Consider the following 117800-nt stretch of genomic DNA (forward strand, 5'->3'; position numbering starts at 1 on the left):
GTGAATCGGTGTCGTGGTTGGATTGCACAACAGAACAAAACATTATTCCTGGCCGCCAATTGTTAGAACCTTGAGACATTGCCATCACGTCAGTTTCACTTCCTTGTTGAAACATATTTACAAATAATTTTCTGATTCTCTCCGTCACGTTTCGGGCGTGAGACTCTTTCAGTAAAGCAACTTGTAACTTGCATTCCCGACCATCGCAACTTATTTATGGATAGATCAACAACTCCATGTGTAAATTATTATTTAAAAAACTGTGCACAAAATGTGGTCTGATGATGACAATACCAGCCAACTTATCCTGCTATGTCGATGAACGCTTGTATTGTTTGTTTTTACTTATTAACCATATTTTGCTGTGGTTATATACTATTCAGTATCTATACAGATGAGAAAACTGGCTCTGTTTTAACATGTTTCTGATTAAATTAGAAGAGCATATACACATATCTACACTACATAGTTTATTATAAAAACAAACAAACACTCGCAACTGTAAAAGCGTGTTGTGCGGATCGTTAGCGTTAAACAACCTTTTACCATTAGTTAGTTAAACCGGGATGCGGTAACCTTTATTACCCAAAAGTAAAGAAATGCAGAAGAAACAGTCATCAGGAAATTCAATACAAAAGCAAGGTTAGTTAACAATATCTAAGTAGGGGTTCGCATATTCAGCATCTTCGTAATCTGCAACTTCGACTCTGGTGGTGGCCGGAAGTGGTTGGTCACGATCAACGTCAGAATAACGCTTCTTTGGAGTGCTCGGGGTTTCGGATTCGCGATGGGTTGGTGGAACGTTGGTGGCATTGCCATTCTGCTTGATGTAATTGCGCACAATTAACAAAATCAGAGAGCTATTGATCAAAACTATATGAGTCAGCATCGTGTTTGCCATCAACCTAATATGCACAGGAAGTGTCACTAATGGCACATATGCAAACCTTCACATATGCAAAAAAATAGTTTACCTGATTGTTAATATTACACGGTTTTAAATAGAATGCTTTTTAAGGGAACTAATTTGACACTTATTACGGTATTTTTAAACTTGATGTGTTTTGTTTCAAACTATAGGACAAAAAAGTGTCAATTGCCGGTTTTTGCAATGTCACCCTACGAGGTAGTCACAACGTCCCCTTGTAATACACCAATACTTACTGTGTACGTTCGCTTCTTTCTCATGATGACATAAGCAAGTAGTATACAAAGAACCAGAGCGGAGAACAAGCCTACCACCAACCCAACGACAAGACCAATGTTTGCTAAAAAAATAGGTTAGTCGAAAATTTTTTAAAAACCGCATACAAACATGTATGAACTTGACATATGCAACTTATATATACGATGTTCCCGTTCCAATTTTTTTCACAAAGACTTTTTACAATTAAGAACACTAAAATGTTGCAGTTTTAACACTGGTTTCCAATGTGAAAATGTTGCAGAACGCTAATATATCTAAGATGTACTTGAACAAATGTTGCTTACGTCCAGTATCAGATGCAAAGCAAGTTGGAAGGGCGGAAACGGATAATTCCTCTTGTAATCCTCCTAGATTCCGAATGCTTTTAGGAACACACGGTTGGATCGTACTGAAAGATTAATACTTTGCAACATGTGGAAACCATTTTACGAAGTTGTTGATATATGGGTTGCCATAGCGACATTTTCGAATATTATTCTACATATCGTTTTCGAATTGCAAAATGTAGATACAAGTGAGCGTTAAAACAGTCAAAGACGTTATAGTGAGTGAGTGGTGAATACTTGGTAAATGCTGCCCAACATTGATATCCTGTCAGGAAGCAAACAATAGAATACCGCGCCTATTCGGGTGTTAGGATATGAAGCATTTATTAAACGATAGCAACCAGAAACTACATAATTTTCACGTACTTGGTGGAATCGTTGCTATATGTATTTGAACAAGCATCGTAGTTCGTATTGACGTTCTTGCAGGGACACTGACAAGCATCGTTGTCATCGCTGCATGTTTCTGCCTGCTAAAAGATATAAATAGTTAGCCGATACCCACCAGATTTGTGTGCAACAATTTTAGCTAAGGTGCTTTATTCTTCAGCTGAGAACTTTTCTTGTGAGAACAAGCTCGTGAACCACCTACTTGTTAGGCTTCAAATGATAATTTTGTTACTTTTGTGCATGAGTAACTAGTGAGTGTGTAAGTGTCAGAAACTGCCTAAAAGTTACTGTATTTTTCTCATTGGAAGTATAAAGTTAGAATTATTGGGCAAAGCTTACGTCGCCTCTTGCGCTTCTCGAACAAAGGCATGTAGTTGATCCAGACACGCACTGGGTAGAAGTTGCGTCACTTCGAACCAGAAGATAAATGTTGGTGGTGGGAACAGGTTGCAGCGAAAAGTCGAAACAACGACCATCTCTTGAAAAGGTTCTGTTTCGGTATGCGGCATCTGTCGATATCTATGAAAAACACGATAAAACCTACAGCCCAATTGAAGAACAACTACACGTACAAAGGTGCAAAATTGTAGTGTAAAAATAAACCATGATCGTTCTGATTATATAGCGCTGATCGTTCTGATTATTTGGCATGGATGGCCAAAATAAGCATATTTATGTACACTCAATCTTGTTTTCGTGTCTTTGGCTTGTCATGAAGGCACAATTCACAAAAAATAATGTCGACTTGCTTTGTAAGTGCGGTGGAATTGTCCGTCTTCGATTGTGGAGCATTGTTGAGTTTGCATGATTCCCGCTTGAATAAGTGCATTCGACACCTCCTGTTCTGCCGTTGTTATGTGAACAAGCTCTGCTGCGTCATCTGGTGGCAGAATTACGAATCCTCCCTTGTCCATCAACAAGCATCTGCAAAATACACAAAAGGTATATATATATATATATATCGACTAATGGTAGTTGTCCCAAAACACACAAACAACATAAGTAACTTTTCATGAAAAATATGTATGTTAATTGTTGAAATAAGATTAACTAACTAAGTGTTGTTTTAATCGTTGCCAAGCAGCATACAATATATATAAGCGTGAATCTGAGCATATATTGTAAACCTTAGGGCTCTGTCTTATTACTTTATCAGTTAACTTCTAAACTGAAATATTTTGTGAGAAATGGTAGCAACCTTTAAGCATTGAAAAACGGAACAAAATACAACAAAGGAAAGCGTTTGATATTGTAAGAATAATTTGTGGTTGCCAAACACATGGTGTTCTGTGTTACTTACTGTGTATCTCCACGCAAACACTGCGGATAAATCACGTTGAACAAATCTTGAAAGCGGAATACTGGCAAGTCCACTCCCATCACTCCGACAATCTCATCGCTTTGACTAAAAAAGACGAATGTTTGCTTTACAGCGTGGTGGCGCTGCGTAGTAACGTCTTTCAATAATCACCTGCTGCCAAAAAGCACACGGCTTAAAGTGACGATGTGTTGGTTGCTGTTGTCTTGGTAAGGAGGCGTCACGGCGAACTTGTTGCGGTTCGCAACTGCATGGTCGAACCTGGCAAAATGTACATGGATTTAATTGATGTGTTTTCAGGTTTTCAATGAACGGAATATTTTTTTTAAACAAAAGCCCCTGTCGCCAATATTTATGACATGCTAAGTTGGTGTGCTTCTAAGTGCTTCAATCTCTTCAGTAAGACACGAAGCAAAACGACTTTGCATATGTACTCCCATTGTCGCAGGCCAATACAACGTACCAGGGTTGAATATTAGCGTCGAATCCACGTGGCAAGACACATCCGGGATATCTCCTGTACACTCCTTCCTTAGTGGCGATGTACCTAAAAATCACCGTGTTGTCTTCTGCGGTTTGTTTCCACAAAGTCTCGGCGTACTGTGTAAGGGTCACCACATCCCGTATTCCCTCCTGTATATCACAGAATGAAAGTCCTACTTGATCGTTTTCATGTGACTTTAGGACAAATATAATACATAAACAGGCAAGCAGTAATAGTATCACATCTTATCTTTCTCTTATTTTCATGAATGATTTTAGACAATGAAGCCATCCTTATACAAGGCGTGACTACGTGCTAATCACAGAGCCTCAAGTAATGCTGCGCCACTAACAACACCTTGAGGTTAAGGGTATCGTCTCTGCTTGTGGTTCCCTCCATGTAGCTCCTCATTCTTTGTATCCATTCCGCGGTTTCTGTGGTGAGAATGAACTCCTCAGGTCGAACAAAACTACGAGGGCTCAGCGTCACGCTTGAGTGGTCTCCTAAATAAAGCGTTGCTTGTTTTGACTTCAGAAACGGCAAGGATATTTCGTGTTGAATGAAACGCATAAATACTTGTAGTAAAAATGCTGGTTTGCAAACATGGCTGCTTTACCGTACATGTATATAAACAGAGAATGTATACATGTTGACTGTAAATATATAAAGCTATTTACAATAAATTCACTTTCTTAGGTTGTCTGCACTTTTTATAAAAAAAACATTGCCACCGTACATAGGGTACCAGAGGTACAGTAAACTTCATACTTTGGTTTTAATTCTCTGACGCTCGTAGCAATACTTTTGCTTTTATTTGGAGCCTAATTTCAGTCATGTGAATCGTAACACGAGAAACTGGGGCTTTTTCACATACTGTACAGAAAAATTATCGGATGGAAACCCCTTTGTCTATAACACACTAGATTGACGTCATGCATACAACACGAAATAGTTTCCTTACTGTTGCAATAGTATCGGTCCCTGTAGGCACAGGTGTTGTCTGGTGGGTCGATGTCGATTCGGTGGTAAATAAATGGGGGTTTGGGGGTGAACGGTGGGGCAGTGGCACGTTCTGCACCAGTGGGGACGACAACACACAAGCGGAATGGGGTACCTTCAATCTTCATAGATTAACAAGTTTTTGTAATGTGAGGTAACTATTTGTGGTTCGGCACAAGCATGATAAACTTAAAGAAAGCTGATGTGGCAGTTTTGTCCTATATTAAGGATCTTTTTGGTTGGTTGTAATCGTTATTGTTCAATCTCAGATGTTTTGTGTTTGCATAGCTGTGCGCATTACGTGTTTTTGTTTAATTGGAACGTGTTTGCAGTTGCAAAAATAAATGTAAGGTATAAGTTTAAAATCTAGAAATCAATATTAAGTTCAGAAAAATAAACAGATCATTCCCTAGTTTACCTTTTTGTAGAAGTAAGTTGATTCAATTTGCGTTGCCGTTATTCCGTATCTGGTGTCGTTTCCATCAGCCAACCGATGTGTTGAAACAAACGTTTTTTGTCCATCTCTCCCTCTGCAATACATATAACATTATAATTTTCTTTTCGTTTGCTCATTGCCTCTTTGTTGAAGATTGGTGCAACCCGTTGTACTAAAGGAAGTATCGTTTTTTGATAACTTACGCTTTCAGATCTTCAAAAACGGACAAAAATCCTGGGTCACGTTCGAAGGCAGTAGCTTCCACAATCAGTGAAATGTTGTTGGTGACGTAAGGAAAAAGAGGATGATTGATGACCAATCCTGGCAAATAGATTAGGATTTTTATCCTCTTATAAAGTCAGTCCCTTATAAAAGCAGTGCACAAGCAAGCAATATATTCTAGGATTTTTATGAAATAAAAAACCTGAATAATCAGAGAAATATAGAATACCGAATCAGACTCAATGCTGTATGGAGTTATTGTGACAAACTGTATATAAAGATTATTTATTTGGATACACTGTTCAAAACAAGCCTCATTGCCTCGTCTGCTTCGGCGATACTTACCGAACTTATCAACTACGAATGCGTACGACATCTCACTGGGCCTCAGAAAAGTGGATTCTTCGAGTAGTTCGTTGAGAGTCATGTCCAAAGCCACCACACCAGCAAATGTCGATCTTACGTAGACGGGCAGAGCAGCGGTTATGACCACCCCTGAAATAACATTACACAGTGTATTTACTTCTTTTTTATAGGATCAGTTTCTCCGAAATGCAATATTTTCAAGCCGTGTCTTAATGTCTGCAGGTAAACTTTAAAAAATACAGCAGATACGTTTGCTCACGTAATTCGCCCTTAAACACAACACTGGATTAATTTGAAAACAAATCCTCTGTCCTCTAACGGCTTTGGTATAATTTTTGTCATGTTTGCAAACAGCGGTAAACGTTGAAGTGCCCTAACAAAAAAACCTACCCAAGCCCCAATCATCAAGGTAAGGAACGGTCCATATTGGATCATTCACACTAACGCCGAAGCGGAAAAATCCAAAAAAGTTTGTTAGTTGGTTTCTGATATTTGTCTCTTGAATCTGCAGGTATTGTCCGACCTACAAAGGAAGTATTATGATCAGTTACACAAAAATTCTTGTCCATAATAACCAGTATTATTGTCACGATAAGCATTACTTAAGAATTGGTAGATTGCATCTACTACCGACATAATACAAAATGCAGTACCGTTGGATTTGAAAGTCCAGGAGTTGTTGGAGCTTCGCACGATGACCCATTCTGTGCTGGCAATCTTTCAAGAATCTCCAAGTCTGAAAAGTTTCGGAAAAATACTCTATGCAAATGCATCGGATCTTCAACAGGTGACTAAACGTATTGTGTTTCATTTCACAACATTGCCCAACTCGCAAGAACCAGATACCAAAGTGAGGATTAAATCTAAAAGGTTTCATTTTGTTGTTTTCATTTGTTGTTTACTGCTCTCTTTAAGCTGTGCGTCTGAATTACAAATTTCCTGACAAACAACTATTTGTTGCATAGTATTATTCGAAATACACGCTATCGTTTCATTCGATGTTTGTCATCGAGCAATGCCACGTGTCGCGTTTAGGATATATTTCTTACCTGTTCCTGTCCCTATTCCGAAGGTCATCATGGTCACTGAGTTGTCCAAAAGTGCGTTTTTTTGTTGCAAGGTTGTGAACACCGTCTGACAGTTGGTGGTTGAAGTGCCATCGGATATAAACGCAACCACGCGTTCTGAATTATAGTTACAATGTATCAAACCAAAACAAAAATTAACAACTTTGAACTTAAATAATTGCTGCATGTTTGGAAACCATGTTTAGTTCTGAAAAAAACGTTTCTGGCTGCAAGTTATTTTTTTTATAAATTCTAAAATTTGTCCATTTCGAGGCACTGTGGCAACTGCGTTAATAATTTCCATACCCATCGTATAACCTAACAAAGTGCATGTTGGGAATAAACCTGGCTCTGACTATGAAAATTGCGCTGTTTACGCAAGAAGTTCAAGGGTTTGAATGATCAAACAAATGATGCAAATAAAATCACCAATGTATTTTTTTTGTTGCCTCACACCACCATCTGACATACAGCATTGCTGCTCTGCTCTTGGATATTACAATTTGTAATTATAGTAAAAAACATGTAAAAAGTAAGGTAAAGCACCAGAAATCAGCGGCTATTGGACATTAATTTTATTGGATATTAATTTCATTCTTTGGAAGCCAACAAGGAAGCATATCAAATAACAGGTATTTTGACTGTCCTATTACTGAAGAATTTCCACCCCCACACGCTCCATGCGAGAAAACAAACATTTCGTCGCGTCGAAGTGCTTTTGCGCCATTTTACGGTCACTGAGCCGTGAATGGGGTTTTCCTAATTTTGACTGCGAACCGTAATGGCTTTGAACGTTGCACTGTAGCGCATAGTACATTGAGCAGTCTATAGGTTTTTATTGAGCAGTTATGCTTGGGTTGTCTTTGTGTACAGCAAGTTTCAAGTTTTAAGGACGAAAGCTGCACCAAACATGGACCAAAATAAATACCTTTGTTGTAAGCATTTTTGAAAATTTAAAATACTATCGAGGAATTACTTCGAATTGCCATACGATACCTCCCAATATATTTCATTCTGAATTACCTGTATCGTTTATTCCGCCGCTGGAAGAAAAATACGAAAATGCCGCTTTTATACCGTTGACGTAATTAGAAGGTCCTGCACAATAATCATAATGCAATGGTCTGTGTTGTTACCATGCAGTAAACAGCAACAAAGCAAACAAATACCTTCAGCCCGAAGTTGATTGACAAACCCTGTTTGTTTCTGCTTGTTGTCGGGTGTAGCCAGAGAAAGTCTACTTTCAAAACAACCAGCAAGTTTTTCAATGCCATCAAATGCAATCACAGCAAACTGGAAATAAGGAAAACCGTAAGTTTGTGAGTATTGGGTATGATGGATATCTCTGCTGTATACTGAAAAAATTACACTTACTTCATCTCTGGGGTTGAGACTGTCAATCAATATTCTAGCAACATCTTTTGCAACTTCGATTCGGCTTCTACTTCCGGCGCCACCTATTGGATCACTCATGCTGCCTCCTCGATTAATGGCTATAACAATTTGCTTTGTTCGTGGAGTGCTACCCTCGATATACCATGGCCTGTTGTGTAACACAGTTATGTTACGACAAAATGTTCCAGGTCTTAACGTCATTAGGAATGTTCACAGAACTTGCGTGTTTTGCATTTGAACAACACAACCAACTATATCCTACAGTAGTGGCACAAATTATGTGGATAAAAAGGCAAAATAAACAAGAATCTACTCGTTTTAACTTCTTCTTTACCTTTATTATTACAAATCCACTCCAGACGATAAATGTGGCAGTTTTATTTCAAGAAGTTTTGATGTTTTTCGTAACCTCGGTATTTGTACCTGAATCGATTTTCAAATCTCCCGCATACATCTATAACCGGACCTGGGACAATTGTGGTTATGCCCTCCTCGCTCCCGAAATATTGCCATTTAAGCGAGGGGTCTTGCTGCAAGTTTTGGAACGCCGCGTTGTCAAAATCGCTCGTTATTCGTGAAGCTGACGGCGCAGCGTTTGAAGAAATGCGCTCACACGCTCTGTTCACCGTTACCTGTTAATGAATATTCTCTGTTTGTTAGGATGCAGTGTAGTTATGTAGTTACAGCAAACCATATACAGTTTCTCTGTTCTTACATTTTGCATGAAACTGTTGTGAACTTCCACGTCTGCTGGTGTCAGTTGGCAGCATTGTTTTCTGGACGAGTCTCCTCCCGTGGCGATTGTGTTACGAAGGCTTAGCAATACGGTCACCCTTCTTCCAAACTTTTGTCTCAGATTGAGCTCCAGCTACCATATCGAACTCGGGTTAAGGTTAAAATATTCGGCTACATGTTTTGCATTTGCCAGCGAAGGCATAAGATGTGATAGGTATAACTTCATATAACTTAATGATATAACTTATATCAATATTTCATTTAACAAGCATTGCATTGGGAATTACAGTTGCATCCGTATGTTACTTACATTATTAAGGAGGTTCCGACCATCAATTGCAGTATTTACGTATGAATGGTTGTAGATGTAACCCTAGGAAAACATAACGTTCAGCGACAGTTTGCGAAAATAATTTACTTCGTGTCTACTTTCTGCAGAATGCTTTTCGAACATCACACTGAAGTAAACCGTTGCACTTTGCGGCAGAAAAGGTACCAATGTATTAATTATCAGCGGTATTGCAGTAACTCTTTTAATCAGAATCTGATGTTTTTACGTTTATCGCCATCAAGTTGTGACGAGAGTCAACTAAGTGATCTGGACGATGGCAGTCTGCTCAGTTGTTTATTTTGAACAATAATCTCTTCCCGCATTTGCCTTTCCCAAATTCCAAAACACTAAGTTTTTGTTGACAATGAAAAATTTACCTGCATGTCTTTGTGGCGCAAATTTTGTTGCACGATCTCCTGAATTTTGTTGGACAGCAGCTGTGGATTGGCATCTTGCAAAGCTTCACTTATTGTTGTAATGCCCAGTATGACGACACAAACCAGATGTTTGCCTAAATACTGCAGCATTTCTACCATACAGTCCCCACGAATAACAGAGTATTTTTGTCGTGTCTGCAGTAACTTGCCAAAACCTTGAGTTTCGGTACGTCGACAGTCCTACCTGAGAAAGAGGGAAACTATGCCGAAAAAAAAACAGGAAAAGAACGCACGATAATTTCTTCTTGTGCGCAGTCAACTTGAACAGCGTAGACCTGCATGACGAAATACGCCTAAATAGATCAAGTACTCGTTTAGTTTGGGAATCTCGCAACGATTATGAAGTTTTGAATGTTTCTTACCAAATCAAGCAACGTGCAAATCAGCCGCTGGCCACCGGATTTTTTGAAATTTTGAAATACAGTTTAATTACAAGTTCATACAGTGTAACCACGTAAAAAAACAATCACCCCAGAAGCCTTGTATAATTACAGGGGTGTTTAGTTGAAACCATCTGTCGTTTGTCATTACATGGCACCCAGTGATAAGAAGCCCATTTATAGAATAAGCGCGCGACGCCCAGCTGGATTTCCAGTACGTCTTACGCTACAATGCACGCAGCACCAATTCAGTTGGTAATCAGACAGGCAACAAATGATGACCTTAACACAATCAAGATGCTTGTTCGTGAGAGCCTGTGTGAATATGGCACCCAGGCGTATTTTCATGGCTGTTTTCAGTCTATACGTCTACAGGTAGTCATTCTTTGGACGTAAATTGTGTTATATATTACCAAATAAAAATTTTTAGGTAGCGTTTGCGTTTGGCCTGGCTGCGGTAAACATATACTTCGAGAGCACTTTGTTTTGCGCCACGCTGCTGTACATACTACTGCAATTTACAACACTGATCTTGGGTAAGTTGTTATATTGACATTGTGAGATTGCTCTGAACTTCATATCTACGCAGCTCGAATTCTGTGGAGGAAAACTGTGGAATCAACGACAGTAGATTTGGAAAGCAAAACGGAATTTCAAAAGTTCTACTTTTCAATGCCTTGCTGCTTTTTGGTTGCAATTGTAGCTTCAAACAATCGGGACCAAATTGTCGGGACCGTTGGATTGCGTCGCCCACAAGGAGTAGTGTTTACAAATACTGACGATTTTTCAGGGACTTTGGAACTCACTGTGAGTAGCAGTAACTTAATCGATGCTTAGTTGTATTACCGTGCGTGGGGTTTTTGACGTTACCGAATATTCGGGTTTCAGTGATTACTGCAGTGTGTCAATTCATTAAGTTAATCTGAATAGTATCGGCTTCGCAACCTACCCAGTGATGTTTTGTTGGTACAACTGGCACAATATTTTATGAGGAAAATATTTTGTTGCGTTGTTGCTAAATGTGTAAAGGCATGACTATATCCTTTTCCACCTAATGTTGGAAAACGTTACTTCGCTTAGGCTTGTTTGAATGCACTATCGTTTGTTTTTATTTGTATCTGTTGCGGACTGGAGAAGAGAAATTGAGGCCTGACGGACAAAAACACAATTTTAGATTAAAATTAGGGGTCTAGTGCCGTATCGTAAGCACCTATACGTCATAGTGTGACGTCCTCTTTGCTGCAGCGTAATTTGTTTTGTTTTTTCTCCTATATATCTGGAACATGGGTACCATGCCGCACTGGACACAAAAATTCTTTTTCGGAGTAAAAACAACAGCTTTCTTTTCGCAGAGAATGTGTGTCGACAAAAATTACCGCAAACTTGGAGTTGGAAAACGACTTTTAGTCGCGGCTGTTGAGAAAGCGAGATCTTCAACATATAAAGCCAAACCTCTTCACTCCATAATACTGTACACCACCGACTTTCAGTCCCAAGCATTGCGCTTGTATGAACATTTTGGCTTTGGGTTCGTTCGGAGTCCTGTTTTCCGGAAATGTTTTGGAATGGTGAAGCTGCAAACCCACGTACTGCTTCTTGAATTGTAAAACGTGCTGATTAAAATACCACTCTTTTCACCTATGCTACATTGCTCCAGTATTCTGAAAGTTGGTTACAACTACATTGCTTCTTTAATTGGACGAATATCTCAATCTCGTTATGACCAGGTAAACTGCTGCGGGAAGAAATTGCACATTTATTTGCGCCTTTACAGTGCGTGGAAGATTTTGAAGTTACAACACAAAGTAATATTAACACAGTGCAAAGTAATGCATGTGCAAAGTTCACAGGTTGTCAGTACGACCGCAACTTTTTCGACCAATTGCGAACCATCGTTATATTGCATGTACGTTGTTTTCAGCAGTTGGTAAACGTAATACACAGCACCAAGTATACCGTAACTGTTTTAGCGTATCTTTGGTTAGTGTAGAAAAGTACACAGCTCTAAGTCTACGATCACAGAATAATTAAATTAATTAACCAAAAACTTGAAACAAATTTGAAACAACAACTACATATGTCCACAATAAAACAAGTATTAGCAGGAATCCCGTCACTGCCAATAACATCCCATCTTTGGTAGATTTAATGCCGTATGGTGTGCCCAAGTCCTTTAGGAGTGTAATTAAATCATTAACACCCATGGAACCAGTACCAAATCACAGCATTATTCAACACAGAGGTCCGAAATCCAAACGTTTGTACAAGGAACGAAACTCAAATCAAAACGAGCTATTTCTTCTACTAGCGCAGCAGTTTCCCCTCTTGGCCTCTTCATCGCTGGCAGCAAGCGACAAAACGCTCTCCCGCTGCTCGTCTTCCAGCCGCGTGAGGTCGCCAGCGAACAGCAGCATGCTGAAAGTAATATTCTCGCCTGATTTCGCACTGGTTTCTGAGAACTTGGCACCGTACTCCTCCGCCAGTTTGGCGCCTTCTTTGGGAGTTACCTGTAGGGTTCAATGTACAATTTAAAGCAGTTGTTATCACATACATACGACTTTTGGTTTACGCTGTATGTTGTTCGAAATAGGACAAAAATGCTATTGCTTTCCATTTGATAAACCCGGTATATCAAACAATCACATGAAAATTCACGACACGAAAATTTCTACAGCACGTATACTGTCACATAGAAACAAGTTTAACTGTCAATATTTGCACCAAATTTGACACAATCACGATAAACCCCTCTATTTACTTAAGTGAACACGATAGCTGTTTAAATTTGTATTAGCAAGACAAAATTTTTGCTTCCCTTGTTACCTTCAACCTTTGCTTCAGGCGATGTAATAAAAAAGATATACGGAGTTAACATGTTGCCTACCTGACGAGTGCCGTTGTTTGCAATGTCACTTTTGTTACCAAGAAGCAAGATAACAGCATTGGGATCTGCCCCTTCCTGTGATTAACGAAAAATCATTTCAATAAACGTTGTAAGTATAGTTTATCTGTTCAAAAAGCCATGCCACATACTAAACATACAACAAAACTGACAGAATGAAATAGGGGATAAGAGCGGTAGAAAAGTAGAAATCAGACTCCGGTAAGCTTATTATTGTAACATGAAGTAGTGAAGTGGATCATGGCATGTTTGGGGCAAACTGGTATGATGTTGTACACAACCGAAATATAAATCAGATTCATCTCCCACGTAAATTTTGCATTGATGCATATATTAGAAGGCGCTTTCAAATACGCAATGTAACGCAATGGTCACGTACAGCAAAACTTCAAAATTTATTCCAATTAAAGTCATCACCTGTATATTTGGTGACATTGGCAAAAATAAAGTTAACTGATTGATTCTGAGCTTTCAAAGTACTTGCAATCAACACCTGACCTGAACACTCTGCATCCAGTTTCGCACAGCGAGGAAACTCTTCTCATTGGTGACGTCATACACCACCACAACGCCGTCGGCCTTTCGGAAGTACTGCCTCGTTATGCTTCTGTACCTCTCTTGGCCCGCCGTGTCCCACAGTTGGAGAGCTATTGATTGTCCGTCCACACTAACGGTTTTGACCTGATCGATTGGCAGGCAGATAGAAAATTTGCGAAACCAAACTTAATCATTGCGGACAAACGTCCGACCAACGTCAACAGGCAAATAGGAAAATTTAGTTTTGTAAGATTTTTTTTTGACGATTGATGCATATTATTTTCGTTTAATAGACAGCATTTTGGGCAACTTAGCAACGACTTTGGGTAAAAAGCAGAAATGCAACTGTTTCTGAACAAAATGGCCACTATAAGCTTGTTTTTCGACCAAAGAAATCAGTTTCATTCCATACTAATCGGCTTATACCACACTCAACACGACACAAGCTGCGAGTAAACTAGAATTAAATTTTACCTGGTAGTCAACACCTATGGTGGCGGAAAGTTTTGGCGTGAAAGTTGATCTTACGAACTGTTGAATAAAGCTGGTCTTCCCAACCCCACTATTACCAACGAACACTATCTTGTACACACGGTCAGGTTCGGCATTGGTACCAGTCGTTCCGTCAATTTCTACAAATACAGATTGTTTTGTTAAAAAACATTTGTTTTTTTAGTTTGTGCGCCTTAACATGGCCCACGTTGTAGTATTCGCATTTTTACATCCTGATGAAGACTACTGCATGGTGGCCGAAACGTCGATATAAAGAAATTATTACCTGAAGAGCCATATTGCAGCAATAAAACATGCCTGACAGCATCAGTAATAATTTATTTAAAACACAGTGGTGTGTAGAAGGTTTATATTATTTAAAATTATCACTGTTTGTGAATTTACACCACGGTAACTGTTAACAACTTTATGAACTCAAGTTACAAAGACTCTTTGAATTTACATATGTTAGAAGTGGTTTGAATAATACATACAGTTTAACAACCTACATTCTGTTCAGTTAACACAAAACAAGGCAAACTTCAATTTACCGTCAGCAACGTTGGTTTTTCCATTAACGTCATTTCCGTTTACTTCCGCACCAATCTTCCCACCCTCTTCCCCGGAGGACGTCGTCGGAGCGTGAGGATCCCTAGAGAGCTTCCTGTAAAAGCGCGCTCGCGCTCTTTTCGCACTCTCCTCTTTGCCTCCGGAAGAACGCGACCCGTTTTGAATTATCTGATTAATTTCTGCCCCCAAGTTTTCCTCACTTTTTCCTCCATTCATGGGTGCTAATCCCCCCGTGATTTTGGATCTTCGGGAGTTTTTTCTTTTGCTTTTTCGCTTGTTTTTTAGCTTATTTACTCCCGCGCCGCCGCTCGTGGTGGAGGAAGAGGAGTCCGATTGTGTCGTGGAGGAGCTTAATTGTGTTTTTCCATCCACCTGCGTGTCGTTCATATTCGTGTTGTGGGATTGGAATTCTGACGAATCCTCGTCGTACTCTTGTATGACCGGCGATTGATCAAACGAATTTCCGCTGCAGACAAAACCAAATACCAGGAGCTGATTTTTGCTCGGTCGACCTGAATCTACCTGATACGAATTAAATTAGACCGCAAAACGTTCGGATCATTGCGAAGAAAGTTTTGCAAGAACGCTTTTAGTCAATGTACTTAATAGGGAAAAAAATAGTCAAACTCAACACAATATTTTCTGTGTATTTCCTGCGACAGGACGAAGAACCAAATAAGGATGCATGAACATACCTTCATCCAATCTTCGACCGAATCCAGTCCGAATCCCAATTTTTTATTTTTTTAATGGTCGTATAAACACGTACCAACAACTACAAATTATGGTTTGTATTTTCGCAGTAGCGACATAATTATGTTTTAGAGTCAAGGCCCTTGGGCCAAATCCGCTTGTGTTGGTTTTGTGCAATCCCATTACCGTACATAAATCCTAACGAAAATGCCACGATTCCCGTTGTTAAATTTTAAGTAATAGTTCGCAAGTAACGCAAACCGGTTCGTGAGTTACTCAATAATGCAAACAATGAGTTGAATGAAAACACAAGGTTATGCTTAACTATCAACGAAAGGGCTGATTGGTGTTTGGCGCAATCATGTCCAACAGCCGTGTCAAGTAATCAGCAAAAGCAACAGGGACTTACAACAAGGAACTTGAACTTTACTATACATAAAACACACACTTTGTAACGAACGTGTAACGTGTTACAAGCTTAACATTCTTCGTCATTATACTAAAGCAAAGTTTTAAACGTACTTGAATTCGCTTTGAAAGTATTTCCCGACGTTGGAGCCTTGTGTAAACAGGGGGGCTTTGTGCTTGGGTGTCGACGTGTTTCGCTGTTTGCTCGGCGGAGTTTGAAAGTGCTGAAACGAGCACGAAAGCATTAGTCCGAACACTATAGAAGCGGTGTAGACAAAAAGTAGGCGCCATATGTAATTAAACTGACACTTTGCATTTCATATTCGAAGCCAAAATATTTCGTTTAATCTTTCAGACAATTAACTTGCATTCTCGGGAAAAATGCCAAGCTACAACAAGTGTTGAGAGCATAATGTCCTTCAAGAACTTGGTAAAAAAAGAAAACGACAAGTTATTCAAAACACACCTTGGATCTCTCCAATACCTCGTCTTTGTCATCCCTCAGCCTCCGATTAACATCTCTGAAAAGTGCGGGAATGCTTAATGTTTAAAATATACAGGATATGTACTTTTAATAACTCCATACTTTAGGATTTCCAGTTGTTTAATTAAACTTTTCTTCTCCAAATCAAGTTGATGGGCTTCCTGCTCTGCCAGTTGCGTTTCTTCTTGACTTTCCTTCTGCTTTTGTAATGTTGCCATTCGGATCCGGGTCGCTTCTAGGTCTTGTTGAGCATTTTGTAGTTCCTCCATAAGGCTTTGGTTCAACTGAAATGCAGCGTTAGCGTAAGTAACTGGCTATGTCGACGATAGATTAACAAAAAAAGGTCAACCAGTTTAAATATTCATACCAACGATCAAATCATTACATCCGAAACGAGCTTTGCATTAAAATTAAGAAATACATGTGACTACACTTTTCCGCCATCAACTATTTCTTTTCGTATGATTGCACCAGCTGATTTGAAAACCACCAAACTACAATATAACAAAACTCGACACAACGTCATAGCTAATTTACAACAAGGCCAGTGACACATGGCTACAGACCATCGACAAACAAAGCAGGTATTTTCAATTATAACGGACACGCAACCAGTCTAACAAAGAGAACGAATTGCGAACAAATACTCTATATCCACATATTGTGCGTAATACACACTGACAAAACAAACACGACTTATTTCTTCGTACTGACCTGCAACAGTTGCGAGTTTTCCGTTTTTACTTCATCCTTTCCAGTGCTGAGGTTTACAATCTGCTGCTCCAAGCTGTCGTGACGTTCGTGAACCGCCTCAAGCTGAAGTTGCTTTTGTTTCAGTTCCTCTCGAAGGGCAAGCGACAGCGACCGCTCCTTCTGCACTGTTGCATAAACCGTAAGTTGTGAGTATACCGCACAGATCGCGGCGCGGTCATTGATCTGAATTAAAAGAAAGCCTCAAACCGAATCGATGCGAGCTACGCGGTGTCCCTATCGACTTTTCATTGAGAGGGCAACTCCCAACGGTTATCAACTTGTCACGAACCTTCTTCATTTAGGCTCCTGTCTCGTTCCTCATTGATTTGTCGCTCCATTTCTTGATATAGTTGAGAAACTTCGTCTTCGTACGATGCGGATCGCCTGTTATGCGACGACTGGTTAAATTCTGATGATAAAAATCACCTCAAAAAAGCCGTGCACGTTACTGCACGATGTACGCGCTATGCATTATTGCATAAATCGGTGAGCCATAACACAGCAAACTGCTGTTGACTATGTCGATGCTGCTGCGTCACTACTATGACAACGTCATCGCGAGTTAGCTTGATCAGTGCAAAAATTTAATCATACATATTTATCTGGAAAGCTTAACTTTAGGAGTCCAGCAATCACAATAAAATGGCCACATAGTGAAATGGCAGCAAATTTGGAACAAGAAACACATTGATGTGCAGAATCTTGTGTTTTTAACCATGAATAAATCTCGATGGCATAAACTCAACTATGTGAACTATTTTACTTCAGTGGCAAATCGCCATGCTCAGTGCTTTACATATTTTCGCTAGCTTACATATGTTTTTCATAACAGATAATGCCACACCTGGTAAGCTTGCAAGTGCTTTGGGAAACCAAAACAACTCAGTTGAATTCTAAAGAATCGGTGTCTTTAGATGCTGCAGGTTCAAAAACTTACTCTTTAAGCAGCCTCTCCATGGCCGATTTCTCACTTTTGGCCGTGCTGAGTTCTTGTACGACAAGTTGCACAAAGTCCTCCACGCTGTTGCACTGCATGTCCCTATCCTCTTGAATGCGATGGCACAGATCGAGAATCACCTTTTCGTTTCCCCTGCAGAGTTCGCCAGAAAAATACACATTACTGACAGTCGACTAACACCAGCGGGACCGCACAAATCCTAGCGAAAGGAAACAAGGAAAACCACCAACAAGGCATTCATTCCACGCTGCAGACAGGATGCAGTGGCTCACATTACAATGGAAGCGCCCGCAGGCTCACTTCATTTGAAAGGATTGTCGTCACTTGAAATTGTGCCAATGGGCATTTGTTTGCAAATTTAACCAGGTGATTTGCATACTCTGGAACACAACACAACTGGGTGCTGGCTGTGTTTTTACCATGTCAAAAATAATGTAAACAATTGCCTGTTTAGCCTAAAACTTTGCAGTACATGGACCCGACGTTCGAAACGAACAAACAGTGGAAATACTTGACATTATAAAGAAAACCAAAGGAAAGTTTGTTGTGCATTATGTGCAACGGGATGTGTTGTGCTTCCCGTCACCATGAGTAGACTCAGTACGCGTATCTTGCAAATTAAACAAATTTGGTCAAAAAAGGACAAGGCGCTACATGTAAACTATTTAGGTACACCAGGTAAAAAGTCTTACTTGTCGAGAGAATGGTTAGACACCAATCGGCTGATTAAATCGCGCAGTGGGAGCTCCGTATCCTCCTCGGTGACGTCATTAACGTAAGTGTCACCGTTTACAAAGCTTTCCGAAGACTCTTCGACGTCCTGAGTTGATTCGGTGCTCGAACGTTGTCGCAGGTAACCGCCTGAAAGACACAATGTATCGCATTTTCTTTACATGCACTTCACGAATGGAAATATTATTTAGCATCGACCAACGCAATTGAATCAGTCGGCTATGTTTGCAGACAAAGCACCAACCGAATCCATCGCAGAATTCTTCGAACGTTAGAAATCCATTCCCGTCGTTGTCCAGACTGTCGAATACTTCCTCAAGCTGCTTGTCACTGAGAGGGAGTTCCCCGTTGAGGCGCTAAAACATGTTTTGGTATCATTGTCGATCCAACGAAGAAAATTGTGTGCAGTTGTTAGCCGCATTAGCCATACATGTCGTTATGTGCACTTTTTGACACGTAGAAGGTAAGTGATTGTAATATCCCGCACAGTTTAATTTAAATAGTAAGCTTTTACCGAAAGTGTAAGTGTAACGTATGCAATACCTGCATGTCGACTTTGTTGATAAACCCCTTGTTCTCCTTGTCGCACACAGCGAACAACTCCATCGCCTTTTGCTGCACCATGTCTGCCACGTCGGTCTCCATCGTCAACAATGTCCTGTTTATTGTCTCCACAAACTAGCAATTCAACGAGGCGCTTTGCCTTGTCAGTCACATTTTTTACTCAAACCCTACCTGCAAATGAGCATTTTTAACACAGAAATGCTTTCGAACTACATAACAGCAACCATTTTAAAAGATTGTGTGATATACATGTTCCTGAAATCAATGACACAGCAATGTGCACTGACAAGACTGATAACTAGCCTGAAGGGCTATTGCTTCGCGTTGATAATACCTGCGCACTTCGAAAACGACATTGTTACGTCACAAGTTTGCTTTGTCTAATGGAGCATTTCACAGGACTAGTCACCACCCATCAACTGATTATTAGGACTAAAAGCAAGTTTAGGCTGCCTCACGTATGGAGAAACGTTTGATATTGACTGGTTATTCTCCGAGCAGGTTACAACAACCGTCAACCCTTCGCACATGAATTGACGGCGTTACCGGCAAGCTGGTTTCAATAGCTTGGTCGGAACTTATTGACAAAACACGTAAGCCTGCTTGTTCTGATGTTCTAAATTTTCCCACATTGCTAACTTTGTCACACAGTATGCCATACTAGCTTCGGTTGCTTTACGTAATGCATTTACGTATCCGGGAGCAAGGCTGTGGCGATGAAGTGCGTTTCAACAACTTTAAAGAGAATATCGCAGCGCTAACCGCCCGCTCTTAAACTCATCCAGACAGCAGACGTGCATGTCATATGATCCATTGCACTTTTCAAAAACAGCTACTTGCCAATAAGCGGTATTTTTTTATTGGTTGGCACAAATTCCTATACTTGAACTTTTTCACGCCCTTCCAAAATAGCTTTTCGCCGACCGTGCGGAGAAGTGAATATTCTGTTTGTTTTGCGGGCGTTCCGATCTTCCCTTTTTCTCTTGACATAGCTGGGTAAAGGGTTCACCGAGACACACATTCAAATATACGTTTGCCTTCATACTACATAAACACTAAATCGAATTGACAAGAGACAAAATCTATTAGTTTATCCAATTGGGGAGGTGGTTCGATCCCATACATATACGCCATATACGCCAACGTTATGAACTTAAAGCTTTCATCGTAGTCCAGCACTTTGTTCTACTAGTTCGTGGAAATATAAAAAACACAATGCCCAACCATATTCAATTACAATTCACCAACGGGTAAATTCAATTTTGGTGCTGCTTATGCTGGGTTGATTGATTGCCACCAAGATCTCCATGAAACGTTTTTGGGGCCGAAACAAACAACTCGCTCATAGCACCATAGTCTTTAAATTATATTTCTTTATTACTGAATTGTATTTCATCAACATACAAAGGAAGGGCGACACATTTCAAGCGCCCTTAAACTGTTGTTCATTACATCAACTTATCTTTTGGTACGAATAAAGATGACCCACCCATAAAGAATTTTTCTAATGCACGCGTGCGACAGAAAAAAAATAAAAACTCTTAAAAAAACTTTTCTTATTTTTTCATTGCCCTAATACGCAAAGCAAAGTTGTAAAACTTGTCGCAAGCGGAACGTCGTCAAGCGCGGCTGCTCCGAGGCTAAATAATTAACATGTGTCGGCCATTGTTACGTTAATTGAAAAAAACTGAGAAAAAAGTATAGCCTTTGTTTGTTCGTATGTACAGCGATTTTTCAAAAATGTATGAATATGTATCATTCTGCGTTATGACAGTTAATCCATATTCATTTTTCCCATTAATGCGGTTTTATTTTGAATATCGTTTCGGTATTTGAAACTGATTGTTTTGTTGGTATTAACCGTCGTGGCAATTCGACCTAAATTGTGCAAGCTTGTGGTTTGTCTTTAGTAACTTTTGCATTGCATTTCTTAACTATATGCCTAAAACAGTTGTTTTAGTGTTCGGATTAAGTTCAAATGAACCCGCTTGGTATAGACAACAGTAAACCTTTGTTATTATTTATTACAATATGTAAGGGTGCTATGTAATGTAATAATGTATATATAAGTATATGCAAACATCTTTTTATGTATTGCATGCGAAGTTAATCTCAGGTTCGAAAAACTTTGACTGTACGAAATAGAGTTAACTTTTCACTAAAATACCAAAACAAAGTGTCGATTTGTATATAGGCTACTGTTTTGTGTCATTGTCTCTTCATAACGCAAGCTTTTAAAATAGTTAATGAATTTATCACAGTTTAGTTGTTCTTCAAAATGCGGCATTGGTTGATTGCATGGATTTGTAGTGCTGATACTTGGTGAGCTGTAACAAAAAAGTATTTTGTGCAGTTGTTAAAACAAGGGGAAAGCTATGTTCTTTAATGTCTAGGTTAGGTGACTGATTTTTAGTAGGGAAGTACAAGGCAATCAGACAACAGTAATAAACTGTTTGAACCAAATTTTACCTATCGTTAAGCATCTTGTACCACTGTTTTGAAACATTTGTAGACCAGGTTAAAAAAGCCAGGCACATTTCAACATACATCAAGACCAAGTTCACTTCAAGATAGATGTCCTTGCTTCTAAACTTTATGATATAAAACCCAGGTAATTGGGAATTATACAAAAATGTTCATTTGTGGTAAATCAACAGGAATGTTTCAAATAAGATAGTTTTGTTAGTGTAGTAACAAAATACATTCTGTTTTGTATACCCAAGTTATGTCAAACACTGGATTGGAACAGGTAAGCACAAATTAGAGTGCAGGTTTTTACTAATTTGTTTGTACAAATGATAAATTATTAAAATTAGGTATGTCACAGCTTAAAATTTGATTTTATTGATTAAACTTTTGCCAGCCTTCATTTATAATGAATTATGCATATGTTGTTACATATGTGTTGCATAAATAAGTGAATTGTATTTGCACATGTTACTTGTGAATACAACATTTTTATTATATATAAAGGAAATGTATAATATATAAATGAATTCAACATTTCACCATAATCATGTATAAGTGATATTGCTTATCGAGAGGTTTTTATTTAATGCGATACTGCTTTTTGTATTACCACAGAAGGGAGGACGCTTAAGAATGCAGAACGGTATAGACCAGAAAAATCAAAATGCTAGGCCAGATGAATATGATTCTAATTATGTACATCCTGCTAATGTAAATCAGGTAAATCGTTGCGTTATTTCTGTAAATAACATACAGTATCATGTTATTTATAAACATTTATTACAAAACATTGGTCATAGTGTATATGCATAGCCATTTGCTTTTGTTGCCTTAGCCTTATGGAATGGCCCCAACAACGGATTCGTACATGCCAAGTTATTATGGTCAAATGGCATTTCCGTACATGGGTGGCTCAGAGTGGTCTACAGGCACAGACTCGATGCCCTACCTCTCCGGTTACAGTGGTGATGCCCAACAGCCAAATTTCGTCCCTGATGCAGTGTTCAACCACCCACCAGCACCCCTTGGAAGCACACCAGTATGTATATACACCTTATTATACTCACCGTATAGATTCAGTTACAAACAGCTTCGAAAATTACCAGGCTTACTACAATCACCAACCGTACAACTTCTTTCCACATGGAAGTGACTTTAGTGCCTGGGCATCTCCCAGCGCTACTCATGCACCTGCAGTACCGGACAACAACACTGGTTCAGGTTTTGGGCAGCACAGTGCTCCAACAACACTTTATAATAATGGTGACTTTTACCAGTCAATAATGCCAACAACGCCTCATGACTATCTTGGAGGTGGAGAGGCCTTAAACACTGGGAACAGTAACATGATTGGACACAGTGCTCCTGGTACCGCAATTCCCAATGCAAGTGGTCTAATACAGACTAATGACAGCATGAGCAAAATGCCTGTTGGCTCTTCAAACAATTTGAAGATGGTTGAACATGGTATTCAAAACATGGGCTTGGGTGCACCTTCAATGCACAACGATCCAATGAAACAACAAAATGTTTCCATGGCAATGCCTGTTGGCAACCAAGGAGTTGGACAGAATGTGGTCAGTGCAAACAGTGCTGGTAGCCCTGTTTTACCAAGATCCAATGCACCAAAGCCTGTTTCCTGGGCTGCAATTGCTTCAAAACCGGCCAAACCTCAGCCAAAACCAAAAGCAAAATCGGTGGTTGGGACTGGATTACCACCGCCCATCAAGCATAACATGGATATTGGTACATGGGACAATGCTCAGCCACCTGCAGTAAAAGGCCCGGCGAGGGGCCCTATGCCAGGTCAACAACCAACCATGCCGCAAAGGTGGTCTGCTCCACGACAGGGCGGTGCATCCCAAGGGTATGATTAGGATATTGTTAGGAAGTAATATATCGCATATCATTTGATAGAAAACAAAATCAGTGAGAGGATTACCAAAAATACTGTTGTAAATATTATTAACCATCCATACCAGATGTAGCTAACTACACATGCTAAAACCATAAAACTTACTTTGAAAAACATTCATTCACTTGAAAACATTTGGCAAACAATCATTCATGCAACATAAATGTTGCATATTGTTGGTATATGATTCTCAACCGTATAGAATTCTGGTAATTCTGGTAAAATGCATCAGATCATATGACATGAGTCACAGTAAGGTTCGCCTTTTACACGATATATTTGTAACTTTAACAAAAGTCTATGAAAATGTGTGTGTGTTTGACTGACTACTAGTCACATGTGGGAACTAGAGTAATTCATTTAACAAACTCTGTTTTTCTGATAACTGTTAGTTTAAAGGGTAATGAAAAAAGTTTATCATGTGTTTACTAAATCTAATGTTTGCATTCAGAAACAGCGATGGTCAAACCATTTCAAACAACCAAAATCATCAGAACATTGCTGCTGGGGCTGAAAGTCCAAATGTTTCTACTAGTAAAGCACCGACAGACTTGGATGAAAGTGTAAACAAGGTGTTAGAAAAACTCAAGGCTGAAAATGACTACAACCCAAAACGGCTAACTTTAGATGTACGCAATGCAAGGTTTTTTGTCATTAAATCTTATTCAGAAGATGATATTCACCGCTCAATAAAGTACAACATTTGGTGTTCAACGGAACATGGAAACAAAAGATTGGATGCTGCATACCGGGCCCAGCAAGGCAGGGGACCAGTCATATTTTTGTATTCTGTTAATGGTTCTGGTCATTTCTGTGGTGTTGCCGAGATGACAAGCAACATTGATTACAGCAAGCGAGCTGGTGTTTGGTCCCAGGACAAGTGGAAAGGCAAGTTTCAGGTGCGCTGGATTTATGCAAAGGATGTGCCCAACAACATGCTGCGTCACATTCGTCTTGAAAACAACGAAAACAAGCCTGTGACCAATTCACGGGACACGCAAGAGGTGCCAGCTGAAAAGGGACGCCAAGTTCTGAAGATTATTAGCAACTATAAGCACACAACAAGCATATTTGATGACTTTGCTCACTATGAACGACGTGAGCAAGAGGAAGAACTTCAACGTGCAAAGCGCAACGAACAGACGGTAATGTCTTGACAGTAACATGGATTAATTATTTGGTATACATGCTGTACTCACATTAATCAAATAAATAAATTTGACTGAAAGAATGGGCCTTAAAAAGGTTTACTTGAACCTCAGTTTATTCATTTGGCAGAACACCATGCAGTTTTCATTAGGGTTTGGTCTATGATCTATGATGAATGGTCAACAATGAAAATCCTAAAAAAATGTGTGTTGACAAAAAAAAATCTAGTTATTAATTAGAAGTAACTTCCATTCCTAGTACATAACTATGGATGTGCAGCCAGGCCCTATATTGGGTAAACACTACAAAAGGTGCACTGTTGTTTGCCTTTACTAGCAACTCTTTGTTTGGCAGTCTGGTTGGTTATTGAAATGTATCAGGGAATTTTCCTTCCCAGTCAAATGTAGTTATTCAAGTTTACTGACGTATGTCATAAAACTATTTTCAGCTTTGGAAAATTCTGTTAGGAGAACAGGTGTTTGTGCAATGTTTTTGTTTGTATCACATACTTTGGCATGTAAATGTTTTTTTATTGTAGTTAAGTATAAACCAAGTAACCCAGGCTATTAAACCTAGCTTATAAATTATATTCGGGCCAAAACTTACATCACCACAAATTTTTGATTTTGGATATAATGGTTGAAGCTGTGTTGCTCGGTTTAGTATTTCCTCTCTGTAAATTAGTGGTTTTCAGATTGTGACATATAAAATTATTCCACATGATACATAGGTAAGAAACTTAGTTTGGCAAGAAATAAGATAATTAATAGATTTTGCTAAAACTTTCAGAACAAGATTATGATGTGTTTTACATTTTTTTGTCATAATTACTGTTATCACAGTTTCACATATTTAAGACTTTTTCTCAAGAATATGTCCATTCTGTTTAAACTATTGTTTTTTTTTTAAATTTGTTGTTACTATGGGAAGATACTTATAATTTTTTGATATTGGTTGTATGTGGCATTGTACACACCCTATGAACATTGTGCTGGTAAAAACAATTTGGGAATCACTGCTAATTGAATTAAATAACTGACCTAAAAAAGATAATTTTCAAAGAACAATTATTACTGTTTCATGTTTATGTCGGTCATCGTATCTCCAATTGTTTTCCACCTACAGTCTCTCCCCATCAATTAAAGACTTGTGATTTTGATTTTTAGAAAAACCGTGAAAACCACAGAAGAGGAAATAAGAACCCTTCAGTGAAAAGTGAACAAAATGACCAGCTTTCATAGAAAGAACCAGCTGTAGAAAATATTTTAATGATGTCTATAATTTGTGTATTCCCTTAAACCCGATATTTGGATGTAGTAATCACTGACTGTCATTTTCTTCCTGATAATTTTTTGTGGTTCTCTGATCGACTTACAATCTATTGTCTGTAACTTGTTGTCATATTCCCACATTTCACTGCAAACCTGTCGGTTGAAAACAGCTGAGTTTGGATGTACTGAAGGATAGGTGCTGGAGCTCCCTTGAAAATACCCAAGGAAAGATCCAGCATGTACTGGAACATGAACTTCTATTTCAATTGTGACTGGTTGCAAATGCATGGCTAGTGCCAATGAAAGACTAAAAACCAGGCTTTTTTGTAAGCAACACAACTTCCTCTGTGCACTTGCCTCCTATTTTAGTGAAAATGTCACAACCTAAGTTCCATTAACATGTGTATTGAGTGGAACATTAGAATCTCATCTGTGTCGCGGTTTGAACTTCGCCTCAGGCTAAACCAATCAAAACCAAACATGTTTGGATTCAATTCTCTGAAACATTTGCTTGTTTTTGTGTTTGTAAATAAAAGTATTTGCAAAAACACCCACATTCTAACAAAAGCTTTAAAATGGCCTGATTTTTGTGGTGGCACTGCGTTGTGTACAGTTGGATATCTGGTAGTATGTTCAAATGGTTGTAATACAAAATGCGAGACTGTTTGATCTTTTATGCTTTGTAAACTAGTTTTTGCAGACCACACTAGAATTTTCATATACACAGGGTTGCCATACTGTGGTTATTTCCAAGGTATGTGCCAATTTTTAAGAGCAGTGTCTACAAAAATGAAAAGATGTGCTTGTTGTATAAGAAACATGCTTATCTTGTTTTCTCATGAAAGGGTGCTGGTTTTTTGTAAGATTTGGATAATTAGTAATATGACACAATGCTAGCAATTTTTAGTCGGACCTGTGCGACTGAAAAACAAAGCATGCAAATTATATGTTTGTAGAAAAGAGGGTTGTTGGACAAAGTTTTTGAAATGAATCCCATAAAAGAAGTGTGCTTATTTTGTGGTCCATGTCAAACCTGAATATATGTATGAACAGTGAACACAATTGTTTTTTGCTTCCAAATTTAAAATTCTGATGCAGACTATAAACATTTGAACCATCAAACTACTATCAAGATGCACCTCACCACAAAACCCATTAGGTAATTTTCTGCAACTGGTGAAACTAAATCTTCATACAGAGAAACAGTTTATTTGTTTGCTTCTTATTGTTTCACAAAATACCATTCACAAACATAGATATCATCTGAATAGATTTCAAAGCAATAAAGGCATGAAAAGGCACAGTGCAAGATGAAAATTTGTTGAAAAACACTTGTGTGTTGATAAAAATGACAAAAATAATGGTACAATTTAGAAGTAGTGTTCCTTCAACTTATTGTTGTTAAACGCAACCTTGAAGTGTTAAGGATATCTTCTGAATCCCACCAAACAGCAGGTGTTGCACATTGTTTTCAGTTACAAAACACTTCCACAAAGATTGACAAGTAAAATATCTCCGCATAAAAAAACATAAGACACACCACCACAAACACCTGATACTGCTGTTCTCACAATTAAAACTACTGAAACATTTGCAAGCAGCAAATACAATCTCTGAATAGACAAAACAAATGAATGCATTGATGAAAAACACAGATTCAACCTTGGCATTTAAAGTGTATGAAAAGGCACCTAGATTTCGCCATTGGCTATTTCATCATATGATGTCAAAGGTTGGTAACCTGTGTTCTCCGACCGTTTTATAATTCGTTTGTTCGACCTGCACAAAAACAAACTGTGTAACTAGGCTGCAAAAACAAGAGGTAGCCTTGTGAAACAACAGAAACTAATGCATTACAAGTAGGAATGTCCAGAAATTCTAACAAATAGCAATTTACTTACTTTTTGCAAACATAGACCAGTACTACTAACCAGGTGACCATCAGAATGAAAATAACAATGGTTAATACCACTCCCAGGTAATGTTGCTTTCCAAATTCTAAACACACAAAATACGTTTGTATCAAACAAAGTTAAGATAAACTTGATCACATTCTTAATCAAGAGCAAATCAAGATACACATAACAGAAAATATGCACTAATTCAATTTTGTTGAAATACTTGACAGTACCAATGACTCCATTTTTCGTAGTCTGCTGAATTCCGGCTTCTGTGGGTTTTCTAATATTCTCCGTGAGTTTTTTTAACTTCTCCAAAGGACAAAGTAAATTACATCCAAGCAAATTTAAAGGATGTAAAGTGTCAGACGAGTTTCTTTAAATAGAAAATGAATTCAGTTTTTGTATTAATTTGTATTCGATTTTTGAGTTTGTTTTGCGTTTTAAAGAAGTATTTGTAAAATGATGATACCTCATTGTTTATGGTAATGAAAATTTTCAGGTGAGTACCTGAAAAAAGCCTTGATGAAATATTGACCATTTGTATTTGTGAGATCTTGATTTTGATACAACTCAAATATGACACATGAAGCAAATGGAGGACTTTTCCAGTTGTAAGCTTCAAGTGCTACCAGAAGTGCACTGACTGTTGTGTCATGCTAAGGTAGATAAAAATATATAATTTAACAGGTTTCAAAACTAGACATTAAAGGGTTCCATGAGCTGCTAACTTGTTTTTGAGGAAAAACTACTGAACATATCCATTAAGTCTCAGCAAGAAAACAAGAAAAACATACAGAAGTTCGGTGAGTTGCTAACCACACATAATCAGTACAATATCAGGTAGCTTAAAAGCCACAAGACATAGTTTGTTGTTGAATTTTTAAGTGGTTACAGGATACTACATATGGTTTACCTTCCATACATTTTAAAATATAATTTATTTAGGTTTTTTTTATCAATTTCCAAAATATTGTGGATTAAAGCAACGGCACTTACCGCAGAGTAAGCAATGACATTGTATGTAGTTTTGTTTGCAATTTTGTCCTCAAAGTTTTTTAAGATTTTATGAACCAACGGACCTGTTTGGCAGTTATGTTATAATCACTTTGTTATTTTTAAATATTATCAACAATTTGTAAACCAACCTGCAGCATATGGAGCAATCTTTACCCTGTATTGGTAGTCAATGCCACCAAACATAATGCCCATATCCAACCCTGCTAAGCTGCTCAGTTCCTCCAGCACCCTTGTAGTAGCCCATGGTGGCAATGTAAGGTTCTGTGCTTTCTGGGTTACAAGAAGCAACACACAATTTTGTTTAGGAACATTAATGCTATTTTAACTTAGTGGCCATTTAGGAAATATCCCTGGTAGCATAGCATGAAATGTGCAATTTAATCTTAAGACAATAAAATTGTAAAATTCATTGAATGATGAAATATGTTTCTACCTCACAAGCCAATGGATCTTGCACAGACCAACTCGAACCTATATTCATCGGGGAGAGACCTGACCAAACAGAGAGATTTTTCAAGAACTCCTGCAAAAAAAACTGCTTGTCTATTGTCACTTATGATATGCCCAATTAAATTTACAGGAATTCTAGTAACGAAAGAAATATGACTGTACAATTTAAGTTCTCTTATATTTAAAGTAACTTTGTGCTCGTTATCAAAGCACAACACTATATAAACACCAATTGGACTTTGCTTGAGAAACAGACGATAACAACTGACATACAGTACAAAGGTCACAACAAGTGAGAAAGGAATTACAAATAGATTTAGAGAACTTGATTTATTACAAAAATTTTTTTTAAGAAAACCATACCCCATGAATCTTATTTAGATTGGCATATTCTTCTGACGCAACAATTTCCTTCTGCATTTTGTTGTATTCAGGGTACAAGTATGGTGCCATGTGTAGTAACTTGAAAAATATTTTACTTTTATTTGGTTCAATCAAACTTTTTTGATGGGTCTATTGATGCTTGATTGGCATGCTATTAACATAAGGGTTGCCTATGGCTTGTAGCAAAATTTCATGGAAAACAATTCTAACAATATATTTCGAAAAACAACAAAGCATTTAGATTTTCAAATATTCATACAGTGTCAGTGTCTTCAGCAACAGTATGAACAGGCATTGGTTGCCAATTAGTGTTGCTTCCATTCCAAAGCTCATATCCAGATGGTGGATACATGCCAGCAATATTACTTTGTGCACTCATGAGGGTTCGATCAACATCAGTACTTCGTACATAAATCTATAAAAACAATGGGTTACTTTTACGAAAAACAGAAATAAAATGCTTTATTTGTAAAATTATTATTTGTGTTAATTGCACAAACAACAGAATTATTTCCAGTGTTAGTCAACAGATATCAAAAAACTTTTTAAAAAGGTTCTATATTTTGTGAGATGATGGTAATCTACCAACCTGTTTGTGAAAATAGATTTTATCAAGCAGGACATCTCCGTACTTTTTCCGAAAAAATTGACCCAACTCAAACTGCTGCTTCATGCCAATCTAATGAGAAAGAAAAAAATGTAACAACCATTTTTTTAAACTAAAATAGCAAATTACAAATAAAACCTGTGTCAGTTGACCAGGTCCATTAGGCCACACCCCCTTGTTATTGTAAGGATCTGTTGGAAATGAGTGCAAAGACGATCTAGCTCCATGGCGCCACACCTAGAATTGAGTAATTAGATTACATTCAGGAAAAAGCTCCAATTTATTTTCATCCTTACCATATTGGCAAACACTAGTTTAAGGGTTTCTTGCGCGAAAGTAATGTTTATAAAACATGTTATTGCACAGATATAAAACAACTTATGGCACATTTTGCAAATAGGCTATTTCATTAAAATATAAAAACACTATTTTCTGAAAAACAAACCGTTTTGATTGTTGAAGTTATGAAAAAACCTCTATGGTGCAAATGGTTTTATGGATACCTCAAGAACTCATTATTTTGTCTGTCACCAAATGAAGACAAATAATAATTGGCAGCAATATTTTAAAAATTTAATACAAACACAATTGTCAAAAAAATTTAGTGGTACAAAATGTACAAGAATTTTAAGAAATTTCAGTTCGAGTCCAATCAAACATTTTAAAGTTTTTCTCAAAATCCACAGCTCGCTTCATTTGTTCATTAAAATGCTCCTCATGTGGTTTTCTCCACAAACTGGGCTCTGCATCCAGCATACCTCCTAATATTTCCCGACCAAAATACAAAGGAAAACTGGATTCTTCCTCAACAACATGAGCAAACCCGCCATCAAGTCCAAAGTCTACGGCGAAGTAGGGCAACCCAGTGGGGAGTTTATTTCTGACATTTGAGCCTCTGGTGTCGACAAGTTTTTTATTTTGTGCCCATTCACCTTCACACTCCTGGATTGCTTTTTTGAAATAGATTGGAGCCAAATCCCCCAGCTCTTTGGCCAGAGGAATGCATTCAATGAAAAAGTGCGGCGAGCGCTTCAGGTTGATGCAGGTCTGCAGAAAAACACAGTCATCTCCTTCTTTGGAAAACATTTCACACAAACTTTGCATAAACTTTCTAATTTCACTCCACACATCTTCATCCAATGCAGTGCCGGTTGAACAGTGGTGCATTGGGGCAATTACACAGTGGCCAGTTTGCAGGGGTCGATGTGATGGAAGTCTTAAATATGCAACTCGGCCAATTGAAACAAGCAAGTGCTTGGGGTTTTGAGAATTTCCAAAGCAGTATTTGCACTTTTCAAGGCGCCTCATTAACTTCTGATGACTTTGTATTGCTCTTTGCTCATGTCTAGCTTCTTCCTGGGCCGTCGTGTTGGAAGTGCCAGCTTGGGATACGAACATATCGTCAAGGGTGAAGTTCTCTCCATCTGTGCCTCGAAACATCTTTGAACTCAGTCTGTTTAATACTTGTGTTTGATCCTCAGCTGCACCACTTCTCTCCCTTTCAACCAAGTCCCGCAATGAATATCGATCATCGTCGGCAAAATACCTTTCCCTTTCTCCATCAGGATCATGAACTTTTACCTTCTTTTTCTTCTGACGTTTGGATAGGGTATCTGAGGAAGACTTGGTTACAGGCCATGTCTGCCCTGTTTTGGATGTTCTTGTAAGAACCACAACTTCATCACCAGAGTCACTGTCGCTTGCAGAACTATTTGATTTCTCATCAGTTGGCATGTCTTGTTGCTGGGCCTGTTTTTCAAAAGCCCTCGATGCCTCAAGTTTCTGTTTTAGCTTAGTTGCAAGTTCTGTCTTCCCCAACAATTCCGCCTTTATGATTTTGGCACTTATAGTGTTCTTTTCTTGTTCAGTCAAAATTTTTGTTCCACTTTGCTGTTTTGAAGGTACATTTTCAACTGTGGGTCTCTTTACATCTGATTCAACTGTTTTTTTGTCCTCCAAAACTGGAGATTTTCTTTTTGCCTCCTTGGTCGTTCCAACATTTTTTATTTCAGGTTTTTGATCATTGTCAAGTTTGGATGGTTGTGAAATGCCTTTCCTCCATCCTTGTTTTTCTGTTTTTCGTCTACTTCTTGAAGCATTGTAATCTTTCTCTTCATCATCAGGTTTAAGAAAACGTTTTCGTGACTGATGCTGGTGTCTTTCACCATGGGATCTGTTGTAATCATCATCATTAGGTCTTCTGAACCTATCTTTTGAATGCCTTTGTTTGGATTGGTAGCCAGATTTGCCCTCCTTTTCCTCAGCTTCCTTTAATATTGTTTGAAAAGCACCCCAGGACCCATATCTTTCTGCAGCAATGTTTTTTACATCTTTGCCAGTGGAGTTACTTTCTTCTTCCATTCGTTGTAGTGATTTTCGCAACCACGAAGCACAAGGAGTCTTGGATGGTTTTGCCAGATCAGCACTGGGAAGACCTGAACCGCCAGACTTCCAGTAAGGGTTTAACTCCTTTTCATGCTGGCCCAGAAGATCAAGTGTTGACAATTGCTTTGTGGAAAGTGTGTCTTGTTTCTTTGACTTGCGTTCCTCTTTTACATCTTGGGATGTTACTGTATGGATGCCAGATAAAAAGTCCTGCTGCATCCAAGTATTTGCTTCTCTTTCTTTATATTTTTCTTTATCAGGAGGGCTAAGGCTAGATTCATCTTCCACCCTTTCCACCCACATTTCTTCATCTGATTCATCGCTACTGTTCTTCTTTTTGTGCTTTTTCTTGTGTTTCTTTTTCTCTTTTTTTAATTTAGGTTTTGAATGATGTTTCTGGGAATCTTGGTCTAAACGATCTTTGAGAGAAGGAAGCATCCATTTATCTTGTCCACTTTCCTTTTGATATTGTTTGTATCTTTCCCGCTCCTCATAATTTTTTCTTGCGCCACTCAATACTTCATCCTGTTCCCGTTTCTTGAAGTTCCTGGATTTTGTCAAGTCACGCTCACTAATAAAACTTGCCATCACCTGCAAAAAATTACAACAGCACAAATCAATGCAAACTCAGCAGCTATGATTCGAATAAATTTAGGTGATTCGAAGTAAATAAGCAATCACAAAAGAAACTTAAAAAGCAGCCCCTTACACACACAAAACATTTAACAAGTTATACATTGCTCATGCCAAAAATTTAGGGTAAAAGTAGCACTTTGGAAATGAATTCGTTTATTCACAGAACAATTGGTAGAATTGCCTTTCTGGCTCTGGGATAATTGGAAAATTCCTTCTTATAATTTCTATGCTTGTTCAGGGCCCAAATAGCCATCTGGGCAAACCCAACCATGGCAAAGATAAACACGGCAAGTGTTTGAGTCATTACAGCAAAAGCCAACCATGACCCAACCTCGTAAGTGTAGTTTGGGCACGATACGAAGTTGAACAATAAAGTAAAAGGATTTCCAGTAGCAGTGGGTATTTTTCTTTCAGTAGACCCAGCAGGGCGTAAATTTTTGAATGCAAGGTGAATAGACAAATTGCCAAGCTCAAAAAAAACAAATGAAACAAGAGCAGAATAAATTTGAACATTGCCAAAGGATGCTGGTGTATACAAAGGGTGATTAATGTAGTATGACATCCAGGCAGCAAACGTCCAATAATATGTGCAGTTTCGGAACAAGTTTCTGATAGGCATAGTACCATGGGAAAATCTATGCACAAATTTGGTTTCAAGCACACGTTTCAAGTAGTGAAAACTGTGACATACAGCAGCAATGTGAACAACGTCATAAGGGCTACTTGTGAAAGCAAACTTGGAATCATAGATAAATGGCAATCTGAAGTAGAACATTAAGTACACAAACAATGGTCCAGCATATTCACAGTAAAACACAGTGGACCAACCAACTTGTGGGCCAAGATCTTTAAAATACAAAACAGCTTCTGCACCCAGATTAAGTTCACTTAACATAGTAGAGCCCGCCAGAGACTTGCCCCTTGGTTCGGCCTTGTATGATTGCCGCTCAATGTAACAGCTTGGAAACTTTCTTTGGTACATTTCCTTGACCATTTCAATAGTGGTGTTGGAGGAAATGCGATCCAGTGTGCAAATCTTCTGCTTTGTCTTGCTGTTTAAGATTTGAAGCTCCATTTTTGTCGTTGGTTGTTTACACATAAACTCTATTGACAACTAATGAAGTGTCTGCCTATGCCTAGTACGCTATGACACACATGTCGATTGTTCACAAACTGACCTTGCAGTGTTTCTCAAAATATTTCTATCTCATTCGGCAATGAAACAATTAAAAGCTGGGAAGACTACGCCACATTGCTTTTAATTTAAGTTAATATTTACTCACAACCAATTATGTATTTTTTTACAGTTCTTTGTTTTCCTAACATTACTTTACATTTATTAGAAATTACAATGTGAAACACTTTTTGACCAACGACGAAAAAATAGCAACGCTGTCAGGTGACTAATTTACAAACGTGGTCAGTGGTGCATTTAATATTAATAAATTAAAAAAAAACAATAATCCAGCTTCAAACAATGAGTGTAATTTGCATACAATTCCATGCGATGGAAAAAGAAAGGAATTTGTGACAACGAAAGAATCCCAGTGGTTGGATTTACCGCCACCATGCTGTCCTTTGTATTGCGTATGTAATACTACATACCAGTACCAGAAGCCGATCTCTTTTCACCAAGTCACGATACTCGTGCGTTGTTAATCTGGTAAGCCCGCACTCGCACCTGAGAGAAATTAATCTAGACGATCAGCTTCTAGTGACCGGAATTTTCCGCTGACCAAATAAGCCTAATGATTCTTTGTTTTCTACGTTTGTTTTATGACATGTTTTTTCAATTGCCTTAGGCTATTTGGTAATCCCTTATAGTTCCTGTAAGCTCGTAACTGATAGCCTACTCATTGTTTTGTAATAATTGGCATTCCAAAAAGCCGGATATAACCTTTTTCTTTTTTTATGCTGTGTGACGTAAAACACAAAAAAAACTGTATTTGCTTGCAAATTCATACATTGTGCATACAACTATGAATTCACTGTTGGGAATAAATTCTAAGCAAATGTCTCCAAGATGCAGAAGATAATCACCAGGTTGATTTTAAGCGACTTATGTTGCTGGATTCCAATTTGTGTCATCTTTTTTTGCTTATAGAAGGAGTGAAGATGCCAGCAGACTGTTAGGTGATGGGTGTTTCTGTTGCTTTCAATCAACATCAAGGAGTCATTTGTCTAATTTAAATATAACCCCCGTTCTGTTCAGGAGTTTATCATGATTTGCTTTGTATTGTTGTTGTTTATTAATGGGGGCGAAGAGGTGGTGAATGCTTGAAAAGGTTGTTTGAATTGCTTTCTTTGTTACAACAAAACTCACCTTGTTTAACAATTATTACTTCGCTGGTGCATTGAGAAAAATTTTTTCTTTCGATTTGTAAGTCTGACCATGCAAGCGTAAGCTTGTTTTTCACTTGCATTGTTTGTTTTCAAACTCTAGTTATACGCCCGACTGGCGCTGTCATTTCATCTCCGACTATTGTTTGCTTTTTTTCTTTTGCTAAAGTTAAGCAAGAGTCAAGTTTTACTTTGCCTGCCTCCAGTAAAACGGCACTTGATAAAATTCAATTTTTATAAACCTAAATTGGAAGACGGAGATATTTTAATAACAGAGGAAAGTAGAAAAGAATTATTTTGATCTGAAAGGCTGTATTGCCTTGTGGTTCATTGACGAACTTTGCAACTAACGATTATCACTTGGTAAAAGTAAAGCGCCACATGCAATGCTTATCGTTGCAAGGACAATATCGTTATTTTGTTGGTATCTTGTTTAATTGTCCCGATTTAGTCCACGAAATTCAGCTTTTCCTATCTCGCTGGGGAGATTTAATTCAATTAATCTCAGTTATTCGATTTCGGAGGACATTGAAAGTAAATATGGGATTTGAAAGAATAAATTTATCAGTCATATAAATACCAAACAACAATTAATGTGACTTTAATGCATTTTGTGATTCCCTCTTTTCCTTTATTTGGTCGTGATTGTCAAAGTCGAAATCAACCACAGTTTGACCGCTAGATGGCACAACCCACTAGGTTAAATGTATGTTTCAAGACGTTTTTCATATCAACATAAGTAAATTAATTGCAGGTGTGCTGCAGACAAATCTGGTTAGAAGTTGCACAAATAAACCCTGGGCAGTTAAATTGAACTTTAGTAACTTAAGTGAACTTGAGCAGCGCCGCAAGCTATAGTTGGTGAGTGCATTCAATAACTTGCTTCTCCTGTCTTCGCTTGTAGCATAAAATTTAGTGGTCCTAGCCACTATGACATCATCACTCGGGGAAGTGATGTAATTGTTTCGGAATACGACGAAGCGTCCCAAGTAACAAACTTCTTTGTGAGGCTCAGGGTCGAGGGCAGGCTGTTTAGAATCTACACGCTGAAATTACTTTTATATATTTAGACACGATAACTGTCACGTCGAAAATTTAGCAGAGACCGTCGACGTCATGCAGTAAAAATGTCGACCTGTTGTGTGTACTTGTGTGACCAGTTATTAAAAATTTATAAAATCACAGAAACAGTAAAATGATAGAATATAAGACAACACATAGTGTTAATTATAACAGATACACAGATTTAAGGATGGTATAAATTTGGTGTTTTATAATTTATCATACAGTTTCAAAGAATCAAACAAGCCAATAGTGGTGAAAGTTTCATGTTACAGGATACGGGTGCGGGTGAGAATGCTGGCACAAGTAAAACGGGAATAACATGCTTTTTAGCCACAAATGCTGACAAATTAGTGGAGAAGCAGACATTTGCTCTATATTGCCCGTTACGGCCCTTATGCTGAAAAGTCAGCGTAATTGACACAAAAATGTATGTGGGGATAATTTCGTGTTGATATGTACAATTTACAACCAATTTGCAATGATGCATTGTGTTCATGAACACTTGTTCTGATATTTAAATGTTTTTTTCCGTAGATATGAACACCATGATGCACCCGCTGTCATGTTGGTTCATTATATTAGAAATAACTTGGGTTAATAGCCCGGGGAATTATGGGTAGTAGCATGTTTGACGGCATCAAGGAAAGCATATGCAATAAGACGATTACAATATGTAAACCATATGCACCATGTATTATGAATAATGCTTACCAAGCAAGTGGCAGTGACGTTGTTACAATGTTGTAGGATATAGGCCTCAAATACGAACATGTTTGGCACTGCGTTCACATGCTACTCAACCCAAAACACAGAATTTCGACACAACTTATATTTCAGATGATTAATGTGGAAAAAACCTTCCAATCATCTCATAAAGGTGCTATGAGCCGTTCGCTTGCCGTTGCATATTAATTAAAATGTTTTTCAAACATTTAGCTCTTTGATTGTATTGTATCCGTATAAACAATTCACTACCAAGCCCACTAAAGATTTCTTAGCAATGCCGGTAGCACTCCACGAGAAACAAAATTAAAATCGAATTTAAAAAACAGTATGTGTCCTAATAAATAAAATGCTGGGCCCCGTATAAATCAATACGTTCCAACCACACAATATAATGACGGCTGAATCGGGATGAAGTTTCCATGTTTGTTTTTAACGTACTTCCAGCCATGTCAATGTCCTTACGTTGGGAAGGAGATGCGCAATATCATTTACTAAGACCATGTCAATTTAGGCTTGTTTTAACGTCAAACCACGTTTAGATGTTTTGCATCTTTATGTCGAAGTTGCGTTTGGCATTATTCAAATTATTCCTGATTATCAATGATTCCTGGCAACATGGCTGGAACCACGAAAATAAAAACAAAACGTTATTGGTGATGGAAAATTACATGGCAATATGTTAAGTTTTTTCGCCACTTTATTCATGTTTAACAATATTTAAACATCAAATGTGTTATACAAATACTAGAAAAATCGCCGGCACATTAGTCAACAGTTTCTGCAAAACATGAAAATACATATTGACGACTTTCGTAGTTTTGCATTAAACGTGCTCATATAAATCTGAACCATTTTGTTTCCAACAATTAAATTTCTATCTTAACAAAAATTGTCGCTGGTACCGAGACAATGCAAAATTAAGGGCAAGATCTTGACAAGACTAGGAAACTGGTCTTCACAATTAAACTTTTAACCAAAAAAAAACAGCAAAAGCCAATTGTTTTGCAACATTATTACGCATCAATTTCACCAGGAAAGGCATAAGATACAAACCACTGCATGACAAGACTGGATCGTCCAATGTATTGGCTGAGATGTTAATGAACCTACACAAGAAATACATACATGTTACGAAAGTGGAAGATCACTTTAAACTCAATGATGACAGAAAGACATTTTTATAAATTTCCAGACGAAATATAAAAATCGTAGATTATGTGGAAGTTAATTTTGATGTTTGTGTTGATCGGATGGACGGAAGGTGAATGTCCAGGTGAGGACACAAGTCTGGCTCCTTTCCCCATAATAAGTAAGTGTAGCTAATAATAAACAAGTGATATCTTTTAAACTTTATTTTGTAACAGGAGAGAAATTTCTTCCAGTTTGTGAAGCTCCATATTTTGATCCCAACTGTACTTGTCCCTCGTCCATGTTCGAATGTCCTTGTCACAAGATCGGCATATGTGGATCAAATCCACCAGGATGTATAAAATTGGAAAGGGTAAATGATCAAAATAACGACTGTGGAGATTGGAGTGATGAGTTGAGCGGTGAATCTCCAGGTGGCAGCTTCACGTGCGGTTGTTATAACACAACATGTCATGGATGGTGGGGACGTAAACCTAAAAGTGTGCGATGTAATGGACGAATCGATTGTCCTGACCGCAGTGATGAGGTCAATTGCACTACATGTCCGATGGATAAATTTGAGTGTCCATGTTACAAAACTAAGAATTGTCCATTTAGTGGTTGCATCAGTAAATCTAAGCAATGCGATGGAGGGAATGACTGTGCAGATTGGAGTGATGAGGTTAACTGCACATGTCCAGCGGATAAGTTTGAGTGTCAATGTTACAAAACTAACAATTGCATAGCATGGCATGGTTGCATCAGTAAATCTAAGCAATGCAACGGGTTTAATGACTGTGGGGACTGGAGTGACGAGTTGAACTGCACATGTCCAATGGATACGCTCGAGTGTCCATGTTACAAACATCAAAACTGTTCATCAGGGTTCGGTTGCATTGGAAAATCTCGGCAATGTGACAAATTTAAACATTGTGGAGACGGTCGTGATGAGGTTAACTGCACATGCCCAGCAGATAAATTTGAGTGTGCTTGTGTTGGATTAAAACAGTGCGTTGGAAAGAATTTAAATTGCATTGATCGATCTTTGTTGTGTGATGGGCAACCTGACTGCATTGATGGAAGTGATGAAACACATTATTCTTGCGACTGTACTCATATTTACCCGAGATGTCAATGTAATGCAAATAACACACAATGCTCACCTGATGGTAGATGTATACCTTTTACCTGGATAAATGATAGCTTCGTAGATTGTGTTGATGGAACTGATGAAGTTTGCTCATTTAATTTGTTCTGGTGCCAAAATTGTATTGTGCTTGCTGTTACTTGTCCAACAGAAAAGGAAGCCAGATATCTTTTTCATACGACTACTCCATACACATGCGATAAAGTTGTGACTAAATCTTGTGCTACTGATGTTAATGATTGTGAAGTTGATAAAGTGGTTTGTATAACTTCAACATGCACAAATCCTACTAGGGTTTGCAGTGAAATGTTTATCTGTGAAAATCAACAACTTATTCCAAGCTACAACTATTGTGATGGAAAGAGCGATGGCGTAAAGAACTGTAATGACAAAAGTGATGAAGTTCAACATGGTTTTGGGTTTAAATGTTCTGGAACAAGAAGAAAAGCTGTGTGCGTTTTACCTCAAACCAACGTCTACGATTCAGTGGCTCAATGCTCTGACAGTTCTGATATTTGTTTTCTCAATGGACGTTTTAGATGTTTCCAGTGTTTGGACAGAAAGCTGATAGTTTCAAGCAAACAAGTTTGTGACGGTGTAGTGGATTGCTTTGATATGTCAGATGAATGTTTGTGTGAAAATCAATCATTGTGTCGCGATATACGAGGAGATTGTCCCCAGAACCAAATGCATTGTAACGACAGTCCTACATGTGTGGACCAAGATAAGGTGCTGTGTAACACAAGCGTACAATGTGTTAACCAAACTAACACAAAATACTGTTCAACTGGCACAGCATCAGTGCTAAGTGATTGTGTAACTGATGACAACATTTTCACACAAAAGATTCTGGGTAATGAATCTGCTTGTGTTGCAACAAAGAATAGAATGATTAAATATGCTGCGAAAATCGAAGAAAAGTATGTCTTTCCGCTGTGGTGTGACGGAACTGTCAAAGATGTATTTTCGGTTAACGGAGAACTTTTCTGTCCTAACAGGTTTAATTGTTTCAGCAAAGGAGAAATAAACATTTATAAACATAGAGTCTGTGATGGAATAATTGATTGTGACGACGGATCAGACGAATTTCTAGATCTTTGTAACAATACCCGCTACTACTGCAGAAGTAAAAGAAAGATTTCCATCCACAGAAATCATGTTTGTGACGGAATAATCGACTGCGATGACGGAACTGATGAAAGCGGCTGTCGTTGTGAAAATACCAGGTTTTATTGCAGAAATGGACAACCTTTGTCAGTTGAAATTAAACTTGTACAGAACGGAATTAATGACTGCTCAGACGGAAGTGACGAATGTGTTAATTTGATTAGAAACGCATTTGCAGACGTCAACGAAATGATCGCAAACCCAGTGTATCGAGGTATCTTCTGGGTGACTGGCATCTTAGCACTGGGAGGGAATTTATTTGTATTTGTCACAACCACACGAGATTTGATGAAATGTAATAAAGAGCAGAACTTGTTTATTAATACAAGTGTTTATATTCTTAACCTCTGCGTGTCTGACCTTATCATGGGAGTTTATCTACTGGCAATCATAATACAAGCGTCTAGATTTTCTGGATCTTATTGTATGTTTGATAAAGAATGGAGATCAAGTAGCTTGTGTTCAGGACTTGGAGCACTTGCAATTGTTTCGTCAGAAGCATCAGCATTCACTATGACAGCTATGACCACATTTCGCCTGATATCTGCCTTTAAACCAATCCTGATACGAAATGTCAGTGTTACCAAAACTATAGTTGCTGAATTATCTTGTTGGGTGTCAGCTATTCTGTTGGCAACCGTTCCTTTGCTCAACGCAACTTCTGAGCACTTCATTAACGATTTTTGGTTTCCAAATAACTTTTATGAAACTGATTTCGTGTCAAGAGACAACATGTCGTTGCTTGCACAGAGAATTTCCACAACAGAGCCCAAGTCTTGGTATGACGTTAAGCGTACAATTGCAAACGCCTTTCCACGTAACTCTGTCAAGGGAGAATTTGGATATTATAGTGAAACGAGCGTCTGTATGCCACGTTTATTTGCAACAACCAATGAGTTTGCTTGGGAATACTCAACATTCCTCATCACAATCAACTTCCTCATGTTCATCTACATGGTGGTTGCTTATTTTCTCATTTACAAGCGAAGCAACCGCATGAAAGGATCTAGAAGCACTGATGTCAGCTCCAAGATGCAGAAGAGAATCACCAGGTTGATTTTGACCGACTTTTGTTGCTGGATTCCAATTTGTATCATGGGATTTTTGAGTGCAGGAGGTGTGAAGGTGCCAGACGACGCTTATGTGTTGAGTGCTTGTTTGTTGCTTCCACTTAACAGCGCCCTTAACCCTTTGCTCTACTCTAAAGTATTGGAAGAGCGATTGTCGAAGATGAAGGAATGGCTCCTTTTCAAAGTATCCTCATTACGTGCGTCAAGGAGTCATTCGTCTGATTTAAGCGTTAGATACAACCCCCGTGACGAGCAGAATGACAATGGGGTGTGATTGAGATTGTTGGATAATGAGTGGATTATACTTTTAAACAGCCTTGTATATTTGTGGTGTATAAGTTTACATCAAAACAACCAGCCCACTTTTGCTTTCATAATCAATTTTGTGAATGAATTTGTCTTCTATATGTTCAGGGTAGCTTTTTACTGTACTGGAAATATTTACTTGGATTGTTTTGTGCCTTTATTTATAACGAACAAAAGCGATATTGTTTCACGGGACACGGAAAATACCCAACTGTATATGCTGTACAATATACGGAAAATTGTAATTATATGATGATGTCCTAACTGGGATAACAATAAAGCAAGAGATACAACGTGTTTTATGATATGTTTGTCGCAAAACAACACAGAACGAAACTGGGGCACATGTAGTGAATTACGTCATTTGGTTATGTATTCCCTGATTTCACATACGTCACATGTTGGGGACTCCTCGTGTTGATAACGCTTTGTCTCCACCCAGTGTAGGTAGTTTTTCTTATGTTTAAATCCACTTCCCGAGGTAACTGAAAGTATTTCATGCACCATCGTTTACAATCACCTTTTATACAGTGGGCATACTTCTAATTCCTGTTTATTTCGCCAAAATCACACTGATATTCACATTATAAACAGATTAAAACAACACACTTACATCAATTTTCCGCGTTTGTTGTATCCTTTCGTGCTCAAATCAAAACACAAATTCAGTTTCCGTACAGTGCAACAAAAGAGTTGGGAATTTTAAATTCAGAGGAAGTGAAGGTACGAGACGATGTGTGTTGAGTGCTTGTCTGTTTCTTCCAATTAATAGCGCAACCCCTTGCTCTACACCAAGGCATTGGAAGCGCGATTGTTGAAGATGAAGGAATGGCTCGTTTCTAATATATTATTATTGGGTACATCAAGAAATCGGTTGTCTCATTTAATCGTTAGATTCAACCCCGGTAATGTGCAGGAGGCTGATGAAGTGATTGAAATTGTTGGATGAAATTTGGATTAACTTTTCAAACAAACGATTTTACCAAATACTTAGCTGTGATAAATTGTGAAAATCTTCTATGATTTTTAATTAACATGAAGTGTTCCTGATATGTCTGTATTTTAAATTCAGTGTACGTGTTTTCGATCTAATCATATCTTTTTTGCCTGAGTTTTGAGTCATTATAATTGGAGCAAATTACAACAGCCAGGCCATGCACATTTGCTATGACCAACACGTTTGTAAATACATTCATCTTTAATCCAGTGGTTCTCAACCTTTTATGCTTTGTGGCCCATATGGCAACGTTTGAGAGCCCGTGGACCACAGCAGCTCTTCCACAAAATAGATGGATGGAAGGCAAAACCAGCTAAACAAAGCTTTTTACTATACTGAAGATTTAATGTATCTGTATTTATGATGAACAGCGGCAAACCGTTGCAGCGGGTACGGGAAAAACTCAAACATGTATAAACTCTGCAGTAAGTGACACAATTGTAAACAAATACACGATAACAGTTATACGTTTGAGCACCATGTGACGACACACGGCGAGAAACTGCTTGTGTTCTTGGCTCTTCGTCTCCACCCAGTGTGTGGATAATCATCAATGTATTAGTTTACTCACGTAGAAAAATGTTACAGCAAGTAGTGTGACCTCTGACGTATAGCCACTGAATGTCTCAACTCCATTTATCCAAACCTCCATAGGCCACCCATGTTGTAATTTCACTGCCTCGCCATATAAACTTCACTTGTATATGTATCTTTTCTTTTGAAGACTGTTGTAGCGTTGCATGCATTTTTTCCAATGGCAATAATATTTGCTGTGTTTATTCTCTAAACGCGACATACGTTTGGTGTGCCATCATTACATTGTGCATTTCGCGCAAATGTTCTTCAAAACCATTGTTTGCTCGCATGTTCGGATGTTCCATAACATCACGATCAGGTTAAGGTGCTTTTTTAAGCTATTCTCTGCCAATTTGGTTCTATTTGTATAAGGACACTGCTATCATTATTGAGACTCTACATGCAATTCGCCAACTTGGGATTTATTTCCACAAACCTGGTAATAAACTGTTTATTCGGATCAAACTATTTGCTGGTGAAACCTTCAATGAGACCATCCGATAGCCTTTTGGTCAACAATTATTGAGACTCATGCATTGGCTCAATATAGCAGGCTCTATAAGCCCTCAGCAGTACAAAAAGGTCAACATAAAAGAACATGTTGACATAAATTGTGAACTGGCATCACGCTGCGCTTAAGGTTGCCGACCCTTGCACTAGAAATAGGCTATAATCTATTCGAAGTAGCCTATATTCGATAACTCAAATAAAAACAATAGTAGTTTTACTCGCTTGTATTAATAACTCTAATATAAGTTCTTTAAGCTCTTATCTATTTCATTGAATCAAATAAATATAGAATCGCGTAAGAAATTTCCCCACAGAGAAAATACCACAAAGCAAAATATATTTACTCTTCCTTGGATGGACTTGCTCGGTCTTGATCTTTATATCGTGTCGAAGGCTTTCGTGCCAATGTCCACATCCAATGGCACCCAACTCCCCAGCGCAATCAAAACTATCAAAGAAGAAATGCATTCATCAACGTAAATTGCTCGTGTAGCCTACATTGGGAATATAGCCAGTTTTGGTTCGAAAATTTGGGGAAGCAGTTGCATAAAACTCTGCATACATTGATTTCAAAACCGATCTTTTCTTAAAATTTTTGGTTGCACTGCTTATAGCCTACGTTGATTGTGTAAAAATAGTTAGAAAATCTTAGTCGGCGTACAATACACACATCACAACTGATACACGATGCAAAACCACAATTAATCAGTTTAAATCGCCTCCCAGCAACCAAACTGTGCGCTGTGCGCAAAAACAAACAACATACAAAGCTATTGGATGAATTTTAGTATGTTATCGTAAAAAGCTTTAGATATAGATGCTGTCAAAAAACAAGCAAACGGATTTATTTACATTTTCAGATATGTCGCAACCGATCCGATGATCTGACGTTGCATGATTCAGCAAATTTTTATTGCTGAGTGATGACAGTCGTGCATGAACGTCAGTTGAGTTGGCGTTGTTGTGTACTGTGTACCAAGTTGCTCGAAGTGGTATAGCCTACCAGTTTCACCCTACTTTTACAGAAAGTAAAGTTTTGTAAATATGGAAAACTTGAATGGTGTCAAAAATGTCATATTGGTACTGTCTGGCAAAGGTGGGGTTGGGAAAAGCACCCTTTCCACACAATTGGCTCTGGGTTTAGCAGCAAAAAATAATAAAGTCGGCCTTCTTGATGTTGATTTATGCGGCCCAAGCATTCCAAGAATGCTGAACTTGGAACAGAGCAAAATACATCAGTGTGATGATGGCTGGTTACCAGTTTACACAACTCCAGACAAAAACTTGTCTGTGATGTCTATTGGATTTTTGCTGGACAACAAAAATGAACCTGTTATATGGAGAGGTCCAAAGAAAAATGCAATGATAAAGCAGTTTTTGACTGATGTGGTGTGGGGAAATATGGACTACCTAATAATTGACACACCTCCGGGCACAAGTGATGAGCATCTTGCAGTGGTGGAAAATTTAAAAGGAAAAACCACAGGGGCTATATTGGTGACAACACCTCAAGTGAGTAGTTTTAGCTTTTGTTTTTGAACACATATTTTAAAATTACTGTACTTTGGTAGGCTGTAGCAGTTGCTGATGTTCAAAGAGAGCTCACGTTTTGTCGCAAAACTGGAATACCAATCATCGGTCTGGTGGAAAACATGTCAGGATTTGTTTGCCCACATTGCTCTGAATGCCTGCTTGTTTTTTCACAAGGTGGTGGTGAAGACTTGGCAAGACAGGAGAACATTGAATATTTAGGAAATGTGCCCATTGACCCTAAATTAGCTGAGTGTTGTGATGGTGGAAAAAACTTTTTGAACACATTTATAAACTCTAAGGCTCATGATTCCATTGTAAATGTTGTTTCCAAGATTAGCAAAAGTGTGCTAGTTTGTCATTAGAAGTATCAATAATATAAACCTTAACGAATTATTATGTTAGCATCTATTCTGCCTTTTCTCTGCAGCATTAGTAAATCTAAGTGTAAGCATGTGCATAATATTTATGTACCTGGATTCCAAATGCAAAAAAACTAAGTACAAATTCATACTGGCTGCAAATAGAGATGAACGCTTTGAAAGACCCAGTTTACCAGCCGACTTTCATGGCCCCCAAAATGAAGTTTTGTGTGGTACTGATCAGAAACAAGGAGTTGAAGGTGGAACATGGCTTGGCATGAATCGTTTTGGAAAGTTTAGCTTTTTAACCAATATTCTCAAACAAAATTTGGAGCCTGACAAAGAGCCTAGGGGGTTTATTGTTAGGAAATATTTGGAAGCTTCCATAACTCCAAGAGATTACATAGAAAAGCATTTACTGGGTGTAAACTTCAGACCATTTAACTTTGTTGGTGGCACTATACTACAGGATGGTAACTTGGATGTTTGCTTTTATGGCACTGACGACAAAACAACTGTGGGTCTAGCAGAAGGATTTCATTCTATAACTTGCACTTCACTGCATGGAAAGTGGAGAAAACGAGCCCATGGTTTGGAGTTGTTTACCAATGTGGTAAATAAACTGACAGTGTCTGAAGAAGATCTGATTAATTGTTTGTTTAAAGAGGTGCTGTCAGACACTGCATGCCTTTATCCTGACGAGGAAGTTTCTAAACAGTGTAAGGACAGCTTGAGTCAAGACTTTTTAAGTAGATACTGCTCGGTGCAAATTGAAGGAATGGCTTATGGAACAGTGGCCAAAACTGTGATTTTGATAGACCAAGACAACCATGTGTGTTTTGTTGAAAAATCAAAACAAGGTAATGAATGGACTACCAGATCCCACCAATTTGAGCTTTCGCTGAACTGAGGCTAATAGTTTTGCTGTATTTTTTAATAATTAATGATAAATGTAAATTGGTAATCTACAATTAGGTTAATTTTCCTTGCTGTGTAGTGTACTGGCACCCTTTTGTGCAAAAATCTGTGTTACTTTTTTATTTGTCTTGATCACCAAACAATGTGTGGTGTCATGTAACAACAAAATCATTTTTGAAAAATGACCAGCATCCTCAATACAAGTTCACAAACATTATCGCCTGTATTGCATTTCGTTGTGCTTTTTCAGAGTCAAAAAATAGGCCTTTATCACGCTTCGTAGTTTTCTTTTTTGGAAAGTACCAGTAATAAGAGGCACAAAAGAATAGAAACACCTTGTATCCACAGGAAACTGATATATATTTACCGTGCAATTATAAATGCTACATCATCAATCGCCAAATTCGAACACCATTTCATCATCGGATGGAACAACATCAGGGACCATTTGATCTTCATAAGATGGTGCGGAGTATAATGATGTAGGAAATGCATGGCCACCATTGTAACGACCAAACTGCTGCATGTAGACCTTGTCAATTTGGCGCTTGTCACCACCTGAACCAAGTGCCATTGCAGGGCGAGCGATATCCCAACAGTTGCCTGGATAACAGAGAAATAATTTTAACACTTCATAACCAACAGCTAGGCTCAAAACTATAACACATGCAAATGCTACATACCTAAACGTTTAAGCCAAGGGTGACCTAAAATTTGTTCAGCTGTGAGCCTATCAGAGGGTTTACGCCTCAGTAAGTTGTGCACCAGGTCACGTGAGGCATAAGATAGGGATTCAGGAAATGTGAACTGAGCACGACTAATCTTTCCGAACATAGACTTCGGATCAGGTTCATGAAATGGATAACGACCAACCAAACTGCAAATTAAACATCAACATTGAAACAATCATTTGGTATTAAAATACTGAAATCCCAATTTTACAAATTGATAATTACAGTAGGGCAAACTTACAGAGTGTAGAGCATAACACCAAGGCTCCATACATCAGAAGCCTTTCCACTGTAGCCACATATTTTTTCATTGGTAGATGAAGAGAAGGAGAGGATTTCGGGGCTGGCATACGCTGGACAGCCATGCCTAAAACAAGCATTTGATTGACATGGTTTCCAGAGTTTCTTTATTACTGAAAAGGCTATCACAACCAACCTGTCTGTCATTAGATCATTATCTGAACAAAGAATAGCTGCGTCATCTAAAGTTTCAAGCATCAACAACTTTCTGCAATTACAAACAAAAATTTAGTTCTTGTCAAATCCAAAATAACAGTCAAAATATGCACCTTTCATGGTCTTGAAAGATAAACTTTCGTAATTTTAAATCTCGCAAAACAATATTATGTTGGTGGCAGTGGGCAACAGCAGCAACAACTTGTGCAAAAAGTGGTGCAGCATCAACTTCATGAAGCCTTTTCTTAGATCGAACCAAACTGTGCAAATTTTCAGCTCTAAAACCTATAACGCACAAAAAAGACAAAATTTATTTGCTGCTCTTTAAACAGTTACAAATTTATGCAATTATTTACCTGTCCTTTTGTCCACCTCAGCCAGTTGAGAGTTTTCGACAGGAACTCCTGGGTTGAGAAAACAATACACTTTGGTTGGGCTGTTAACAATATCAACTATTTTGTTAATATTAGGATGATTTTCTGTGCGGCTATACCCATCTAAAGTTTTCCGATAATCTTCATGTTTGTATACCTGAAATAAAACAAAAATAAGGTTTACCATAAGGAGGCACTTATGTACGTGAATGCAACCAATGTAACGACTTTTTCTTGTGTAGCCATATAGTATGAACATGTCAACTAGTAAACGGAATATTCGTTCATAGATGACAGAACGTGGCAATACCTTGCAAATGTATTCCTTGTCAGTGTTGATGTTAACTGCTCGGAACACATTCCCAGTATTGTGGCCTTCAACATGCTCCACCAAAAGGTAGTTCCCGACTCTTGAAGCCTGGTGTGTACCATCAGGCACGAAAGTAGGCGGTGTCGGTGAAGCTAAACCAGGTGAAACGCTATTGTATCGAGTCCTGGGAAAGTTCAAAGGCTTAATGCGCGAATAAGCGTCCGTAGAATTGCCTTGGCTGCCGTCAACCCCTTCCAACGATTGGTTGTCGGAGGCATCATGGCTTATAGAGATCGGCGCTGAGCGGTGAACGTTCATATGAACACGTTTCTTGAGATTGAACTGAGCGAAATACTCGGCAATAACGTTGAATTTCACAGTGAGGGAAAATTAATAAAAGTCAATTTTTATTCTCCTGACGGAAGTGGGCAAACTTGCGTATCGATTAGCAATCTTTTGAAGAAATGGCGAAACTGCGTCGATGATTTGTTTGACCACGAGTGCGTTGAATAAAATCCAGTCTTCCGATTGCGCAACACGTCGACACGTCACAAGTGTCGATATCAGAGCACCTGATAACAAACCTAAATTTGATCGGCAAAATTGCCTTTCAAATTGAAAGGAAAGGCCAGTTCTGGCCAGACCTTTTATAGTTTTGATTGAAGGCCCATTATGATCTAAAAAACAAAAAGCTTGACCACATGAACGAAAACAATTCCTTCGGTTTAAGCGCCATTGACTGGCTGTTCATAGCCTGGACCTGACAACCTTTACAACATTTCGACTGCTTCATAGAGGCTAATAGTTCACAACTTTAACAAGGCCTTGCTCTTCACAATAATGACATACACTATATGCGTTTTGTGTGCTGTATTTTTTACTTTTTCAGGCCTACACCAGGCTGAGGCACCATTTGCTTCATTCGAGACCGCCTGACTCAGTTCTACACTACTATTTGTGTATAGTAATAAAATTCAACCGCCAAACGAAACAATTCCTCTTTTGCCGGATTGTATACCCATTGGTGCAAGCATTTCAGAACTTGCGTATCAAACTTTGCTATACGTTAACATATATTCTGTAAAGTTTATTTAAATCTCCACCTAAGATGTACTTGACGATCATAAAGCGGTCTGCTTACTTGCGCGGAGGGACACCCTTATATGTGTGGCGCAATCCGACCAAACGTCACGTTGCGTCATACTCCCTGTTTGCGATTGGTGAACATCGGCAAAGCCCAGCCCAGTTGTTTCGCAACTCGCTTCGAGAGGATCATTTCGCAATCTTTGCCAAAGCACCATTCGCTAAAATTTTCCATGCGGCGGGACGAAGATAAATTATAATTATTCGTATTGTTTATGGGTTGATTTGGCTTATATGTCATGTCGTTGTTATCAGGCTACTACAATCAAACGAAGGGTTTCGAGTTTTAACTAAAAAATTTTCCCACTACCTGTATATGTAAAACACAAAAAAAGAATTTTTGTTATTGTTCAGAAGAATAAAAGCTCGTCTAACATAAATTTCGGCGCGAATGTGATTACTTGATTTGCAGTTGCGCTGCTGGTAGCGGTTTGTAAGTCTGCAACAGTTGTGCAACTTATCATGGGTAGGCTACGTGAGTAGTGGCATGTACGCGGTTAACCCCGTTACAAACGTTGCGCAATAGAACTGTGAATCATTGACGTCCTGTTTGTACCTTTTTTGCGAAAGGATTGCAATTTTCGCGAATATCTTGCACATAACATGACTTTGGGCTAAGTAAGCCAATGCGTGGTTGCTGGTACAAGTTGTTCATCTATTCTTGGCAAACACCCGTACACAATTTTAGTCTAACAGGTCGTCGGATTCATGTATTTTGAACCAACCGGGTTGAGTTGACGTGTTCCCTAATAAAGTAGCCTACGTAACCATATTTTGCAAAAGGCATTTGCGACATTTGTATTGCTCGCAAAACATGTTTTTGATGTACTTCGATGATGCAATAGATAAATTAGATTTTCGGTAAGTTTCTAACAAAAAAACTAAACTAACGGGAATGATTAGATATAGTAGGCTTGAGTCAAAACCAACAACCCCAGATATGGGTATCACACAATAACGATTCTTTATCGATATCTGACTAAAAACTTGTAGTTTTGCCGCAATCGATTTTGAAACAACGTATTCGTGTTTTGGGCAACATGTAATAATATTATGAAGCTTTATAGCTTGTACGTGCACAGTTTCACTGAATGATTTAAAAAAAAAACATGATAGAGGCGATTAAATATATTGATTTTTAAAAAGGGTTCACACAAAATGATTGGGAACCAGTGATGGAATAAAAGATTTTCAAATCTTAAAGGGCAAAATAACCGTTGTTATGCAATTCGATCAAAACTTCTATTTTTTGGTTTAGCCAGACTTCTGTGATGTTTGCATACCAATGCAATGATGGAGACATTTACTTGCCAATGCGGCGATGATTATGTGTCTTACCATACAGGTGGTTCGGACAGCCATAATCGTTTCATACATGCCAATACCAGACTGTACGTGCCAAATGCAATCCACAATTGTTGTTACAAAGACGCTGCGGTCTGACACAAACAGGTCAACCTGTTTTTCATAGATTGTGTCAATTCTTTTTTCAGCAGTTTTGGTTATGCTCCATATCCGCAGGAAAGTATAATATTTGCTCCGTTTTTCTATAGACGACAGTAACAGTTCTGTAAAAACCTAAATTAAATGAAACAGTTTTTGGAAACGTATATTTCCAAGGTAAACATATGTTGGGTACTTTGGAAATGCATGTTTCTATAAATGTGTTCGAAAGAAAAATGGTGGAAATCGTTGTGATCATAAAGCTAGTGATTCCCGGGATCGTTTAGGAATTAAAATAAACAGTTTATTATTTCTGTTTAGGTGTTTGTTTACTGTTGTAGTATAAACGTTTTAGACAACCTTGCACGATGTACGGTATTATTTTGGACAGCATGATGGACTGCATAAAACAGATTTACGGTGAGAAGATATGGCAGAGCATAGTCGGCTCACGTGATATTTCGTCGACCGTTTTTACCACACACCGTGTAAGTAGCATGAAGTTAAATTAGCGTTTAAAATATACATATACATAAAAATATGTATAGATTGACTTTTTTCCACTCCTGAGAAACATCGTTATTTTTACCAATAAAAGCCATGCGTTGCGTTATTGCCATGCCTTCTTTAAATTAGCGTGATTTTTGAACGCGCGAGATAAATGTATAATCTGGAGGGCTATACATGTTGTATGGGACTATCGAGCGTAACTTTCATGTTTTGTAGATTTATGATGAACAACTGGTTGCTACAATTGCAAAGGCTGCGAGTGAATTGACCGGATTTTCCGTTGACTTGATCATGGAAGCGGCCGGCGAACACTTCATTGAATACATCAACGAAATACGGTAGAAACGTTTCAGTATTATTATTTCAGTGCCAGAAAAGTATGTTGGCTTTTTAGGAACGACAGTATTACGAAGGTATTGGGAAGGACTTTCAAGGATTTCCTAAATGGCCTCAATTGCATGCATGAGTATTACCGATTCAGCTTTACTGAAATGCAGCCTCCCAGGTAACATACAATTTTGGTCGGCTGGTTTCAGAAAGCAACTAATCGTAAATAAAAACATTTTTCATATCTTCTGTGAGTATTGACTGTAGCAACTATAATTGTATTGCATTAAAGAGTAAACGTGGGCGTTATAAACTCTGAATTCGGCAATATTTAATAGAAAAAACGTCAGAAATGTGAAAAAGAATTCTATTTGAATAAGACAGAAACTGAAGATGCCATTAGGCGAAATTAATATTTCTTAAATTAAGATCATATGCTGGTGTGATCGCCTGTTACTCCTTTCGGAGCCCTAGGAATTTGGTAATATCTTCAACATTTTTCAATTCAAACACAAGGTAACAGGACATTATTTCATGTTAAAAACTCTTTGCATCTTTGTTCTAAGCTTTCTCGTTTCGAAAGAAGACGTTTATGGTCTAGAGTTGCAATATCGCAGTAGAAGAACCTTCTCTGGTCTCACGCATTACGTCAAAGGTCTGCTGAAGAAGATCGCCATCAAGTTTTATGGGATTGAACTGGATATCGAAATACCTCAACATGGCTTTACTGGTGATGTGATGCTTGCTGTTTACAGGTACGGTTTTGTTTCTTACCTAAAGATCAGAACTACCTTTATGCTAATACTTAAATAAAGTTATTGTTAAAACAGTCAATTTATAAATCTGCACGCATCAAAATGATGAATAAAATATAAAGTTCACTTAAAAATATTGCGACGCAGTTTTGTGTGTGATTATTTTCATCCTTTGCTTTTATCCCGTATAAAACCGATTCTTCACAGACTGAATTATCCCAACAATGAATACAAGGAATTTCGGGAGCTCATCAGTAAGAAACAGGACTTTCACACAAACAATGGCCTGACCCTTGACTCCGACGACCTGTTTGACTTATTCCCGTTCCACGTGGCATTTAATGACAAGTAAAAAGAACTCTGTCGATTAACAATACGTATATGATGAAAATGACGTGTTTTCATTCGTTGCAGATTGCAAATTTTAAGTACAGGACTTGGGCTTGAAGCAATTCAAAGCGGGCTTGAGGGAAAAAGACTCAATGAAACGTTCTTCATGACGCGACCGCTGGGATACGATTTAACATGGAACAATGTGGGCGCTGGATAAAAAAGTCTAAAATATATTAAAAGACAACTGCTTTTCTCATAGATTCTTATCAACCGAAATAACGTATTTGAGCTGACGTCGGCAAAGTCTTCGGGAAGACCAAAGGATCGCAGTGAAAGTATGCTAAACACTGGAAAACTTTTTTTCAAAAATGTGCAAACGTTTTTTTCGCGAGGCAGATTCTCGATTTCGTGACCAAATGACTGCAACTCATTTCATCAAGCTCAGGGGTCGGATGCTCCACGTGGAACAAGGGGATTATGTCCTTTTCGTGGCAACTCTAATGTCTGTGACTTTTAAGCACACATTTTTGCGATTTCGCCACTGCACGTTGTACCTTTTGCAGGATCGATGACTTGAACAACATGTACGATATGGGGATATTTGTCAACGATCTTCCATTGCACGACCTCAGCCGAGACATGGTATTACACGGCCCTCAAAACACTACGGAGTATAAATTGGCTCTAAATCTTGAACAGGTAAATACAAAGCTGACAATGGGTTACTGGTATGATAGCACAAACCTACTGGAATTTTCCTGTAGGGCAAAGCGGCTCGTCTTGAAGAGATGGTGGAAAGCCTGAGTTTCGAGCAACGTAAAAGCGATGACTTGCTTTATTGCATGATACCAAAACAGATTGCCAATGAACTTAGACAAGGCTATTCCGAAGACAAACTTTGCCGTGTAAGTTTCCTCACGTTCATTATTATGACGTCTGGTCTAACTTAGTTTATGTGGATTAAATTTGTTGGTATCATAACAATATTCTTTTTTTTTATACCGCACTGCAATACAAAACAAATTGTTTTAAGCCCATTCTTGAAATGTCAGGTTTTAATGCAGGTATACGATGACGTCACAGTGCTCTTTAGTGACGTCGTGAACTTTGATAACATTTGCCAACACATCGCTCCCCATGAAGTAATGATTATACTAAATATGATGGTATGAAAAGTATATTTTTTGGCTGTCACTACTTGTACTACCCGTTCTTGTAGTTTAACTTAAATATAATGTGGCTTATAATATGGCTGACAAGGTTCATAAGCGCAAAGTGCCACATCACTCAGAGTTTACTTTTATAATGTTTATGCACTTTACTTATTTACGTACTATAGTAGGCTTTCCGTTCAAGAAAAGCTGTGTCACACGTTATATAACATGTCTAAAATTTGCATTATAAAGTAATAATTCTGTGGCAGTTTGGCCAACCACTCATTTCAAAGGGTGACCCGACACTTCGTTTCTACTTGTTACTATAAAATATCGGGTTGATTAAGGTCTGCTGTATCTTCAAAAGCTTATCAGTCCGTATAGATTAAACCTAATTGATTTGTAACTCAAAAGCTGTTTAAACTTTAAATAAATTGTTACTGATGCTGCCAGGCATATTTATTGCCGAATACTGCCCTTCTGGCAAACTTTATTTTATTGACATTTCTCAACGTTTCGGCTGTTGTGCAACAGCTTGTTTAAATTTGTTTTTTTAGGTCAGCGTCTTTGACATTCTTTGCGACCAATTCAGCACTTATAAAGTGGAAACAGTGGCTGATGGTTTTATGTGCGTCTCGGGGGCGCCTAACTACAACAAACGTCATGCTCATAACATGGCAGACATGGCGCTAGAGATGTTGCGAGGGATACAGACTGTGAGGGACCCCAACACAAGAGAACCCATACAAATTAGAATAGGTAATTGGTCTATTTGCTTGCACAAATTTACTTAAACTTGAGTGGGGATACGTAAATCTGCAAACCTGAACGCTAAAACACAGTAATACTATTGCAAAGACATAATTATTCTTGACCTTAACTCACATTTTTTGTTTCGGCTCTTATAGTTTTTGCGCTGTTCAATTTTACTATGCTTTATTACTTACATAACGACATCATGGTCTACGGTATACTGACGCATATGCCAATTCTAGGCTTGCACTGTGGTGGAGTTGTAGCTGGACTAGTTGGAAACAAAATTCCACAGTACTGCTTATTTGGCGACACAGTCAATATTGCATCGAAAATGGAAGCAACTGGTTCAGTAAGTTCAAAAACAAGTATTATTATCGAACCATTTAAATATGCCTGACGGTAAATAATGCAGGGCCAACGCATTCAAATTAGTCAAACTTGTCGGGACAAGTTGATCAATTCGGACGAGTACATTCTTGAAGATAAAGGTGTCGTTGACATCAAAGGCAATGACAGAATCATGACTTATTGGCTCAATGGTAAATCCCGAAATCATTGCAAGTGTTTTGTTTGAGATTCGAAATACAATAATTAATAACTGTCGAAGGCAAAGGGAATTGACCGTTTCATTGTTCGAAATATTTTGTTTGTCTGCAGGTAAAAAAGGAACCCCACGTATTTGCCCAAATTTACCAAGGTTCGATTTATTATTGTTTTATATATTTATTATGAACTCTTGTTCTGTTAAGTAACATTACGATTTTCTCGCAGCTGCAACAAAACAACAGAAACAAATGAGGAGTCTGACAATAGTAAGCTTCCAGATTTTCATTTGTCAGTTAACACTAGCTATTCAGGAGTAAATCATGTCAAATATTTGTGAAACCGCCACCTCTAAATAATGTAAAAACACTTGTACATGTTCCTTGACGAATTGTGAACATTTAAATGTATTGAGAAATTCAAAATGTAGCATTTTCAATAACATTCGTTTACAGGCAGTGAATTAAGTGAAAGCACCCTCGAAGTCAAAGAAGGGGACGAAGTTATAGTGGCAGACGACGATGTTGTAGTCGACGAGGACATCGACATCATATGCGAAGAAGATGCAGCAAAAGAAGTTGATCAGGAGTAGCGTAAAAATATGTTAAGCGTAATTGTATGTAATTGGATTCGTTTGGTGTTATGGTAGTGTGTTTGTTTTCGTGCATTTTAAAAAAAATACCATTCTGTGTGCAGTTCATTCATGTAAATACACGTTATAACGACAACATTTATTTCACTGTAGTCATATTTAATAGAAAGAAATACAAATATGCGGTCTTACACCAACCACCTTGGGCATTCTGAAGTCCAGTAAACTTCGCAGCTGATTTAAAAATGCGACATGGATCGTATGTTTTTTTAGAGTGGAGGCACTATAGGGCAAGCAGCGGCGGCATTAGTGTCACTCTTCGTGAAATAAATGGCGCTAAATTTAGGGGGTTCTAAGCTTGGGAAAGGCGAGATCATATCCATGACGACCATTAATTCATTTTGCAATGCTCTTTAAGTAAGTCACGAGCTACGAGGCCGTTTCCGCCAACAAAACTTACTTTAGTAGAAATACAAATATTCGGCCTTCAAACTTGACCTTGGGCATTTAATATATAATATATGCCGTCCGACTGAGCTGCACGAGTCAATTTTGAGTGTTTTACTTTTTTGCACTGTAGTCTTTCAAGTCTTCCCCTAACTTGAGGCCGCATATCAGTATTAAATCCCAAAAATCACGTTTCGAAGCCTATCAGCATTAATACCCACACTGAGTGATTTGCTTTTTTGACAACAACAATTCCTGTGGTCAGTGACCCATGAAGATCTACTGGTACTATTCAAAGAGAAAAAAAAATGATTGCAGCTGCATCCGGGAAAACACAGCAAGGATCTAAGGAGCCTCCATGAGGATCTTTTGTCCTGTAGGATGGCAAAAACAGTCCCAGGGGGCAACCAAAGCAACTTCACTGAGACATTTTTTTGCCATTGCGTAGAAAAGGGTTAGGGCCAACATTAAATTGCAAAATGGATGAGGTTTTTGTGATTCATTTTTCCGCAAAACCAACTTACATTTTTTGCAGCCTATTTAGCTAAAATAATGTCTGACCAGCCCTGGGGGGCGCTTTAAGCAACTATCTTGCAACTAATTTTGACCTGAATGCGTGAACAAGAGGCGGGCCTAACATAAAATCACAAATTATGGTAGACTTCTGTGATTCAATTTTGAGTTACATCCCCTCGAACATTTTGATGCTTTTTCAAGTAAATATTTCACAGCACCCAGCACCAAATGTCTAGCTGACTGAGAAGGGCAAAAATGCACTAAAACTGCACCAAACACGCTGAAAATCGCCCTGGCTAAAGCACGTGACTCCCTGCTCATTCAACCCGAAAATTTATTGCAATGCATCACCGGTTGCCTTGTGTCATCACTGAGATTCGCTATGACAGGGGAGTACAAGACGGGCATTCCCGCGGGCAAAACTATTTTAATAGAAATACTGATATGCGGTCTTGACGTTATCCAATGGTGCACAACCAGTAAAGACTAACTCGGCTCGGTAAACTGAAGTGTTTGCAATTTTTCCCTAGCATATGTGCGAATGTTGTGTAATACAGGCCTATAACTGCGTTTTTGAAAATTTACTGGTTTCAGTTTATAAATTTCTAAATTTTAGAATATTAAAGAAATCGAATTACATCATCTGACATGATGGGATTTTTTTCTGTATATCCACTAATATCTTTCGGCCCACAACAAAACAAACCACCACAAATCATACGAATAACCTTGAATCGATTTAAGTGTTCAGTTTGATCATTTAGCGTCAAAATAGAAAACGAAAATCTTAAAAAAACAACCGAAATATCAAGAATAAAAAGAAAACGGGAGAACGAAGCAATGATACAAAACCACATGTGACGAGACACGCGGTCTGCAAGTTGACCCGGTAACTCGGAGGTCCGCTAAACTTCGCAGCTAATTCAAAAATGCGACATGGTTCGTATGTTCTTTTGGGTGGAGGCACTATAGGGCAAGCAGCGGCGACTTGGGGCCACTCTTGGTGAAATAAAAGACGCCTAAAAAGGGGGGGATCGAAACTTGGGAAACGCGAGAACGCAAGCTCAAAATCAATATCCATTGACGACAATTAAATCATTTGCAATGCTGTTCACCAAGTAAATCTTATTTGCCCGGAACGGAAGATTCTATTCTCCGAGTCGGGTTTTAAACTGAATCACGTGACCCGTACGATTACGCTACGCTCGACCGCGCTGCAGCACCTTGTGTAATCGGCTCTCTATTACATTTAGAGATATAACGCGTGTAGGGTATGACGTGAAAATACACTCTCTTATACGACGATATAGGGGTAAGTAATAACGAGGTGGTTGCCCTTGAATAAAAGGTTGTACGGAAATACTGCTAGAGGGCACCAAAGGGCGCACGTGCCAGATGTAACAAAAATCGATATTATTTTGCGCCGCTACGATGTGCAAAATGACGTCGACATTGGGCGAATTTTGGCGATTTTCTGGAAGAGCCAACGTTTTCAACGCGAAAAAGGGCATTGGGTGTGGACGGTGCAACCAGCTAACAGCAAATCCGCGAACAGCGACATCGCAAATACGTCACCACAACCGCAGACATTGGAGCGCAACGTGACAAACATTGGGTTGTAAACCTTTCGCGAACATTCGAAATACAGAGTGTATCAATCTCCAACAGTCGGGCAGTATACTGGCTTCACGGTAGATTGGTGAAAACGGTTGGTCCGCACCGAAAATAGGGCGGGAGCCGGACGCGCTCTTGCGCGCCATCATTTGGAAAGCTTGCTTATGACGCGGATGAGGGCGCCGTTTTCGTCCTTCAGACGCTGATTATCGGATTTGAGATCGGTGAGCACCTGAAAACACAAAAAATCAGTTGCTTGATTGTGATCGTTGATTATACAATATTATATAAAGTCGCGATGAAACGGACTTCTTCAGCGTTAATTCAGGGATCTCTATGTTAATGGTTGGGAAATTTTTAACTACAATTATATCATCTTCCGATTACTGGAAGGTTTCTTACTGCGCAGTGCAGAAATCAAACACAGTCTTCACAAAAGAAACAATAAAAAAACCACGACAGAAGGAGGTCATGCGTTCAGAGTTCGTGCGCGACAGAAAAGGAAAACTGAATGAAAGCAAACGATCACGCCGCACCTCCTTGGGTTCGCCCGCCAATCACAAAGCGTGAGGTCACAAATAAAACGACATACCAAGGAGAGAGACTGCAATAAAAGTGTGCCATCTCCACCATGCAGGGCCTGTCACTCAAACGACAGCAAATTTTTCGAAGTTCGTTTTTGATTCAGTTCATGCAAAACCAAAGGGAACGCAAATGATTGAAGGAAGACTCGACGCAGTGGGAATTAAGTTAGGGGAAGGCTTGAACGCGACTGGAGTGCAGGAAGATATGCCTCGAGCTGCGTTGGCTTTAAGTAGACGTTCTATATATGCCCGGCATTGAGAATGCAATTAGTCAAATAAATCACAAAAATATGACAATTGCTTTGTTTCAAAATGTCTTAACCACCATTAAGGGATTTGTTTTCCTCGCAAACTTTCTTTGTTACGTTTTTCAAACAGGCGCCAAGCCAGCCCGGTTTAATAAATTCGAATCACTTTCAGGGTGCTGTTACCGAGATTTTTGCTTTTGGCAAGGACTGTACATGCTAACGTGATTACAGAGGGTAAACAGCCAATCAATCAACGCAAGCAACCGGACGCGTCGTCGGGACCAGGGGCCCGGCTTGGCGGCGGCAAACAAAACCAAACGGCACAAACAAATGAAAAATGGAGACTCGATTTTTGGCGCGAAGAATTGTTGGTCGCCGTGCCAGGCATCAAAACCACTCGAGCAATTCTCCAATGAACAAGCTTCACCTTAAAGGGGCAAAACGGGCGATGTAGGCGGCTGGCTGAGGAAAGGTTGTCGGAGGAAGATTCGGATGGAAAGTCACACTTGATTGACAGGAAAAACTTGACAGCGCGCGGACGCACTATGTCGATGGAAGAGCGAATGCCGGCCAGCCAGCCACAGTCGGGTTTTAATTCTTTAGGCGGTAAGTGTTCATCAGTTCGCCGACACGTTTTGAGTTGGCGGAAGAAGGAAAGGTCACTGGTGAGCGAGATCGTTTGATGGCGTCGTAAGCGCGTGAAGATGAATATCCGCCACTGTATGTTGATGGGTCTCTCCTGTCGGTTCCGTATCTCGATGAAATAGTCGATGTCGTATCGCTTGACAGCTTACTTCGTGTCAGCACAGGACTGCTTGGTGGCAAGGAATTCATAAAACGACTACGCGACGCTGGGACGGGGATTGTGTGGTAACTTCCGGCAAGAGATGGGGACGAGGAAGAGCTGGGAAACTTTCCAGCGGAGGAAGATGAGGATGAAGAGAGAAGACCCGCGTTTCGTTTTTCGCGCAAGCTGCCTCCGCTTCTGAGTGGGCGATCCGTTGTGTGGTCTGAAGTGGAGTCGACCCTGCTGCCGTATTTACTCAGGTAGTCGGATTTGTAGCGCGATCCAGATGTCGGGTAATCGCTTCTCAACCGGGAGGAGTATTTCTCGGAAAACGACGGACGACGCTCGCTCTCCTCCGATATACTGGAGTTGGAGGAATCGGAAGATGTTTTTTCGAGCTTTTTCTTCTCTCTAGAAACCGGAGTTTTCAACGAACTCGAGTCGTCGTCGTCGGAGGCCAAACAATCTTTATCGGTCGGTTTGCTGTCCGTAACGTCGGCCTCTTTTGGGGCCGCAGAACGTCCAGAGAATGCCTCTACCAATGACGTAGGCTTCGTCGATCTTTGCTTCTCTTCGGGGGAATAACCTAGTTTGTTAACCAAACGCGTGAGCGCCTGGTTTTCCTGCTTCAGCTCGAGATTCTTGGCGCGCAGGGCGTCGCGTTCGTCGCTGTTCTGATGGTCGAACGAATCCAAGGTTTAGGTTTGAAGGGAAGTTAAACCCTATATGTTAATCGGTGACCCCGAAGACACGATTTACGTCATGCACTGGATTGATATATACCCGACACAAAGAAACAGAGCTTACAAAATTATCATAGATATGTCATAGGCAAGAAACAGTATATGCTAACAAACTGTACCCAAAACAAACCTCCATTCTATATATATGCCAATCCCTAAAGCCGAACAACATGTAATTACTCAGAACAACAAATACATACCATGATTTCTTTCTCCATGTCAGCTAGTTTTCTTTCAAGAGCTTTTCTCTCTCTCTTCTCGACTTCTACTGCTTTTTTCCTCGCCGTTACGTCCTCCGCTCTATCCAGGCGACTCTCAAGCTCAGCAATCTTCCTCCGGGCATCGGCGAGTTCCGATCTCAAGGTCTCGTTCTCAGAGCACTGCTCATCGTACAACTGCAAAACAAAACATAGTTAGTAACCGACGCACACTTTATTATGATATGCCATGTACTATAGCAATAGACAATGTTGGCAATCACAGTATCCTACTTCAATTGCGGTATGCCGTCAGATGTGATTATTGTGTGTAAGAAAGATTGTGATAATAAATATATTATGTTTGTATTGCACACACACACAAGGCAAAAATATTGAAAACTCGAAATCAGATTCATACAAACCGCGAAAACCTAATTTCAAGTTTTTATGATCACACGGTAGTTTAAACCGCCAGGGAAATAAAACTACCCGACCACAAAAAGCAATTTGAAACGAGAAACAACTCGCTGCCACCCACAGCGGGATTTGCTGGAGCGCAATAAATGTACCAGCTCATGGAAGGGAAAGGCACCTTCACGGGCCAATGTTTTCAATAGCCAACCCCGACTGCATTGCGCAAGTTCAAAGGCGCAAAGCAAACAGTGGTTTCAGCGCGAAACAAAACACGACCTTCTTGTAGTTTTTCTCGGTGTGTCGTTCCTCTCCGCCCGCAGACGAAGTAAGACGCGATGGAAGATCAGAGTCGCTGCCCCGCAAACCGCTTCTGTGTCGGTTGTGTCGGTCAGGGAGGGATGAAGTTTCGTAACGAGAAGTTCGCAGTCGTTCCGCCTGGGGACGAGATAACACGGTTATATTGACTGGAATCAGCAAGGGTGCATGAGCGCCAAACATACAGAGAGAGCATTCTCATAAACTTGAACGCCAAAACATAAAATGAAAAAATAAAACGACCCGAAAAACGTCTGCATGCCAAGACCATTGCCATTAGTTCTAAATTTCTGTCATTTTTTCTGGATATTAGTCCAATAACGTTTGCCTTGCGACACATAAATGCAATCCAAGTACCCCAGTCACATGTGTACCAATAAGTACAAGGCAGCCAAAGTACCTTTAGACGACATGTCAAAACAGAAGATTTGCAAGTTTTGTCGGAAGTATGTTGCTTTCGAGCACTTTTGCAATATGATACAATCCATACTATACACAAGATCGATAACCGTGTTGCAAACCCGGCCCGTGCCTTTCGCGCTCCTTCTATAAATACACACTATCGTAACAAGGACCCTACGTAACCACCGACAGGTGTTAGTGAGATTGCCTTACTAGAGAAGGCCTCGACGGCGAAGGAACACGCCGCGGACTTGAGTCACCATCAGTTCTAGCGCTCAACAGGCGCCTCGACGAGTACTTAGAGGTCATTGCGACATGCTGGCTGCTTGACGAAGTATTTCGAATTCAAGACCGACGACTTTTGTAGCAGGGTTACATAGTTTAAAAGCAAAGCTATTGTGCTTACAACTATAGCTGTATTGTACATACATCAAAGCTCATACAAAACTTGATAAATATTCAGACAATACAATGAAACAAAGCGCAATACGAAGATAATGAAATTATCATAGGTGTTGCACCACGAACGAGTGACATTTTACATTGAATTTACAGTTTTAAACAGTTTTGATATATTTAACATTGTTATTTCATTCTAAGAACATTGATAAAAAATTCAATAGTTTAACACCTCCTTCTCACAGCTTTATCGTATCATAGTCTGTCTATACAATACAGACCCGTGTCTCACGTCTGCTGAAGCATTTGACTGAAGCGCAACGTATGTTGGGTCGCATGAATAAATAATGAGTCCCTGGTCTTAAAAAGACAAAAACGTGCTCCGTTACGGCCGGGAGGCTCTGCTCGAGAAACATAAATATCGGATAAACTAGCAGTAGTAAAACATTAGACTTGCCCAGACAGGGGACCAGATTTTTTTCAGTTGTATGAGCTCGACTAGTTGATGCGACTCTAATCGAACTACACAAAAATATTTCTATGTTCAAGAATGTAAAGTTTGCGCTCGCCAGTTCACGACAATCTCTGACTTGCTACGATTATCTGCCACAGAAACTTAATAGTTCTGTAAACACACTTCAGTGCGCAGCGACTAACAAGATCCCACAGACAATTGTATCTAATCGATTAGCTGAGAGAACAAGGTGACATTTTCAATGACGCAATCGAAACGCTTCAATGCCACTATAGTACTGCTCTGAAGCCTTTGTTTAAATTAGCAGATCAACTGTCACATCAGCGGGCCTATTATTAAACTTACACCCCTCTTTTCGGTTGCACATCTAATTGCACCTTTCCTACATTCGTGCATGTCTGATTAAGTGTGTTTGCTCATCTTCGTTGCGTTGCTGAATGGTCGAGTACGTTTATAAACGTAGCCTAACTGCAATTTTAGCCACGATTTTCGCCTGAGGCGCTGAGCAAACGCCAAGACGAGCGTAATGTTCAAAAACATGCAATCGAAAGTCAACATTCCCAAGGAACCCTTAAACCTGTCAACTCGACTTTGCTCCATCGCGATGTGACGCCACATACAGACACGGTCCAGCTAGCTCGTGTTTCGTCAAGTGGTAATTGGGCTGCTCTTGTATATTTCACAGTGGTCTGTGGGTTAGTGGTATCACAATATGCCACTCAAGTTGCGCTTGCCCCGCAGGAATGGCAAACGCGCCTAAGAGAAGACCTCATCGGTGCAAAAACAGCCGCTTTTTACCGCAGAACGTATGGGCGAGGGTAGCATACCACAATTTCGCTCGAGCATGCAGGTTTGCCCCTAACACCGCTGCTTTTAGCTGTCACTTTCTATACGTCGTTCAGGTAAGAATTGAAACTCTGACCTTTTGCTCAACTCCCATGTTTTCTTTCCTTGTCTGGCAGTCACACACCAAGAGCTCCGTAAAAGAAACTCGGGCTTTTTGAGACGAAAGCACACCTCCCCATTACGCAAACAAGAAAGGTCACGTTTGGGCACTGCCGGCCAAGTTTAAAAATAAGAAACTCTCCCACTTCTACGCGAAAACAATGGCGGTCGTGACGACATAAACGCATAGCGAGTTTTGCACCCAGTTGCGAACGCACGCCATCGCTACCATCTAAACTTCGGTAGGCTTCAAGCACCTGCTGCAAATCTCGTCGGCCACTGGCCCATATAAGGTCACGCCCTCACGCCGTCAACGCCAGCATTCCGTGGCCCGCAGACGCTTTTAACTTGCTATCCATCACTGGTAAACTATTGCAAAACTTTGCCTCTCACAGCTGTGACTAGTTATCTGGACTGGATAATTGCATTATCAAATCCAACATATAGGATATTATTTACATTGTATGCTAATCTGCAGCCTTAGTGCGAAAAAACAGCACCACGGCGCTATGCATCCACGTAGCATCGTTTAACGTCTACAGTCGGAAGCTGCCTGCCAAAGAGACATGTGACGTCACGCGCCCCTTTCGATTATTTACAGCACGTGACGTTATCCGCTTAACACAGATGAGCGTTGGGCTTAAAGCCACGAATTTAGCTGATTGGCAATCAGCTGATTAGTAATATGCGGACATCGAAACTTCGCTGATATCGAAACGGCACCAACTCATGAAGAAAAAATAACTGCGTCGCCGTTTAGACTAAAAGGACTTGGAAGGTAAATCCACAGAGGCGATGGGAAAAAGCACACCAAGCGCATCTATTTATAACAACGGGCCTCGGAACAACAGCCCGCAATCGCAATAACCGCTATTGGCATTTCCAGGCTTGGGAGAGTGACTGGCAAAGGTTCGTTATTGGCAAAGACAAACTGCGGAGGGCGAACCTTCAGCTTAGGTCGAAAACAGGAAATTCTCGAGGGAAAATGAAGCCAATATGCAATAAAAGCATTTTTTTGCAGAACAATGCCTACATGTGACCGAATTTCATCTAGACATAGGTGAACATCTGAAACTTTAGGTAAAGGAACATATTTTCTTTTCTAGATCAGTCAAAAGAACACAAAGGCCCAATTACAAACAAAAAAGCAACCAAAATAATAAAGCAGCAACAAAACAAATGCTTTATAATTGTTTAAAAAATAAATAAAAGGAAAGCAATACCTTTGATACATCAACAGAATCAATATCATTCTTTATTATTTCATCACCATCATCACTTTGATTCTGGAATAAATACAAAATAATGATTACATGGTACAGACTCCAATTGGAAGCAAAATACAACCAGCATAAAATCAATGGTCACAAAACTGAATAAACACAGCATAAAACATACATATAATGATTTACTAGAAAATCAATTCAACAAGAACAGTAACATGTTGCTCAAGATAGAACCGTTTTTCATGATAGAGCCAAACACAAAAATGAAACACCATTCCAACATAAGGCAAGTGTTTGTCGACCAACCCCAAGCAAACAGTGAGGAGGTCAGGGAATGTAAATGAATGGGGAAAATGAGGTAGTTCGTTTCCTGGATAATGCGCCACACATTTGTTGCCTATTTACTATCAACATTACACACGATGGCACTGGTGCACTGTCAGGCATTCACTAGAGCTAAAATACGCAACTGGGCCAGCCCCTTCTTTGGCATGACTCGCTATCAGACTTCATCTATTTACAATACTGACATCCTTCCTGTGGCTCAAGACATGTCAAGCTAATTACCATATCTTAAAATCTCGGCTAGCTAAATGTCAAATATATTTTTACACCTGAACTGATATAGAGATAATTTAAGTTTAAATTTACCGGCGGTACATTGATATTAGAAGCATTTGTTGTAAGTTTGGCAACCAGAAGCATGTTTTTAAACAATGGCAGCAAATGAAACTTGAAATTTCAAAGAAATTCAGGTCATTGTGGAGAATAACTAAAAACTAACCTTGACAGAAGTATGACAACTGAAATCCAATCTGCGTTTGACTTTTTCTAGCTCTTTGTGACAACTGACTTCAGGGTTCCTTAAACATTGCTTTGAACCAGTTGCTATGTCAACACTATCTCCCGAGCTTAAACAAACACCAGCTGAGTATTTGACATAGTTTTCAGCTGCAATAAATACTTCTCTATCAGCTTTCACTGAAAGTATTTCTACTTCTGGTGACTGTTGTATGGAGGTACCAGATTCTGCCCTTTCACTACTTGCACCCAATCCCCTTTGGTGGTTGCTTACTATTGGGGAAACACTATGGCGCCTTCCTGACATCAAATAACTCTTACTCTGGAGCAATAGTGGGTATGAGATGACAGACACCTTTCCTACACTTTCACTTGTATCTGTATATTTGTCTGTACTATCATTAGCTGGACTGGCCAAACTTGGTCTGCCTCCAAAATGTTGTCTCTTCAACTCAATTGGATGAAGATCATGTTGTATGGATCTGCGCTTAAACAAGCCTGATTTCCTCATCTTTGATTTCTTCAACACTGCTCCACTGGGACTGGACTGGCCGAGAAGAAAATTTCTGACGTTTCTGGTAACTGTGCCCAGCCTACGCAACCATGCTAAGTCGGTTACGGTGTTTTCATCTTCACTGCAAAGTGTGGCCTGTAGTTGGTCGCTTACCACTCTAACTCCATGCTGGCCCTGCAAAAGAGAGAAAGAATTTGAGACCCTAAAATGAAGTGATAGGAATGGTGGGATTGAAGTGTTTTTATCATTTTCCTATAGCTAGTATGTTTTAACTGCATGCTGTGTTATCCTATGTGTGATGAAAATATTTAAGCCATTAGTTTGCAGTAGTGAATAAACCGGGCAAAAAACCACCAGTGTGGTCATGGGTTCTACAATAACACCACAAACTCAATACACACACAATCTTTTGTAATGTACAAGCACTTGTTATTCATGTTAGTGAGTTGTATAATACAACATCAGCAAGTAGGTTACAAATATGCATGCACGTGGAACATCAAGACACACTCATTTAAATGGTAAATTTGGCCCATTGTAGTTTGAAATATGAAAGGTGTATTTTAAGATAGTAATCAACATGCTGTGGCATTCAATGAAATGAAAGTTTTTCAAAAACTTGAACAGTGTCACCAAAAAAGAACAGGCTTGTGAGGCATGCAAACATCAATACAAACTATTTGTTTGCTAAATTTATCACAGCACTTTCACAGCTGTGGGGTACAGTAATGCTTTACACAACACTTGATTTGTCACATGAATATAAACATATGAATACACAACAGGGCAATGCTGTAGTTTAACATCTTTTTAAAATATTACCCTTTGCAACAACGGTTATATTGCAACAAGCTTTTGCAACAGAAATACATTCTTCAACATAAGGTAACAATCAATTATTTCACTTCAGCAGATGGAGCTAGGCGAGTTACAGGCAAATTTGGCTCTTACTTATGATTTTGTTTGCTTTTTTGTTACATGAACTGCTACATTTACAACACATACACTAAAAGGCCGCTGTAAATTACAATAGGAGCAAGCTAAAACAGATACATGAAGTTGTCCGTCCCATCAAAACCCTAGGAATGTTGACATTAATCACCCCAGCATTTCCAGAGGGAATAGAAAGCAATGAAACAGCTGAGACAGCAAGCACACCCGCATAATCGGCCCATCATATTACCATTGGTCTTGACAGATATTTTGTCAGGGGCGTTAGTCTCTGGACTGCTTTCTTTTGTTTTTACTGGCTCTGCCAATAGGTGTGTTAGTTCACTGGCAGGTTCATCACCTTTGGTTATTGTGGATGGATGTGTTTCACCAGTTGGGAGATGGCGCCGTCTCATTTCAGAAGGGTCTGCCTCTGTACTGTCACCCACTGGAACTTGTTCAATCGTCTCAATCTTTGCAGCAGTTTCCTGTGACTTTGTGTCTGTTTTTAGGGTTTTGTCAGGTAACTGTGTCGCACTTTCAGGTTTGACCTCTTCAGGTGGTTTTGTTGCAAACATTTCAACAAGACTTGGCTGTGCTGGGTTTTGAGAGACTGTCTTTTCATCTGATGTTCCAGACATTTGAACACTACTAGCATCTTGCTCATTTATGTCAGTTCCATTTACATGTAGAATTGTATCGTTTGCTCCTTCAAGTTCAGTGTTTTCTGCTGAAGATTTATTTTCGTTGTTAATATCACTTGGCGAAATAGTTATTTCTGTGCGATTGCTTTTTTCGCTGTCACTAGTTTCAAGCAGGTTTTCCACCGAGTGACGTTTCAGTTTTTTATTTAGACGCTCAACGAATGCCTTATGCTTTTCGTCATCATCATTGTCACCTGCATGTTTTCTAATACTAAGGGATCCCGGAGCAGAACCAGAATCAGTTTTTGCTCTTGCTTTACTACGACCTTGAAATCTTGGACTTCCATGTGGTTTCACAGGAAAGGCACTGGTTGACAGTTCAGCATCAGAATCAGACTTTTCTTGTGCTCTCTTTGCTTCAATGCGATTTGCGATTTTTCTGTACATCTCTCCATCTCCGCCGGCCCTTCTGTTACTACCTGTGGAACCTATCGACCTATCGGCTTCTTCATCACTTACATCAGCATTTGCTGCATCAGGTGTGAGGTCAGGAAGGCCAGTCGATCTTCTGTCTTTCCGCTGACGTCTTCTTTGTAGTGCCGCTGATTTCTTAGCAGAAGGAGATTGCTCTGCGGGTGTTGCATTATTCCTACTATCTTCGTCCCCATCATCTTAACATTGTCAATATTTTTGTTATGTAGGTGTGTTTTTTACAGCATAACAACAAGCTTCTAATAAAACAGAATTTGAATATCTACTGATTTCTTGTGTATCTGTATTCTCTTATACTTCCACAACATTTCTTCAATACAATTATATCAGGCATATGTGAATAATTCCCAAAAAAGTTTATGATAATACAGATAATAAAAAAAATATGTTCTCCGCAACCATTATTGTTTTAAATTAGAGTCTTGCTCTACAAATTAACCACATGAAACTTTACAAGTATAGTTACGGTGGTCAAGGGTAATATTCTAGTGATGGCAGTTTAGTAACATAACAGTCCAAGCATGACAAAATACATAAATAAATATCCATTACCTAAAAAGAGATTATCAGACTTTTCAGGGTCATCATTCACTGTTATGCTTGGCACGGTGGATCCAGGAGCCGGCCTGGGTGAAATTCTTACACGTTCACTTGAAGGTATGTAACTCGAAGGCAAGGTTACAGTCTTGGCGTGGGAACTGGCTGTCAATGCTGACGAATTGTGGTTCCCTGCATGTGGGTCCTTGTGTCGCCAATTCAAATGCAGAGGCACAGAATCCTATTTGGCAAAATACAATAAGTTTTTACAATGAAGTAATTCTAATTGGCACAATACTACGAAGGATATTTATGTCTTTAACATAATTTTGGCAAAAAACAACAAGAAACACATTTACCCCATGTTTATTGAATAAAGAAATTCTGCAATAAGGTCATCAAATGTCTTGGTTAACCTAAATGTTTATGAATGACTGATACAAACCAAACAAAATATACAAATTATATTTACATTATGAGGTATTTTGGTAGTTTCAGGCATGTTTGAACTATCAGTTGAATCGTTCTGCTTTGTGGAGGATGCAGCAGTACCACTTGACGATTCTCTCTCCTGCTTCATGTTCTCTATCTGTCTCTTTGCTTCCTCGTACACATCTGCACAAAACATCCAAAAACATTATGAGCGAACAAATTGGACAGCCGTGTTTAAGGGAGATTTATTTACCAAGGGTGACTCCCTGCGTTGATCGCCGTGTCTGTCTCTCTCTCCTTGATCTCGCTTTCCTCTGTGCCTCAGCTTCCTCATCTCTTACCGGTTGAAGATGCGAACGACGTTTTTCTGGTTTGTCCGACTTCAGGTCACTGAGAGAAAAAAGAAATGTCAGTTTATAATATGACAAATATTCCATAGCTTAAATATGACAAACAGTTTTTCAAAACATGTTAAATAAACACTAATTTTATCTGTTAGTATTAGCCAACAACACCATTTATTTTGACTTTTCATGAGAAATAAAATAATATACTTGGTGGCAGTTTCTGTTGGCTGACCGGTAGATGTGGTATTATCTTCACTGTCGTCACCACTATAAAAAATACCAGTTTTATATACATCTAAGCACTGCATCCACCAATACCATCATTAACATGCAAAGAGCATAGATTGAAAAAATATGAAGTTAAATCTTTTTTAAATAGGTTGTTGCTAGTTCATTTAATGACATTTTTGTAAATCCTGGCCAATGATTATGTCATACCCAACAAAAAAATCAATGTATCAAAGTTTTAGCGTCAAGCCAAACACTCTAAAGTACATGCACTCCGATGCTATACACCATAAACCACTCAACAAACTGCAATAAAATAGAGACTGACGGTGTATCACTTGATGTGCCAGTTACATTGCATTTTTTTTGTTTCTACATTTGTTAAAATATTTTGTCAAATGTATTGAAGTGTATTGCATGTATAAGTTATTATCAACAGACATTGGGTCATGCTATAGTAAAACCTAAATGTACCACTAGTCCACTAATAATCTAACTTAAAAAAGAGCTTGATTACTTTAGCTCCATTAGGAAGCATTGTAACACAGCACATAGCTGATCATGTGCTACAGAATTAAACCAAATCAGGTATTGGAAAAATTAAAAACTACCCTCATCAGTATAGCACTGAAAATACAAGTGATACAATAACTAGCTGTGTCATTTGAGTATGATTTTCTAGCTAACCTAGCAAGCTACATCCATTTTTAAACAGGCATGCAGTACCACACAATATGTAGTAGCTACACTGAGACTACATAAAATTGCTAAACACAAATTAACACCAAAGTTTAACACTGCATCCTAGCATAGCACAAGGCAAGGCAAACAAGTTGTGCTACTTGTACCTTTGAAGCACACCACGGCGATTAAGCATGTATGAAGAATCAGGAACGTCAGTGCTAGTTGTACGCCCCACCGCTTTTTTGTATGAGATGCTAAGGGGTTTATTCATTAAAACACCACATAAGCACATTTAATTGCCATTACATTTAGGGGTAATTAATCACAATTTTTGGGGCATGTGATTGCACATTTTAAGCAATGAGCCAGGCACAACCTAGCTATGCAGCAAAATTTGTAAAATACTCATCTGTAGGGGCATACCTGCGTTTGAAGGAGGGTATTGAGGCAGATGATGATCCTGTATCATTTCTGTACCTTCCATACGAACTTGACCTCTGGTATCTACAACAATATTCATACAAACCATTATTATGCACCACCAGCTTCGTAGTTGTGAACGAAACTGACTGTACAAAGCTACTATATGTTCTTAGTTACTATACTGTATTTATATTGATTATTTTTACCCACCCAGTGTTGTCCTGGTCAGAATCTCTGCGAGCTTTCGTTGAACTTCTTCCATCCAAAATAGGTGCCACCCTTGCAGTTTGGATATCAGGCTACATAGAAGTAGTTTCACAAATATTAGGTGATATAAATTGAACACAAACCAACATAATGCTAATTGTGGAATAGTAACCTTTCAAATTGAAAGGCAATGTCTTACAGTACACAACAGGGTATAACCAAATAAACTCAAAACCTACTGTGCCAGAAAGTAACCTTGTGTATTGAAAAGATCAAAGCACATAGTGCTGACTAATGGATGGCTTTACTTTACAGCAAACCTTTTTGTGTGAAAAGTCCTCAGTAGATTTGGAGACGATGCCACTGGGGATTTTATCAGCGTCAAGTTGAGTTCGCGACGAACTGCTCGTAGTTCTTTGCGCCACTCTTTTCTTCTCATCAAAACTACTTGTTTTTCTGAGGCCTGACAACACGACAATAAACAGTGACCATGAAGTACAGTAAAGTGTGCGAGCATTTCACAATTTTGTTTGCATTTATTTCCAATTAGGTGGTGACAAATGTTGTGCATGAAGTTTGCTAAATGAATATGTTGCACAATTTTAAACACAATGGCTGCAGGAACAATAAGTATTAATAAAAACTTTAAATAAAATTTTAACTACAAGTTTGGCACTTTAATCCTGTAGTTAAGTACTTTAATAATTTGAATACAACTTACCTGATCTCCATGTATCTGGGGCACCGTCTTTGATATCTGGGTTTCTCTCTGTGGGGGTTCCAGGCGTCACACTGGGCACATTTCGTGATCTTTGCTGCAAAAAAAAAAATGGTGAGTACCTTATCTCACTTATAATTTGATTTGATTTCGAATTATGTTGGTTTAAGTTATTCCCAACCTTGCATGAATAACATGAAAAACCTGTTATGTTAACTTATTTTATTGTTTAACATAGGTTACAGTTGTGTGATGATTGTTATTACTCAATTTACTTTTGAATTGAAGTTTTGGTACATTACCAAAAAATGTGTTGCATGTACTGGTGATATAGCAACTGTTTTAATAAAAAAAAAACGGACTTACTGTTGCCTGAATAGGCTGCGCTGCTGCTACTGGACGGTTGTTGGTGACACTGTTAGCACTCAACACTGGAGGGCGCACTTCTTTTTGTGAAGTGGAAGAAGAAAGATGCAAGGATGCCGGACGTGTAGAACGACGAGAACCTAAACTCGAAACATTTCCACCTGACGCACTCTGAGATAGTTTATTAAAACTTTCATTGTTTTCGCGATTTCTCAGGTTGACGGCATCCGATGATCCTGCTCTGGATATTCCTAGCGGAGGTCGACCATGATTTGCATTATTTTCAACTTTTGGTTGTTTTTCTATGGGTATCTTGTTGGTTTTGGAGGAGGCAACTTCGCTGGATGATGTGGAATCTTCTGCATCATCGTCTGATGAGGAGCTCATTTCATCGGTGGCTTTGTGCTTGATGTTGTTGTGTGGTAATTTGTTGTTTAGACTAGGAAATAGCAGAAAAACAGTCTCAAATCCATATTACTGCATAATTTCAATGGTATGGAGTTTTGTATTTTTTTGTCAAAATCCGTGTGAAAACCAGAAATTTTCTTTGACGTTGACCTAAAAACCGCAACGTGCTTGCATTCGCCATTGTTTCCAAACAGGGAGCATCGTTACCGAACACTTGGCATTGTTGCCAAACATGTTGCATTGTTACAAAACAAGTGTCATTTTTCGTCAGTTTACGGACGAAACGTCGTTTTTTTTTTTTTTCTGTAATGACAAGCGGTTTACTTGCGTGAAAGTCAATTAGTTTAGTTGTTAAACTTTGAAAGCAGTAACTTGCATCGAGTGTTCCATAACGTTACACAATTGCGCAAGCCAGAAAACCACCGTTTATGTGACGATTGGCGCCAACATCGGCGTTCGTATTTTGCGATTCTCGCCCACAATTAACCTTAGTTTATACCTGAAAATCGGGGAATTCCCTAAAAAATTTGGACCCCCCCTTTAAAAATTCCTGGATACGCCCCTGAGGGCCACTCTGTTGGTAACATGTGTTTCTGCCAAACCACTTAAAAATACACATAAACTTACTTGGTGTCATTATAGCCAACTGGAGATGGAGGGTTATCAATAACTGAGTTGTTCGGTGAGGATTTCTAAACAAAAACATTGAATAGTTAAAATTATATGTAAAAATGTTATGAATATTTCCATACTCTTTCATCTTGTTGTTTCTTAAGTTCTTCAATATATTCCAACATTTCTTCATCAGCAACATCAGATGGTGTTTGGCCCTACAGCAATTACCAATATTATAGATAGTACACACAATTTTATACCAATTACAACAAGTTCAATTGCGATATAATGAAGATAATAGAAATATATACTTAGAATCTGAGTCAGGAATAAAATCTGAGTGCAAAAAAACTCATTACTTTAAAGAATAATTTTTTGGACATTTCTTGACACAAGGTTCAGTAAAAAAGACAATTTGACCACTAAATTCCATTCAAGGGTGATAGTGAAATCGGTTCCAATCGGAACAATAAATATTAGCACAAAATGACTGTTTGTAAAAAAATTAACATTTTATTACCAGATCACTGTGATGGTTTTTAAATTGACAACTGAGATCATTCAAAAAAAAAAATATTTTAAGCTTACCAATTTACTCCTTATCTTAAAGCTCGCAGTACGATCTGCAAGTAGCTTGGCTGCCTCTTGCTGGGACCAATGTGATGCCGCATGCAAAGGGGTCCATCCATCGTTATCTTGAACATTTGGACTAACACTAGCTTGTAAAAGCAATCTGCAGTGATAAAATTTAGTTTAAATATTTTAAAATATTAGCTAAGATTAATATTTGAAATGTGTGTGGGCATAAATACAAAAGAACAAAATTAATAATTCTGAAGGGCTTTTTTTTTGTTTATCATCAAAGTAAAAACTTATAATGAAATGTACATTAAACCTGAAGAATTAAAACTACTCTCCCAAGAAAACACAACAATTTAAACGCAATACTGAGTATTAGATGCGGTGCATGTGATAACATACTTTATGGCGTCGATGTAACCTTTTGCAGCTGCCACATGCAAAGCAGTGGCGCCTGACTTTGGATGACGGAAAAGTGTTGGCTTCTCCCCGCTTAAATATGAGTTAAGATACTGAGTTGCATCGTTTACCATTACTTCGCGCTCCTGGTTGCGAGCAGCTTCGATATCCAACCCTGGGAAAATCAATTAATAATGTGTGCTAAGCATATTTTCATGCTATTGGGCAGTCTCAAGTACACTGCATCACATAGAAGCCTCATTGTACATCAAAGTGTCGTGTTTAAAAGGTCCCATTAAAACACTTGTAAACTGTAAAGTCACGCTTTATAATAAATTACATTCATGTGATGACACTTAATTTTTTAATTGGGCCAATGGTCAAGTATCCATTAATCACAAACCTAGTGGCATTTGGGGTACATTGCCTTGTATAGCTGGATAGATTGATGCCACTAATCAAATGACAACAAGAATGATGTATTATAAATAATTGTAACATGAAAAATAGTATATTGGCACAAATCACAACAATGGTGTTGAACCAGGCCATCTTTTTACCCTACATATTCCACTAACTATTTATTTGGAATTTCATTACTCTGGAAATTTTTTAGAGAATTTAAGGTTATAAAACATAAACAGAACCAAAAAATAGTTTATTTAAAAAAGTAACTAAGTGGTAACTATTTTTTTTACTTTTCATCCTTTTTTTGATAATCTGGAATTAGTAGGTTGGTACAAGTAGTAAGCACCTTGGTTATCAATCTCTTGCTGCAAAAACTCTATCATGTCATCCTCCTCGGCTATGTCCAGGGGTACTTCCCCTTCTGAATTGACAGCGGCGACACTGGCATTGTTTTCGACAAGGAACCTTAAAGAAAACAAACAATTTTATCCTTACTGTTAAAGATACCCCACATTTCCGAAAAATTGGACATGTAACACCCAAAAAAATTTAAAAGGTCAATTTCAGTTTGTAAATGGCACTTGATTTAGTTTAGAAAATATACATGAATTTATTGTCAAATATGGCAAGGCACTAGACTGAGGACAATGAAGCAACAATTACCATGCACCTTACATGTATATGACAATGTCTGACAGCAGCAAAGCTTTTAACTGTCACCAACACATTGCCCAGTGCCCATATTTGGTTGTGATAGTGCTCAACAAAGACAACAATCTTCCCCTTGTGAATAAGTGGACACTGGACAATGCAATTCAAATAACCAACTCATGTAAACCATTTTGTATGTATGATTCGGTAATAATTTTGATTGGAATTGAGAATTTGCATATGTGTTTCAATCACCCTATAAGTTGTTTATAATTAAAAATAATTACACAAAAATAAAATCATAAAAATGTTGTTTGTTTCAAACTTTAGGGTAGAAAGGTGAAAATAAATGTTTATTAATATTATGGTGTTCAAAAATTACATGTACCTTAAAAATAATGAAAAGTGTCAAGATGATAGCATTGATTTTTCTTTGAAATTAGACAACAAAATTCCTAAAATAGCTACAGGGCGTCACAAGGCTTAACAAACAACTTGCAAACCACTGAGGACAACAAGCAAACAGCCAGTGTGCTTGACAGGGTTGGATGCGCCATAGCTAAAACGCCAAAATCGCATCACGCCACCGCGGTGCATGCACATACGCGCTCATGGCAATTTGCACACAACCGTGTGTCTTTCAGCCAGAAGTGGAGGGTTACCCAGCGCGCCGTGGAGATATATGAATGGCGAAGGCGCACGACGCGGCGGAAACGACCTAATAGCAGGGCCGCGCGGGTATTTATCGGCGTTCGGGCGCTGCTTCACAGGCGCAGAAAGTCGTGAGACGAAACCTTACAACTGGCAGTTGCTAACAATTAAAATTGGCACAGGAGGCTTCTAACATGGCCCGTGGTAATGATTTTACGCCGTGAATAATTCCGTGGCTGCCACAGCGTTGATAATTTGGGCAGCGACAGCGGCAAACACAGCTATGAAGCTGTGGTTCTTGGCACGTATTGGCCACAACAACACATCACGTTCTGTTCTGATAAACCATTCACGACAAGCACCAACAAAAGCCAGGGTTTACAGTAGCGCCGAACCGAACGTTAGGAGATTCCCGATACGCCAGCCAACGGTCCTTGAAATATTTTAAGCGTCAATGGTCACTCGCGCTCGAGGCCGCAAACAACTGGCGGACAATTAAGTGTGAACTATCGCTAAGCACTAAAGCGGGAGTGACGTTGCAGTGCCGATAAGATGGCCGCCCGATGTAGATGCAAGCAATCTAGCCGAGCGGTCACGCGTGATGACAGATCAATGGCGACGCAGTGATCCTTTACAACAGGCTCTGGCTTACTACTGCGCCGCTGGCCGCGCGTATATTAGCGGATCGGACCGTGGACCGCCTGTTCTGCATTCCAGCGCGAAGCCCCGTGTGCTGAAATAACACCGCGCCAAACACAGGTTTAATGGAGAGAAACGCTTACGAAAGGCGACCCGTAGTGCGGCGGGCACGACACACAGTGCCTTTTGAGATAAGATCTCAATATTTTGCGGCCAAAACGCCTGTCGCATAGAGCATTGGCAAAGACTGACGATGTCACAGCGCACACCAACGCCGTTGTGTCGCCTTTAAGACTAACGACACGTTAAAGGAAACAGTTTCCACAAAATTTTGACAAGCGACCCAGACAAATCAATTACGGGGCTGTGTAAATACTTAAGTCTTGAATATAGGCTGCATGCAACATGTCCCCACTTCTTTAACAAGGTTAATGCATCAGGCAGTGAAATGGAATGAAGCTTACATCAAAGTTATTTATGGCTCACTGTGTGTCTGCTGTTCCCCACATGCTTATCACTAACCAAAGATATAACACAAGGGCAGCGCCATTACTCAAGACTGCTTGGCTGGTAAACTTTTTACAAACAAGCTTCAAACAACAACCAATAACACATTGGTCACAGCTGTTACCCTACTTGGTCTTACAAATACACTACATACAAAACTTTAATTGGAAGAAAACATTATTAATGTTTAGTTTTAGTAATTTTACTGCCCTAAAACACACGCATTGTAACACACATCTTCACAAAATCAACTTGACAATACACAGATTGCTATAGATAAGAAATAAGTTTATAGATTCCTGGAAAAATCTACTTACAATCCTATTTCTGGACATCCAATACTATGTTTTGATTGAAGTTTAGTTAGTATCCAACAAAGCAAAAGTATTTTATCTGGTTTAACCAAAATATACCTTGCAATATCCATGTATCCACATGATGCTGCAGCATGTAATGGTGTCCAACCTTCATTGTCCTCTTGGTCAATGTTAATGTCATGCTTTACCAAGTACTCAACTACATCCAGATTGCCATCAATGCAGGCCTAAAAACAATGACAAAATGTACAAAACTGTTTTGTAGAGATATGGTGATGAAAAATTTTAGCATTGTTTCGTTGGAGGTGGATTGTATATATATGTTTAAAAAATGCTTTAAAAAATACAGTAAATAGTTTAAATAGGGTTTTCTGAAGGCGTCACTTCTGAACAGTTTACTCCTTTGGCAAACAGTGTTTGACTTAGCAGTTGGTAATCCAACCAAAAGTGTTGAAACTCAGTAAAGTGACAAATAGTTTTCTGGGTTAAGCAAACACAAACAACTTAAGCCACAGCTAAAGTTCTACATAGCTCAGTTTGCAGTGTTTCAAACCCAATGCTTGTGTGATTTGAAGTATGTCAACATACACATGTGGTACATGCTGCTCATGGTGACAGTCAACAACCTAATGTTGAGCATAATTTTCGCGCCTTTAGCGGCTGTCATCCTAAAATAACTAGTCCATTGTGTGTTGTACTGATAATGGCCATTTAAGAATTATTCTCAAGCAGTTCATATTGTCCTTAAATTCCAATTAATGTTGATTTTGCAGTAAACTACTTCCTGCGCTTTTTTTCACAACTTATGAGAGCAACATCCAATGAAATAAAAAAGGTCTAATCTCCACTGGCCATAAACTATAAATCCTGTCATAAAAATCTTTCGTGAAAATGCAATACTTTGACCATAGACAGAGTTAATGTACAATGTACATGAACGATATACGACTGTGAAAACACACACACACACATAAACAAATTTTTATGCTTGGGCATGAAACAAAACTGATTGGCACGAATTCATGCAAAACTTGTGTTTGATGACATTGTAGTTGTAGCATTTACCATAAAAATTCAAAGATAATTTTATGACAACAAGCACCACTAAAAATGTGGTTTTAGTAAGCTTTAAACACACAACATTTGTTGATCCACCACCACAAAGCATGTTGCTTAAACTCAAAAAGTAGAACGTGGATTTTAGTACAAGACAACCTAGTCAAATTAATCATATTAAAATCAAACATATTTACCTGGTGAAGTGCTGTTAGTCCATCAACGTTGGCGAAATTAATGTCCGCCCCCTTGTCTAAAAGCACGCTGACCTCTTTTAAATCGCCACTGGAACATGCAGCTAAAAACACTGCACCGTCGTCAAATTTTACTTTTGGGGTAGAGTTTGATAAAACAGCTGACTCGGTGTCGGTTTCTGAGTTTTCCCAACGTTTTAACTGTTCCTGTCGCTTTTCTTTGGCAGTTAACGGACGCCCGCTGCCATCCATCGCGTTAGTGAAACTCCAAACCTTGCGATTTCTGCAGCACTGTCCGACGTCATCAACCTCTGCCCACACCCTAGGTCTGAATTGGAAGGAAATTTCTACCGCTCTCTACTGGCCAATTACTTTCCGACCACCATTACTTTCCTCTCACAGTAGAAATAAATAATAAAAAGGAAGTAATAAAATAATTAGTTTAAATTCTAAATTTCCGTAACCATATTATTTGAAAAAAATCAACAATACCTTTGGAAGCATTAAAGTGATAAAATTTTGGTTTTAAACAATTAAAAAATAAAATTACCGTGCAAATAAATATTTTACAATGCACACTTGGAACGCTAGTCATAAATTGTTTTTCTTTAGTGGAGAGCTCTGATTACAGAAATTTTACAAACCAACAACGATAGTATTTGCGCTTTACACATGGATCTGAATGTTGTAACAATGCGATACAGCACCTATTTTTGCAAGGTTAGTAGCCTGCCACTGTAACTCAATAAGATATTTACAACAGGACATTTTTTGTTATTTTCCATTGTTATAGTAACAAATTTTTACTTTTGCTAAATTTGGGGAGCCGCCAATACGTGTCGTGGTTTACTTCCTGGTAAGCAAATAAAATTTTGGTACTCTTATCTTTTGTCTGGTAGGTTTCGTTGTTCATTTTCGAAAGTGTAAAATATTGATTTAACAACAAAAACAATTGGTCCAAATGAATATTATGTCCGCTCTTACTCTAATGCAGCGTGGTCCTCAAAATTGGGCATGAATGGCGAGTCTGTCTAAGTAATTAATTTGTTTAATTAATTAATTCAAGTAGACAAGGAATACAAAATATAAATGTATTGTGTATAAGCTGCAGACAGATGGCCACTGTTTCGACCTAAAAGGTCTCATCAGTGCAAGGAATACAAAATATAAATGTAGTTGGTAAGCATGTAATTCTGGTGGGGCTATATTAATAAGGCGAAACTCTACCTAACGTATATAACCACTCTTAATTTAGCCATTATAGCTGATGGAGTAAGTTTAGGCTTTCACGACCATATTGTTCAACAGGGGGGCAACTTTTCTAATCACGGCCCGGAAAGTACAAAAAATTACCGAACTTACCAATGGGGGCCATGCGAGAATAGCGAAATGTGTTTACGTTTACACTGTAGTTTGTAATAATTAAGGTTGAAAAACTCCAGCCGAGAAGCAAAAATGAAAATCCAACGGACCGTAATCTGCCTATGTCTGTTGTACAACTAACAAACCAATTTCCTTTTTTATAACTGAACTGCTATCGAACACACGAACAAACTTCAACTGCTAAAAGTAACAACGAAAATTCATGTTGCTATACTGTGGATTTTATCTAACTTCACATACATAATGTTTTAAAATATGCGAAAAAACGACGTTGAATGAGAGTAAGTAATACGGCAACATGACAACAACAGTACAAGGCAAATATAGAGAGGGGTAGGAATAACTGTAACCGGGCGCTCTCAAGGCCTGGAAAATCAAAAGTTTAACACATTTCATATGAGAAGTGTCACTGATTTTATCCAATATCACTTACAGTTTCTTACAATGACCCAAAATGTACATATAAGTATGTAAGACTTTGTGAAAGTTACTTGAAAGAGGAAGGCCATGATATCGCCAGTAAACAAAACGATAGACGTGTTCATGTAACGGCAAAATGCGAAAGCGGTATATGTATATAAAGCACGATCGTCATCTAAACAAGAGGAACACAGTCTTGCGGGAAATATACTGCATGCGTAATTTGTGGCACAAACGGGTGGGCGTAAAATCAAAGGAGCGAATAAAGGAATGGGGGCTCGCAATATTCTGCTGGTAATGTCAGGATTGGGATTTTTAGGCACAGCAGCAAAGTGATAGTTTTTGCACCACATTTTGCTTTGGGAATAATTTGAACACAATTTGTTGCGTAGGTGGCAAGACTGACACCACGAGTGTAAGTATATACTGTAGTACTGTCGGCCGATGGGACCGCTACTGTTTCAAGATGTTATCGTCTATACTATTTGATGTTGGGGACAGAATGCGCTGTATGCTGTGTAAGCAACATCCAGACAAAGGCTGTATGACACAAGGACACACGAAGACGCAAAGTAAAAAATCACAACGGGTGACAAAAAGAAAGGTCTAGCGGGAAAGGGCGTGAAAAATGCAGACTCCGCGAGAAACCGCAAGGTGGACGTTTTGGACCGCGTTTGGCGGGGAATGGGTAAATAGGAAAGCACGGTTTCGGCAACAATTAACCTTACAGATAGATATAAGCGAAATGAAAACACTTGATAACAATAAACCGCGGCTTTGCTCTTCACCAGTATCTGGCTATTCCTATACATCGTGATATTAACTGTGACCTCAAAATGGTCGGTGATTTCCATTTGGCATAATGATTCTTTTGTTTTTATGAATTAACGCAAATTACTGTTTTTTGATAAATGCCATACCATCCGACCAATTCGCAAATACAAAAACGTGAGATGTCAAGAAAAATCACAACGGGACAAGGGAGGTTAGAACTTAAAAACGCAAAATAGAATGTGCATAGCGCGTGAGACCACTGTTGGTCAACGGCTTGGGGCGGTCACCAATTAACCAACTAACGGTGTGGGAGCCGAGGCTAAAACAAGCACGCAGTCACGTGGCAGATCACCCCATGTCAGCCTTTTGTGCACAACCGAATGAAATGTATGGGATAAATACCAAAATGGTTGGACTTGGATGAGTGGTGTAATAACCGGCACCACTGCTTCGGCCAGGCGACGCCAGTTCGAACCCAGACAACGGAGGGCGTGTGATTGGCCAAAACAATCGCGTCTAGTAGGTATATTTTCCATCGTTCGCAAATATTGTAGCAGCGTGCATGTGCGATATCACCGCATGGCGCGCACACACAAGTGCTGCAAATATACGTAGTTGTGGGTAAAGCCGATTTTGGTGACAGCCTGTTTGCCTTGTGGTGAGCGAAATCACGGGCGAGTCCCATTTAGGTGACTTGTTTACGCTAGCGGGCCCCACGGCGTGCTGGTTAATCATTACCGAAGTGTTGCGCAGACATTTGTACATGCCAGTGCACGGTGCCTTTTACAAATCCAGCGTCTGCCATGATTTTTAAGTGGCAATATCAGAGTTGTCGTCCGTCCGTTTGGGGTCTGGAATGGGCGCCAAGCTCGACTGAACACAGGGCGACCGACTCGAAACAGAGTGTAAGAAATCCGCGTGAGACAATCCAGTTGTGCTGGTCCTATGTGACGTCACAATTGCCGGCGCACGCGTGACGTGACCGAAGTCAGGGTTTATGAGTGAATTGTGGGTTTTCAACACTGATTTATGCGAATTGTGGGTTAGTTTGATCAGACGCGCCCGATTACGACAACTTGTCGCTTTTAAAGAAAACAAACCAATAAATGACGTACTTGTCTTGTGGTGTATTCAAATTTGGTCTTTCACGAAAGTTAGGTTTCAATTTTTAAACTTCTACAAAAAACAGCCGATTAAGATTTTTGATGGTATACAATGGCATCGTTTAGTATGCTAAAACGCAAGAATTGGTGCCGTTACCACGATTACGGCGAGGTTAGCTTACAAGCCCCCTACTAAATATCCACCACAGGTGCAAGAAGCGAAACACAGAATGCGATCCATAAACAAAAACACGAAACTTTTGGGCGGCGGAAAACCCGCCTAGGGAAAAAGCAATGAGCATTATACAGGGGAAATCCGAGAGAATTGGGTTTCGGCAATTTGGAAGCGAAACCTTCAAACATTACACCAATTGTACGTATTCTTATTTAGAGAGTTGGATTTTAAACAAAACTTAATTTTCCAACCATGATGAGAAATGTTAATAATGTCCCAAAAAACATGACATATTACTCTTTCGTCGTCTATTACAACACTTTAACTATAGCCCTTATAGTTAAAGTGTTGTAATAGACGACGAAAGAGTAATCTTTACCGAAAATCTGCTTCAATTGGGTTTTTGATTCCTTGGTCGTAAAACCGCTTTAAAACGAGCATTCTGGGGATGTGGGATAAAATCAAGAAGCTGGGTTGGATTTCGAAAATTTGGTCATTGCCTCGACACACAGTGACGTTCCAATCTACGGGCGTCGCTTGGCCCCAAAGGGGCGGCGGGTTACGCAGTCTTTTTAGGCCCGTTTGGGTGGGCCATAAAGGGCCGGTTACAACAGGACGCAGCAACCGGACGATTCGCTCGTTTTGTCGGAACTTGGGGGATCCGTGTATTGAAATTCTCTACAAATGCACAAAATGTCGCGTAAATATAGACAGGGTGTTTGTTGTTGAAGATATCAGTTGCAAAAGTTCTTTCAATAAAGTTAGAATAAAAAATATTTTTAAATATATTCTCTGTAAAACAAGTTTTAATGGCAACGTATGTTTTCCTGTAAATTAACAAAGCGAATAAAAACTTTATTTCACAACCCAAACATTACATATATATATAGGTCGTATCGTTAAAAATAATTTTACGCGATGCTAACGTGAAGGGTGACATTATTTCATGACATCACATTATAATTGATTTAGACCCGAAGAATTTACACAACCCCCAAAAAGGTATAATTGGGACAACAAAAAGTAGCAAATAAGCCATCAACATAAAATTTGTGCGGAGACGGCAAGACTGTTGTTTGTGCAAATACAACAAATCGATTCCAAGCAATTTAAAACACCTTGAAGTCTAATGACGGATCAACGCGCAGTACGTTGATGAAAACCCGTCCGTATACTTAACATCGATCAGAAACTAAATCAATACTAACCCAAAATACATAGGGGTCGCCATGAAAAGAGTTCAAAGGGGTTTGAACCACACATTTAACAATCCTTAAACCCACAAAGGCGACAATGGATTGTACGGAGCTTACCTTATGCTGCGCACGAGATCGTAAAACGCCTGTTCGACATTGACTTTTAACTTGGCACTCGTTTCAATGTAGGGTACGCCGAACTCTTTCGCCATTGCTTTCGCTTCGCTCTGCGTCACCTGATGACGGACATACAAATTGGTTTTACTAATTTTTAAATAAATTATCAGTAGATCACACGCAGCATGGAGATGTTTTTCTCCGTGAGATAAAATCAGTAAGTTTTCTCAATGACAAATATATTTCGTTAAAAAAAACACCGTTAGTGCCTTTAAATATAGAATAAGAGGTGGAAATTGTCACAGCGATTGTAACAGAATGGGTAATAATCCCACATTCAATAACAAAGAATTATTCAATTAGTGGAAGTGGAGTTTTATGTTGCAACTCACATATGAGTCTTTATGAGTTTTGTGATCAGATGATTATCGCACAAAACGATGCAGTTAGTGAAAAAAATATGTGGATCTTAAAGTGAAAGACGTTGCACGTGACGAATCGATTGATTGCACAAATCACCGTTTTAAAAATAGCCAAGTCGGGGATGAATGGCAAGCAAATATTACGCAAAGCAGCGCGGCAAATCTTATAGGTACATTGTACTTCCAAAAAAACTATGGCCTTAACAACTGCGACGCAATACCATCGGAAAAACATGATTTAAATAAAAATAGTTCAAAACCGAAAAGTGATGTACTCACACATCTGGAGGGAGCTTCAAGGTCACATTTGTTTCCAACCAGAATCATAGGAAATTCTTCTCGGTCTTTTACCCTTAATATTTGCCTGTGAAAGTTGTGGATTTCATTGAAGCTGCAAAGATAAAACAATAATTAGTGAAGCGTTCAGCTAACTCTGCATCGAAATAATACAAATATACAAAATCGAACTGACAGAACATTATCGATACCTATCATGCGTGAAAGGAAGATGCAAGTCAAGAAACCTTGTTTTTGGATTTAAACATATTAAATCGCCCCGTGACAAGACATTCGAGAGCAAATGAACCAGTGTGCTCTGGGGCAGCAACAATGAGAATAATACAAATGATACAATCAGTTAGTTTGGTGCGCATATCACTTTAAAAACGAAAAATTCCACGTACGATGTGCACTGCGTATCACGAAGCCTATGTGAAATGCACAACACAAATGCCAAATTAACGTGTAGATTTTGCCATGATTGAACGACACTGGCCAATTGTCGAAAGTGATGCAAAAATGATTTTGTAGTCGTTACTGAAATCATTACCCTAACGTACGTCACTACAATACAGGGCATGGACAGAGGCAACTCGAATACCCCGCTTCCGTGTAAGTAGGATACAGAAAAAGATCTAAGTTACTTATCCACATACAGACAGCGAATATGAATGATTCAAATATGCAACGTTAGATACTTTATTATGACGTTGCCATGTACATTCCACTGCTGAATAAACTATTTTTATTTGCTATTTGCACAACTGCGTCATGTGGTATTGGGCCAGCGTACAAACGATTACTTGGAAAAGTTATATTGTGGCATGTGGTATGTGGCACGTGTCACCTGATCTCACATGGTCGGACACAATACGGTATGTGTTTTTGACGTAATTTATGAGACACCCTTTGCGTATGGTGGTGCAAGAGGCGGGACGCGACAGAGGAGAGTAATACCCGGAACTTTTATGAGTAGTGACGTACTTTGCGGCGCAAACTCCGTATGATATCATAGGGTGTCACCAGGACGCAATATCAGGCGCCGACTGGGAGGTCAATTGCTGACGCTGTGCACACAGAGAGGTCACATGTTTTCTTATTCCTATTGGTTGCAAACAAACGGGAAACGGTTCAATACAAAAACGCCGAATTCAACCAGTTCAAGAAACAAAATACTAAATGCAAGTGCTGCTGCCTCCAAACATTCCAGTTCCGTGAAAGCAGTAATAATCGTGTAACTTACGGTGGGTTTCAAAAACGGGTTTTTGCATTGTGTCAGTGTTTTATTGATAAGCTGTCATATTATTTTATATCATATGGCGGGTAACTGCCCCTTGACCCGAATGGTCATCATGTGATTGGAAAAAGCAAGTTTGTGGAGGAAGCAATCTTTGTTTAATATGAGGAAATAGTGACTTTGTTACAATTAAGCAGCTCTATCACAATTGATAGCCCAACATTTTGGTCAATACGAACGAAAAAGTTCATTCTGTTCCAGACAGTTATAGAGGAAAGGTCGGATCGTCACCTACGTGTACACTGCTTTTACTTTCGTTTTTGGTGGTGTCGTATTATTGGCAACCAAACGACAACTGACCACCGACTGAGGAAAAAACACAGATTTCCGTAAATAACGGTTTAATGGGGCAAAACAGACCGGACCAAGCGATTTCCCACGACCGTACACAGGTGTGGGCGGGGATAAGCCAACATGAGGGTTCGTCACATGCGATGACGTCACGAATACCCACCTGAGTTTATCAGCGACAGAAAACACGAGCAGGAAACCTTCGCCGGACCTCATGTACTGTTCGCGCATCGCACTGAATTCCTCCTGGCCGGCGGTGTCCAAAACTGCAAAGCGCAAAAGGTGTGTGTTGATAAAGTGGCCCGCACGTTTCCTGATGCTTGAATCGAGGCTGTGATTTTCAATGGGCCACAGTGTACAACCCGCTGCGTAATGCGGCTACAACATGAGCCGGTCGCGTGGGCAAGGGCAGCTATGAGACGCCTTGTTTCCGATAACGTGCTGGAACATTGTGGCCCATTTGGCGAGACTGTGCTAAAAAACAAGGCCCCGACAATTAAGAATTGTGATTTAGCACGTTGCGCCTGCCAGGGAAAACTGACCAGCCTGGTAATTTGCATGCTAGCGCCATTATAATACTTTTAAGGACGCCTTAATTGTCACACAAATACGCTGGGTGCATTTTTGCACATTTACTACTAAAGAACTGTGACTAAAGCCTTTTTGAATAAAGCCGCAGCTTTAGCATACTTCGATGCTAAATATGGTATATCCTTCCAAGGTAGCCAAAAGAGGCTGCATGTATGGATTTGGCTTCAATCAGGAACTATTTGGATCCTGAATATATCTTAAGGTTGGCAATTGATTTTGGATCCCGACCCTATGAAACTAGGAGAAAGTAATGGCTAAACAACAAGGTGTTTAATGAAACACACACATTTTAGGCGGTGCAACATAGGACCAAGCACCACAAAATAACATGGCTGATCTTTTACTATGGCTTACATATGACATACATTAACAGACAGCAAAAGGGTTGATCATGAAGTAGTTTTAGTAAAGTTTATTATTTGTGTCAATGACATGATGTGAAATCATATTCCTACGTAAAGCATAGATGCATCAACAGTGATTCAAGCAACAAAATATCGACCTGTCGTGTGTGGTACACCCAGAAGACACTAAAAGAACAACATGAATCACTTCTCGTACATTAACACATCACCAAGTAGTGCAGATATGATAGTCATTTTTATATTAACAAATTAAAGTTTAAACAAATGGTCCCTGGCAACCATTGTAATGTTCAGAAGTGAGTGCTTAGAGCACCTCTACTTCCTGATGATCAAAAGGAAGTTGCTGTGAAGTGTAGAGATTTGAATGCATGTTAAACTTAGATTTTCAGACTTGCTGCACTTTGGGAAATTGGTGATGAATGACCGTACAACCAACACTGTACACAATGTATATGCCAATGCTACATGTATGTTAAAGGGGTTTAAGCAACACAGCTTTTTGTTTTTATAAAGCCTTGCAACACCCTTTGGTCACAAATACTTGTATGTGCTATCAGAACATTGTAGTATATTGTACTGCATTTTCTGACATTGCAACATACCAACAAATAACACCTTCAAAAAAACACTGTATAATGCCTAAATAGGTACAATACACATCCTTCCTAATGAAAAACACCTTATTACATAAAACACTTACTGTCAAGCTTTCCTACTTTTCCATCAATAACGCATTGTTTTCTATAGGAATCTTCTATGGTTGGATCATAATCCGTAACAAAGTAGGACTGTATGTAAATGGGCAGATATTAAATAGCATCCATAGATGGTTAGTAACAATAACTGAGTGACAGACAAATTCACACCTGAATAAACTGTATGGTCAAAGCACTTTTCCCAACACCTCCACCCCCGACCACTACTAATTTATACGAAGTTTGTTCTGCTGGCGGTGCAGCCATGACCACAAAACCTACAAATCCCTGTAAATTTCACAAAAATGTAGCGTATTAAGTATGCTTAGTCCAGAAATTACTTTTACAACAATAAAAAACACAGCAACCAACCTTATGACAAAAATACAAAACTTTTCTTCAGTCTGAACAAAAACAGGTTGGCACAGTTCTGTACAACAGGTGTAGTTGTAAATGGAGTAGTACGTAATACCACTGACTCAATATAGAGACAACTGTTCACCTTTTTTCTTGCACACTTTGTTTCCTGTTTCGTCGTAGAGCTTATGTGTATTAGCATTAAGCAAATGCAGGTATATATAAAATGGTTGTCATGATGAATGATTGGATGATGTAAGAATTTTTTGGTACTGCTTTATAGTCCAGGAGTTTTGGAGCACATGAAGAACACTACCATCCACTTGAGAGCTGCACAAACAAATAGAGATGGCAAATAAGAAGAATAATAGCACAGTACATCTACCAAACAAAAAGATCAATGGATAGGGGTTTGTTTGTCAAAATCCTTAAAAAGGGGACCTGGGCTTCAGGCACGGGCCTTTGACAATTAGAGCAATGTGTGCAAACAAAGGCTAAATTTGCCTGAAATTGAATTCTACGAATATTAAAAAACACTAAAGCTAAAGCTGTTGTTATGGGAGACCTGTTTGTCTTTTCACTTTTTGTTCGAACAAATCAATCTAATTAATAGCACATAATAACATGTTGTTGCTGTTTTTATCATTGTTGAGTTACACAAAGCAATAAAATCTTTTAAAAAAAACACAGCAAGGAAGAAACTTGATGTGCTGGGCATGGCTACAGTTCAGCTTTTTTGAAATGCCAAGTGAATGCAATATCCATGGTTATATATAGGGTGGCCAATACCACAGACAGAATAACCAATAAATGTTTTACCATCCGAGAAACAAAATAGTTATAAACACATTTGACTAAAAATTGTCTCCAACTGAATTACTATTTATCTTTAGTGTTTTATGACAAAAAAAACTTACAAGGTTCAATGCTTTGGCCATATCACATAGGCTAATTAAAATGTCCAATATGTGTGCACAACTTTTTTGTAATTCAACTTCAGAAATAATATACAGCTAAGTCAATCAGACACAGTTGTTTGCAGGATAAAATTAAACTAAAAAGTCAAAATGGTTGTTTTACAGAAACATTTCTGGTGTTATAACATTATTTCTGAATAGGTGCTATTTTATGTAATTACAGGAATTACATATTTTAACTTTGTGAATGTCTAGGTCAAGGCTGTTTTGGCACAAATTACATTTTATTTGTCACAGTGCAAGTTTTGCAACTTATCCTAAATCTAACAATTTATTTGCAAGAACTTCTGTTCTCCCTGTGGTCTCAAAATCAAAGATAATAACCACTAAATAACTGTTTTATGCAATCTATTGAAAAGCTTAATAAATCCGTTTCAATTATTTCTATCGAGTTCAAAACAAATGTTGCCCAGGCACACCCACCAAACTTGACTAAAGCTGCGTTGATGCACGACCAGACTTACTACTACGGTAACGATACCGGAACTATTGCTTGACCCTGCGTATTTCTGTACATTTAAACAGCCCAAATCAAAGCGGACCACTTAAAATGAGAAGCATTTAATAATATTCTGTATGTGCACATGACAACCAAACAAAAACATGCTATCGGATGGCCATCACTAAGCATTAAACGTCAACGCAAACATGTCTAGTTTTCCTGGGAACACGTTCCCTTTCCAACCAAACTGCGGCGCCACTGGAGCATGAAGCAACAGTGCCAAAGGGCGTAACAACACAAAACTTGCTACACATCGGCTCATTCGATTGCGAGCCGGCAATTACGCCCTTTTAACATCGCGTCCTTTACCTCCAGTTACCAAGGCACTTTTATTTCGCTGCTTTTGTTGCGCTGAGATATTATAGAAGTTTAAATGCCGATTCTTGCAAAAAAAAATCCTAATTATTTTTCGGATTGGAAGTTTGGAGCGAATAGTACGTAGCTGTTCGGTCGAATCCGAACATCAATCTTGGATCTGTGCATTGTCGCTATAGTGATGTTCCCGGTTCCATATTATCCGACCCGGCCGAATCTGGATAGTTTTTAATTAAATCCAACCCAATAATTTGGACCCCGGCAGTTTGCTAAACGCAAAAAAAACGACGTGATAAAAGTAGCTGACACCCAAGAGTGGGCAATTCGTTAATGTAACAACTTATTTGTGATGTGGTTCAAATTTTTTACACTCGGTGATTGGATGTTAAAAAAATCTTTCCAAACCCTATAGTCATATTGTCCAACTAAATACAACTCATTTTACTAAATACAAGAGCGGCACTCAATACGTGAATATTGTAAAGGATATAACCTCACTTACACTGTGTGGCAGAACACGTCATGGACAAAGTTAGGAACATCCTAAAAACCCCAAAGCCAGCAAGTATCACAGCAGGGTCCCACAAACGAGTAGGCCTACTATGCAAAATGTTTGTGTTATTTCGTCGTTGCATAAATGCTAAAAAACTATCGGGTAAATTTAAACGTATTCCAATATTTGCCCTTCCCCACACGTCACCACTGTGGGATTTACGAATGGAACGAACACTATCGAATTTATGGCACGAATAACGACACGAAAATAGAATCAATTAATTATGTCCCAACTGAGAACATATAAACCTTCGTTTTATAGTGAAGCAAATATTTTTTACCAGATTAAGAAAAAGTTTGTGGCGTGATTGTTGGCCTACTGTTTGGGTATTTGGACTATTTTTTAAGGTTGGTAATCATCCAAAGAACTTACAGCAACAACTTTGCGGCAAAATATAGACTTTTTTGTTCGGTGGAACACAAAGCACCTTGTATCAGTAACGTAAACTCCATTGAAGTTCAGGACACTATCAACATCGATATATGCTTGTAAGGTATTGCTGTCAAAGCCGCTAGGAGCTAAAAACTTGAACGGGGAGCATGTGTGGAGGCTAAAGAAATTTTCTGCATGTTCAGAAGATATAAAACAATTATTTCAGACAGGAAACCGACTAAACTGGCACCTCCCATCACACTAATATGTGACCAGCATCAAGCTCACAACTCTCAACAGAAGTATTGTTTAGGTTTTAGTGCAACAATTTCATGACGTTTCGGTTAAGTACGCGGATTTGAAGATATATTTGAAAACAAAACTGCAGTCCTTACTTTGCGTTTTGTTTAATGAATGGGAGTATCCCCAGTAGTTCACCTTCCACACGCTGTTACTAGTCTTCAGTGCTTACATTTGCCTGTTTCGTGCAACTACATATCACTGTACCTGACATAAAAAAACACCATCCCTTTGTCGTAAACGCATTTATTTGCGGATGTGCATATTTGAAGCACACAAGATGGTCTTGAAACTCCATCGGCTGAAAAAATGAAACAAAAACTTTTAAGTTTCAACATAGCAATACAAAAAAGATTCTATGAAAAAAAATGCTTGAAGTGTTCAGAGGGATAGAGAAAAGTATGCTTCATAATTTATCAGTAAGCGCGATAAAGTTTCATCATCACACATCAGCATCAAACCACTTGATTGTTACAAATAAGGCCACTTACATGTTACAAGTTGGGTGTGGAAGTTTAGTCAAACAATCCGAAACCCATGTCATCATCAGATTCTTCCTCCGATTCCTCTTTCTTTTCTTCAGCTTTTTCTTTAAAAGTATATGTTTGTTGAGAGAAATAAAAAGAACGAAGAAAAACTATGGACTTATTGAACACAAAAACTTCATCTTCTTAAAGATTCACAATGGAACTGCATTAAATATGATAAACGCATTCTCTGCACAATCCACAATGAAATTTGATTTTGCAGTTAGTGCTATTCATCCCTCATCAGCTGTCTCGAATAAGTGACCATGTTTTTTTGCTGCCATGATTTTTTACAGCCATCGCTTTTTGTTTTTGTGACACTATCCAGAATCAAAGTCACACAAATTTTTCATACCTTCTTCTTTGGCATCCTGGCCACCTCCAGCTGCTGCTGCTCCACCAGCTGGTGCACCACTTCCAACACCAACATTGCATATCAACTGCTTGACATCCAAGCCCTCCAAAGCCTACAAAAGTAAAAGTTTTACAGCCAGAATGCATCATTGACCACACAGGTGACAATCTTAATGCCAGGAAAATTGCTCACAAATGTTACCTCCTGTTTTTTTCGACCAATTGTCATCAACAAAGACTAGTTTGTTTTGTTTCACTGAAAACTTTGTAGCAAACTGCTTTATCATATGAGCGTTTGTGGCAGTTTACTGGACTATAATCACAGCAAAAACAAATTGGTGTGTTTTAGGCGCCTATTAAAGCCTTTTAAAAGCACATGCTAATACAAAGGCTCATCTACAAAGGATTATATTGTAGCACTCCTTTCCAAAAAAGGTGAACAAATTGCAGATTATCGCATCCTTGTATTATTTATCTAGTTACCTATGGTCACTCTTCAAACAAGTACAATTTTGCCCTCCTACATCCCTAACATTCATTTAGAAAAACTGTCTTGCCTAATAAAATCCCACAAATTTATGCCTAGAGCCGGTTGTGTTTAACACATGTTTTTCTAGGATAGACTCCGTGTAACCAAAACCAATCGAGTAAACAATCTTTTTTTGAGATGGCAAAAACACACGGCAGCAGTCCAAATGAAATCGCAAGTAATGGAATCGTGTGGAATCACCACAAAATGGGTGGATTCACCTTCATGTCCCCCCACCAACATCACAAGCAAATGCAATTCATTATATAGTGGCACTGGTCAAAGGAGGCATGTCAGGGCAGACCAGCAAGTTACAACACAGAATACATTAGAGTCAAGGTTATTTATTTAGAGTCAAGGTGGTCGTGTGTAATTACTTTTGCACATGTTTGTGTTGGAAATAGGTCATGAATACCAGACAGAGAAAAAATATAGGATTCATCCTCAGCTCACTTTTTTTTAATTAGCCAATGCATTAACATGCGCAAAACTGTTGCGATCGTCCGCACAGTTAACGATCGCCGAAACAAAATCCTTCGCACAAAAAAAAACTTTCCAATCTGGCATGAATATAAACAATGCCAATATTACATTTTTCATGTTAACATTACACTGTGTTGGCTACAAGCCTTGAAAATTACCAATGTATTTTACAGTGCTACAAAAAAAAAAAAGCAAAACCTTACCTTGGCAAATAGTCCTGGCCAAAAGGGATCAACTGACACATTTGCAGCCTTGACAAGGGTGTTAATTTTGTCGGCCTGCATAAGCAAATATCAGGTTTTAAATTCTAATAACATTTTCTGTAAGTTAATTTCATTAATCCGTCATAAGGTACTGCTCGTATGACCCTTTGAAAGTTCAAATGCTATCTCAAAATTTGTCAACCACACAAGGAAAACTTACTGTAATTTCGACTTGATCGTCGTGTAAAATCAGGGCAGCATAAACGCAGGCAAGTTCAGAAGACATTTTCAAGGTTTTTAATGTGGGATGGGTTCAGAAAATAGTGCACGTCGCCGATATAAATACGGCCTTAGCCCGAAAGAACGATACACTTCAGAACCAAAGCAAGCTCGGTTGGAAAGGAGGGTCCCGGATGACTGCTCGCGAGATGCATGCTCGTTCTAAAGAAATCATATTTTCGTATTTGCTTCCAACTTGTTCACCATCGTATCTACAAAAAATAAACATAATATAATACAAATCAACTATTTTCCTTTTAACTATAAAATTTGTGAGATGTGCCGCTGATAATAATGGCCATTTATTTAACAACGGTGTTTTCTTCGTAATCCGAATGATAGGAGAACGCAGAAGTGTTGGAAACGAATTTTTTTTATATATGCCATTTATCAGCAGTAAATATGCGATGACATTCTAGTTCAAGAATTCGCATTACCTTTTTTGCACTGGAAATAAAAAACGGCTTGCCGGTTCACTATTTTCAGAGGTTGTACATTTTCTTTTTCCGAAACTGTGCTCCTCCACCCCTCACGTGACAACTGGAACAAAATAGAGCGTGCGAAGATTTCCCCGAATGCGCAACTGACGAGTGGACAAGAGATGGAACAATTTTTGTTGGACCTGAAACGTGAAAAATACAATGGATCGTACGATTTAGCGTACAAAACTATAAACCATTTGCGCAAAATTATTACCCAAACAAGATGGGCAAATGCCAACGAACTCATGGCCATCATACGTGATGTAAGTTTTGTTTTTTGAGTAACTTTGAAATTGTGCAAGACTTGAGGATATAACATTAAATTATGTGATTTTATCATCATAGGCCGGAAAAAAGATGGTTTCTGCACAACCTTCAGAATATGTCATTGGAAATATGATTAGAAGGGTGATGAAAATTATAAGGGAAGAATACGTTGGACTACAGGGAGAATCGGAAGAGTCTGTTAATAAGGAATCGTTACATAAAATGGTTACTTCTAGTCAAGGTTAGCCTGAAATATAAGTTAGAAAAGAGATGGAAACAAAAAACATTTGTTTTATGTAAATAAAACAATAGGCTAGGTTAAACAAAAAGGAAATATTCCCAATCTATAGTGTGATCTGCTTAAAGGCTTTTTATCCACTGTTTCATCTCTGTCAGTTATTTGTAGCTTACTTGTTTATAAAAAGCATAGCCATTTAGATTTCAAAGACTACAACACACCACTCCGAGAACTAAAAACAAATGTAATGGAGGCTGTCAGTGAATACATTGATGAAATGGAAAACTCAATACACAGCATTTCTGCTCAGGTAAAATCATATATTTAGATTATGTTGTCCCACACCTACATCATTTTCTTACATAGGCAGTGGAGCATATCCATTCTGATGAAGTCATATTGACTTTGGGAAAGTCACGTACTGTCGAAGCATTTTTAAAACAAGCTGCCAAAAAGAGAAAGTTTCATGTTATTGTTGTTGAAGGGGCTCCTTTGTTTCATGTAAGCTGTTTTTTTTCTTTAAAGAATTTTGTGTAAATGATTTTTTTTGTATGATTAGGGACATGCTCTTGCAAAATCATTGGCATCAAAGGGTATTGAAACAACTGTTGTCACCGATTCTGCAGTTTTCGCCATGATGTCACGAGTTAACAAGGTAATGTATCTGCATAATTTGTAGTGTTTGCAAGCAAACAAAAATCCCTCTTGTGTATAAGCTGCAGACAGATGGCCACTGACTTGATGCCCAATGGATGACGGTGATTGTTTAGTTACCACAAAGTGGAAGTCTTTGCTTGCTCATTTGGTCAGCAAAGTCGTCTGATAGTCACGCCAGCTGCACTGATGATACCTTTTAGGTTGAAACAGTGGCCATCTGTCTGCAGCTTATACGCAATTCATATTATTGGCTCCACTTTGCTTATCAAAAATCCCTCTGCTTAACATTAGTTTATCATAAATTGTTACTGACTGCTCTTCTGTTGTCAAGACATGTCGATAAAATAAAGTTTGCCAGAAGAGCAGTATTCAGCAATTAGTTTATTATATTTTCAGGTGATTATTGGCACACACTCAGTTTTAGCAAATGGTGGCTTAAAGGCAGTAAATGGTGCACATATGGTTGCTCTGGCAGCTCGCCAACATGCTGTGCCAGTTATTGTGCTTGGAGCAATGTTTAAGCTTTGTTTGCTCCACCATGCTGCAATAGGTGGCAATGAAGCAAGTTTCAACAGGTATTGTTTTTTTGGAACAATTTAGGTTTTTGTATAGTTTTTCGCTAAATAAAACTTCCCTAGGATTTATACAATACTGACTGTGCAAAGTTAGGTTTCAGATGCTTTTTGTTGGTCAATTTTGACTCCACTACTGCTTGTTGCAAACTGTCTGACAGTAACACCATAGTAAAGTCCAGACTATATTGTTGTAGACTTGCATCACCACAAGAAGTCATGGACCATTATGAAGGAGGCACAGAAATTTTAAGTGATGTGCAAATATATTGCCCTACATTTGATTACGTTCCTCCAGAGCTAGTTACATTGTTTATATCCAATATTGGTGGAAATGCTCCATCATATATGTATCGTTTGTTATCCGAACTTTATCATCCAGATGATAATGAGTTATGATAACTTTTAAATTGGTGTTTTCTATATTGTGTTTAGTGCGAAGGTCGACAAAAGAATATTTGCATGATGTGAAATGCATGAAAACAAAAAATTTGAAACATTTGGAAAAAGAAAGCTTCACTAGTTTTGTTGAGGTGTTTGTTACAACATGTCAGGGAAATTTCCAAAAGTTGTTCACTTTTTAGAGTCTCGCCTCACCAATTTCCGTGCAATGTCCCGTGTAGTGATTCGAAAATCACAAACCGACACACATACCAACCATTGGACGTCGAACTTAGTTTACTTCCTGGAGAGTACAAAAAGTATTAACACATCAGCGAATTAAAAATTGCGACAAATAGTAAACGAAGGCGCTTAAAGTGCAATATATATTTTCTATTTACCAAATCCAACAATTTGTAAAAATTACAAAACCGCCGTTACCACACTTACGACGTAAATATGCAGTTCACAATAGATCTTGGCCTTTTTCGTGTATTGAGATCAGGAAAATGAAATATTACCGTATTTTTTCGAAAATCCTACGTGTTGGACTACATCAATTGGATACAAACTGCGAAACAAACTAGCTCCGCGATTTATCTATGTGCCAGAATTATATAGTATTCGTCACACATACGTGTATTGCTTGTTAGATCCATCACAGGCTTGGATTGAAATCAAGTCAGCTGTTATATGTTTGGTCTGTGACATCACAGAGAATAAAATGTCACAAAAGCTGTAACCAGGAAACCTGTACAACAGTGTTTGGTAGTTAGGTTTTTTTATCTTTTGCTAGCAGCATGGAGTTTGTTCGAATGGAAATTCTCTTTTTGATGATTCTCGGTTGGTTGGCCGTTGGCTCGCTCTACCCCTGTCGCTGTCGACCCGGCTTGAAATGTCTTGAAGATTCCGCGACTGGCACCTTGGACATTTCCAACATTCCTCAAGCTGAGTTAAAAGGAGCTTGTGTTTCCCCGGTACACGAATTACTTGGCACTGCTTTACCCAGAGACGTGGTGTTGATGGATCACAGGTATTCTTTCTGTAATGTAACAAACTTCAAAGGATGTCGCATTGATTATGTACAAGCCCATCCATCAACATCTGCTACATTGACAAGCCAACTCTGCAGCACAAGCCACCGAAGTAAAAAAACCACTATCAACGATCCGAAAACGTCTTTGGTGGAGTCAAAACGCAAAGAAAAAGCTGATGTTCTGCAACTTGTTGTTGAAGAAACGAACCCAAACAACGAGGACATCAGCTGTGGCGAAATAGACCCCCAAAATACTGACGACGATATTCTGTTTTTCGACATCGACCAATTCGATATTTACGACGAGAAAGACTTGGCAAAGTTGAAACAACAGGGGTTTGAAGTCTATTACGAGGAAGATTTCGCCCATTATTATGAAGACTTCGACACCGTTAATGACAACAAGCTGCTGGTGTCGTTGGTGGGAATAGATTGTTGCACTTTGTGTCTTGGATGTATTTTGATGGTGCTCGTATTCCTCCATACTGGATTCAAGCACAGCCCAAAGGTATTGTGGTTAGTTGTGTGACCAGAATCGCAAACAAGACCAATTGGTCTTGTTTTAATTTGAACTTGTAAAAACAAAGGTTATTATAGAAATGTTAACGGAGAAACTTCGTCTTTTTAATAAAACGAACAAGATTGTTGTAAAAAATTTGCCCCCAAATAAATAGTAGTAGGCTATAACCTACTCCCAGGGCCCTTAAGAAAAGAATGTGGGCCTGGTTTTGAAAATCACATCGGATTATAGGCGACTTTGCGGGAGAATTCCCTTAGTTTCCAAGCAAACGTTGTTGTTTAATGGGTCCTTCGTTACTCAAAATTCTTCTAAAGCCTCCAAGTAAGTTTGCGATGACCCATGTGTTAAAAGAGTATTTGGCCATTCGTTAAAGCTTGACCCCTCAAAGTGGTGACGGCGATGCAGTGGTGAAGGATTCCATGACAATTTATGCAATGGCTGGAACCTGCCCTTACAACATATAAACTTATAGTTATAATTTCCTGTACACAGCAGTGTGTTTTATTTTTCTAAGGTGCAACGCACACCACGAGCAATTGCAAGTGTTTTGATGAACACCTTTTCCGGAAAACATTCCCACTTGTTCTGTGATGGCAATATCTTCACCTCAGCCAGATTGCACTTCAAATCCATCATCATGATTGTTGAAAGGTCAGCAACTGATTTCATGAACTTTTTTTTATCAATAAATAAGTATTTGAATAAGAAACTGAGGATGCCCGTGCAGGCGTAATCGATTTTTCACGATTACTAATAAATCAGCAGACGGCAATTTGAAACTTCTGTTAGTTTCACTTAATACTTAAATAAGTATTCCTGCGTTACAGGTTGACGAACTTTGGGGTGAAACTGTCGAAAAAGTTTTATATTTCAATAACGCTGCAAAATCGTGCATTTGACGCTCTGTTTCCCAACTGTAGTGTCACCATCGATCATTTGGAAGATCGAGACAATCTGGATGAAATAATTAGCACGTTTCAAGGCGCTTTGTTGCAACCCAAACCACAAACTAACAAGAAATGTGTTCGCCGAAAATTAGTTGCAAGAGCACCATCACCAATGTTAACAGATAGCACAACGTCATCAGATGATGACGCAAATAGAAATGCAACTTTTTATATGCATGGAGAAGGGGGCCACAGTTTACGTCCATTGCTGTGCAACGGAACTGGTGTTAATAAGACCTATTCATCTACAAACAGAAGTAGTGGATCAGATCACAGTGCCTTCAGTATGCTTAATTTGTCAGAAAGTTCTCTTGATTCCGATTCAGATTGGAGTCTTGTATTTTTAACCGATTCCGAGGTAACTTCACCCAACGGAACCACGCGTGGTTCAAGGGAACCGGAGATAACATGCAGTAGACCTTCTTCTACCTTGTTCGCGAACAAATCATCGGCTCCTGGCAGAAAAACTAACACGCTTAGTTCACCTAGTCCGAATAAAATAGGCGATATTCCTCCGTCGAACACTAATGTTTGCTATTCATCAACGACGTTCTCATCTATCAGCGACAATGACGCACCAGCAGTTGAAATCGTGTTAAAGTCATCTCCAAATAACAGCTTTCGGTTATGCAGAAACAACGTGGATTTCACTGAAGTATCAACAGAAAATTGTCAGTCCTTTGCTCCTGATGAAACCTCAGATGGACGTAGTAATATTTGGTTGCGAAATGACCAAAACAACAATTTTCTGTTTCCATCTTGTCATGTGGAAGAAGAAAACCGCGTTGCCTGGTTACCTAACGAACCGGATTTCCTCAATCAAGTGAAGTGGTCGAATGGAGATGAACCTTTGCCGAATGTTTGCACAGAAACTGTACAATTTAATGAGTGCATAGAACAAAGCATGGGTTGTCTTTTTGATTACAACCAATATTCCACAGCAAACATCACAGACAACTGCCTGCAACAAAACCATGGACCGGTGATACGGGAGGATCTAGAACGTCCCAATAGAAATTTTACTCCGCCTCGATGGAGTGATCCATCACAACAACAGGTCGAAACCGGTTTTTCAACGATGTTCAACTATCCAACATTCTGGAGGCAAGACAACAACTCTGAGGTTGCTCAGACAACGGATTACTTGATGCCATACTTGGATCATCACAATGTTGAACAATGGGCGTTTGATGAAAACCATCAAAATCTCTGGGAGGTTTACAAAAGGAACAGAGAGGAAATCGACGAACTTCGAGTCCAGCTGGCACGTTGTACTGTCGTGGTACAAGAGCACCAGCATGTGGTTGATGCTGTTGAGAAACACAACCGCCAGATAGCGCAAGAACTCTTTCGTCGAGACCAAGCTCGCTTGAAGGAGCAACGAGAAATCGAAATGATTCGAACCTCCAATCAACTTCACTTTCAGCAGCTCAAGCACGGTGACGTCACACGGAAACTGGCTGAAACTCGTTTGAGCGAGTTAAGATTGAAAAACAAGCTGAAGTGGAAACGACTTGAAATAAATTAGACAATTGTTTCATCGGCACAGTGACGTCGACATTCATGACTTTGTATTGATCGCATATTGTAGCACTTTCTTGTTTTATCAAATAAACAATTTGTGACGTAATAGCGTTTGTACGATTTTGTCCGGATGACCGAACAGCGATAATTTGTTTTTTAGCCGCACTGGACTGTCTTAAAAATGTCTTACACCACCGCGCAAACTGATCATACCACAAACATCGCAAAATTTTTCTACACTATTCTTTATTGGACGTTAGAACAAAACACAGACGAAGAAGCGAAGGTACAACAGGCAACAAGGGTTTAAATACGCACACGTGCGTAACGTACATCTACACAAGTCACAGTTCAATTTACTGTATTTTGTTATGCAAGGTCGACACGAGGGGCCGAACAATGTAGTTGGAAGCAAATTTACTAATTTTCAAATATTTTTACGCAGCACGCTTCAACGGCAAGAACACAACATTTTTGTCTGTAAAATGTCCGTGGGCTTGAAGGGGAAAACACCGGATCGTTTAATGTAAAAGATAAAGCAACTTAATGATAATGAAAAATAGGGAATAGACATGGGTTTAATTTGTGGATTGGCCAACAGTCAAGTAAATCTGAAAAAATGAAATATTTTCGTTGTGGCGTCCAATTACGGACAAAAATGAGCACTGACGTTGTTGCAGCGTCATAAGGGTGCTGAAACGGAGCGAAAAACCGCAATCAACGGCTTTTCAGTGAGAAGCAAAGGTTAAAAACAAAAGCGCGTGACAGGCTGGGATACGAAGGTAGATGGTTAAGTGCGAAGTTTCGACTCAAGCGATTAAAGCGTTGACCGTATGCTGATTCTCCCCCCGTCTCATGTCCATTCCCTGAGGGTGGTCCTCGTCTCCCAAACTATGCAAAATCTTGCGCCGATCACTGGGATATTCGTCCACGCTTTCTTCTTGCAACTGGGAGTGTTTAAACGCGGCGGCGGAAGGACGGCGTTTTGGACCTGAACGTCATAGGGAATTCGGTTAGTTGTATTCTGGTTGTCTCATATATAGTACAGGTCACAGTTTTTAATCGCTTTCTCGTACACTGTATGGTTTCAGTGCCGGCTGTCCGTGCTCGCTTCATATTATAAGTTCAATAAACACACTCAACAAACGAACTGCATGATAAACAGAATAAAATTCGTTTCAGGAAAATACATGTAAGCGTGTAACCCTGTAATAAATATGTGGCGGTGGTTTGTGTGTTCAAAAAATCAATTAGGAGAAAAACATCCAGTTCTTGTTGAATGATTTACTTACCGATATAACTCAGCAACACTGGAAGGAAAATGAGGCCGTGAGTTGCTCCTAGCAACACGATGCATAGATACATGCGGAAGTAAAATATTTTAAATATCTGTGAAGTGCTGAAGGCAAGAACGCTGATTCCGACGAATTTGGTCAATGTGATTCCACTGAATACCTGAAATGAATATGAGCTCATAGTCAAGTGTGCTGACATAAGGCCATACCATAAATAGCTGTAAGAATTTTAAACGATGATTTTAAATTCAGCGAAGAGTAGCGGATATTCAAACAAACTGCGTTTGCATTGTTGTACTCAATAATTGATTGCAAAATAGTGGTTTCGCGTTCGTTGTTTTTCTTAAAGTTAATTTGTACCGAAGCAAAAAATTGACCTTGAGCAAAAAAACGTTTAATATTGCTACTTGCACCCATAAATGAAGCTGAAACAAAAACATCACAACTTACCGAACTGCCCATCTCAGCCAGTGCCTGTTCAGCACGACCGACCCTTGTCAATCGTTGGCTCATTGCAAACGCTCGCACAATGTGGGCACAGAATTCAACCGAAATACCGATTGCCTGTAAGGTAAAGAGACACTGTGTACAAATTTACCAAATAGATTCCAAAAGTCCCCCGAAAAAACACAGAGCCTGGTAGTGAAAGACCATTAAAAATCAGGCCATGCTGCCTCTAGCTTTGATCAGTGGTTTAAAACACGAAGTTAAACAAATATTCCGCCCATTGCGCAACTAAACAAAGTGGGGTGATCGGAATGGGAAAGTGGTTGTAACAAGACATGTTGCAACTCTGAAAATGGGAACGCGCTGGTGGATCAACTTGTCACAGATCGTTTACAAGGTAAGCATTTACGTCACACAGTATTCTATTTGTGCAACCCACGCGTTTTTGCAGCCTCCAGCCCACACAAACCAGCCACGCGTGTGTTATGAGACATTTCTTTGAAATCAACCATGCGGATAACGCTTAGTCATTTACTCATGAGGAGTTGTACATTAAAAGCAACATCCACCATTGTGAATCAACATAGAAAATCATATTTTAACCAAGCACCAAGAACTTTACAATATAAATTACTCTGTATTGTGTTCTTCTAACGCGCTTACCATCACAAGATTGACGAGGGATACAGCGTTGAGGGGAATTTTCCACAGGAACATGATACCGAACATATCGAGCACGATCATAAGGATGGTGACGACAACGAGGAATGCGGAGACAAAGTCAAAACCCAGCATGAGGAAGACAACGATAAAGACGGCGGCGACTGAGATTCCTGAAAATTAGACATAATACTTCTATGTATGGATTACATACTGTCTATGAAATTGCTCTGGTAACGTTGATTTCTGCATGTCGCGTTGCACGTATACCGACATTAAATAAAGTCATGCGTATTCTACCAGGTTTACGGTGTAAAGTTGTACTTCATGCGTTTTAATTACAATCATAGATCGTCACAGTTGTGATTGGTTTTTAACAAAATTATACGAATATGTCATATTATTGTGTTATTAACATTACCACATTTTATGGCAAAAGGCTGTAGTTTAATTCTAAACACAAGGTCGCCTTATCTGAATAACGCAAAAAATGCTGTAAAAAATGAATTCAAATGATGCTGGACTTACCAAGGTTAAAGATGGTGTCGTGGACGATAGTGAGGTATTGTTCGTAAAATACGTAGAACACGGAGTACGGAAAGACGCTGGCCGACATGTTTTTTGATATTTGGTCAGCTATGCTGTTCGCATGTTTAAGGCAAGCGATAAATTCACTGGATGTGCTCGCTACCGTGTGGTAAGCCATGTAGTAAGTTGCTGCAAATATAATGAACCATTATAAATTGGGGGTTGTTTTTCACGCTGTCCAGAAATAAGATGTTTTATTTAAAGGGTCGTGTTCAGCGAATTTCTATAAGCTTACTTCAAAGTTAAAACCAAAACTTGCAGGAAACTTAAACACAAAACAGTACTGATTAAATTTTAGAGTATATATTTGTATCGGTGAGTGATATTAGGAAACACACAGCCACGTCACCCACCCCCGACTTGTTTGGGTTCTGGTTTTCCGAGAAGATTCACACCCGTATTATAAGCAGCATGACCTCTGTATAAATAAAAAGTCGTTGTATTAAATTTGAAAAGATTGCGAGTTCGGCAAGAAGGTTAAATATGCAGAACTGCAGTCTCAAGGTATTATTAGCAACTATTAGCGTGTATTGTATACAGGATTAGGTCTCTCTGGACTTAAAACGACGACTCTAATTACTACAATAAATTGTTTGACACGAAGGGATGTAAGCGTTAAAATTGCTTGGTCAAAACCTTTCCGATCTACACACAAAAAAAAAACACAAGAGGCAACTTATACACATAGTAACTAACCCCTTGCCACAGTGGGTATTGGGATTGTCTGATAAGAACCAAGGCAAAAATTCCATAAATTCCTCTGGGTTCGGACGAGAAGAGTTCATCGCCTCGCTGGAGTTCCTGCATGGCATACACCTGCTATCCACAACCTGAAGTAATAACATGGTCGTTATGCGGGTTGTAAACACATCAGGAGTAAATAATTTAACCTCTGGTTCAACAACGAGTTCAAAACGCAGGTTACGGCAATGCTGAAAACGCCGTGCATAAAAGGATAGCATACATATGACAAAGTGACAATAATGCATCTTGCCATCTAAAATCTGGCCGCTTTTAATTAATGAGAAACTTTCGTGATAAATATATTTCGCTACAAAGCATCTTCAGTGTCTTATTCAAATAGAATCAAACTTTTTAATTATAGGAATGGAAATGACAAAATAAGCGAAAACAATGGATAAACTTGCGTGGACAAATGAGGCGAATCTGCTTTAAAACAAACTAATGCGCTTACCGTTGCGTTGCAGAAGGTTTTTTTGTGTGGACCGTTTTCGATGAATCGACAACATGAAGATTGTGGTTTGAGCCAATCGTAATAATCGTCGATCCACGACGATGCTGAGTAAGCGATGCGGGAACTACAGGAAAACACAAATCACGTGATCAAAAAACAGGCGATGTTGGACCAAAGGTCGTTCGCTATACGAGATGTTAATGAGCTTGTTTGTCAAGTTTGGTGCAAACCATACACTGGTGCCACAACAGTTTCACAATAAAATGTAAATAAAATGCTTGGGAAATTTCCACTACTTTGGATCAAAATAATACCGCACACAATGACTTGTTTAAAAATGTTTAAATAGAGTATGTAAATTACGAGTGTGATATAATTGAGAATCACAACAAAGAATACAATTAACCCGCTTTGCATTTGGAATGAATCACAGTTAATCAGTGGTTGATTAAAAAAGATTGAAACAAACAATAAAACATACTAGTTGGGCATCTTTGACATGTAGGAGATTTGTTCGATCAGCGAGTCGTTGTTGCAACCAATTCCACCACAGACTTGGTCAGCACCGGGTGGAGTTGTGTAATCCTGACCTTCCTCTACCACGAAATACACGGGAGCACCAACAGATAAGTACCTGTATGTAAAACGTTTAAGTTCAGACATCAACTCAAGATAGTGTGTTGCCGTAGCGCAATGTTTTTTTGAGCCTATGTTAAGCTTTGTAATTAAAAAAAGTACAGCGACGGAAAGCGCAGTTATCAGTTCTGGTTAAATAACAAAGAATTTCCCAAACTGTAGAAATTCATTATCATCGCCACCATCACGTGACGAACTTTTATACTGTCATGTGACTGGGCAACAGAAAGTACTGCGAACGCGAAGCTTTTATAAACCACAGTTGCCTTTCAATGATAATCAACATAACTGACCGCTTTATTCCGTCGAAATAATCCAACACATATGAATCGCTGGGCATGGACAGAGATTGATCCAAACCTATTTCCACTTTGTGTAGCACAGCACCACTGAAGCACACTCCAGCTAGAAGGAAAAACGAGGATTTGATTAAGTGGCGATCCAAATTAAAGTTACATTTATATGGTTTGGTAACAGGGATTTCGGGAAACTTTTCTTTACGTTTGAAAAACATTGGGAACAAAGGTTCAACAAATTTCATTCCCTCACATTTGATTTTTAACGTAAGTAGGACACTCATAATAATACATCTTAGGAATAATATTATAGTGCAACGTGACTTTTGTTCTTAGCACGCAACATATGTTGGTTTAGTTCAGTGTCGTCGTAACACAAACCCATAGCGAAAGTAAATTAAAAAAGGGGCACAAAATTTCGGTATGTCGTGATTACTTACCAACAAACACGCAAACAGCGATCGGCCGGAATACAGGAGAGAGAACCAAGGGAGCGAAGTAGTTTTTCACAAGCGAGTACAGGATGCCATCGTTTTCGGTTTCTTCTTGCGTCTTATCTCCAAAACAACACATACAGTCGTACCTGTTTGCATTCTGAAACAAAAATCAGGGAATTATTCGATGTACGTGAGGACGAAGGGTGTTACAACGCCCTATGCTGTACAGCATTTATAAACCGACAGTGATAAAAGAATGAAAAAATTATAACACCAACACCACTTTTACTACGGACTATCAACAATTGAATATTAACGGATATAACACAGATATGATAGATGCATATCCATGCATAATATATGGATTGCTCGGAAAACAGTAATTAATTTTTGCAAGCAGTAACATGACAGATAACGTAAATCGCCAGCCAAGCTGTTTTTAGCATCGAGCTGTCAAAACCACGGCCAATCACGAGCATCGTTACTCATTCCAGCTAAGTTCTTTGTCTAAGCTGGCAATTAAATTCGCTCCCACGAAGCCAAAGATAAAGGAACAGCGGGAGACGCGAGGAGAAACAAGCGCCAAACAACTTACTCTGCGCCTGCTATCCAGCGACAAAATTGCCACGAAACATGTGATCTGAAGGAGGAAGTCGCAGAAAACTGCAAGACCCGCAAACATGGAGAAAGTTTTCACGGCTGGCATGGTCGAAAGTCCACCTGGCAGGAAGACAAAATCGGGTTTGGAGTTACAAACATTCATGAGTTGAATATCGTGCTTTGATTCCCGCCTGAAGCTGTGTCTGATTGGCGTTACGGATATTTGGGCAATTAAACGAAGTTTATGCATCACTAGGCATGTTGTTTGCTGATGCTTACATTAAAAAAAACACCTGCATTAATCCATGGTCAAAATTTCACAGACAAATGTGTTTTGCAAAAATTATTGCATAATCTATGGGCACTGAAAGATATACAAATGCTTCTTTCAAAATTTAGTTGTTTTGAAAATTTAACACTTACAATAAATAGGAACATTTATTGAGGGCAAACTATTAAATTGAAAAGCCTTAAGTATGGTTAAAATCCTCACCTAAGAAGAAGGCAATGGTTTCTGAGAGTGAGGACATAAACATGCTTGGTGCAACTTCACCCAAAATCCTTCCCAATTGTTCTTCACGAGTCTCGTTTTTGTCACGTTCATCTCTGCAAAAAGGACACAAAATTATTCCATTTTCCAAATTGTGCATTACATATCATTGTATTTGTGATGCTAGGTGATTAGTCAAGTTAATAACATATTGGCATATATATAAATTTTTGTCAAAAGTTTTTTTTTTTCAACGCAACACTGTCGTGCAAGTTTAGTACTGGAAACATCAGTATTCTGTGGAACAAAATGTTAATGCACTTTGTATTGTTTAACCTATCATGCCTCTTGACACTGCCCAGTCTGACTGAACAAACCATCATACACGACACAAAGGCCAAAGTTCATGTGGCTGCAACAGGGCTGTAACTTGTTACAATGCCAAAAGTGTTACATAAGGAAGTTTTTTGGTTAATTTAAAAAGCTGAAAATGGTTTGGGAATTAAAATATTGCACTGAAAATATTTTTGCTTACCTTTGATAATGTTGCACCAGAATAAAGATATTATCCACACCAACAGCAAGTGTAAGAAAAGGAACCACCTCAACAATAATGAGGGTCATTGGCACACCACAGTAACTGAAAATTCCCAGTGACATGGCAACCGAACAAAGTACAATGAGAACTCCAGATAAACCCACAACAAGTTGACCATCAATCTACATAAATACAACATTTGTGTCCATAAGTAACAAGTTAGATTTTAATTGAACACATTTGTTTTTAGTGTAAACATGGCTTGAAACCTAATAGGAGTTACAAAGACAACATTTTTAACTCGGCAGTTTAGTTTAAAAAAAGCTCAAACAGTTTGGAAAGAAAAATGTATGTGCAGCATTGCTGCTGGAACAGACCGAGACAGTTAATGGTGTAAGTGTTTGCCGAAAAGATTCACAAACATTTCAATGCAAATATAAAAGTTCATTATAGGTTATTTATGCAGTAACCTTGTTGACACTATTACACAACAGACTAAATTTTAACCCTGAAGAGGAAGTGTGTTACAAACAACAAGTTACCATGATTCGACTCAAGCTGCAATTTCCCAATTTGCCCAGAGCGATTGCAACATAAGCAAACATGATGAGATATGATGTTAGGATTGTCATGATGTCGGCTCCAGATTCTCGATTAATTTCGTCTTCGATTGAACGCTCAGCAGAAAAGCTCACAGAAAGGTTGGTGTCCAATCGCTTGCTGTAGTTTTTCATGTGTTCGATGTACCTTAAAAAGCAATAAAATTGAATTTTGTGTATTACAGTCAAGCCATCTTGGGGTTTCAAAGCACATTTAAATGTTACTAAATGAAAACCATCATTAATTGTTTTCAATACAAAAACAGGACATCCTTTTTTATAACAAGTGCTTGTCATGATCTCATTAATTGTCTATTTCACAAATGCCATTTTGTACTACAATTATTTCTGAAATAGAAGCAGAACAATATCTTTATTATCATCTGTCACTTAAAATGCTCCAAATAAACACTTACTTCAATTCCCATGCCAAAGCCTTTTCCAGATCCTCTGACTTGTTGTGATAATTTGTGACAGGAATTGTGATAACAGCAGCAGTTGCATTTATATAATTATTGCCATCATAATTTCCCAGTGCCACCCATGGAAAGACTGGCCCCCCATATGTTCCAAGACATGAAAGGTGAAGCTTTGTGGCATCATCGATGGAAGCTGGGCCACTGGGAAACAAAGGAGTATTCTATTTTCTATCAAAGAAATTTGTAGGTATGGCCTCTATGCATAAAAAAAATTTTTTTCCAGAAAGATTTTGCATACATATTTATTATGTAGGTCATTATTATCACATAATAATATATATAAAGTTACTTTAAATTTTTTTTTTAGTTTTACCTTGTACAAGCCATCAGGTGATCGTGGTAGTCGGCATACACAAAAAAACCATCAGTTGAAACTTTGTTAAGTGTGTCCAAGTCATTTTGGAAATAGTTCAGAACAGACATAATGGTACAATTATTGTTGTAAGGTGCCAAAGGTTTCACGCAAATATCCTGGAGGGTCACATTCTGTCCATTGTATTCTGCATTTATTGCTTCCACTTCAAGTTGCAGTGCCAACATCTAGTTTTTGAGCAAGGTTGTATTTAGGACTGAGTATAGCATATTTTCTTAAAATGCATTTCAAAAAACTGTGGCTAGCATATCGTAAGTTGTTGAACCATCAAGAGTGATTACTAAGCATCACATTAAAGCGGACTTCCCACAGGACTACAACATGCGAGTCTTACTGACAAAAACATGATCTCACCTCAGTCAAAACATCCTTTTGAAGGATTGGGCCAAAAGGAACATGCTGCTGGTCTGCTGGATCAGTGCTATCAGTGTAAGGATCATATATTGATCTCTTGCTGAATGGAGCAGTTATAATCAACTGCTCAGTTCTGAAACAACAAATAAATATGGAAACATTTCTCAAAACATATACAGCAGTTTTATTGAAGTACTTTGCAGCATTAATTTGTCTGAACAACATGCTTACCTATAAAATGGGCCGAAGTGTGTGTCATAGTATTCCTTTCGAATGCGAGCTTGACTGGTAGGTGCTGACCACAACTCCACAGGATCAGTGGTGACTGTCATAAATTTCAGGCCAGCAGATGCAACCGCAACCAAAATCACTCCTACCATATACAATTTAGGCATTAATTTATAGAAAAGGGGCTTAAATGAATGGTTGTAACAACGAACCGCATAATAATGTGGTCATAGGGTATTTTGCACATATTGTGCCCAAAGAAGTGAATGTTCGCTGCAGCAGAAGTTCAAGTTTTAATCCCAGTTTTTCAAGCATTCCAATGTCATCAAGGTTTTCAAGGGGCTTTACAATCCTAAAAAAAAATTTTCCCTTTACAGACTGACAAACTTTTACATTGATTTAGAGAAATAAAACAGAAAAATGGCAAATATTAAGATGAATTTTAATGCAGTGATGCACAATAACAAATTAAGCAACATTTCATTACAGTTAAAAGTGTTACCCATTTGAACGCAGCCCAAGGTCGTCATCCTGTGCACTAATGGAGTTTTCCTCCACCACAGAGCAGCAAGTTTCATCCATTTGTGAGTAAGATTTGCTTCCACAACATTTTGTGACATACGCAATGATCACAGTGGTAACTGAACAAAATTAAGATTATTTTCACAACATATCATACTGAGCACAATGGTATACATGTTTTTACATACTAAAAAGAGCAAAGAAGCCAGCATACACACAAAGCATAACAACATAGTAGCCATCTATCCCAAATATTGTCCATTTTGGCACTGGTTGAGGTGGTGTAGGTGGTGGACCCGAACAGGAGCCAGGACAATCATTGCAACTGCATGGACCTTAATACATAGTTTGCCTTTAACCTTACATTTTAATAATAAGAAAGATAGTTTTTTAAATGCATATTAAAAAAATGATTCTAATGTTAGCAACCGGCAAACTGCAAGAAAGTTACGTTGGCACAATACCAAAACAATGCAGCACTGCAAATAAACCTTCGGCACCTATTGCCAATAAGTGAAGGGTAATTGGCAATCACAGAACAATATGGATCAAAGTTCAGTTTGAAAACAACGCTGTTGTTGTAAGGGCAAAAAGGAAATAAATTGGCAAAAACTCTTTTAGAAAACCTAGTTTTTTTGTAAGTTACAACCAGAGCAAATCCAATTAGCTGTGAAAAAAAACTTTATACATGCACAGCAGTTGTTCTCTAATATTTTGTGGGGCTTGGTCTTGCAACAAAAAAAACAAACCTACCTTCTCCAGTGACGGCACATGCCTGGTCACATCTGGTTGTAGAGTAATTCATTCCCTTGCCAGGCCCATCAACAAAAAGAGCATTAATTTGAAATGGTGCAAGACCATTGTTGATGTCATTCATATAAGAGATCCATTTCTGGTTTATAGAAGACGGTATAAAAATCAACAATAGAAACTGTCACTACAAATGCAATAATACACACATGTGCAGTGCACTTGTCAGCATACGGACCACACAGCAATTTTATTGCTGGGGCATTTGTTGAAGGGCTTGTGACATGCACACATGAGTTAAACATGGAGTAAGCGAAGTCATTGTTGATTGTGTAGTTGAGAATTTTTACATACGTTCTGTTGTTGAAACTGTAAATTCCTGCAGAAGCTGAAAGAAACCTTTTTTTTTAGACTTTTTTGCCCAAACACATACATTGTATATGCCATCAAAATATAAAAATATATTTTTTTTTTGATAAAAAGTAAGAGAGAAAAAACAGCCACAGTCTTACATGTATTTTCTCTTTCAAAAGCATAAGTAAATGTGCTCTGATCAGGACTGCATGTCATTTCGCAGTAAAGTGCTACAAAGTTCCTGTAGCAACTTGGACACCTTGACAAATATTGAAAGGGCAACTGTAGGTTGGTTTTCAAAGTTTTTAGCTGGTTTATGCTGCAGCAAGTTTTGGTGTCCTTGGGGCCTAATAGAAAAACAAGATTAGTCGCTGGACTTCTAATATTATGTATGAATGCTGGTAACTATTAATGACCTTTATACATATAAGGACATATTTCTTGTAACAGTTGTAGCCCCTCCTTCTCCAACAAAGGTACGGATTTATTGTTGTAAAAGCAGTTTAAATTCTTTCCATTTGCGGTGTTGTTGGCACACTCATCATACATCATACAGTAACCCGGTTTGCGAATCAAGTCTGCATTGACCTGCAGCCAAAATATATCAGGTAAACACACTTTGTTGCTAATCAAATTACCAAAGCTACGTCTACATAATAGACACAGAGTCCAAAGGGCAACAGTAGACCTGTGTGTACACAAGTGTTTAATGGGTCTTAAAAACTAGATCAAGACTTGTTTGTATGTCAAGTGAGGGCCAGTACAAACTACAAACACCAAATGTGAAATTAATTTATATTTGAAGGTGTTATAAAAGTACTAGAATATATCATGTATCACTATTATACATTAAACCACATATACACGAATATACTTACAATGCAAAACAGACTGCCAAGCAGCAGACCAGAAATGATGTATTTCCACATCATTATTTAAAATATCTTATTACACCCTGCAAAATACAGATAGTTATAGCCTATGTTAGATTTTTAGGCATGTCAAAGTTCTGAACAATTTTAAATAATTCAACTACATAAACTTTTATTTTCGTATCATTTTTTATGCTTATCACATGTTTTTAACAATAAGTAAAGTAAAAGTGAGAGCAAAAAGTGTCTGGCATTTCACACACAACGATATTTAAGGAATTTGCCTTGGGGCACTTGGTGCAACTCCACAGGTTGCTGGAGTCCAATTTAAACACAATATAAAGTATTACTCATCCAAAATAACCATGGCTTACATGACCAACAAACAAAAACAAATCATTTTTACTGCATTATCAACAAACATTGCTCAGACTTACAGACAAGAAATTAGCAACTACTTCTACTGGTATTGATTATCCCATCTGTCTTATTTAAACTGGGACAATTATGCCCAACAAACACAACAGCAACAAAAGCAAAACTTTTCAATTGTGGGTGATATTAGCATCTTTAAATGGCATAAATATCCATATTGGCACGGCAAGTTTAAATGGTAGGCCTAATAAAAGTGCGCTGCTCTTGGTTCATTCATACGTCTCTTTTTCCACTGCAAAGCATTCGACTTGTTCCGTTTCCATGTTCAATTAACAATCATTTTATCAACCTCACACATCATACTGATACTGCAATGAATGTCATAACATAGTGAGATTACAAACTCGATTCGTGATCTTTTTTCACGAACCGGTTGCTAACAATGCAACATTCCAAGCTGGTTACCGAGCGAGCAAGCGTCAGCCAGCCCGACACACCCATGACGTCATGCCTTACTACGATCACGCCACCCGATTTGAAGTTGTGAGAAATTGCTTCGTGAAATGTCAGCACTTGCGCCGCTAAAGAGCTGACGCAGAAATAACCAATTCAAGCGTAACCTGAAATGTGCCAATGGGTTTTATTCTTTGTTGTGACGAGGGTATATAATGAATCACTGGAAGTAGTTTGTGATCCTCTGTCTGTTTTGGGTTAAACATTTTTTTCCAAACACAAAATGTAATATTATAAAGCATAAACCCCCCGGAATGACACTTTTGGATTCGAGTATTCTTATGTCATCGCCTTTCTTAGCGCAAATATGTTAGCGAAACATATGGTGGCGAGAGGTGCACAGTAACCAACCCATGGTGAATGAAGTGAGAGGTAAAGCGTATGTTTTCGCTCTGCAAACCGATGATTGTGGCTCATATGTTTCCACCACTCGTTACGAAGCACAAAAATCTATTTTACTTGCACTTCGTTTCAAACAAAATTTTGTGTTCTCATTTTGATTTGCAATTTGTTTTTAAGTCCAATATCATTTTCAAATTAAATTGCATTGAAAAATGTGTTTTTAACTTCATTTCAATTTAATAATTTTTCAATAAAGTTGCCATCATTAAACAAATAAACAGCATAAAACACACTAAAATTGAATTGTTTATTTTATTTGCTTTTGTAATTTCATTTTCTACCACTGTGCATAACTGTCACATGAAGAAGCATTTTAATTAAATATAGACTATACATTCTGAGAATAAAAAGACTATAAAAATAAAAGGCAATGTTAACAACAGTATGGGCCAGTCTTGTTATTCTCACAATTACTGTCTGTCCATTACATATTATAATGTTTGTATGCAAAGTAAATGTCTTTTACAAAAACAGTAGACTAAAACACATATTATCAAAAAAGTGCTATCAAATTTAAAATAAAAATTGTATTTTAAAATGCAAATGACAATAAAAATGAACTCTATAATAAAATCATACATGCATTTTAAAATCAAAATACAATTAAAATGTACTCAAAGATACATTTAAAAATACAAATTAAAATATAAACAAAATGCATTTAATAATTAAACTAGATTTTGAAATTGAACATGAAACAAAAATAAAATCGAATTGCAATTTAAACTTAAAATTAAATGTTGTACAAAATCAGTATCCGATTAAACAAGACAGTTCATGAAAAATTTTCCAACAAATATTCTACGTCTGTGCAACACTATTAACACAGTGAATTTTTGTGCCATTGTCCAATACAAAAGTGAAACAAATAATAGTCATTAAATTATTGCCATGGGCACAGGCAGAAATTGGTCAATTTCATCCTTGGTCAAAGGCTGAGCAGAAAAGCTGACAGAAAGGTTGGTGTCCAATCGATTGCTGTATTTTTTCAGGTGTTCAATTAACCTAAAAAAATATATGGTTGAAGTTTTCAATTTCACAGCTGTGAAACCACAACAATTCAAATCATGTGTATATGGAGCAAAAAACAACTATGCAGATGATGTTATGCAACAATAATATACAAAAGAAATAAAATGAGATGGGCACCGATAAACCACAAAGCTTATCCTTTTTTAGCCGTGAGTTCAGCATTGTAAACATGCTGCATATAATTCAAAATACAAGCTCAATTATCTGGAATAAAAAACATGATGCTTATCACAAACCTTTAGCAATACAATAATTTCTGTGATACAATTTTTATGAAATGTACATTGTCTTTAGTTCACTGAAAATGTTCCAAATAGACACTTACTTCAATTCCCATGCAAAAGCCTTTTCCACATCTTCCAAATTGTTGTGATGAACAGGAATTGTGATAACAGCAGCAGTTGCATTTAGATAATTATTGCCGTCATAATTTCCCAGTGCCACCCATGGAAAGACTGGTCCCCCATATGTTCCAAGACATGATAGGTGCAGCTTTGTCGCATCATCGATGGAAGCTGGGCCACTGGGAAACAAGAGAGTATTCTATTTTTTATTCAAAAAAATTTGGGGTGCAAAGCAGTACTTTTTTAAAAAGCAATGTGGATTAAAAAAATTGTTTCAAAAAACTAATTTCTGTAAGAAGTTGTTTCCAAGAATAGAAATAGATTTTGATACTTTATTTATTATGTAAGTCACTATTACCACAAAGTGTATTTAAAAAAATACTTTCTAGTTTTACCTTGTACAAGCCATCAGGTGATCATGATAGTCGGCATACACAAAAAAACTATCAGATGAAACTTTGTTAAGTGTGTCCAAGTCATTTTGGAAATAGTTCAGAACAGACATAATGGTACAGTTATTGTTGTAAGGTGCCAGAGGTTTTACACAAATATCCTCGAGGGCCACACTCCGTCCATTGTATTCTGCATTTATTGCTCCCACTTCAAGTTGCAGTGCCAACATCTAATTTTTAAACAAGGTTGTATATGGGACTGATTATAGCATATTTCCTAAAATTGAATTTTAGAAAACTGTGAACCATTAAGAGTGATTACTAAGCATCACATTAAAGCGGACTTCCTACAGGAAGAAAACATGCGAGTCTTACTGACAAAAACATGATCTCACCTCAGTCAAAACATCCTTTTGAAGGATTGGGCCAAAAGGAACATGCTGCTGGTCTGCTGGATCAGTGCTATCAGTGTAAGGATCATAGATTGATCTCTTCCTAAATGGGGCTGTTATAATCAGCTGCTCAGTTCTAAAATAAATAACTGAGACTTGAGAATTTCTCTGACCATTTTTACAGCAGTTTAAAATCAAATACTGCATAGCATTAAGGTATCTAAACAAAACTCTTACCTGAAACTTGAGTTAAAGTGTTTGCCATAGTATTCTTTTTTAATGTGAGTTTGCTTGGCTTTCACAGAGGGGACCTTTATGTACAAAAAAGTTTAATAGAAATTAGGTGGAGGCAAAAACAAACAGCAAATAGTACTTGTGACAATACCAAAATATAACATACATTACAATACATAACAATACTTACAAAGCAAACAAGATCAGCAAACAACAGACCAGAAATGATGTATTTCCACATATTTATTTTTAAAATATTATTGTAAATATTTAAAAGATCTTATTACACACTACAGTTCAAATAGGGGTGTGATTACTTGTGTGAATTTTCTGTACAGTTTTATTAAATCTATCATATTAGGTTGTTGCACTTATTGCATTGTGATTTAGTAAAATAATTTACCTAAATAACATTGACTTGGACAACCAGATAAAAAAAAACTTTTTAGTTCATAATCAAATTTTCCATTTTGCTAAAATAATTTAAAAATAATAATGCCATATTCCATTTGGGAAAACTTGTTTACTGTCATCCTAATCAAAGGTTATTTTTATTTTTTGTAAATACTGTAACATTATCTAATTTAAATATTGCTAGCTCTTAATTTTATTTTCAATCTAATATAGAAAAGCTGATAATTTTAGTTGTCCAAATGTCGATTGTGGTGTGGACAACAAATTACCATTTCTAACAAAAAAAAAGCGTGACACATTTGTCATGTGCCACTGATACTATTTAATGGAAACCAAATTATCTATATGTACTGCTATAGACAGAAAAGAAATAATAGATTCTAATACTCATTGTTCCAACCGTCTTCGATTCGCAACAAAAACGAGTTCAACAATCTTCGATCTGCAACACGACGTGTTTACATACTGACGGCACAGTTCCGTTGTCATGTTAAATCAATGATTGCTAAGACAAGAAATCTTTTGTGTTCCAGTGTTGATCTACATCGGTAAAACTACAAAAAGGGTTACTGTTTTTTTATCGACAAAGTAAATTTTGCCGCATTATAAAGTCGATTCCCACATTTCTTTTTGGTTTTAAACAGACGTTCCATGATTCGGAAAATGCGCAAATACCGTTGTTCACTGAGAAGTTGTGAGAAAGAGAGAATTAGCAGCATTTATACGACTCAAAAAACAACAAAATTTTTTGATATAACTCGATTTTCGGACTCTGTTGCGGTAAAAAAGCGGCAAATGTGTT

General features: G+C 38.5%; 17 protein-coding genes across 25 annotated transcripts; 6 read left to right on the forward strand and 11 right to left on the reverse strand.

The window, feature by feature from the left end:
- Window positions 1-455: 455 nt before the first annotated feature.
- Window positions 456-9892, reverse strand: LOC145911131 (VWFA and cache domain-containing protein 1-like). Of its 3 annotated transcripts, none has more exons than XM_082998382.1 (24): window positions 9654-9892; window positions 9256-9318; window positions 8926-9078; window positions 8634-8842; window positions 8190-8358; window positions 7985-8108; window positions 7839-7913; window positions 6798-6932; window positions 6402-6484; window positions 6139-6271; window positions 5728-5877; window positions 5364-5481; window positions 5143-5254; window positions 4687-4846; window positions 4083-4228; window positions 3705-3874; window positions 3395-3502; window positions 3224-3328; window positions 2673-2847; window positions 2263-2442; window positions 1900-2003; window positions 1492-1595; window positions 1165-1268; window positions 456-823 (listed from the first exon to the last, which is right to left on the reverse strand). In XM_082998382.1, the coding sequence occupies exons 1-24, from the start codon at window positions 9810-9812 to the stop codon at window positions 644-646; spliced, it is 3219 nt and encodes a 1072-aa protein (XP_082854508.1). In that variant the 5' UTR covers window positions 9813-9892; the 3' UTR covers window positions 456-643. The 3 variants fall into 3 exon arrangements, with proteins under 3 accessions (XP_082854508.1, XP_082854507.1, XP_082854506.1); XM_082998381.1 differs by having other exon boundaries at window positions 456-820; window positions 1900-2006; XM_082998380.1 differs by having other exon boundaries at window positions 1900-2006.
- Window positions 9893-11748: 1856 nt separating this feature from the next.
- On the reverse strand, window positions 11749-19360 carry LOC145911269 (EF-hand calcium-binding domain-containing protein 4B-like). The gene is made up of 14 exons (XM_082998556.1): window positions 19166-19360; window positions 18867-18978; window positions 18583-18751; window positions 17870-18022; window positions 17222-17316; window positions 16894-17057; window positions 16282-16463; window positions 16162-16216; window positions 15810-15919; window positions 14576-15060; window positions 14007-14164; window positions 13494-13676; window positions 12978-13052; window positions 11749-12600 (listed from the first exon to the last, which is right to left on the reverse strand). The coding sequence occupies exons 1-14, from the start codon at window positions 19265-19267 to the stop codon at window positions 12376-12378; spliced, it is 2268 nt and encodes a 755-aa protein (XP_082854682.1). The 5' UTR covers window positions 19268-19360; the 3' UTR covers window positions 11749-12375.
- Window positions 19361-21430: 2070 nt separating this feature from the next.
- LOC145912329 (YTH domain-containing family protein 2-like) lies at window positions 21431-26657 on the forward strand. 2 transcript variants are annotated; one of them, XM_082999755.1, is made up of 6 exons: window positions 21431-21797; window positions 22271-22375; window positions 22491-22694; window positions 22762-23522; window positions 24022-24715; window positions 25886-26657. In XM_082999755.1, exons 2-6 carry the CDS (start codon window positions 22289-22291, stop codon window positions 25958-25960), a joined length of 1821 nt encoding a protein of 606 aa, XP_082855881.1. In that variant the 5' UTR covers window positions 21431-21797; window positions 22271-22288; the 3' UTR covers window positions 25961-26657. The 2 variants fall into 2 exon arrangements, with proteins under 2 accessions (XP_082855881.1, XP_082855880.1); XM_082999754.1 differs by lacking the exon at window positions 21431-21797 and adding an exon at window positions 21841-21935.
- Window positions 26658-27202: 545 nt separating this feature from the next.
- LOC145912330 (prostatic acid phosphatase-like) lies at window positions 27203-30891 on the reverse strand. The gene is made up of 12 exons (XM_082999756.1): window positions 30646-30891; window positions 30488-30586; window positions 30332-30421; window positions 30002-30157; window positions 29722-29820; window positions 29342-29431; window positions 29037-29178; window positions 28888-28970; window positions 28399-28547; window positions 28122-28264; window positions 27892-27988; window positions 27203-27769 (listed from the first exon to the last, which is right to left on the reverse strand). Exons 1-12 carry the CDS (start codon window positions 30736-30738, stop codon window positions 27682-27684), a joined length of 1329 nt encoding a protein of 442 aa, XP_082855882.1. The 5' UTR covers window positions 30739-30891; the 3' UTR covers window positions 27203-27681.
- On the reverse strand, window positions 30787-33332 carry LOC145912328 (CWF19-like protein 2). Its single transcript, XM_082999752.1, has one exon. It carries the CDS (start codon window positions 33320-33322, stop codon window positions 30977-30979), a length of 2346 nt encoding a protein of 781 aa, XP_082855878.1. The 5' UTR covers window positions 33323-33332; the 3' UTR covers window positions 30787-30976.
- A 46-nt stretch (window positions 33333-33378) lies between these two features.
- Window positions 33379-34502, reverse strand: LOC145912331 (very-long-chain enoyl-CoA reductase-like). Its single transcript, XM_082999757.1, has one exon. The coding sequence runs from the start codon at window positions 34467-34469 to the stop codon at window positions 33528-33530; it is 942 nt and encodes a 313-aa protein (XP_082855883.1). The 5' UTR covers window positions 34470-34502; the 3' UTR covers window positions 33379-33527.
- Window positions 34503-38716: 4214 nt separating this feature from the next.
- LOC145911972 (uncharacterized) lies at window positions 38717-42287 on the forward strand. The gene is made up of 2 exons (XM_082999402.1): window positions 38717-38810; window positions 38866-42287. The coding sequence occupies exons 1-2, from the start codon at window positions 38717-38719 to the stop codon at window positions 42285-42287; spliced, it is 3516 nt and encodes a 1171-aa protein (XP_082855528.1).
- Window positions 42288-45365: 3078 nt separating this feature from the next.
- On the forward strand, window positions 45366-46297 carry LOC145910242 (cytosolic Fe-S cluster assembly factor NUBP2 homolog). The gene is made up of 2 exons (XM_082997297.1): window positions 45366-45914; window positions 45974-46297. The coding sequence occupies exons 1-2, from the start codon at window positions 45447-45449 to the stop codon at window positions 46295-46297; spliced, it is 792 nt and encodes a 263-aa protein (XP_082853423.1). The 5' UTR covers window positions 45366-45446.
- An 88-nt stretch (window positions 46298-46385) lies between these two features.
- Window positions 46386-47429, forward strand: LOC145910241 (transport and Golgi organization protein 2 homolog). The gene has a single exon (XM_082997296.1). The coding sequence runs from the start codon at window positions 46386-46388 to the stop codon at window positions 47202-47204; it is 819 nt and encodes a 272-aa protein (XP_082853422.1). The 3' UTR covers window positions 47205-47429.
- LOC145910240 (tribbles homolog 2-like) lies at window positions 47318-49781 on the reverse strand. The gene is made up of 7 exons (XM_082997295.1): window positions 49084-49781; window positions 48756-48930; window positions 48513-48684; window positions 48380-48451; window positions 48185-48310; window positions 47896-48089; window positions 47318-47815 (listed from the first exon to the last, which is right to left on the reverse strand). Exons 1-7 carry the CDS (start codon window positions 49399-49401, stop codon window positions 47604-47606), a joined length of 1269 nt encoding a protein of 422 aa, XP_082853421.1. The 5' UTR covers window positions 49402-49781; the 3' UTR covers window positions 47318-47603.
- A 2256-nt stretch (window positions 49782-52037) lies between these two features.
- LOC145911973 (soluble guanylate cyclase 88E-like) lies at window positions 52038-56639 on the forward strand. Its single transcript, XM_082999403.1, has 16 exons — window positions 52038-52157; window positions 52396-52517; window positions 52574-52684; window positions 53073-53261; window positions 53469-53609; window positions 53676-53796; window positions 53854-53929; window positions 53991-54096; window positions 54158-54293; window positions 54359-54499; window positions 54659-54760; window positions 55306-55507; window positions 55744-55853; window positions 55917-56065; window positions 56276-56316; window positions 56503-56639. Exons 1-16 carry the CDS (start codon window positions 52038-52040, stop codon window positions 56637-56639), a joined length of 2004 nt encoding a protein of 667 aa, XP_082855529.1.
- A 1681-nt stretch (window positions 56640-58320) lies between these two features.
- LOC145912602 (protein phosphatase 1 regulatory subunit 12A-like) lies at window positions 58321-80020 on the reverse strand. Of its 5 annotated transcripts, XR_014403308.1 has the most exons (23): window positions 79705-80020; window positions 78548-78678; window positions 76033-76151; window positions 75282-75453; window positions 74889-75033; window positions 74438-74515; window positions 74313-74377; window positions 73278-73716; window positions 72915-73008; window positions 72514-72656; window positions 72197-72285; window positions 71987-72067; window positions 71728-71817; window positions 70859-70918; window positions 70558-70694; window positions 70345-70487; window positions 69888-70113; window positions 69363-69514; window positions 65952-66014; window positions 62469-62627; window positions 61779-61973; window positions 60476-61509; window positions 58321-59448 (listed from the first exon to the last, which is right to left on the reverse strand). XR_014403308.1 is itself a non-coding variant. In XM_083000135.1 (22 exons), exons 1-22 carry the CDS (start codon window positions 79951-79953, stop codon window positions 59362-59364), a joined length of 3117 nt encoding a protein of 1038 aa, XP_082856261.1. In that variant the 5' UTR covers window positions 79954-80020; the 3' UTR covers window positions 58321-59361. The 5 variants fall into 5 exon arrangements, 2 of the variants coding, with proteins under 2 accessions (XP_082856261.1, XP_082856260.1); XR_014403310.1 differs by lacking the exon at window positions 71728-71817; XR_014403309.1 differs by lacking the exon at window positions 65952-66014.
- Window positions 80021-81290: 1270 nt separating this feature from the next.
- Window positions 81291-90833, reverse strand: LOC145910157 (ras-related protein R-Ras2-like). Of its 2 annotated transcripts, XM_082997180.1 has the most exons (9): window positions 90084-90833; window positions 89312-89496; window positions 89182-89239; window positions 88981-89097; window positions 88815-88902; window positions 87322-87424; window positions 85571-85682; window positions 84870-84988; window positions 81291-84234 (listed from the first exon to the last, which is right to left on the reverse strand). In XM_082997180.1, the coding sequence occupies exons 4-9, from the start codon at window positions 89074-89076 to the stop codon at window positions 84162-84164; spliced, it is 591 nt and encodes a 196-aa protein (XP_082853306.1). In that variant the 5' UTR covers window positions 89077-89097; window positions 89182-89239; window positions 89312-89496; window positions 90084-90833; the 3' UTR covers window positions 81291-84161. The 2 variants fall into 2 exon arrangements, with proteins under 2 accessions (XP_082853306.1, XP_082853307.1); XM_082997181.1 differs by lacking the exon at window positions 90084-90833 and having other exon boundaries at window positions 89312-90038.
- A 1584-nt stretch (window positions 90834-92417) lies between these two features.
- On the reverse strand, window positions 92418-94698 carry LOC145911369 (large ribosomal subunit protein P1-like). The gene is made up of 5 exons (XM_082998690.1): window positions 94505-94698; window positions 94285-94359; window positions 93071-93182; window positions 92680-92777; window positions 92418-92489 (listed from the first exon to the last, which is right to left on the reverse strand). Exons 1-4 carry the CDS (start codon window positions 94568-94570, stop codon window positions 92704-92706), a joined length of 327 nt encoding a protein of 108 aa, XP_082854816.1. The 5' UTR covers window positions 94571-94698; the 3' UTR covers window positions 92418-92489; window positions 92680-92703.
- A 432-nt stretch (window positions 94699-95130) lies between these two features.
- LOC145911159 (translation initiation factor eIF2B subunit beta-like) lies at window positions 95131-97236 on the forward strand. Its single transcript, XM_082998410.1, has 7 exons — window positions 95131-95308; window positions 95391-95553; window positions 95751-95860; window positions 95917-96051; window positions 96110-96205; window positions 96604-96782; window positions 96977-97236. Exons 1-7 carry the CDS (start codon window positions 95165-95167, stop codon window positions 97176-97178), a joined length of 1029 nt encoding a protein of 342 aa, XP_082854536.1. The 5' UTR covers window positions 95131-95164; the 3' UTR covers window positions 97179-97236.
- A 4190-nt stretch (window positions 97237-101426) lies between these two features.
- On the reverse strand, window positions 101427-113696 carry LOC145912526 (NPC intracellular cholesterol transporter 1-like). The gene is made up of 27 exons (XM_083000021.1): window positions 112907-113696; window positions 112445-112616; window positions 112187-112375; window positions 111884-112062; window positions 111678-111816; window positions 111113-111259; window positions 110905-111043; window positions 110615-110754; window positions 110406-110547; window positions 110175-110307; window positions 109761-109987; window positions 109385-109588; window positions 108912-109116; window positions 108367-108551; window positions 107835-107947; window positions 107337-107461; window positions 106745-106898; window positions 106302-106413; window positions 105854-106006; window positions 105373-105496; window positions 104874-105007; window positions 104531-104595; window positions 104118-104306; window positions 103593-103762; window positions 102933-103046; window positions 102480-102642; window positions 101427-102178 (listed from the first exon to the last, which is right to left on the reverse strand). The coding sequence occupies exons 1-27, from the start codon at window positions 112958-112960 to the stop codon at window positions 101997-101999; spliced, it is 4053 nt and encodes a 1350-aa protein (XP_082856147.1). The 5' UTR covers window positions 112961-113696; the 3' UTR covers window positions 101427-101996.
- Window positions 113697-114697: 1001 nt separating this feature from the next.
- LOC145911703 (NPC intracellular cholesterol transporter 1-like) lies at window positions 114698-117548 on the reverse strand. The gene is made up of 6 exons (XM_082999119.1): window positions 116775-117548; window positions 116588-116661; window positions 116354-116486; window positions 115962-116188; window positions 115548-115745; window positions 114698-115195 (listed from the first exon to the last, which is right to left on the reverse strand). The coding sequence occupies exons 1-6, from the start codon at window positions 116823-116825 to the stop codon at window positions 115069-115071; spliced, it is 810 nt and encodes a 269-aa protein (XP_082855245.1). The 5' UTR covers window positions 116826-117548; the 3' UTR covers window positions 114698-115068.
- Between the last annotated feature and the right edge of the window lie 252 nt (window positions 117549-117800).

Source organism: Ascidia mentula, chromosome 8, assembly GCF_947561715.1.
Source record: "Ascidia mentula chromosome 8, kaAscMent1.1, whole genome shotgun sequence".
NCBI classification, from domain to species: Eukaryota; Metazoa; Chordata; class Ascidiacea; order Phlebobranchia; family Ascidiidae; genus Ascidia; species Ascidia mentula.

Coding starts and splice junctions, on each gene's coding strand:
- LOC145911131 (XM_082998380.1), bottom strand. CDS start 9,812: ATGGTAGAAATGCTGCAGTATTTAGGCAAACATCTGGTTTGTGTCGTC. Junction 1,269..1,491: donor CTTTGCATCTGATACTGGAC/GTAAGCAACATT, acceptor CTATTTTTTTAG/CAAACATTGGTCTTGTCGTT. Junction 824..1,164: donor GAAAGAAGCGAACGTACACA/GTAAGTATTGGT, acceptor AATTACATCAAG/CAGAATGGCAATGCCACCAA.
- LOC145911269 (XM_082998556.1), bottom strand. CDS start 19,267: ATGGAGACCGACGTGGCAGACATGGTGCAGCAAAAGGCGATGGAGTTG. Junction 14,165..14,575: donor AAAAACCAACGTTGCTGACG/GTAAATTGAAGT, acceptor CTGTATTTGTAG/AAATTGACGGAACGACTGGT. Junction 12,601..12,977: donor CAAACAACGGCACTCGTCAG/GTAGGCAACATG, acceptor TGAACCCTACAG/GTAACTCCCAAAGAAGGCGC.
- LOC145912329 (XM_082999754.1), top strand. CDS start 21,912: ATGTCAAACACTGGATTGGAACAG. Junction 21,936..22,270: donor CAAACACTGGATTGGAACAG/GTAAGCACAAAT, acceptor GTATTACCACAG/AAGGGAGGACGCTTAAGAAT. Junction 22,695..22,761: donor CACCCCTTGGAAGCACACCA/GTATGTATATAC, acceptor GAAAATTACCAG/GCTTACTACAATCACCAACC.
- LOC145912330 (XM_082999756.1), bottom strand. CDS start 30,738: ATGTGCCATAAGTTGTTTTATATCTGTGCAATAACATGTTTTATAAAC. Junction 29,821..30,001: donor TTGCTGAAGACACTGACACT/GTATGAATATTT, acceptor ATATTTTTCAAG/TTACTACACATGGCACCATA. Junction 28,971..29,036: donor GATTGCTCCATATGCTGCAG/GTTGGTTTACAA, acceptor ACTGCCAAACAG/GTCCGTTGGTTCATAAAATC.
- LOC145912328 (XM_082999752.1), bottom strand. CDS start 33,322: ATGGCAAGTTTTATTAGTGAGCGTGACTTGACAAAATCCAGGAACTTC.
- LOC145912331 (XM_082999757.1), bottom strand. CDS start 34,469: ATGTGTAAACAACCAACGACAAAAATGGAGCTTCAAATCTTAAACAGC.
- LOC145911972 (XM_082999402.1), top strand. CDS start 38,717: ATGTGGAAGTTAATTTTGATGTTTGTGTTGATCGGATGGACGGAAGGT. Junction 38,811..38,865: donor GGCTCCTTTCCCCATAATAA/GTAAGTGTAGCT, acceptor ATTTTGTAACAG/GAGAGAAATTTCTTCCAGTT.
- LOC145910242 (XM_082997297.1), top strand. CDS start 45,447: ATGGAAAACTTGAATGGTGTCAAAAATGTCATATTGGTACTGTCTGGC. Junction 45,915..45,973: donor TATTGGTGACAACACCTCAA/GTGAGTAGTTTT, acceptor GTACTTTGGTAG/GCTGTAGCAGTTGCTGATGT.
- LOC145910241 (XM_082997296.1), top strand. CDS start 46,386: ATGTGCATAATATTTATGTACCTGGATTCCAAATGCAAAAAAACTAAG.
- LOC145910240 (XM_082997295.1), bottom strand. CDS start 49,401: ATGAACGTTCACCGCTCAGCGCCGATCTCTATAAGCCATGATGCCTCC. Junction 48,685..48,755: donor TGAGGTGGACAAAAGGACAG/GTAAATAATTGC, acceptor TGTGCGTTATAG/GTTTTAGAGCTGAAAATTTG. Junction 48,090..48,184: donor GGTGTTATGCTCTACACTCT/GTAAGTTTGCCC, acceptor TTTAATTTGCAG/TTTGGTTGGTCGTTATCCAT.
- LOC145911973 (XM_082999403.1), top strand. CDS start 52,038: ATGTACGGTATTATTTTGGACAGCATGATGGACTGCATAAAACAGATT. Junction 52,685..53,072: donor ACTGAAATGCAGCCTCCCAG/GTAACATACAAT, acceptor CTTTGTTCTAAG/CTTTCTCGTTTCGAAAGAAG. Junction 55,854..55,916: donor AAATGGAAGCAACTGGTTCA/GTAAGTTCAAAA, acceptor TAAATAATGCAG/GGCCAACGCATTCAAATTAG.
- LOC145912602 (XM_083000134.1), bottom strand. CDS start 79,953: ATGGATGGCAGCGGGCGTCCGTTAACTGCCAAAGAAAAGCGACAGGAA. Junction 75,034..75,281: donor GGTTACATCGACGCCATAAA/GTATGTTATCAC, acceptor TTATCACTGCAG/ATTGCTTTTACAAGCTAGTG. Junction 73,009..73,277: donor CGCAGCCTATTCAGGCAACA/GTAAGTCCGTTT, acceptor TTTTTTTTGCAG/CAAAGATCACGAAATGTGCC.
- LOC145910157 (XM_082997180.1), bottom strand. CDS start 89,076: ATGGCTGCACCGCCAGCAGAACAAACTTCGTATAAATTAGTAGTGGTC. Junction 88,903..88,980: donor TGACCATACAGTTTATTCAG/GTGTGAATTTGT, acceptor ATTTACATACAG/TCCTACTTTGTTACGGATTA. Junction 84,989..85,570: donor TTGAAGCTCCCTCCAGATGT/GTGAGTACATCA, acceptor GTCCGTCATCAG/GTGACGCAGAGCGAAGCGAA.
- LOC145911369 (XM_082998690.1), bottom strand. CDS start 94,570: ATGTCTTCTGAACTTGCCTGCGTTTATGCTGCCCTGATTTTACACGAC. Junction 94,360..94,504: donor ACGATCAAGTCGAAATTACA/GTAAGTTTTCCT, acceptor TTGCTTATGCAG/GCCGACAAAATTAACACCCT. Junction 93,183..94,284: donor GGCCAGGACTATTTGCCAAG/GTAAGGTTTTGC, acceptor TTACTTTTGTAG/GCTTTGGAGGGCTTGGATGT.
- LOC145911159 (XM_082998410.1), top strand. CDS start 95,165: ATGGAACAATTTTTGTTGGACCTGAAACGTGAAAAATACAATGGATCG. Junction 95,861..95,916: donor TACACAGCATTTCTGCTCAG/GTAAAATCATAT, acceptor TTTCTTACATAG/GCAGTGGAGCATATCCATTC. Junction 96,206..96,603: donor TGATGTCACGAGTTAACAAG/GTAATGTATCTG, acceptor TTATATTTTCAG/GTGATTATTGGCACACACTC.
- LOC145912526 (XM_083000021.1), bottom strand. CDS start 112,960: ATGATGTGGAAATACATCATTTCTGGTCTGCTGCTTGGCAGTCTGTTT. Junction 112,617..112,906: donor TTGGCAGTCTGTTTTGCATT/GTAAGTATATTC, acceptor TTTTGGCTGCAG/GTCAATGCAGACTTGATTCG. Junction 102,179..102,479: donor AGTGTTGCTGAGTTATATCG/GTAAGTAAATCA, acceptor TATGACGTTCAG/GTCCAAAACGCCGTCCTTCC.
- LOC145911703 (XM_082999119.1), bottom strand. CDS start 116,825: ATGTGGAAATACATCATTTCTGGTCTGTTGTTTGCTGATCTTGTTTGC. Junction 115,746..115,961: donor CACCTGATGGCTTGTACAAG/GTAAAACTAGAA, acceptor CTTGTTTCCCAG/TGGCCCAGCTTCCATCGATG. Junction 115,196..115,547: donor GCTTTTGCATGGGAATTGAA/GTAAGTGTCTAT, acceptor ATATTTTTTTAG/GTTAATTGAACACCTGAAAA.